This window comes from Cupressus sempervirens, chromosome 9, assembly GCF_028749045.1.
Source record: "Cupressus sempervirens isolate cs-2001-9-10 chromosome 9, ASM2874904v1, whole genome shotgun sequence".
Taxonomy (NCBI): Eukaryota; Viridiplantae; Streptophyta; class Pinopsida; order Cupressales; family Cupressaceae; genus Cupressus; species Cupressus sempervirens.
In genome coordinates, this window is record NC_143126.1 from 203,409,393 (window position 1) to 203,553,571 (window position 144,179).

At 35.6% G+C, this 144,179-nt stretch overlaps 1 protein-coding gene across 4 annotated transcripts; it reads right to left on the minus strand.

Annotated features, from left to right (window-relative positions):
- Positions 1-10,519: 10,519 nt before the first annotated feature.
- Positions 10,520-106,164, minus strand: LOC149538201 (CBS domain-containing protein CBSCBSPB3-like). 4 transcript variants are annotated; one of them, XM_089799591.1, is made up of 14 exons: positions 105,631-106,164; positions 87,025-87,184; positions 86,759-86,891; positions 86,523-86,684; positions 77,574-77,652; positions 77,291-77,404; positions 77,084-77,150; positions 49,923-50,028; positions 49,791-49,849; positions 29,263-29,360; positions 29,000-29,130; positions 28,803-28,888; positions 28,584-28,673; positions 10,520-11,524 (listed from the first exon to the last, which is right to left on the minus strand). In XM_089799591.1, exons 1-14 carry the CDS (start codon positions 105,762-105,764, stop codon positions 11,342-11,344), a joined length of 1,602 nt encoding a protein of 533 aa, XP_089655717.1. In that variant the 5' UTR covers positions 105,765-106,164; the 3' UTR covers positions 10,520-11,341. The 4 variants fall into 4 exon arrangements, with proteins under 4 accessions (XP_089655717.1, XP_089655715.1, XP_089655716.1 ...); XM_089799589.1 differs by having other exon boundaries at positions 77,234-77,404; positions 105,631-106,041; XM_089799590.1 differs by lacking the exon at positions 105,631-106,164 and adding an exon at positions 100,098-100,972.
- Between the last annotated feature and the right edge of the window lie 38,015 nt (positions 106,165-144,179).

Consider the following 144,179-nt stretch of genomic DNA (forward strand, 5'->3'; position numbering starts at 1 on the left):
AAGAATTCTGAAACTATTGAAAAAACTTTCCCTACAAATAAGAAGGAAAAAAGATAAAATTGTAAAAGATTCAGGGGGTTTGATCGTGTGTACTCTCTAAAAAATATTTGGATAAAGGTTTTAGTTGGTATCGTGAAATATATAACCATGCATGATCAATTCTATAGGACCCATTACTATCATTTTGTTTTGATTAACCACTTTAGGCAGAAGAGGCGGGTTTGTCATTCCCTTTATTTGATGTGTTCTCTCACTCATATTAATAAATCCTTCCAAAAAAATGTTGGGAAATAGTGTTTCATGAAGGTTTGATTCTTCTTTTTTTGGACTATATTAAAAATAAAGTGGGAGATATTGTTCATCCTGGGCTCTCTAAGAAAAATTCCCATCTACTAGGCCTAGTAGTGCTAAGATAAAGAGGAAAATAATGATGACTAAACTAGAAATTGACTCTCCTAAGTTTATTAAGAATTTTAAGCTCAGCATGGGTGACAATGAAATAGAGACCAAGTCAGAAGGGGAGAGTATTGGGGATTTTATGTAGGTGGCCTCTTCTACTAAAGAAGAGTAAGGAAATTGAGGATGAGGGTGTGAGTGCAGAGTCGTATGGGTTGGCAGGGAAAAATAATTCTCTAACCCTTCTTCTCTTAATTCCCCCTATACCCAACAACTAAAAGAGGAGAATTCTCTCCCACTAACATATATTGGAAATAAAAATGTTAATATTAATAATGTGGTAGTTGATGAGGAAGAGAAAGAAGCTTTAGTACTAGTCAACTATGTGGATTATATTGAGCATGATGTCCCCATTTTTTCAAAGCATGTGATTGAGGGGGTGATGCAGGAGCATCTTAGGTTACCTTTTAATCTTGTTCATCTTTTTCATTCTTCCAATTACTTCCAAGTTCCAATTATCATTGAGTTCCAATAATTGTCGAGTTGTAGTTGCTGCCTAATTCAATTGTTGTCAAGTTGTAGTCTTGTGTTGAGTTGTCCAGTGTTGTCCATGTGTTCCTTCATGTGCCAAGTGAACCTATTATTTTTTGATGCTTGGTTCCTTCTTTGACTGAGTTTGTCTCTGATTAGTTATTAGTTTGAGATGACTTATGTATTTAATTTGGATCATGAGTTTAATTTTAGGATCTTGTCTTTGGATTTATTAAGAGTATTGTTTGGTCAACCTTCTATTATGTAATGATCTAGAAAGTTTTGCAAGCTATTTTGGCAAGTATAAATAGGGGTGTTTAGGTTTAGGTTAAAAAAGGAGGAGGTCACAAAGAGATCATTTTGGAGATTCAAGATGGGAATGTAAAGTAAAAGAGATAGAAGTCTGAATTAAGGACCTGTGAAAGTTCTAAGTATAGAATTATGTAAATCTTGTTGGTTGAAACCTTCAAGCTCCTATAGCTAGGCATGTATATTGATAATTGGATGAATCAATAAAAAAATTATTGTTCTCTCCCTCCTTGTTATTATTCTCGATGGTATTTTTTTGCAGTGTATTTATTAAGCAAGGATATTAGATAGATAGGTGTGCCTCTAGCGCTATCTTTTCAATACATACTTTCCTTAGGTGGTATCAAAGCCTAAGGTTAGTCCTCATTAGATTAGATCATATAGAACATTAAGTTGAATTTGTTTGTAGGGTGAAAGATCTATGGATTTGACCTATAACTTGTAGAGGGTTATGATCTTGTAGGAACCTATTTGTAAAGGTGGCTTGAGATAGAGGAAATGTTGACACTATAATTATAGACATATTGAGAAAATTTTCATCCAGATTAGATATCATGGAGATATCCTTGAGGAGAGGATCACATTTGATGATATGAATGATGATGAAGTAATGTTACCAAACCCTAATCCAGAACCTAAGGAAGATCAGGATGAGGAAAGATGGTTGTGAGTGTTATCTAGGGCACATTCAAAGCCTGTTTTGGAAGTTGTTCCTTATGATGGAAAATTAGACACCAATTTTTTGTTGGATTGGATCTCTAATATGGAGAATTTCTTTGAGTTTCAAGGCACTCCTGATAATAGGAAGGGAAATATTGTAGCCACTAGGTTGAAAGGTCATGCCTCACTGTAGTAGGAGAATGTACAAACTGATAGACAAAGAAGAGGAAAGGAGAAGATCAGAACCTAGTTGAAAATGGTGAAAAAAATGACCAAGAAGTTCTTCTTGCTAATTACCAAGTTATCATGTTGTAAAAGATGTAAAATTTGAGACAAAAGGACATGAAGTGTGAAAGATTATATTGAGGAATTCTATAGATTGGACATCAAATTTGGACATGTGGAAGATGAGGTTGAGATATTTTCAAGGTATCTAAATGGATTGTAACCTAGAATTCAAGATGAAATATTTTTTGTGAAATTGGAAAGTGTGGAAGAAGCATATTAGTATCCCTTTAAAGCTGAGGAGATCTTGACAATGGAGCATGAACAAATACAAAGAGGTAGAGGTGGTAGATTCCAAAGAGAAAGAGGAAAATCTTATGGAGAAGGTGGTAGATCTGATAGTTCTATGCAAGGAAAAAGAAAAAATTGAATGGAAGAATGAACATAAAGGCAAGACCAAATGGAAAGGTGGTAGTTCTTACCGAGAAGGTACTAGCTCTTACAGAGGAAGAGGAAATTATTATTCTAGAGGAGAATTTTGTGGTAGTTGTTTCATATATGGAAAAGAAGGGCATAGATCCATTGAGTGTAGATACTCTGGTGAAAATGAAAATGGTAGTAGGAATGTTGTGATACAAGGTGAATCATTACACCCTCAGAGGGATCCTAAGCTAGGAGAAAATTTGATGGTAAGAAGAAATTTGTGTAGTGAGAAAGTCAACGATAAAGAACCTATTCATATGAGAAGTCTTTTTAAGACCAAATGTAAGATAGCTAGGAAATGTTGCAAAATGATCATTGACTGTGAAAATTCAGCAAATTTTGCATCAGAGAAATTGGTTACAAAGTTGCAGTTGCAAAGGCTGAAGCATCCTAAATCCTATCATGTTTCATGGATCAATGATGAGCATAAGATATTGGCAAGTGAACAATGTATTGTGAAATTAAAGATCGAATATTACTCTGATGAAGTTTTGTGTGATATTACGCCTATGGATTATTGTTATATTTTGTTGGGTAGACCTTGGAAATTTGGCAAACATGTTTTGTATGATGGAAGATTGAATCAATATACTATTTGGATAAATGGAGTTATGGATGCAATGATGCCTTTGATTGAGTTTCCTGATGAGATCAATTGTACTGTTGTAAGACTTTCCATGCCCAGTGGAAAATAATTTGAGAAGGAAATCAAAAAAAACCAAGTTTGTTTTATTATAATTCCTAGAGGGAAAAGTTATGGTATTAATGGTCGAATGATAAAGTATATAGTAATGACCAAGTAGCAGATTGTGGTTGAGGAGCTAAAAATGGTAGAGGTCGAGTGACAATAGAAACTAGTAGTGTTAGCTGAGTACTAGCAAAAATTTAAACATTTCTTAATGAGTATAAAGAGATTGTTGATGAAGATATACGTGATGGTTTACCACTAGTACGAAGTATAAGTCATTGTATGGATCTGATTCTAAGAGCTAGTTTTTTGAATAAAGCACAATATAGGATGACACCTACAGAAAATGTAGAACTTAACAGACAAGTGCAAGAGTTGTTGTAGAAAGGTTTGATCAAAGAAAATTTGAGTACAAGTTTTGTACCTACTATATTTGAACCTAAGAAGAATAGATAATGGAGAATGTGTATTGATTCTAGAGTTATTAACAAGATCATAATCAAATATAAGTTTCCTATGCCAAGGATGGATGACATAATGTATTGTTTGAATCGAGCAAAGTATTTAACCAAGATTAATTTGAAGAGTGCTCCTAGGATCCCTAGGGACAAAATTCATTTGTTCATATGAGTCGAAAGGGGTCATAGGATAACCTGTGACCTCTTTTGACACATTTCATGACAACATATGTGTCTTAGGACCCCTAGGGACATAATTCATTTGTTCATATGAGTTGAAAGGGGTCATAAGATAATTTATGCCCCCTTTTGACACATTTCATGACAATATATATGTGGCTAGGGGTCCTAGGACCCCTGGAACATATTTCATTTGTTCAAATGGGTTGAAATGGGTCATAGACTAACCTATGACCCCTTTTGACACATTTCATGACTACATATGGTCCTAGGGTCCTAAGACACCTAGGAACATATCATAGATGCTCAAAAGTGTTGATAGGGGTCATAGGGAAACATATGACCCCTTTCAACCCATCAATGACAATATTTTTCCATAGGGTTCTGAGGACCCCTAGGGACATATCTAAGATGTTCAAATGGGTCCAAAGGAGTCATAGGGAAACCTATGATCCCTTTAAACCTATTTAATGACAACATATATCCGTAGGTGTCCTAGGATCCCTACGGACATATCTCATATGTTCAAATAGGTTGAAAGGGGTCATAAAAAAATATGTGACCCCTTTCAACCCATTCAATGAAAATATATGTCCCTAGGGGTCCTCCGACCCCTACAAACATATCTCATGTCTTTGAATGGGTCGAAATAACCCATTCAACAATAATGTGTCCCTAGGGGTCCTAGTACCCATGGTCACATATCTCATATGTTCAAATGCGTTGAAAGAGGCCATATATAATATCTCATACTTATATATATCACATATATGTATATCTGTACTAGAGTCTCATAGGTTTAACAGACTAATGCTTCCAAACATCAACATATATTACTATTTTAAATAAATAAATTATAAGAAACAAAAATATTTTTCTGTATAAACATAAAATAGTCCATAAAATAATATTGAAAAAATATTTATTAAAGTTAATAAAAATCTACCATTTCATGTTTAATTATTTTTTATTATGATGATTAAAAAATTACCCTTTTTCATTTATAAGAGCTCTTTTATATTTTTAAATGTTGGGCAAACCATGTAATCATAGACAAATATCACTCAAATGAACTATGAAGAGATAATCATTTCAAAAGCTCACAAAATACAAAGAGAGAGCATGAAGATGATTTATACATCAAGAACCAATAAATATTATTAGCATGTTATTTTACAAGTACTTTTTCTAGATTGACAAATAAGCATCAAAAAATAAAGAGAACATTTGAAATAGTAGTAATATGTTAACAAGACTATTTGAAGTTAGGAATGTTTATCATTTGTCAATTTATATTCATTATGACATAGTATGATTATTGTTATTATAATTATAATTTTAAACATAAAATATTTAGCATATATCTAACTATCCACATAACTATCGCACCTACTTTTGGTGCAAATGCTAGTTGATATAATAGTCGTTATAATTTCAATAACTATTTTTATTACAACAATTTTTTCATAAAGTATGTGCCATTATGTGGCACTTGTTATTCTTGGCTTTGGCACGTTGTCTTGGCAATAGCTACCTAAACTCATGATGGTATGTCTACTCTTGATGCTTACCCACGATTATTGTAATTGTGTTCTCTTATATTAATTTGTTAATCTTATATAATGATAAAAATAAGTGGATATAAAAATAATTATGTTGCCATAACAAAAATATTTAAAAGAAATAGATTTTAAAAATTATTAAATAGAAAATCTTATTAAGCCAATAGACGTATTCTTGCATTTTCATTGTGGTAAGAAATAGAAAGCTTAGTTATGTCGAATTGATTGGAATGTTGGTCATATGAGGAAGATGAAGAGGCAGTGAATGAAATAGATTTCATTTTCCTTGTTATTTGTCTATGACACTTGGAAAAACTTATTAAGATTGTCTCTAAAGAGGACGAAAAGTGTGTCAAGATCCAACATCAATAATTTCATCAGTTATGATATGCCTTTCTATTTCATTTGCAACTCACATCTGAATTATTTGAAGGGAAATTCAAGTTGCACGGCGATGTCCATTTGATACAAAATGCATTGATGGATATCATGACAACATCAAATACAATGGTTGCTTGTTGTATCACCTAAATTCATACATTTCTAGAAATGGAATAATTTTCAAATTGAAATTTATTATTGAATTTGTCATTATAGGTTCCAATTCAAATCATTTATGAAGGAAATTTTCCCAAGGTAGGATATTCTCTTGTTTCCCCTGCCTCCAAACACATTCTTGTTTACTGAGATCTTTTCTCACATGCCTCACTTCTGTTGTGCCAGCAAAAAACTCATAGTTTATGAACTTTGAACATTGGAAAGACCATCTATAACATATAAAACTTGCTGATTTTTAGATTCCATATTTAGATATACATTTTAGCATTCTACCAATTTGATTGGTGTGCCTGAATAATTGTCCCGACAATCAAGCATAACTTGATTCTCATGATTTCTCTATATGAGAGGACAATCTTATTATAGATTAAAATTTGCATCCGACTACAACTATATAAAGATTTTTTTATGCAATTGATCACTTCCTCCATCATCTATTCTGTGGATTTACAATCTTTGATATATGAGTATCTAGCGACATACCCTGCTTATGACATATTCAAATGATACATGATTCTTTTTTCTTTACTTCAAAGAAAAGAGCACCAAATACATGTCTTTGGTTCACAACTTCACATGTGTTGTTTGCATTCCTTGAGTATATCGGCTTCATTCTCTCTACATTCAGGGCCTAATTGTGGAATAAAAACCTAATGCAAATTTGGGTCTTGAATGTAGAAAAAGCTCAGTTGGAACCACTTACTTCTTACCATGGTATAATGATAGTAAAAATGTAAACAATATCATCATTATCATGAGTTAGAGGGCAAAAATGATATAAAATAATAAGATACAAATAGTTAGAGGATTGATATATCCGCATGTCTACCGAAAATGTATAAGTTGTCAAACAACTGAAATAGATTTATTTATGGTGAATTACAATGTCACTGAAGCAAAGCATATTTCAGTTCATTCAACACCTATTTTCATGACATTCTAGAAGTAATTATTTGCTGGCTAGAAAAAAGAGTTTTTTTTTAAATGCTTGAATTCGTATATTATATTTTTTCTTGCTACATTTGTGTTCTTCACATTTTGAATAACCATTGTATGAGTTATCATATGATAGTTGTCTCTCTTTTCTAAAACCAAGAACTCTAATATCTACCAAAAAAAAGTTAGGGCAACTACATCTTTAATACAAGTCTGCCAATATTGCTAACAAAGAAACTTATATGGCTCATGAACTATATTTCTCATGCTTACCATTTACACATGCTTTACAACTAGAATGTGATTTTGGTGGAGTACCTATGTACCAAGACTAAAAATATGTATCATTTATCAATTTGAGCAGGGATGCATTAAAGATTTGCTCAAGGTCGAAAGTTGGTTAAAATTAAAGGTTTCAATCTAAGACAAGGCTTAGCTTAGGGTTAGGTTTAGGATTAATATTTTTAATGCAATTAGGTTATTATTTTTATTGATGTTAAGAATCAAGTATATGATTGTCATTTTAGGATAAACCTTTGTATTAAGGTTACAATTGAATTCGGGTTAGCATTAGCATTAGATATCAATTAGATTAGAGTTTGTGCTTATAAAATTTGAATTAGGGTTGAAATTTTAAGAATTAAAATTGTATTAATATTAGGGTTAAGGTTCATATTGTTGTAAAAATTAATGTTCCATATATTAGAGTTGAAATGTAATTAAGGTTATTTTATTGTAATTAATCCTAAACCCATCCAAACTAGAGAATCTATAGTGACTTTTCTATTTATTTTTAATAAGTCTGGTTTTAAAGTTTGAATAATATAATTTTATTTGATCAAATTTGCAAATTGTGAAAATGTATATTATACAAATATTGTTCTATCATATAAAGTATTTAACATAATATAATAAAAAAGGCATGATTGATGTGTTTACTTATTATTATTTAATATGTATTATTTATATACTTTAAAACATATTTAGACTCATGAGAGTCATCTTCATACTTTTGTGTTGCCTTCCTATTTAGTAGACATAGATCAGGCATGTGTAAATGCTAACTACTCTAAGGTAGATTATTCTTATTCCTCTGCATAGATAGAGGGAGCAAAATTCATCATCGAAAAGAAAAATTTCATAAACTTAAAAAATTTTGCATGGGAACTTTTTTCACAAATGAGACCATTAAGTACAATGATATTAGATTATCTTGATATTCTTAGCATGAATTCAACACAAATAACAAATGAGACAATACTACAACTCCACCATAATTACATTGAGTTGATAGAAAATTTGTATATGAGAAAAAAGGCTGCAAAGATAATCGATACACTCATATGTACAATAAACAAGTAGAAAAACATGTACCCGTTTGTGAAAGGCAACATATTATGTTTCCAATGAGCATTTGGGTAGAAGAAAGACTTTTTAATGGAGCTCTAGGTGAGATTACTGATATCATTTATGGACTTGGTTGTAGGCCACTAGACATTGCCATGTACATAGTAGTACATTTTACGAATTATTATGGGAAATCAATCATCATGTCATAGGCTATCACTATAAACAAATCTCAAAGGATCATGTTACAAAAGTAAATGGTTGATAGTGGCACAAACGATAAACAAAGACTACTTCGAGAGCTATATCTAGAATGAAATCATTAGACAAGCTCCATATTCGACTTAGTTTCACGTTTGACAAAATATTCAAAATGAAAAACAATCTGTAACTAGTTAAATGAAAAAAGAGGAATCTTACTCAAATAATATTTTACTTCAAACAAGTGTAATTATTTAGACAATTAAAAAAAAAGGAAATAGAAATTATTTAAGAACTTCATCAAAACTATACAAGACTATTAGCTTACCCCTTACACCCCTCAAAAGTGCAAGTGCTAATATTTATTAGTTTTTGTAAATTCAATTTTATTATTCCATCAATATTATTGTTGCTCTTCTTAGTTAATTTGTATTTGATATTGTAATATTCATTTAATTTTATTAATTGAGAAAACATCTAAGTATTTTTATTTTTTTTGGATCAGTAAGAGACCAGAGCTAAGATTAATTATTATGTGATGTCATTAATTATCATTATTATTTATTAAGCACGAATAAATTTGAACCAAAAAGACCTCTTCGAACCAAAGGCTCACAATTTACCGTTGTGTTCTAGGCTCTTGACTAAAAAAAATCTAAGTATTATCTAAAATAAATGTTAAATTTTGTAATCTTCAAGAATCTCATAAAAAATTGGTACATCTCAACAAAATAATTTTCAAATTATTCAACTCCATATTAAATTTTACCACCCATTAATTTCCCTACTTATATCGAGTATTAACCCTTCATCTTAATAGAACTTTGATAAAACTTCGATGTTAAGTTTAAATATTTTTTATGAATGTCTTTCCATCAATAAAAATATTAAATATGCACAAAAAAATAAATTTTATTTATTTATTTACCATTGCATCTATCCTGCAAATAAATTGTACCCTACAGAGATTATTTCCATTTTTTAAGTGTGAAAATCTATGAATTGGTAATGCATAAATTTATTTACTTTCACCTAATCTTAAATCTAAATGCATTGCACTATTAGTACTTGAAATTAAATCCATTGTAAATAAAAAATCTATAAATAAATAAAACATAAAGATATATGAAAGTACAGTAGTTCTAAAATAAAATAATAAATTAAGTCAACCTAAAATAGGCCCTCCACTCTGTAAAAATAGAGAAGATTAGAACAAAGCTCTAGCTTGGATAGTTGATTCTGATTTCCTCTAAGAAGGTAAAGAAAAAGTTAATTTCTAAATATTAGATCCTTTATTAATGATCAAAAAAATTATCAACAAAAGTTGAATCCAAATAAATCGAGGAACATTGGTTGTTTGTTAAGATCAACAAACTACCATCAATTACTATTCCTCTTTACTCATACATTCAAACAACAACAAATAGATCAGTAAGATGTCTAGTGTTTTATCCATATTTGCAAGTGCAAGTTCATAGTACCAGTGCCTTTTGTAATGATGTCTTTGTATTCTTCTCCAAGAGTCGCATACTAGATGTTTGCCAAATCTCAGGATGTCTAAGGGCCATTCCAACTAATAGTATAATCCTATATTTTAACAAACTATACATACATAAAAGTTTATCTTCACGAGTTAAAAGTTCTCTATAACATGTGTTATTCCACTTCAAGTTCACACTTAAATGTGCATCTTGACTCAAATCTTACCCCAAACCCTACAACACTAAAGACAGGAACTTTGGTGCTTGCGCCTCCTGTGATATCACACTTTCTAGAAAAATAAAAAAATATCCATGACTGCAAATAAAAGCCAAGCATGACTGAAAAATTAGAACTTTACGAGCTTTCTCTTTTCACTGCTGATACCCTCTCAGTTAAATATGATACAGCATATCTTGACCATTTCCTAGATAAATAATCACTTACCAATCACCAAAGCAAAAGAGCTTTGCTCTCAAAAGACAGATAACAAAGAGAATTGCCAATTTTCATGTAAAAAAGCAGATCTGAAAGAAGAGTTTCTTTCAACCAATTGAATTTTTAACAAATAAATGTCAACAAATTTTCAAGTGGAACATATACGCTAAAAATAATTTTACATATTGTGGATCAAAAATTCGGTACACAACAACAAAGTTGTGTGAAGTTCCAGATGCAAATTTTTCAAAATGTGGCCACCCTGTTTGTAATCCCAACATTTATCCACCACATCGTCATTTGCTCTCTAGAGGCTCCTGAAATTTTACAACTCGCCTACTACTTACTAAAAAATTGAACGTGTCTTTGTTTCCATATACACAGCTGTAACAAAAACATTCCTTAAGCAGCACTTTGAAATGATCAGTTCCGATTCTCTCTTCTTAGGTGTCACTTCCTTGTTGTTTGCTTTACAACCAGAGTCTACTTTTGACTCCAGTGACTCCCATTATAAAGATATCCAGAGTATATCAACAAATCAGAAATTACGGTATCCTTTTGGTAACAGATGACCATTGATATCCAGAATATTTTATGCAATGATATCATACAGCACTGCAAAGTGAGGCATAGATAATAGATACTTCCCTGTAATTGAGATTACTAAAAAAACTGAGTCATCCTTTTATATCCTAAAACTGAAGAATTTCTGATAGGTAATTCTCCAATAACAGAACTCTGATAACCCGCATCTGCTTGAACAGTGAAACAAGGGAGCTAATTGCTTTAACTTATTAGACAAATATTTACGGTTGATAAACCACTGAAGATCAAGCAACTTTATTCCCTGGGGTGATGCAAGCTAGCCATTTTTCTAACTGTCTTCATGTTTATGAAGACCTTTTCATATAAAAAGTTAGACTGATCGCTGCTACTATAACAGCTCCTGTAACAACTGCAGTGTATGTTGAAGATGAATGGTTTTTCTTTGCAAGATCTAATACAACAGGTTCCCTAGGCTGAAGAGTTTCATTAACCGGTGATTTCATGTTGTCAATGTGCAATCTCAGTACCTGTAAGCATTTAGTAGTTGAAAAAAGATTAACAAATCACAAACCAATGGTAATGATTTCATATTGTCATGTGCAACATCAGTAACTGTAAATACTTAATAATTAAATAAAGGTAACATATACGAATAAGGAATGGTAATGCATATCAAGGGATTCCATTTTCAGTGGTACAAATAAAAAATATCTTGCACTTTACGAATTTGGCTTTTCTTTAGATTTGTGTATACTGACAGATGTTCCACAGTTCAGCACAAAGAATTACTTAAGCATTGACAAGATTAACGTATGTAGAAAATTTTAATTCAATCACTTTGTTTCAATACTTTGAAATCTCGCATGTATATTTTGTTGTGTGATTCAATGGCATACCAGTATAAAATCATCGACCAGCCTACAACAATAAAAGTTGGTCCTCTTCCTCAAGCCCACACTACATTATACCGTCTTTTAAAAATTTATTGTCTAGTTTTATGGAAAAGAATATCAATATACCGTCATACTTGAACAAACAACAGTACATCTATAAAACCCAAATAATAAGTTCCACCTTTCATTGAGGACAGATTGGTAATTTCAAGAAAATTTCAAACTCTGACCATGAGGATATGCTATTGCCTCAATAAACTCATAAATAAGCAATGGCAGACGCATAGGCACCATGGCACACAGTGATTAGGAGACTATACGCAATTTAAGAGACAATCCTACGAAGATTTATATATTGTATATAAAACAAAAAATAACATGCTAGACCTAAAAAAGTTCTGTACAAATATCAGAGAGGTTAAAGGAAGTTACTACCACAATTTTGAACTAATATATGATTGATATCTATGTTGCATAATTATACAAGTGCCAAAGACAGCTTGGCAAATTACCAGAAGTGCAACAGCTTGTATTACACCAGTTCATATTATTTGCTTAGCCAGCTTGCATAGATAGGGGCAAGCATGCATTCTGATTAAAGTGTTAATGATGCAAAAGTTGATGGTGAAAAGAAACCAATGTGAAATGGCCTTATCATACAGGAAGATTATCAAATTGCCAAACCCTCTTGGATCAGTTGCCCCTAAAGCAGATATCATTATCATTGCAGGAAATTCAGAAAAAAAGATGTCGAAGATGCTCTACAACATGTCCTTCTTTAAGGAACTTGACCATCTTAACAATTTGCTACATATTAATTTCCCAAAATGTCTTGTGCATTGGATCCATGCATAGGGGACTTGGACCACTTCTCTAGGCATGCCACAAAAAGCAATGATTCTATTATCTTTTCTATTATGCATCTCTTACTTTCATGCATCCTGATGATGGATCACTGAGGGTGATCCAAAACATTGATGCTAAAATATACACACAATCTAATCCAGAAGCTGCCGATTGTAAAAATGATTCTATTGGTTTAAAAACCCACATTGAGCATGCCAAACAAAAGGTGAAAAAAATAGCAAAAAAACTCCACATTTAAAACCAGATGAAAACCAAAATAAGTTGGAAGATTTAAAAGAAACCTCACAGATATTACCTTCAACTTTTTGAAAAAAAAAGGGCACTACCAAACATGACAAACCTTGCGACAAGATCAAGATCAAGTGTGCCCTTCAAAATCTAGCCATGTACCATTCATAAATCAATTCTGTGCATTGTACATTGAATCACACTGTCAGTCACAACTTAATGTCTCATCAGAGACTAAGTTTGTATATATCTTAATTGCCATTATCTACTTGTGGTTAGATTACCTCTCAACTAAAGTTGACACATAAATGCAGCAACAACCTAGATTTAAATGCTTTGGGAATTAATGGCATGCACTCAAAAGTGTTACTCAAACAAATTGCAATTACTCTGTGCCCAAGGACTCGCCTGCTCATTGCACCCTAGCAACCAATCAAAAATTATAATGTCCTTTTTCTATTTAGTTTAATTGTGAGACTGTCTGCATCATCTTCCAGCTTTGAGCTTTCTCATGTTGTTATGATTTTCCTTCATCTCTGCAACTCTGCTTGCTCAATCCTTTCGCCTTCTACATTTTACGGATTTTTCTTACCTTTCTATTTAGTTTAATTGTGAGACTGTCTGGGTCATCTTCCAGCCTTGACCTTTCTCATGTTGACATCCTTTTACTATCTCTGCAACTCTGCTTGCTCAATCCATTTGCTTCTGCAATTTTCCAGGATTTTTTTTTATGTTACCATCATTTCTCCTTGCCTCTCAATTCTCTAAACCCCTGCCAATACAATTATTTTGTGCCAATAGAGTAAGAAGTCTTTCCCACCACAACAGTCCAGAAATAAATCTGTGCCCTTAATTTCATTTTGCGAGTTTTTGGGTCAGTTTCCAGCCTCGGGCAAGATTTTGCGATTTCTCGAGTTGATGTTCCTTTCCTTCATTCCTGCAACTCTGTTTTCTCAATCCTATGTCTATTATGAGTTTTCAATATTCATCTTACCCTTATAAAATTTCTTCAGTTCCCCATTCCCTACCCCCACTTTGTCTTGCCCATCTAAAGTTTTCGACTAGACATGCTGCATCCATTTTCTTCCATTTCCCTCAAGTCCACACTTTCCAAGTTTCTTGAATTTTCAACTTTCAACTTTCCTCTATTGACATGCCTTGTCTTTCTCCCCCACAACCCTACTCCCTTCTATTCCATGAGCTTTTCAAGTGAATTTGTTGCCCTAATCCCCTGTCCCCATTGTATCAAGTATCCACGAGTCTCAACTTCCAATATATCACCAGTTTGTTTTCTCACTACTGACATTTATAAACAATGTCCCACATCCTTGAACCTCAACACCACAAACACACTTGGGTTTTCCCTCCCTTAAACAGTACGGTACCAAGTCTTTTGCACCCCCATTCTTGTCCAATGTCAATATTGAACATTCCAAAACTCCAATCCTTCTCAATATTGACTATGCGAAAAATCTAATCCCTAATCTCTTGCTCCCTTGTCATTTCCAAACGCACAAACCATTTTGTTTTCTACCCCCAAATGGCACTTGAAATCCATCTTCCTTGTTCTTGCTACATTTAGTATTTTCAAAGATTAATCCTCACTCCTTTCTACATAAGGTATTCCCAAATGTCAATCCCCGCTTTTCCCTAGTTCTCCCTACACGGGGTACTACTAGAGCCTAATCCCTACTGTATAAATCCCACCCTTTTCTTTAACCAATATACCACCAGTTTCTTTCATAAATGTCCTATCGACCATCTCTAAATACCTAAGGTCACCAAACAATGATGACAAGGGAATGACAGAAAAATTCTAGATCTCCACTGATCTCCACCAACGTTCTAAGCTCTCCACCCTCGTTCAGAGCTCTACACCCTCTTTCGCGTGAAACTCTCCACAATCAATCAAAATAAATGGGGAATGATTAATGTTGTGTTCTCTTTTTTTTTTAAATCCATAATCCACAATCCACAAGATTTCTCTGTATATATACATACATAAATATATATATACATAAATACATAAATATATATATATATATGAATATACATTCATACATACATACATACATACATATATACATACATACATACATATATAAATACATGCATGAAAACAACAATACATTTTCTAAGAGTTTACAGTTGTTCAAAAAAATAAATGTTTTACAAGAAAATACACCTATGCCAGAGTTACAACACACTGTGAAGTTGATTTTAGATAAGGTAGAGGCAGATATTCAGAAGTTTGATAATCAAAATTGAAGGCACGGGAGCAAAAGAGGAGTGGCTTTAGAAGAAAGAGAAGGAGCGGTTTTAGAAAGAGACAGCACAGTAGAAACAATAACTAGAGAACATAGAGGATATTATGGGAGCCACTAGATAGAATCTAGGAAAGTGTTGTGGTACGTACTATGACATTGGAAACACCAATTAAATTGTTCTAGTTGCTGATTATCTAGATTGATTAGTTCATTATTATATGATCCAGTGGTAATGTCAGTTATTATTTTTACATACATGAAAACATTATTATTATTCATTATTATATATACATACATACATAGATGAAAACAAAAATACACTTTCTAAGAGTTTACAATTGTTCACCAAAATTAATGTTTTACAAGAAACTGCACCTGAAGAACTATTAGCTCAGAAGAAAGAACATGGTGTTTAAACAATAGAGAAAGTGCTTGACATGAAAGGTCTGCAAGTGAGGGTGTTGACCAATCTTTGACAACTTTAATGCTGAAATGAAAGCTATCGATGATCAAACACCTATGCTAGATTTACAACACGATGTAAAGTTAATTTTAGTTAAGGTAAAGGTAGATATTCAGAAGTTCGATAATCAAAATTTAAGGCACGAGAGTGAAGCAGAAGGAGCGGCTTTGGAAAGAGACTACACCACAAAAACAACAGCTAGACAACATAGAGGATATTATAGGAGCACCTGAATAGAATCCAAAAAAGTGTTGCAGTAGGTACTATGACATTGGAATCACTTGCAAGTGTCTTTGAGAATTTACAGTCCAAATATCAAATGCTTATAAGAGTGTTTCAAGTATTTCCACAGTCTCCCTGCGATGATCCCAAGTATCAAATGCTTATAAGAGTGTTTCAAGATTGGGAAGCACTTCAACATCCTATGCATGGTTTGGAGGTAATGTCATTGTGGCAAACGCTTCTGCAAGAGAATGAGCCTAGCGATTATGGCATTTACACAGAAGCAGAACTTGCTTCTTCAACTCCTTACACTCAACTCTTTACTAAAGTTATTCTTTAATTCCTTGCATATGCAATTTTATAACCTCGGAAAATTGTATTTGATCCTGCTAACTGGGAACAACGGACTGTTTGTTTTATTGTACCTAATTTGATGATAGTTCTATAGGAATTTTTAATCAACCCAGCTAAATAGCAACTAGACCCATTTAACTAGGTTACGGCTAGTTTCTTTCTAAAAATATCTTCTATGATATGATTTTGTAAAATTTCTTGCAAACTCTACCCATTTTTCCTAGTCTACATTATTTTTGTGGAGGATCTTGAGGTAAGTCACTTAGCACGGGTTGAGTGAGCTTTATTATTTTATTATTTAGATTCTGTAAAATGTATGCAGTTGGATCTTTTCCTTTTGTTATGCTAAGATGTAATGAGCACCTTAAAAAATCTCTAAATATACATATTTAGAAGGAAATACAAAAAGATACCTGTTTAAAAGGAAATGAAATGAACATTTACATAGCTCCCTTGAAGAAAATCGTAGACCTACGGCACGACAATGAAATCGCAAAGCAAGGGCACGACACGGCAACGAAATCATAGAGCAAGGGCATAGAGATCACAAGGGCATGTGATGGCAAAACAATCAGAGAGCAAGGGCACGGCAAAGAAATCATTGAGAAAGGGCACGACAACAAAATGCAGAGATCACAAAGGCATGGAAATCAAATCGCAGAGCAAGGGCACGACAACGACATCCAGAGATACACAACAATGAAATCATAAAGCAAGGCACAGAAATAAAATGCAGAGATCACATAAATGAAATGCACCAATCACAAGGGAATGACACTGTTAAGAGCTCTAGACCTTCGTTTGGAGCTCTCCACCCTGTTTCACGCACAATTATCCACAATCAAAATAAATGGTGAATGATTTATATCATGTTTTGTTTTTTTTTGTTTATACTCACGTGAGCATCGAAATTTTGATGCCAACGTCGGTATTGCGATGACTTTGAGGATAATTATTAAAAAAAATGCAAATGACCACAAATTACAACGCCATCGCAATTTAACCCCAAATGTTCTAATGGAAGAGCTTACCTTTGGCACTGAGACCCATTATTTCTACCATTACGATGACATTAAGCTGTAATTTTCTCCCACCCAAATTAACTTCTCCATTAATCCATCCTTTCAGGACCATTTTTGTAGCCTACGACATAACAATTTTTCATCCTCTCCATGTAGGGAACCAATCCCCATTCCTTAATTGTTTCCCAAACTTTCTTCTCCTTCCTCCATTTATCACAATTACCAAGCTCCCTTCTTCTCAATTTTCCTCCCATTTATGTTTTAGTTGTAGAGATGAACTCACAAATCTTCTACCCAACTAAATAACTTTATCAATAAAAAAGAAGATGAAAATAACCCATAAAATGTGTAGATTATTCATTACCACAATATTACAATTCATACACTTGCCCAAATGATCAAATTGCATTTCCCAAAACACTTTCGTTCTATAAGAAATAATTGAATAAACTGTATTTTTTCTTTTTATCTTATCATGATTAATTACAGACTTAACTTCATAGTTCAACTCATCCATGTGATTCCAAGATGTGATGACTCCTTTTTTCACCACCATATTTACTAGTAAATCAGCAATAGTGTTTGGTTCTCTATATAAATGAGATATATACACTTTATAAAAATCAACTATGATATTTTTTGCTTCCTTAATAACATGTTCAATAGACCATGAGCTGACTGATGATTAGATAAACTATTAAATATATTACATGTCTCCCAGCCTATCCAAATGCCCTTCACTTGAAGACTACTAGCCAACTTTAACCCTTGTAGGAGGCCTATTGTTTCCTCTAAATGATTGGTTTGTATGCCAAGGGCAACCATTGTGGCTTTTATCATGTTTCCCTAATCATCCCTTAAAATGGCCCCACATCTAGTCGAACCTTGATTTCCCTTTGCAACTACATCAAAATTTAGTTTTATCTAGCCCAGAGGAGGAGGATCCCATCTAGCATCTTCCCTTCTACATTTATCCATTTCTTTTAAATCATTCAGTCTACTAGAATTACCACCAACTTCTAAGTCCACTTTATCCTTGAACATACCATTGTAGTTTTCAATGATACTATGTTTAATACATTCTACAATCAAAGTATAGGGTTGGCACAAATCACAAAATACCTTGTTGTTCCTTTACTTCCATAGATTCCAAATAATTTGAGGAAAAACCATCATCCAAATATTTTTTTCAATGTTTCATTTAAACTATTTCCACATTTGCTACATATCCCTAATATTTTCTTGCATTGTCTAGCACAAGTTCCACTTCTTAAAATTATTCACCCACATATTCCAAGCATATAAGCAAGAGATAAAAATATGATTCATCAATTCAACCTTATTCATCAATTCAACCTGATCTGCACATTAAAAAACATCCGTTAGGTAAAAATATATCTCTTTTACTAAGATTAAGCAAGGTCAGCATCCTTTCTTGCAACGTCAACCACTAGAATATGTTAATTTTTGGAATGAGATTTGTATTCTAGGCTGACACCCAAATACGGGAAGGGGCTTGGTTGTAGAGAAGAGCTTCAATCGTCGATGAGACTGAGAAAGAACTAGAAGGTTTATCATCCCAAATCAAAGAATGCTTAAATCCAACCCTAATGAACACTACATTGAGACTAAGTTGAATATCTTTCAATTCAGGAATTACTTCCCCCATTTTTACACACAAACCATCTCTCCAATAATCCTTTCCTTTGAACCCATAAGACTATTGACATGTCTCTATAATCGATTTAGATAGAACCACTGAAGATAGGGGTTTATCCAAAAGTCAGCAATCATTCTAGAAATATATAGTAATACCATTTCTAACTTTCCTTCTAGCTTTAAGTTAGCAATTTCCTTAGCTTGCCAGATTCCCTTCTAGAATGACGACCGGAATATACTTTTATTAGTCTCAGGAAAATTTGATAAAAAAGGGAAGTCCTTTAAGTACTTAGTATGCATTTTACAATTCCAGACCTTACTATATCCATAAATCTGCCATATTTACTTTTCCAATAAAACTGAGTTCATAGTTTTTATGGTCTTCAACCCAACCCCTCATTTTTTGGCCTACAAACCAAATCCAACGAAACCAAAGCCAGTCTTTTCTAGTTTTCCACACCAATCCAAAGGAAAGTTTTCTAGACTCTTTCAATTTCTTCTTTATGCTTCCCCAAGATTTTGAACAAGCTAAGAGAATACATTAGTAATCTTTGTAGAGAAGACTTAATCAATTGAATTTTTCCAACAAACTCAAAAGCAAACCTCTCCAACCATCCAATTTTCTCTTAAACCTATCAACCAAGGAAGACCAAAACAAATTAGAGGGTTTTAAGTCAAGTGGAAATCCTAGGCATGAAGTCGTAAAATTCCCTATCTAACATTCCAAGATCCTATAACTTTTACCCTATCTTTCAATAGGAGTATTGATAGAGAATAAAGATCTCTTTTCCCAATTAGTTGGTTGGCCCGATAAAGGTGTAGGTTTCCAATAAATCTTTACGCACTTTAACTTCCTTAATTGAAGCTTGTCCCATTATTAGTATGTCATCAATGAACTTATCATTCAAGCAAACCAAATCCTCAAAGGAAGGTTTAAAATCCTTAATCAAGCCAGAAGATAACGCAAATCTTCATACATGACCTGGATATTCTGCCATTAAAGAAAAGAGGACCGATGAGATAGGTTCTCCCTCTCTGAAACCCCTAGTAGGCTTAAAGAAGCTGGAAGAAGAGCCATTGACTATAACTGCAGCTGAAGAAGTAGTACTCAGCTGATTAACAAGTTGAATAAACTGATTGTTGAACCTAAAAGATTTATGAATTTTGAAAAAGAAGTCCCAATCCACATGATCATGGACCTTAGAGAGATCCAATTTCAACAAGAATTCTTTTATTTTAGATAAAGAAGTTGAATGAATAACCTCATGAACTTTTATAATGGAACCCAATATTTGACGTCCAAGGACAAAACCATTTTGCTCGGGGGAAATGAGTGTAAATGGGAAAGAAAACAATCTCAAAATAAGAACTTTTGAGAACACTTTATAGACTGAATTACATAGACTAATAGGTATGAACTCATTCATCGTTTGCTCCGCAACTTGTCCTCGCGCTTTCTTTTCTTGAGCGGCCCCTAGAGTAACCGCTGGATGATTAGGGTCAATCAGACCTACTACATTTATGTATCCCCTTAGCAATTCATTATGCTTTCTTAAAACCAAACTTTCTGACTCACCCTGATCCAAGTGTGAAAACACTTGCTTGAGGCATGTGGTGATCAGAACCTATGTTGTATCAACTGTGCGCTTTCCAAGCACTATTTCCTTCATCTGATAGTCTTTTTGGGACACTTCTTCTATATCAGCATAGTGAGGTGAAATGGTAATGTGTGCCAAGAGATCCTCATTTTGGTTCTTCATGATAAAAGACAACATCTTAGCATCATCACCCTTAGCAGGTTCTGGCATCTTGACCACTTTTATCAATTCCGTCATACACTCGTCTTCGATGAACTCCATATGTCTTCTTTATCAAGTTAAGATCTCCCTTTTTAACCACGTTAAAGTAATTCCCATGGGGGACATGTACTGAGCGGATGACGTAGGTTCTAAGGCTAGTCCTTTCCCTTTATCATTTTGATATGGAGTCTTCTCTTGTCATTAGAGGACTACTGATTGAGCTTCTATTTCTGCCTGTGTTAGGGACCTAGTCTCTACTCTGACAGGAACATGTTCTTCTTCCTCGACAATTTGTCCTTCTTTTGATCGTTAATCTATGTGTAACTGGACATGTTCACTTTCCTTTATGGTCTGGCTTTCTGCCTCTATTACTGGAGGAGGTATAGCAACTACTTCTTGTTCTTATTGAGGAGGTACAAATGGAAGGTCTTGTTGTGGGCTTTTCACACCATCGCCCCATTGCAAATGCGGGGCCCCCTTTTGTCTCTTGGTCTTGTCCTTTTGGCTTTAGTTCTTGGTAGTATTGGGCTCAATCTTCTAAAGTTCCCTCTTTCAAATGAGAATTGGTAAAATTGGCCAGATGTGGAAATTGTTGTCCATGTGGCTCTGAGAATGGAAATTATTTGCTTGTTTGAGAATTGAATGTCTTGACTTACTATTTTTACAAAATCTATTTTTAGTAAATTTCACTGCCTCTCAGATTGGCCTTATTTTGACTTTGGGACAACTTACTATTTTTAGAGAGTCTAATTTAGTAAGTCTATTTTTAGTAAATTTCACTGCCTCTCAGATTGGCCTTATTTTGACTTTGAGACAACTTAGTATTTTTAGAATGTCTATTTTTGGCAAGTCTATTTCTGCAACAAGTGAGCTATGGTTGATAAAGAGCCAAAAGGGTACATGTGTCTATATCCAAAAGAATGAGCAAGCACGACAGTCAATAAAGAAAAAATGGTTTAGTCTAGAATCACCCATGAAATATCCAAAAGTAGAAAGGCATGAAAATAATAGGAAAAATGGTTGTCGCGGAATTCTTCCATCGTGGACAAAATCCAAGATCACTCAAAAATCCTACATGGAAGCAAAAATGGCTACGTGTTGGAGATTTGTCCTTCATAGAAGCACAAATGGCGAAGTGTTGGAAATTCCTCCTTCATGGAAGTGGTCAAAGTTGGATCTTAGTTAAAATGATGCAGTTGGGAAAGACTCGAGCTTACATGGCCCCCATCATCATTTCATGGCATCCAATTATCTTTGATGAAGAACTGAGGTCTCCAAGTCAAACTTCTATGCATTCAAAGAATGAAATCAAGAATAATTTATTTAAGGAAGACTAAGCATTTATTGAGTAATGGACATGCATGGTGGATATTTATTGCACCCCACTCCTTCCTAAAAGAGCATGCATAGTGGGCATTTATTACCCACTACAGTAGTGGATTCCTTGTTGCATTAATGTAGATTCCTTTCCTTTGCCCTAACCCTAATTAGGGCTGATGTGGCACAATCTTGGCCATCGGTTATTGTGATCATCTGGGCCACCTATTGTAATCAAGGACCTGTATAAAGGCCTCATTTCTCATTTGTAAAGGGAGACTTTTATGAGATTGTTGCTATGAGCTACTAAGATAATAAAGTTTTCATTGGAGTTTGGTGAATACTTGATGTGTCTTAGTGCTTGCTTGTTCTCTTAAATTTCTTCAATTAGATTAAGTTTAGCCTAGTTAATGTGTGGTGATTATAATGAAGAATATGATGGTGTATTGATGAATTCCTTTGGTTCATACTTTTGACATTTTAGTGATTCTAACTCATCGTGCAAAGTTAGCCTATGCATATGCTTAACTTCTATCATTCGTATACATTGTTCTTTATGATGGTGTATGCGGTGATATGAAAATCTTTGGCATAACCCTTGAAGATTGCACCAATTCACGCGTAGTTGTAGTATAACTTGGCGAAGCAGAATTCGGTACATTGAGGAATTTGTCCACTAGAGTACTATTTGTTGTTATCACTACCCTTAGGATTAGAATAGAATTCCTAAACCCTATCTTATTGAATTTATGCATATTTTGTAAAAACTACAAAAAGTACTTCATTGCAAAACCTTAAGATAGCTCCCACATCTAGTATGGCTTGAAATGAATCTAAAAAAACACGTAAGGCCCCTTGTGATCATCAACAAATCACATCAACCACCGATCTTATCCATAGTCAAGACTTGGCATTAAAGGAACCTTGAAGTCATTGTATGATCTTCTAGCAATCTTAGCATACACAAGACTTTACTCAAGAGAGGATAAGATATTTTGGTATTTTGCTCTACTGTTTGGTGAGTCATAAAACACACATCAACAGGTCTTCTGATGATGGGGGAGGTTTAACAAGTGGCTCTTTAGGTAAGGGAGGAAACTGTTGCCAATCTTCTCCTAGTGACTCATTCAAAGGGGTATCCCATATCTTTTCCCCCGCCATTTATGCGCCAACGAGCATGAAGTCGAAGTTTGAAATGTCAAAGACATCAATCCCTTCTCCTCCCATCTCTGGTATCCATCTTTCTTATTCCTGATCCGAGGCTTCTATCTGAATTGGTTGTTCTAGGATGGAAGGAGGTGTCTGAGTTAAACTATTCCCCCTTCTTCCATAGCTCTTCCTAAGCAGGTTCTCCTGTTGAGTGGGATATACTCAATTTCCTTTTCCTCTTCCTCATCTTGAGCCTAAGGTACAGTCTCTAGAACCTGAAGGGACAAAGTACTCTCCTTCTTTAACTTCCTCCTCTTCTCGCCTACCACCGACATCTCGGTTCAAGCTCTCTTTGGTAATGACGGGGTGGCCTCTACTTGGGCTATTGGGGCTTCTTCTGCCAGAGCTTCTTCTTGCTCAGGTTGAGCCTCTTCTTGCTCGGCTAGTTCTGGTTGAATATATTCTTGTTGGGCTCTCTCAAGTAACCCTCTTTCTCTTTTGCTCTTTACCCTCTCAGTTTGCAAGTACTCCACCTCCCACTTGTGTTGATGTATTGTCTTTGGTCTTATGGGCAACTTTGCGGAATACGTAGGAACTGTAACTTTCGTTCCTTTACCCTTCCTTGGTTGGGTTGTGGATTGCAAAGTCAAAGCTTGGGGAACTGGATCCAAGCATAAAGGCTTCCTAACCCACTCCCTAGTTAATGTTCTAATATGTCGGACCCTATGATGACTATCATCATTCTCCTCTCGATCAATTTCAACGTTCATAATGGACCGTTCATAGATCTTATCCCTATTATATAATGGGCCCATCACATCGAGAGTATCCTTGTTCCACACCTTGAGGGATCTCTCCAAATTAAGTACCTTTTCTGTGAGCTACAGACTCATCTTGCAATAGTCCCTAATCCGAACAACATAGTCATCTACACAATTCATCCAATGATCTTCAATTGTCATGTCAAGTACATTCTTTTTCCCTACAAGATGTTGTACCATCCCAATATTGTTGAAGTAGGGGTGAGGTGATGAATAATCCTCTAAGGGGTATTGATCCCATTCAGAGTCGACAGTGGCTATGTCTTATTTTTGTTTGACCTCGAAGGCTCCAATGGTGATCGTCCAGACCCATGTCTTCTTATGTTGTTTTCGCACCTTGTCATAAGTGAAGGCCAGTTGCCTTACTATCTCCAATAGTAACAATTTGTTTGATGGATAACAAGGGAGCTTCTTTGGGCACAAAAGGGTACCAGCTACCCGGATATCGGAGAATGTGTTTAACTAAATGAAATAAGCTCCTATTTGTGATATCCAAGTTGCCGCTTCCACTAACATTCTCTTAGCATAGTCCCCTTCGACAAATGAATGACAACAAAGATAAATCCATCATTAAGCAATCTATATTTGGGGCTTTTCAAAGGAAGCTTCTTCTTCACAAGTTGGTGGTAGACTATGTATGGCCATGCATTTGCATCCTACATACTCCCTCTCTCAAGTAAATCAGGATAATCCGTTGGGCTTGCGGCTAGGAGGTACACAACATAGGAGGTCATGTAGAATTATGGTTCATTCTTTACTAAGATGAGTTGCTCATCCAAGTTGTCACTAAGGATCGTAGCCCAATCAATTGGCATCTCTTGTATCCTGATAGTTTCTATGAAATTTACCATCCAAGTTTCTAGGTGACTCACTGCCACGAGGACCATGGCTCTACTCAAAAGGACTATAGAGTAGCCAATGTCGTAAATCATGTATCCTTGGGTCATGTCGACTTTCCCACCTCTCTGGTTCAATGGTGACCTATTGATGAGGTACTTCCCTTGTACCAGCTCTCTCGCTTTCATCTCATTCTCCCTATACCATCGATCTGCCATGTCATAAGTGATCTGCAAATATTTATCCACCTTGGTAGATGGAAGACCTTCTTAATGTTTCACGGCCTTGTGTCTAGCACAATTTCTCCTGTTATACTTTTGACCACTTTCTCTGCTAGTATGCAATGCTGTGCTAGACTCATTATCAGTTCAAATGACTAAACAGATAGCAGATGAAAAGCCACATTCACTAGCCCGCTCCTGATCAATGCTAACACCATCGATAATTGTTCCTTGGGTTTGTTGCACAATAGTAGATATGCACTCCAATCGATGTGCCCTAACTCGGTATCTCAGATCTCTGAGTATTTATCCCCGAATCTGGACTTCTTTGGTGCTCCCTGATATTTGAAAGCTACTAGTTTGGGTGCAATCTTTGTGGCCATAGAAGATGCAGATGATGTCATTTATTTGCACCAAAAGACAAATGTCAGTATATGACTAATGATGAAACCCAAGACGCTCTTACAGACACAACCTGACTGGCAAAAACTAACCAAAATGAAGGAAACTTAACAAAAAGTCCTACAATGCCTAAAATAAGGTGCGGATTGCGCACATCTGGCATCCTTGTCAAATTTTTGGAAAGTGCACTTATTTAGTGAATTGTGCATGTTGCGCTCAGCGCACATGTGAATGTGTGCAACATGCAAACTCTGATGCATGAGCAAACATGCGCATGCACTTGTTCCTTTTGCATAATCACACATCATGTAAGGGTGTGCACATGCACAAGTCCGCTTGTGTGCACTGGGCATTTACCTTTGAAGGTTTGTGGACCACCGATGTGGATATGTGGACGCTACAGGGGTGTGAAGCTGCAAATGTGCAGGCTTTGGAGTCAACAATGCAAACAAGTGAGTGTTAAGAGGGGGTTATCCCTCTTTTATAGACGTGGAAGCTAGAGGGTGCGAACCTCCGAAGGTGTGCATGCGCGCACTTTCGGGTTTAAGCATTGGAGGCAGACATTGTGCACCTTTGAAGGGTGCGCATGTGCACAAGGTACGCATGTGCGTACTTTTGGACTGACATAGGAAAATTTTGCCCTTCTGACCAACTAGCATTGCTCGGATTCAACCAACTGGACATCCTAGACTGAACTAGATTCAAAGGTAGAGCATTATTTATAGAGGCGTTCGACTGGGTGTCTTGTTCTAGAGAATGGGATCTCTCGCCCTAAAGAGGGGTCTCCAATTTGGACTCAAAATGGGGCGTGTGTTATGAAACCACACAAGCGTTCAAGTTCCTACACTCTTACCCTAAATTGGCATGTTGAGCACTTACATACAATTATTGGAGACAAAAACTCTTGGGCTTTAGAGATCAAAGACAAAACACAATTAGTTTTCTGAACTTTACAAACCATGTAAATCTCCAAACCCTCAATAAATCCTATAAATGCACCCCTTGGCATGCAAATTCCCAAACTCTAACTCTGAATTGGCATTGTTGAGCACTTTCATTCAACAATAGGAGACAAAAACTCCTAGGTTCTAAAGATCAATGGACAAAGCCCAATTAGTTTTCTCAAGTTTGGAGGTCAAAACCCCTTTGAATTTTTTTAAGCAGCTTTATAAAGAGGTTGCATGTGCACTTCCAAGTTTGGATAATTTCAGTACTTCAGGCATTTGAGCATTTCGGATGTTTTCACAATACAGTTCAACATGTGTGTGAATGTTTCTTTCCAATTTATTCAATCTTTTGCTTAAGGCAAAAGCATTGTGAATGTCACTTTTTTTTAATGCAACCTATCACCAGAATATTTAGCTACACCACAGTATTGTGGAAAAGATGCCATTTTTTCTAGATCATGCAAGATCATTCAAATGTTTGCAATATTTAAAAGAAGCAGAGACACATCCATGCATCCAACCATGCATGCATGCATGCATATGTACATTATTTCAGGATTTTAGTGTTAGATTTGATCTAGAGCATATAGGTTTATTAGACTAAGATACTACCAAGAAGTACCTCTATTTCCCATTCAATCAATTGCTGTAACTTCTGTTCATTTATACATCTTAAGCCTTGTTAATATTGATTATTTTCACATCTTGGTAGTGCTACACTTTGGAGTTCATAAGAAAAGTTCAAAAAAGCACATGGAATTTCATACAAAATTAGACAATTACATTTAAGTGTTATGCTTTAAATCTTTACTCTTTACCAATGATTACTACAAGAGTAGAAAACATGTAATTTATAACATGTCAAGGGAACTGCAATAGGAAGTTTCTAGGTTTCAGAGTATGCTTCTGGGAAACAGCGAGGAAACTCTTCTCAATCCTCCTAAGTTTGAGACGTTTTCTCTGTTAAGAAAAGCACATTACCAGTAAAGGGAACAAGCAAATAGGGGTCAAACTACAGCTCTAAAGTTAAATAGCAATGCTTCTGTGCTGCTATGTGACTTGAGGCAGAAATATAATAGTGTGTAGTTGGATGCTTTGTCATTTATATCTGCTAGCTTCCATCTCTTACCTCGTGAGCTGCAGTTGCATCAGTCCTTTTGCATATATACAATCTCATATTTAGCAGTCGGACCCTATACCAATATCATGACACAGTTGTCATTTCTATGCAAAAGTTGAAAAGGATTAAATGTTCACACATATGCCATCAACTTCAGTTCTTTACTAGCCTACCCTCAAAACATTACAATGATTGTATAATTGAAAAAACACAAACTGTGTAGCACAATGGTTTCTCAATACTCCGACCACAACTTAAATACTGTCTGCAAGCCATCGCCTTTACCACAAGTTGTATAATATGCAAATTCATCAATATGATCAAAATTACTGTTACACCTTTGTGATATTTATAAACCAGTCACTTTCTCCACAAGAGAGAATTTTGCCCTTAAATATTTTCAAGACAGCTACATTTATACTGACATCCATCGTCATGTGTAAGGGGATATTTGTTTCTTTGTTGTTCAAGATATTGTCTCAAATTTTTCAACCATAAAATTCCCATTATAGAACACTGATAAATTGTAGCCAAATCCTAATTGGGGGATGACCACAGCTTAGTAGACTAGCATCACATCCCTTAAAACTACAAGATATAGCTCATAAGCACCTTGTAGTCGGAATAAAGTAACTATTATGTTGGTACTTGTTAAAGCTAGCCGGGTTGGGTGGTTAGGTGGTAAGGAAATGCATTGGTTGGTTTCCAACTAACCGACCCTTCTATAAATGTCTAGAACATTGGTATTGTAATGCACATTAGTTTTTGGTATCAATAAAGAAATCATTTCCTTGCCTATTGTTACTATGGTGTGAATGATATCTGTGAGGTTTTACTTCTTGTATATCGATTGAACTATTCTATGTGATTAACACAGTTCTGTATCTGTGGAACTTGGTTGATATTTCCACTTTACACACCTAGTGTGACTACAAATGATATAATACCTCCTAGAAAAACAAAATGATAATATATAGAATGAAAAGCTTGCAAAATACCTTCCACCCTGCAAGCCTGGCATGGTTTACAGCATCAGAAAGGTCACTATCTGTTGAGAGGAGGACTTTATCGCCTTCTTCATCTTCATACTGCCATCAGATAAAAGGAAGAAGGCATTAATGCAATTTAACTGGAAACATGTGGTATTCATTTTTAAGTAACTATTATTCATCAATACCAAGCATATTACTTAAACTATATATATATAGCATGCATACCAGAATCTGAGTGGGCTGACTTTGATCAAGGTCATCTCCTATTCGTTGAACAATGGCAGATGCCAGTTCTGACAAGCTCTCAGTACCTATACCCAAAATAGCATGAATCTTTGATTTGTAGCATTTACAAAATGATTTACATTCTAAATTTCCAGCGCATCTCTTAAAAAAAGAAAGCAATGTAGCCTGATACATACCACAATTAAAGCGATGAACCCGTCCCTTCAAATCATGTAACTTAAAAGAAAAGGAATTTCCAAGACCTAAAAAGGGGTATCCTACTTTTCCAGTTTCAAAGACATCATTTGGCATCCTTGAGGAGATATCACTGTGCACCAACATAAAAGATTATCTCGTGAATCTTAAAATGCATGACAAGTAATGAGATCCAGGTATAAAGGTGATGAACTCAACCTCTTTATGCAAACATCATAAGTATAATATTTTAATATAAGCATACCTGCGACTATCCTCCTCATCCTCTCGTGGCTCTAGTGAAAGGGTTGAATCCAAAAACTTCTGCAGCATTGTGCTTCCCGCATCATTTGCACCTCCAACCTGCAGATAATACACATTAGACCCTTATGAATCTTATAACCATGAAAAACCTTATTGAGGTCAAACCTCAAGCATAACAAATCCTTTTAAAACATCTGCGCATCAAGCAGAACCATAATGAATACACCATGGTTCAGAAACAACCTCCAATGAAACTATTTGTAACATAAGTGGTTAAGAATTCAATGCAAAATAGCAAGACAGCATCTCACAAAAACATCATCGAATAACATGGAATTGCCTAAGAAAATAATATCATTGTAGCCAATGTTATTATGCATTATACACATAAATATAACTATAACATAAGTACATAGGGACAACTCTGAAGGAGTTGACTAAAGCAGTTCTTCATCCACAACCACCCCCTGAAAAGGCATTCCAGACCTCAATGTGCAATATAATAACAGACAAAGCCGTATGAGCATCTACGTTCATAGTCCTATGTTGTATCTCCAAGATGGTACATGTTGCTGTTATTTTGCAATGGTGTTTGTGACTCTATAGTTGCCAAACCTGGCCAGTTTAGATTCAAATTTGCCCTGATCCATTTTATTGAACTTGCTAAATTTGTCCAGTTAATCCAGAGGGCTTTCCAATTCCTATAGAAAATTTACCAACTATTTTGAATGTTGCAACCTATGAACTTTTCAGCTCCCTGATGAATCAAATTATTTAAACACCTATAACTATGCAAGATGGTGAAAATCGTCTGTAGTGAAATCTCAGTCAAAATAAAGTTTAAACAGACAACTGAAGTCAATCTTCCCATGTCAAGGGCTTTCCAATTCCTAAAGAAAATTTACCAGCTTTTTTCTATGTTTCAAATTTACGAACTCTCCAGCTTCCCTGTTGCTTTCTGATTGGACAGATTTTAAAATACCTTATACTTTGCAAAATATTCCTAGGAAATAGCTAATTCCCATGGTCAGCACATTTGAACAGGAATAAGGACCAACTCACAAAGCCACTCAGCTTCCTACACTTTGAACTCTGCAGGATTCGGGCGGGTACACCAAGGATTAGGTCAAATTTCTCCATAACAACACCCCTCTCTAACCCTTAACGAAGCTGATAACAACCCTTTAAGACTTCTGCACTTATGTGAGATAACAAACAATATAAGAGCTAATTATACTGTAGTCATCTATCCATAAGCATAGTGTGGGTTGACATTTCAGATCTACATATATAACATGAGACAAATATGATTTAATTGATTTTAGACTGTGAGAATAATCAATAACAGTTCAACAATTTACATCATAACCAGTGCCCTATCCACTGGGATATTCTAAACTTGATCATATACCACTTCTTTCAGATCTATTCATTTACTTTGCAAATGAAAATCAATAAATTACTATGAATCTAATTCTTAGGAAAATCCTCTCCTAATATTCTTAAAAACTCTATCAGATTATACTGTGCATTTACTTGATCCATTAGATCAAAAGCAAAGTAAAATAGGACATACAACTTGAAATAAATTGCAACTGTGATTCATGCTCTTTGCTCATAAACACACAAAATGTCACAAAATATCAAGAGGGAGACAAAATTCACAATAATGGAAATCCTTGCAATGCTTTTTGTATTACCATCTTTGAAAGTAGTACATCAATATATATGATCAAAATTCAAAACAGTACTAATTAAAACTTAGGGCAATATTCTTGCTTTCATTAACCTATCACTTCAGTACAAACATGATATCAATTCTTAATACAGTATATTGACCAACCAAAATGGAATAACATTCATCAAGATGAAAATTTGGACCCTTCATCCCAGTCTTGGTAATCCTTTGATAGAGAAGGATTGCAACAAGCTTCAGACATGGGAGAATGACAATCACTTTTCAATTGGGTACAAAATATTTGTTACAAAGAAGACAAAGTGTCAACATCAAAACTTTGCAAATAGAAAAAGGAGAATGGTGGCAGCCCAGATTCTTCAGGATCAGTCTTTTGTTTGTAGAGTAGGTGTAGCCATTGCAGGTGAAACACAAAAGTATGATACTCTATTCAAATGAACTGTCCTCCCTCTATTGGCTCCACATGACTCATACCAGAACTGTTTTCTATCTATCCCCAGATGGCAAAGCCTCTATTCCCCCTACAGCTTCCAAAACAGTAATGTCTGTCTCAATCAGCCAGGTGACATCTCTGATTGCATCCAAATCACTCAAACCCTTGTTCCACCTAGCATGAGTAATGGCCCTTGAATCAGCAACAAACTTATTCATATCAACCTCGGTTTTATTATTATACAATGCATCTAGAACTTCATAGAAGGTAGATATATCAGCTCCTTCAAAAAATGAAATAACCTTTTCATTGCTCAAAATCTGGTCAAAAGAGGTAGCCCATTCCTGCCAATTCTTTTAATTCCCTTCAGCATCCACAATGGGAGGAATGAACCCTTTACTACCATCAACAAAAAGCTTCAAGTTGCTTTGTACAATCTATAGCTTACCAGTGAAACAAGCAGATAACTCTTTTGCTTTGACCAGCATTTTCTTGGTGACAACAATTTGGTTAGGCAATTTGGTATTATTGTTCATCATCATAATCAACTTCTCAAAGAATTGGGTATAGGGTCCCCATTGATTGAACAAAGGGGTCAACAAAAATAAAGCATTTGAGCTTTGATGTTCTGCTCCTTGCATGGAAATGAAAGTATTATGAATATGTTGAGAAATACCTTTTAAAACATTCAACCTATGCAAAAATATACCCCTCAGGGCATCCAAGCTGACATCTTTATTCATGTCTGATGCATCAAAGTCTAATCATCTTGCTCAGTTTGCACTTCTTTATTCTCCACCTATGTCAAAACTTTTGACTGATTCTTCAAAGTTTTTATTTCGTTTTCCAGCTCCTCAACCTTTCTCTCCAAAACATCTCTTCTTTGATTCTTCTTCATATAGTTTCCTGGCTGCAATATAATCCTTGAACGTTTGAGCCAATTGGTCTTCTATTTGGTCAACCTTGGATTCATTCATAAATGAAACAACCTTCATCAGATTGGATACTTCCTTTCTTGCTGTAGATTGCAATGTCCAAAGGATCACACTTCCTTAAGCAGTTAACTGTACATCAATCAACTTTGCTTTATTTGATTTTGGGGCAACTGCCAAAGATTGGGTATCTAGGTGTTGGCCAGACCCCTATGCAAGCCTCCAGGGCCAAATGCTTCATGAGACAGTGATTTTTCATGTTTCCTTATTTGATCAAGAATAAAAGAAGATCCAAGGTCCCAACCAGGAAGTAGCAACATACTGCTCCTTTTGAAAAAATCTTTGGCCTCCTCTACAATCAATGTTTCAATGCTAGGATCATAGACCTACAACTTCTCAACTAACTCCACCACTTTCTTCTCAGACTCTTTTGGTTTTAATGCTAAAGTCAATTCATACTGTTTTAATTTTAAAAGAATTTTTTTTAACTCTTCAGTTTTGATGAAATCGTCATCCTTAAAAAAATTAGTTAGATTGGATGACTCTTTTGTTGATGTGTGTTTTATGACTCGCCAAACAGTAGAACAAAATACCGAAATATCTTATCCTCTCTTGAATAAAGTCTTGTGTATGCTAAGATTGCTAGAAGATCATACAATGACTTCAAGGTTCCTTTAATGTCAGGTCTTGATTGTGGATAAGATCGGTGGTTGATGTGATTTGTTGATGATCAAAAGGGGCCTTACATGTTTATTTAGATTCATTTCAAGCCATACTGGATGTGGGAGCTATCCTAAGGTTGTGCAATGAAGTGCTTTTTTTGGAGTTTTCACAAAATATGCAGAAATTCAATAGGATAGGGTTTAGGTACTCTATTCTAATCCTAAGGGTAGTGATAACAACAAATAGTATTCTAGTGGACAAATTCCTCAATTTACCGAATTCCGCTTCGCCAAGTTATACTACAACTATGCGTGAATCGGTGCAATCTTCAAGGGTTATGCCAGAGATTTTCATATCACTGCATACACCATCATAAAGAACAATGTATACGAATGATAGAAGTTGAGCATATGCATGAAAGGGGTTCAGGCTAACTTTACACAACGAGTTAGAATCACTAAAACGTCAAAAGTATGAACCAAAGGAACTCATCAATACAACATCATATTCTTCATTGTAATCACCACACATTGACTATGTTAAACTTAATCTAATTGAAGAAATTTAGGAGAACAAGCAAGCACTAAGACATGTCAAGTATTCACCAAACTCCAATGAAAACTTTATTATCTCAGCAACTCATAGCAACAATCTCATAAAAATCTCCCTTTACGAATGAGAAATGAGGCCTTTATATAGGTCCTCAATTACAACAGGTGGCCCGGATGATCACAATAATTGATGGCCAACATTGTGCCACATCAGCCCTAATTAGGGTTAGGGCAAAGGAAAGGAATCTACATTAATGCAACAAGGAATCCACTACTGTAGTGGGTAATAAATGCCCACTATGCATGCTCATTTAGGAAGGAGTATGGTGCAATAAATATCCACCATGCATGTCCATTACTTGATAAATGCTCAGTCTTTCTTGAATAAATTATTCTTGATTCCATTCTCTGAATGCATAGAAGTTTGACTTGGAGACCTCAGTTCTTCATCAAAGATAATTAGATGCCATGAAATGATGATGGAGGCCATGTAAGCTCGAGTCTTTTCCAACTGCGTCAATTTAACTAAGATCCAACTTTGACTAACTTTTATGAAAATCTCTCTTTGAACATTCTCGCCTTCTATGTACTTGCTTGGAAATTTATCTCCCTAAAATGGATTGGAATCACTTGCTGATGATTATGTTACTCTAGAATTTCTTCATATTGAACTTCCTTCACCATGTTCTTGGATTTTTGGATTTGAACTTTGATCTTTGAATGTTGAATATCTGAGACTAGATCACTTAGTACTTTGATCTTGGTACTAGAATTTTGGATTTGAGCGTCTTTCTTGAATTTCTAGAACTAGAGCTTTCTCCTCCTTTTTCTTCAAATGCTTTCAATTCATTGTTATGCCTTTTCTTATATTTTGAAGAATTCCCCCTTTTTTAATCATCATCAATCATTTTTCCAGTCTTGGGTACACACTTGAAGAGGATGAAATTCAAGATCTGGAGGAGAAATTTCCAGCACTTAATCCTTTTTCATATTTTGATGAAGGAGAAATTTTTCAACACTCAGCCATTTATTCTTCCATGAAGGAGAAATTTCCAGCACTAGCATTTTTTCTTCCATGAAGGAGGAATTTCTAACACTTCGCCATTTTTGCTTCTATGAAGGACAAATCTCCAACACTTGGCCATTTTCACTTCCATGAAGGAGAAATTTCCAACACTAGCATTTTTTCTTCCATGAAGGAGGAATTTCTAACACTTCACCATTTTTGCTTCTATGAAGGACAAATCTCTAACACTTAGCCATTTTTGCTTCTATGAAGGAGAAATTTCCAACACTTAGCCATTTTTGCTTCCATGATTTCTAATTCTCTTGCTCGTGGAAATTTTGAGTGGTCATGGATTTTGTCCATGATGGAAGAATTCCACAACAACCATTTTTCTCCAAGGCGGGATTTTTTGAGAGATAGTGGATTTTGTCCACGATGGAAGAATTCTGCAACAACCATTTTTCTCCATGGTAGGATATTTTGAGAGATCGTGGATTTCGTCCATGATGGAAAAATTCCGCAACAACCATTTTTCTCCATGGCAGGATATTTTGAGAGATCGTGGATTTTGTCCATGATGGAAGAATTCCGCAACAACCATTTTTCTCCAAGGTAGGATTATTTGAGAGATCTTGGATTTTTTCCATGATGGAATAATTCCGCAACAACTATTTTTCTCCATGGCAAGATATTTTGAGAGATCGTGGATTTTGTCCATGATGGAAGAATTCCGCAGCAACCATTTTTCTCCAAGGTAGGATTTTTTGAGAGATCTTGGATTTTTTCCACGAAGGAAGAATTCCACAACAACCATTTTTCTCCAAGGTAGGATTTTTGAGTGATCTTGGATTTTGTCCACGATGGAAGAATTCCGCAACAACCATTTTTCCTGTTATTTTCATGCCTTTCTACTTTTGGATATTTCATGGGTGATTCCAAACTTAACCATTTTTTTCTTGATTGACTATCGTGCTTGCTCATTCTTTTGGATATAGACACATGTACCCTTTTGGCTCTTTATCAACCATAGCTCACTTGTTGCAAAAATAGACCTGCCAAAAATAGACATTCTAAAAATAGTAACATGTGTTAGGAGCACTTGTTGATGCCCTCTTGTTTTCATATTGAACGGGCATTCCTTTGTGTAATGTCCCTCAATTAGGCAGATATCACAGAACTGATTCTTCGGACAGGATCCCTTAGTGTGACTTTATGTCTTGGATTCTGTGCACCATAGCTCGTTTTCTTTGGTCTGGCTATTCCCTTTCTGCGTATTCTTAAACTTTCATCATCCTAATCATATCCTTCTGGAGGGCTCAAACCTTCTTATTGCCCTTTTCATCACCACTGCTATCTTCAGAAGAGGATTCATCCGAGTCGGATGATCTTCTTTTCTTCTTCTTTTTTGTTTTCTGTTCACTCTGTAAGTTCATAACTCGATTGTATGCTTCAATGTACGACAATGGCGATACAATCTTCATTTTCCTTTTTAATTTCGAGCATAGTCCTTCTATGAACCATCTCTTTTTCAGCCCGTCTGCTAGCTTACTTCCCATTTTATTTACTAATTCTTTTAGCTTTCTAGCATATACACGAACTGTTTCATTTTTTCCTTGTTTCATGGTGTATATTTCTGTTATTATTTCATTGTCATCTCGTAGCAATTAAAACTCTGTAATAAATTCCTTCTTTATGTTTTCCCATGTGGTTAGCTTTGTTGGATAGGTGTCAAAAAACCAATCAATTGTTACACCTCGTAAGGTGGCTAGAAATAGCCTTGCCCATTCGTCCTGGTCATTTTCTCCATTTGCTGTCGAAATCGTCTCGCAAGTGTTGCAGTGTCTGATCAGATCAGCTGTGCCATCCCCGTCGAACTTTGGTAACTTTTCTTTTGGACCAGCCATCAGTGCCCTTTATTTCTTTTGTTGTGCGCTGCTATCTGTACCCAAGTTGTTTTGTACTTCCATACCACTTTGAACACCCGCATTATGAACACCTACATTCTCAAGTGGCATGAAGGCTTCCTCAAGGACTTGGTTGTTTCAACCAAACTGTATTTGCTCGTCAGGTGTATCAAGGACAAAGAGTTCACCCCACGCTCGAGTTCCTTCAACACTCTAAGCCGCGCTAGTTCTTTCCCTTCCATCCGGATTCCCCTTGAGCGTATATCAATTTGTCAAGTCTTCCTTTGTTCCTTCGATCACCCTTCACCTTTCTCGAGCTTCTTCTATCAACCTTTCCCTTGATCAACTTGGCGACTGCACTCCGTTCAACAATGCTCCCGTGGTATCGTGGTCACCTCCCATGCCACCGCTGTCGTACCCTTCGGCGAGTTGTTGGAGTTTGTGCCTCCGATTGCTTTGCTGTGTGCAGTTTAATACTTCCCGTGCCACCCTTATGCCGTTATCCTCTAGATTCTTATTTCTATCTTTATTCAATGTGTTCGGCATTCATACCACCCAGTCCTTATAGGCAACGGCACCAAATGTTTACCGTACAGGATAAACGGTTTATTAATGCATTCAGACAGTAGACAAGAACATGTAACACAGAAGTATTCCTTTTATTATTCGCATGCATGCAAAAGATACTACAATATTCGATATGATTGATTACAATGATGATTCCAAAATCCATTCTGGATGACGTACATATACCTTTCCGAAGGGGTGCCTCAAGCGTACACGCGCCTGTTCGGATACTATTCTGCCCGTCGGCTACAATTTAGATTTTACCGACAACACTTTAAAGCACCTTTGGACTCTAACTCTTTAATGTTAGTTACCCTAGTTTGCTGGTATGCCCTCCAAACCAGGTCAAGGTTTGAACTAGTACCTTGTCCGAGTGTAGTTCTCTATAGATTCAACCAAGGTTTGATTCTATATGAAAATATTATTGAAAGCTTCCTAATGGTGAATAAGGTAATTGACATCCTAATGCATCAAGAAGTTATGATGTAGTGCAAGGTAGGAGTATCCCCAAAGGAGATAACCTAGCCCCCAATAATTATCCACACAGTGGAAGTATAACAATAACATAGAGATTTAGATTCAAAACAATACCAATTCTCATAATAGAAACATTAGATTTACACCCAGCATCCCTGAGTATAAGGCCTTTAGGGTTATGGCCAAATACAAAACAATTACAATAATAATTCTACAAGATCTCGCAAGATCCAATACCAGCTAGCCCAAATCCACAATCTGATAGGGAAACCCAAGAAGAATCTAAACTTGTGCTCACAAGCCACCAAGCAACCTTCTTGTTTTCCAAGCCCTTACTTCACTACTAGCTCTATTAAACTTTGCTCCTCTCAGCTACTCCATGCTCAACTTCATGCTGACTAAATGACTCTAAACATCACAATAAGCCCAAATCCACAATCCGATAGGGAACCCCAAGAAGAATCTAAACTTGTGCTCACAAGCCACCAAGCAACCTTCTTGTTTCCCAAGCCCATACTTCGCTACTAGCTCTATTAAACTTTGCTCCTCTCAACTACTCCATGCTCAACTTCATGCTGACTAAATGACTCTAAACATCACAAGACCCCATATTTATACTAAACCAAGCCACAAGTCGGCCTAGCAAGTTACATTAAATAAACACTCAAATTAAATATGCACTCAAGCCATAAGTCAGCCTAACAAACTAAATTAAATAACACTTAGGACAAGCCCCAAGTTTACAATGCATAAATAACTCATGAGACAACATAAAAGAAGGCACCCTTAGACATAGGTTCACGTGTCATCCAACGATTCAAATCCTAGAGCGCATGAGCTAACTCCCACGGATTGAAGCGCACGAAAACAATCTCTAAAATTTGTCCAAGAAATCATGAACACTAGCAGCCACCAAGGCGGCTCTAACTCCAACATGATTACTCCAAACTTTATGCGCACTTAGGACAAGGTTCCCCAATGTAAGAGTATACTCCGCTGCTCATCAGAAAGGTAGAGTGGGAGCTGTCATCCTTATGGGTCTCAAATGGGCTAAACACATCTCAAAATGGGGATGCTCCCTCTGTTTTAGACTATTTGGATAACCTTTAAAGTTGGCAATCAAGAAATAATTGTATGCAATATTTATTCCCTTAATGATCATAGAAATAGAACTGAACATTGGAAGCAATGTTGTCAGTAAAGTTATAAAATAGCCGACGGGTAGATTAGCATGTAGTCGGTAATTGTTATGTAGCCGATGGGCCCCTTCGAGAAGGTTTTTCGGAATGGTATATGTACACCATCCAAAATTGTTGTAATCATGATTGGAAGCACTACGTAATCTCTTCAACATACATGCGAATAATAAAAGGAGTACTGCTGTTACATGTTCTTGTCTATTGTCTGTATGCATTAATCTATTTACCCCATACAATAAACATTTGGCGTCATTGCGCATGGACCTGGAAAGAAGGCAAAGGAATGAAGACTAATGCCGAATCAGGTTAACAAGGATAGAAATAAGATAAAGGAAAAAGATGGAATACGCACCGCACAAGAAATTTTAATTTTGGCACAACAGGCCGACTACAGACGAAGGTTTCAACAGATTGTCGATGGACACAAAAGCATCGAGGAATTGTTGGAAGAGACTCGACAACGGTTGAATTTGGTGGAAGAAACAAGGGAGGAATTTTTGAACCTATATACGCCGAGGGAAGGGAATCAACTCGCACAGCTCGGAGTGCTAAGGGAGCACGAGCATGGAGTGAACTCTTCGTCTGCGATACACTTCCGAAAGGACCAACTTCGCTTGAAGAAAACTCTTTTTCACCAAGTATATCGGCTATTGGAAATACGACGACTGTCCGAAACAGCGCGGGTAACAGCATGGGTGTGCAGAACAGCGCGGGTGTACAGAACTGTGTGTGTGCAAAACAACACGAGTGTACAAAACAACGTGGGTGTGCAGAATAACGCAGATGTTCAAAGCAGCGCGGATACACAAGTACCTCCAACTCGAATAGTAATGGTTGGACCGAAAGAAAAATTGCCAAAGTTTGATGGTGATGGAATGGCCGATCCAATCAGACACTGTAAGACATGCAAAACAATTTGGATGGTGAATGGTGTAACCGACACAGATGAATGGATCCGACAATTTCCAGCAACCCTAAGGGGTGTAGCAATTGATTGGTTTATCGACACCGATCCCCAAAAATTAACTACATGAGCAAGAGTTAAAAAGGAGTTCATCACCGAGTTTCAATTGATGTGGGACAACAATGAGACAGTAGCAGAGATCTACATCACAAAGCAAGGGAAAAATAAAACCGTTCGTGTATATGCCAAAAAGCTAAAAGAATTAATAAACAAAATGGAAAGTAAGTCGACAGATGGGCTAAAGAAGAGATGGTTCATTAAAGGACTACGCCTGGAGTTGAGGAAGAAAATGAAAATTGTTCCACCATCACCATACACCGAAGCATACAATCAGGCGATGCACTTAGAGAGTGAACAAAAAACGAAAAAGAAGAAAAGTAGCTCATCTGAGTCAGATGACGCATCTTTGGAAGAAGATAACAATCGTGACAAAAAGGGCAGCAAGAAGGTTCGAGCTCTTCAGAAGAAGATGATCAGAATGATGAAGGAATTTAAGAATATGCACAAAAAGAAAGAAGGGGAAACGAGCTATAGTGCACAGAATGCAAAACAGAAGGTCACACGAAAGGATCCTGTCCGAAGAACCAGTTCTGTGAGATCTGTCAAATTATGGGACATTCCACAAAAGAATGCCGCTTCAATATAAAAACAAGAGGACATCAACAAGTGCTCCTAACACAGGAGGCTTCCGCGTCAAGGGGGAGCGAAAACACCAACAATGATGGTGCCACTTCGGGTGGGTACAGAAATAATAGAAGAGGGCAAAACAACAATACAAACAATAATAATGGGGGCTGCAGCCGAATTCAGTACAATGTGAACGACCGCCCAATTGTTCAATGCCAAGCATGCAATTTGTAAGGACACTTTGCAAGAAACTGTACATCAACGAATACACCAAAGTTGTTATGTCGATGGTGCGGTCCTGGAGATCATGAGGATGCCAAGTGCCCAAAATCAGGAATGAATCTAATTAGCATTGGTGCAGACGAAGAATCTTAGCAATCACCCGTAAACAAGCAAAAGTGTACCCCGACCTAACGGAAGAAAAGAAGAGATTGGAAGCAGTGCAAGCAGGAATTGAGAAAGCAATGCAGGTAGAGAAATCACAATTGAAGGACACTACTAGTACCTCAACGAGGAACTACACAGAACAAAACATCATACGGCAGATATTACAAACTGAAATACCAATCAAGTTAAATAATCTGATCCTCACAATACCTCAACTTCAATCGGCACTCACAAACATCGCTACAACTACTAAATTATCAGGAGAACACGGAAGGGACAAGGAAAATGGAGCAAGTACAGCGGACCCAATGCTGCTAGCGCTCACATTCGGACGACATCCAACGATCTAGAGTTGGGTATATTAGGAACAGTCCTTTCAGACACAATTGTGGACGAAGGTTCAGGGGTAAACATCCTACTAGAAGATACCTAAAAGAAGTTGGGACAGCCGACATTGTGGCCACCTATGTTCCAATTACTAATGGCAGAGCAACACAGCATTAAACCTCTTGGGATCTTGATGGCACAACCAGTGACTATTGGAACACAGTCGTTCCTACTCGAATTCATTGCCATCCCGTTGAAGAGGAAAGGATATGACGCCATTTTGGGTCAGGGATGGCTTGTGCAAGCAAGGGTTTTGCATGATTGGAAGAAGAATACACTATCAATGGAAAGCAGGGGACGATGATTCATTATTGATTTACACACACAAATGGTGGGCGAAGAAGTCGTATCATCTAATTCCAAAGAAGAGGATGAAGGAAAGCAGCAATTGGAACCCAATGAAGGAGTCCTACGGTTGGAAGGTGGATCGACGGATGATGATCTAGATTCGGTGAACGGCCTTTTCCACTGGCAGATGGAGGATTACGAGCTCTTTTCGAGCTGTAATATGTTAAGGGTCGATGAAGGTGAGAAATAAGAGGGAAATGAATGTCCGAAGGAATATAGAGAAGCGGAAGTAGGAAAGGCAGTTATGACAAAAGCTTAAGGGAAGAACATGTAGTACGAACCAAAAAAAAAAAAAAAATTCCACCATATGGTACACAATAAACAGACCACGCAGAAAGAAAATGTTACGTCGAACCACGGATGTAGTACAAAGGTGCTAGCAACAAGGAAAACACATCATACGATCTACACAGGAAACAAAGAGGAAGGGTTTAATAAAAACTTCAATAGTGCGGAGTGAAGGCTCTAAAATCAAGAATACAGTTATTGACGTCAAGGAATGGCAGCCGACAGAATTCATGACACCGAGTTTCAAGAAAAAACTGGGCAATATGGAAAACCTGAGGGAGAGATCGTATAACTTAAATAAACTTGATGAGCGACAATTGCAAGCACAATGGGCCACAAAGGTGATACAAAACAGACGCAAAGCGTGGCATGATAAACACCTAAGATTGAACAAGTTCCAACCAGAACAATTGGTGTTGAAGTATGACGGACGGAATGAAATCAAACCAGGAAAGTTTAAAGTCAAATGGGTTGGGCCATACCAAATTCGGGAAGTAGGTTATAACAGAGCAATAAAGCTATGGACATTGGACGAGCAGGAAATTCCAAAAACAATGAACAGTTCCAAGTTAAGAATATATCATGCGCGAATTGTTCCGTCATCAACAAATATGAGGAGCAGTATTTAAAATAAAACAAAAAAAATTGAAAAAAAAAAAGATAAAATATATATATTAAAGTCACCGTACGGCAACCAACAAAGTCACCATACGGCAGCAAGACATAGTCACCATACGGCCACAAGACCATATTCACCGTACACCAAGGGAAAAGTAATGATGTTTTAGTAATATGGACCGTACGACGTACAGAGGTAAGAAAGAGAACGCACGTGCAAGATAGCCATGGTAGATCACCGTACGACAAAGGGAAAAAAATATATATTCGAAAATCCAAGGACCATACGGCCTTTTATGTACCTCACCATGACCGTACGATAAACACATCACAAGAGTTAACAAAAGATCTTGTATGATGTGTGGACAATGGATTTCACCATACAGCCTTTTTCTTGCCCAAGCCAGTAATTTATAAAAATCGTACAAAACAGCCAAAGATCATACGAACATTAAGAGGAAGACACAATACGGTGAGTAAAGCAAAAACAGAGGATATAATCGCTGTATGGTAATTATAGAGCATTTGATGGACACTGTACGACAAAATTAGAAGCTGTGAAACCACCGTACTAATTAACACCTTTATTGTACCTCGTACAGTAGCAAGACAGGAGTTCATACAGCATTCTCTACACCTATTCTATATGCCATTTCCTTGCTTGTGTATGCAGTATGCACTATAAAAAAAAATTTATGTTTCAAATGGCCCGTACGACATGTACATTTCAGTACTGGACGAATACAAGAGGATAGCAGAACCCAGAAACCAAATGGAGTCCGCAAGAAGAGGAAGAATCTACAGCTAAAAAAAAAAACGACGACAAATCAAAAATGTTCAGAATGAATAACGTATGATGCCAAAGGGAAGGGAAAGACAAACAGATAGTAAAACATAAGCAGTTGCCAGAAAGAGTGTGGAATTGGAAGAAAATCACAAAAATGGTGTGTTCTATGGAGTTTTGTGTGGCTTTGAGAATGCTAATTTGGTCTTGGCGGCAGGGGCACTGCCCCTCGACCTCGCCCTGTATCGCGACAAGGAGCGTGCCTGGGGCGCTACCCCTCGACCCCGCTGGAGGCGTTGCCCCCTAGACTCCCAATCGGTGCAGATATCAATACTGTTGTTAATGTCATAAGATAATTTAACAAGGTTGTAAGAAATCACCAAAGTGCCTTGGGGAGATGGTCACAGAATGTTACAAGCTGGAAGACATTTTTCCAGGTTGTAGGGAACAAAAAGGCTAAGGACAGAAGGGAATTGGAATCAGATCTCCACGATAATCTGTACAAGGCTGATAAAGTCTTTCAAAGCAACCCGGCTAATGTTGTTGCCTTCGAGTCTGTGACTCCGTCTAGATACACCATTGTGACTTGGTCTAGATACACCATCAGACGACTGCAGAACTTCAAGGTCCAAGTGGCTCAAATGAGGGCTAGATTAAACTGGATCAGCATTGGTGACAAGGGATCTAGGTTCTTTTTTCAGATACTCAAAACAAGAGAGGCCAAAAAGAGGATTGATTCCATATGGGAGAAAGTAGTTGAGCTCAATTCACAAAGTGACATTATTGCCAAGAAGCACTTTGAATAGTTACCTAGCAGCACCTAATAACCCATAAGCAGGAGAAGCACCAAGGCATTTGCTGGATATTATGGTAAGATCTTCACTTCAGAAGTTATTGGCCCACATATGGAAGCTCCCAGAAATAAAATCAGCGGCATCATCCCTAAAAAACTGTCCATAGAAGAAGCTACTGTGATAGATATACCTATCACCGTAGATGAAATCAATAATGCCATTAAGAAGAAGAGCAATAAAATGGCCCCTAGGCTGGATGGGATTCGAGTTGAATTTTAAAAAAAAGAACCTTGAATGGATAGGAGAGGAACTCTTACAATTATATACAGATGCCATTGACATAAAATCGCTTGGGATTAATAACAATGTGGAGATACTTAAGTTGATTCCAAAAGGAGACAAAACACTGATTAAGAACTGGGGGGCTATTGATTACATTACTTACTGTCTCCTAAAAAAATGTTGGTGAAATTGCTTGCTTTAAGGCTGGAAAATATTCTCCCCCATGTGATCAGCCCAACCCAAACAGGATTTCTTAAAGGAAGGTATATTCTTGACAATTTAACCTATTGGGAGGCTATGCCCTGGGCCAGGAGTTCCAGCCAACAGTTATGTATGTTGCTATTAGATTAAAAGTCATACAAAAGGATAGAATGGGAGTTTATCTCTATGATGTTAAAAGGCTTGGGATTCTCGAGTCTTTTCTGCCAAATGGTAGATACTCTCAGATATGGTGTCAGTGTCTAAGTAGAGGCAAATGAGTTAGATCCATCTCATTTGCACTATCTAGATCAATAAGGCAAGGCTGCCCACTTGCCCCAGCCCTATTTGTCACAGCGGCAGATGCACTCTACAACATACTCAGGAATAATACAATATCCCCAAGGGTCAAAGGTATTGTTATCCGAAATGGGGAAGAGCTTACTAATATTCAGTTTGCTGATGATACAGAAATCACTACTGGGTTAGCAGAGAATACTGTATCCAATCTAATGAACAAAGTAGACCTAATTAGTGCAGCATCTGGTAGCAAGGTCACACTTCCCACATCCATAATGCTGGGATGAGGTGATCATCCTCCCATTTTGTGCAACAAGTTTGATTTCTCTTGGGGTAATCCTAATCACATTCAGAAGTATTGGGGATCCCCTCTCAATTAGCCCTAATCTAAGTGATATGTGGATATGGCTAAGGGATAAAATAGACAAGAAACTTAATTAATGGAAGACCAGATATCTCTCCTTGGCTGGGAGATTTCAGGTCTGTCAAGGTGAGTTGTCTTCCTACACCATATATTATGCCTTGGCATGGCTTTTCCCCAAGCTCAGTTCAATTACATTCAGAAGAAAATCAGGGATTACCTATGATCAGGTGACAAAGGGAATGGAAAGAGGCATGTTGTTAATTGGCATTGGTGTACTATGAGCGAAGAAAGTGGAGGTATGGGCCTTTAGGATCTCGGGATTCGAGGAATCACATTAGATGTTGAATGGATAGCTAAATCTACTTTGAGGGATGAGCCCTGGAAGGTCTTGATAAGAAACAGTATTGCGTGGGCAAGGCCAACTAACACCTTAGCAAAGAAAGGGCTCCACGTCAACAATGACCTAATGTCTGGAAACTTTGCTATCAAGGTGCTAGGGTCTAATGATTTCAAGACTATTCAGCAGAGCTGGGAATATGTCAGGAAGTTGGTCATAAACAACAGCGGTATTGATGAAAAGAACATGGTCTGCATAGAGAAATCAATCTGGTGGAGCCTCAAAAGGGCAGATAAAACATTGGCCCTCATACAAGGCTGCTCTGCCAAATACTGGGCCAATGAGGGCATAAGGAAATCCAATGACATCACAAAAGATATCAGCTGGCATGAGGTGGCACATAAATTTTATATATCCCAAACTCAATGGAGGACCTACACCATGGTGAGAGAAGCTTCCTGCAGTCTAAACTTCCCTAAAGAGCGTAGTGTTAATGTGGAGATGTGCTCATAGTTGAAATGGCCATGGCACCCCATTCCCTTGTATGAAAGCCTGAATTATTTACAAGCTTCTTTCTGACAACCATGATATATTTGAAAACCTCAATACATGCTGGAATATGAACCTGGAACCCACCCAATCGAGCAAATACCTTGCAGACATTTGGCACAGAACTGTAGAGACTAAGAAGTTTTGTTTCTTGTGGCACTTTTTCCTGCACAATTTAGTTGTTAAAAAGCCAAATGGGGACATTAACATCTGTAGATTTTGTAGAAGTCATGAATCCATCTTCCACAACGCTTGAGGGCTGTAAGCAATTTTCAGTTTTTCTTTGCATAACAACTTTAGCATTGCTAACATACTATCTGCTAAGTGCTTGGGCCTGAATAATTGCAATATCTTATATTGGTTTGTTACTTCCGTTGACATATAATGGAGTATTTGGAAAATGAGAAATGAAGAAATTTTAAAAAGTAGATTTCGAAACCTTACTGAGTCTTACTCGCATGCTTGATACTCATAAGCTTTTCAGGAACATGTAACCAAATTATTTGATTCTAAGTTCATTTTACTGAAAAGAAGGAAAAAGGGTAGTTCTAATTCAATTTCCTATTTTAGTTGCTTCCCTGGAGTATAGAATGTTATTTGTGGACCCAACCCAAAACAAAATTTCTGTTACCATCCCTTCATTTGCACCTTTAACCTTTCAAACTTCTCTCAACCAAAAAACCAGCCATAAAACTTCTTTTACCATATTCTCTTATAATTCAGAAATGCTCTTTGTTTTGAACTTGTAGAACTGAGGGCCCTTTAAAAGAGGTACCTCTCTTCACATTCAGATACCAGGATGTACACATAATAATTGAATATGCAAAAATGATAACAACAGTTTAAAAGATAAGATGACATGATACCACATAAGATGCTTTTGAGCCAAGCTGCCCTTACATCCAACATAGTTAGATGCAGAACCCCACTCCCATACTACATAGTATATTTCCTACTCTACTATTCTCTTATACAAGTTATTTCATTACGAGTGATATGAAAGGGTGGCATTGGCACATAGAAGCAAAGTTACATAGAAACGCGGCCCCCAAACCCTAGCCTTCCCGAAACAAGGACAACCCCGAGACTTGGGGATGTTGTTCCCAGGTCCCCAATTACACAGCCCGTCACAGGCAATCACCATTAGGGCACACTTGATTATTTTTATTTTTAGTCAGTAACTCGATATTCAAAATTTCAACGTACATTGTTCAATGTTCATCTATTTACTATTTCATATTTGGCATTTGTAATTTTGTTGTTTGACTTCTTCATAATCTTATATATCTGTTCATAACTAGCATTTAGAATTCCATATGTAAAATATATAGTATATTCAGCACCGCCACCACCAACCCCCACGTGTTGCCCCTAAACTGAGGCCTTTTGTCCCAACATCTCAAAAACCCATCCTCTCGTCCCCAACAAGTGTGTAACTTTGTCTAGAAGGCAAGAAATGAAGCATTATTAATTTAGAGGTCAAATTTTGATGTGCATCTCTTTTAATTTAGCAAAAAAATAACAAATTGTAAGGTTGATCAAAGGTGTCATGAAACTGCTACGTTCTAATTTTAAGGTCATTTGAAACATTTCTTAAGTAGTTATTACAAAATAGATTTTCAACAGATTTGCTCAAGCTAGAAAATGGAAAATTCTTCAATTTCCTTCAAGCAATACCTGTATTGTCAAAAAATTTGGAGACATCATAGTGGGGCCATGAACTAGAAGCCAAGGCAAGAATTCATACACAGAAAAACACCTAACAAAGAGAATGTAGAGCCAAAAATTTATGCTCAGAAGGGTCTCAATGTCAATTGATAATGACTACAATAGGACAATTGTGATAGTGTGGTAGCGAGCTTCTCTAGTTATATTAGTAGACTAAAACGAATAGGTATTAGCCAAAAAGAAGCAAAAGGAGGAGAACAAGAACAAGAGGTGGAAGAGTTAAAGAAGATGTGCCCAAGTTAGTAATATCTTTCCATACATTATTACTATCTGTAAAGATGTCATGGGGTGCATGCATCATCTCTTCTTGAATGACGCGTGAAGTCCCCAAACTCACAACAAGTCAAGTGAGTTTGGTGAGGTAGGTCAACCGAGCCAAGTTATGCCAACTCGCCAACTCGGCACACCGTGTTTAGGGGCATGACTCGTCCAACTTGGCAAGTTGACATAACTTTCCTTAGCTCCTTGAGTCCTAGCATGCATAACTTAGTCAGGTCCAAACAATACACTTGCATGTTTACTCTACAATTCAATACTTAGCTCAAGGGGAGGTAGGATTTATACAAATATAATATTAAAGTATAAGCTATACTTTAAGTTATATTCGTATAAATACTGTCAGGATAATATATAAATACTGTCAGGATGTTTGAGATAGGTTTTAACTTCACACGAGTCAAGATGCAAAATCGAGATTTTGGGGTTCTCGGCCAAATTCCAAACTCAGCCAAATTCCAAGATTTTGCACACCTTTAGCACTATAACCCCCCATAACCTATCCTAGCTTTCAAAGGTCAGACTGAAGATAGAACAAAAATTGTCTAAAGGTTTGAAGTTTATAACTCATTTCATCCAAAACCCTTTGGATCAATTCCATATTCCTGACAGACTTAGCTACAACTTACATTTAACGTATACAATGGATTTATCATTTATGTTCCTTGTTTATGTATGAGATGACAGATTAGATTCTATTTGACAATGTTATATTGTCTAAGTTCTATTCAATAAAAGATGCATGAAACAAGTTTTAAATCGTTACAGATCTCTAAATTTCAAGGGTTCTTCATTTTGTCAAGTTGTTGCCAAGTCATGGGTCGAGTCAGCCTTGCAAAGTCTGAACTGAGTCTGAGTTTGGGAACTATGGGTTAGAGTAGCAAAAAAAACACATGCAGCACCACCAAGAGGTAATCTTTAGTCTCAAGGAGAACAACACAAAGGTATGATATAGAATGAAGCAATGCAATAATCAGCACAAAATTTCAACACTACCAAAATTGGATGAGCTGGATGAAAAAGGACAGCACTTGAAGGAATCCTTCATAAACAGACACTAGAGGTTGCAGATAAGATTGATTAAAAAGTATCAAATTGAACAGATAAATTTGGCCAAAGATGATTATAAACCATATGATAACTAGAAGCATCCAAAATTTGCCCAACATTTCAAACAATGTTGGTTTTAACGGTGGGGAGCATGCTACTCCCTTAACATGTAGCTTGCAATTGGATATGTGCAGCTGACTTGTGGTAGCATAACCTTTAATTAAGTTATGAATATCATCAGTTACACAGGCTTATTTGGGTTGTTAGATCAACCGAGATGTCATCTGTGGCATAAGTATGACATATATATGAGGTATGGTTAGTTGATTATCATCATACTGTGCATCATGTTCTTATCCAAAACTATAGGAGGTAACCTTTTAAAAGAAGCCTAGTTTTAAATATTACTGGAATATCATCGTACAGTGCATTATGTTATCGAAAAGTATAGGAGGTAACCCCTAAAAGTAGCTTAAGTTTTGGAGATCACCCACTTCATGTGGCTTATTATTATCAGTTTTTCGCAGCATATTTCCTATAATATTGTGCAAGTTATTTCATCACAAAGTCTTCATAAATTTGTTCCACCAAGATCTCTACAACACTTTTACCATTCACATGATACATTCCAATGATTAGAAATTAGTAGTGGTTGTACACTTTTTCAGACCAGAAAAGAAAGAAACTGAAATGGATACATGTACAAAATACTGTAGAAAAAAGAATTATCTCAACAAGCAGGCTTTTTGTGTTTAGCTAATATAGAGGAATTGCAAAATTTCAAAAGAGAAAAATTTTACAAATACAAATAAAATCTTACTGAGGATATTGCTGCATGTGTTATTTGCAATACATCTACGCACGCTACAACAAATCCATCTGCACAGACTTGCACAATTAAAAATGTGTCTTTGCCCAAATGAACCTTGCTAATATTTAGCACAACACTTACCTTTATCAATAACAGGAAGATGTAAAAACTTCCCATCATGCATGATATGCAATGCATCAACAATTGTTGTGTCTATAGTTGCACACTCTGGATTTCGAGTCATTACCTACTTGGAAGAAACAGATTTAAAGAACATTAGAAAGGAATCGGAATCAGATTGTTGCAGCATGTTTTACAAGAATTGCATATATTGTGATGCGAATGGCATAAAATAAATTATAAAACTCTAGTATGATACTAAAAAAGTGAACGGACTGCTATTAAAACATATGCAAGTGCAAAGTCACCCTTTGTCATGTTGAAGTCAAGACAAAGAAGGTGTACAGAACCAAACTCACTTCTCAATATGAAACTCCCAAAGTACACTACCTTATACATATTGGTATTTGCATTGCAGGTTACAAATATTTTTCTTCATAACAAAATAAAGACATAAAATGCTAGTCAAATTTTATATATAACTTCTCACTCCCACATATGATTCCTTCCTTTTACTCAAGACTTAGCAATAATATAGAAATTCAACAATCAATTGCTTGTTAACAATCCTTCTGGCTTCAGATGAAGATTATGGCAACAAAATATGAAAATTCCCCAAATTTTGTTACAAGGAGCTAGCCTAACAGTGCCATAACAATAATTGCCCAAAGAGAGACAAAAAAGCAAAAATTTGCCCAGAAGATGTATTAGGGTTAAAAAGTCCATATTTGTTGTTTACATGCAGATGCAACTTCTGCAACAGACCTAATCAAATTGTTAATGCCATTATAAAAACTCAAAATTATCAAAACATTTCAGGCATAAGCAATCTAAACCACAAATAGTTCAGTATATCTTACAATTAACATGAGCATCAATTCCATACATGCAAAAGAACTAAAAAAAAAAGAGGTAGGGCTGTTGCGCCCCATAGCATTCCATCCACACTGAAAACTCTTATTTCTTAACACATAATTTCATCCACAATAAACCTTTTTGATAAAATTGAGCATGAAAACCACCAAAAAACATAGCATGCCATCCAAAAAAAGGTCTATTGTGATATGCATAAAGAGGGACATGCAAGTATTATGTACTAAAAAAAAATGCACAATAGAGGTGTTTTAATGGGAATACCTCCAATAGGCTTCAAGAATAACAAAATACTCGAATTGATGATTATAACTACCCTCTACCTCCTATGAATACTAGCATCTTGAATACCACCTAGACTATCTTAGCTACCTATATAAGACTATGTTAGTGATTATATAACTTAAATGAGAGTTATAGCAGCCACATGATTACTCATAACCCAATGCACCTATGGGATTAAGGGCATTGCATGCACCCCCGGCTCTTCACCTAGTGTTGTCTTTGACGCTAATCAATCGTTGATGCTTTTGAACAAAATCATTTATTGCCCCATACATCATCTTTATAAAGAATTTACTTCCATTCAATTGTGTACATTGTGATTGTCCCAAACCTCAACTTCTTTATGCATGTCTAGAAAATTTACTCAAGCTCCAAGATGGTCTTCTCTTTAGTGAACATTGTGCATGATAGAATTTCATATTGACCTGCTTGGCTATTCATAGTCTTGTGCCTTTGCTTTATTCTCCTTGAGACTAAAAGTTACCTTTTTCTAATGTTGAATGTATTATTCTACTACTCTAAGCTAGGGATTCACCCTCAAGGAAAAGATAATAAATAGTGTATATTGCCCTATTGTTATTGAATTGCATAATCATGATCTCCTTTAGGAGGCAGTCCTTGTGGCACATTCCCAATAACTACTAAGTGCACATCAATAGCTGCATACAGATTTGTACGTGTAGAAAAACTTGACTCTCCTTCCACTTGTTCCTATTATTCTTTTGCATACTTTTCCTTCTCCTTCTTCTTCTTGTCCTTTTTATCCTTTCACTATTTTTCATCTTCTTCCCAAGTCTTGTGATAATGCTCCCTTAGATTCCATATAACCAAAGTTACCAATTCAGGTTCGAGCACAAATTCAGGTTCATGGATTCGGGCAATTTCTTTTTCCCATTTGGGTTTGTAGGTGGGTTCGTGAGTGTGTTTGTGTGTGTATACATGCATTATATTTACAAAAAAAATAAGAGAAACATGCATCATTACAAAACTTAGTCATTTCATAGTATGAAAATGTTGCTTGATCATTGATCAATGCAATGTGAAAGATAAATATTAAATACCCACTCGTTATTCAATGTTAATGATTGTAAAGACAATCATACAATTGAATTACTAAATTGCAAAATGAAATTTCAAAACATAGCGTAGTTCATCAAATAATAAAGTTTGAAACATAATGATAAACGGCAGTTGTTTAATAGTATATCAATTATCATAGTATCAATGCACTTCAAGGGTCAAATGGGTCATCAAACAATGAGGGATCAATGGCTTCATTCCCGGCTACAACTATACCTAGATCCTCATCATTAGAACAAACAATCTCTAGAGCCTTCTCTTAAAACTTGCAAATTGGGTACACCAAAATGGCAAATGAGTGAAATGTTTTTTATTAGGCTCCTTTTAGGGTTGCATTACAAAAAAAATATTTTACAAAACATTATTTTAAGTTGTTTAATTTCATTTTTTGGGCTCTACTACTGCAGGTCATACTGGGTTTGCTCGGATTCATGCCAGCAACGACTTGGACGAACCCACAGTCCAAAATCCAAACCCTGCCCAAACCCACAGCAAACCCGGACGCAAATCCAGACCCACGTGAACCCAGACCTGAATCTGGGCTGCAAGGTGTGAACCCAGTAACAGAGCATATAACTCGCAAGGAAATCTATTTTCCTTGATAATGCAGTGATCACTTCTCTCATGCTTGTCATCATTGTCTTCATTCATTTGTATCATCTTCCTTGGATTTTGTGATTTCATCCTTATCATTAGGATTAATCTAGTCTATATCATCCTTGCCTAGATATTTTTCACCTGTGACAAAATTCCTTTTGCCACATGTAACAAACCCTACCAAGGTGGGGAAGAATAATATTGTGCAAATTACACATAACAAATCCAACTGGGTCGCTTTACTATTCTACTTGTGCACAGATGTTGCCCTTCTGAACAATCTCCAAGAATTTGCTAATTTGCTGCCTTAGTAGTGGAATTGGTGGAAACCCTAATTTTGCAACGACTCAAGTTATGCTCTAAATGCCTTGGAATTTATATTTAAGATACCATTGTGGCCTTGAAAAAATATTTTAAAATAAAGAAATATATGACAAAATGAGGGAGATATATACAAATGTATGACAATACATAGAAAAGAATGAAGTCACTTCGGCATGTTAAATGCTTACATGGTCGAACTTAATATTATGTTTCATTTCTCCATTGTCTAACAAAGCCACCACTATAGCTTATCTGCTCTAGTTTTTATCAGCTTTATAATTTGAGGCCATTAGTAGGTACCTAAATCTCTAATGAAGACTAGATAAACAAAAAATGAAACAAGTGTCCAAGGCCAAAGTTTGACCACTCTATGCACCACCATTGTGAGACATGAAGTTTAGATTTGAAACAATGTAATTTGAATCTAGCGTGAAGAATGTGTTCTTCTCTTATGTCTTTATGTCTTGCAGAATGAGATGAATTATCTGAAAGGTTGCTCATTTCATGTTTCATTAAAAAATAAATCTGTTATTGTTAATGGCCTATTGAGATACAAGACATTAACAGATGTGACACTACCTGATGTGAAAAATGACTGGTGTACTATCTAGTTTAAAAAATCAGAAGTTATTGCAAGTTCTTGCAGTCAATCAAATCGAACATAATATCACCTGTTGCTTGAGGTGCATAACGTCCAGATACACATAAAGCAGGCATATTTTAACGTCTTGAGCCAAAACAATAATGTGAATCCCATCCTTAACCTTCCACAACCACTTATTATTTGAATTGGACCACAATAAGCCCTAAAACTACTATTCACACATTGACAATATCATTTCCTATCAATGAAAAATGACGAAAAAAAACTAACAAACTCCTTGTGACATTGAAAAGAAAATCCAAGGCGTAAAACTGAATATTGCATTCAAATAGTGCTCCACATTCAATCAAGCACAAATATAAACTCCATTTGATATCATCCTCCAAAATCACTAGGGCCTTTGTTCTAGGAAGTCCACTCTAAAAAACAAGAGGTCAATTTTGAAAGGCATATAGTTAACTTTGAAATATGAATTTGGATGAAAACATTTGCTTTTGTATATCCTCAACAAATAGCAAAAATCATCAACCAATTATGCTCAAAACCTCAAATTCAACAGCAATACTGAGCAAGACAAATTACATTTTAAAAGCAATGGCACCAAAACAGATTACTAGGAAAAATACAACATGTGTTGGGGTGTTAGAAGGAGAACATAAGCATATGTAGAACTGTGAAGGATTGAGGGTCAATCATATTACAAATATCTTGGATGAAAACATTTGTTTTGGATATCCTCAACAAATAGCAAAAGTCATCAACCAATTGTGCTCTAACCTCAAATTTCAACAACAATCATGAGCAAGAAAATTATATTTACAAGAAATGGTACCAAAAACAAATAACTAGGAGAAGCAAAACATGTTTGGGGAGTTAGAAGGAGAACATAAGCATATGTAGAACTATGAAGGATTGAGAATCAATCATATTACAAAACAAACTATATGATAAGGTCCCGATGGTCAAGAAATGGGTATAATAGGATGGATAGGTTTGACAAATGCAATGTCAAAGATTTCAAAAAACAAAAGGCATTTGCAGCGTCATAAATTGTAACCTGCACAGTTTACACCACTTTTGTGTGCGTGCCTTAGTATGTCCTATTATAGCTCTTATGAAAGCCTATTCTTGTCTGATATATTGCAAATTTGATGTCATATGTGCATGATGATGCAAACTGTTGGCCCAAACTAATGACACTTTCATTCCCACAATTTTTCTATGTTTCAGTAGGTTAATGACACCTAGGGCAGCCTTCGCCCATCAGCTCAGACCAACATCTGAATATGTCAACTTAAGGTTCCCACCAATTTTTCCTCAATTCTGATGTATAAATCACTATAGAGGTTGGCTTAATTCACGAAATACAATGAGAACCCTATAAAAAGCATTCTTTTAATTCATCTACACATCCATCAATTGTCATTCAACATCAAGCATTTACCCATATCAAGGAGTTCATATCACCATATCTGCCAAGCCTTCCTCAAATCTAAGCATTGTGAAGTAGCAAGTTACAACAATATTCATGCAAGTGAAAGCATGTTTTTGTAATTGATCTTCTTTAAGTCTTGTCATGTCATATTATTGCGTCAACAATTAAGATAACATTCCATGAGCATTGCATGAACAAGCTTGTGGCATAAGATTCGCCATTTCAATTCAATTACATGGTTAATTCCAAAAGTGGGGTTCCACCTAGGCAAACACTTTATCAACCCAACGTTTTTTCTCCTTTGCATGTAAAGGTGACAAGATTTGAAGACATGGATCTAGAATCAATACAAGCAAACAGAGGCCATAGATTGAGCTTTTGCAAATATAAAAAGGTAAGAGTCAATGTTGCCCCACCTGACAGCATCTAACAGTAAACTGACAAAACTTTGGTAAGGTTCTGAATAGTATTGTAATCTAAAAAATCCAGCATTCATCTGCAATCCAACATGCCTATGTCAAGGTTGCTCCGTCTGACATTGACCTCCTAATTCCAATCCTGATTTCAAACACAAGTTCCTCTATATCTCCTCTTTCTAAATTTGTAACCTGTCTGCACATGTATTCTGAGGTTCTTTATGCATATTAAATCACTCAGATTTTCATCTTGGGCCTTAAATGCAGCATTGTGATCCCAAAAGTGCAACATTTCCGCATCCAACATGCCTATGTCAAGGTTGCTCCGTCTTACATTGACCTCCTAATTCCAATCCCAATTTCGAATACAAGTTCCTCTCTATCTCCTCTTTCCAAATCTGTAACCCATGTCTGCACATGTGTTCTCAGGATCTATGTGCATGTTAAATCTCTCAATTTCCCATCTTTGGCCCTAAATCTAGCATTAGATTCACATCTTTTAATGGTTATTTTAACTCAAACAAGGACTTCTGGTTCCACCTTGTGTCCAATCCTTTCAATCAGATTTGGGGTTGAGCCAAGTGTATCTGCTCTCCTTAATGTAATTAAGAGAGAAAGAAAGCCTAGTTCCTAGTTTGCATGTATAAGTTAGTGAACACCTTATTTCCCCCTACATTACATTTTGGTGAACCTAACGTAGTGAACACCTTATTTCCCCCTACATTACATTTTGGTGAACCTAACGTATCTTATGCTTACTTCTTTCATTTTCAGATCTGATTTGTATGCATTTCATTGGTATATTTTTGAAATATATGAGTAACTCATTTGGTCATATTTGCTCATAGGGCATGTTATGAATAAAGTTTTGCAATCTTTTGCTTGTTCAATTTCGTGTTTTATCCAAGATCTTTAAGATATTCCATTTTATGCATATGATGATAACTTAGCTCTTCCTTTCATCCATAGCTATGATCTACCCTCTCCCAACATTGGTACCACACATGCATGTCGTCGATAAATATTGTGTAGCCAACAAGTTGATGTCGTCGGTAATTGTTATGTAGTCAACGAACCCCTTCAGGAAGGTTCTTCAGGATGGTATATGTACAACTCTGGATCATGGTTGTAATCATGAAAAACATTATGTAATCTCTTCGGCATACATACGAATAATAAAAGGAGTACAGCTGTTCTTGTCTATTCTCTATATGCATTATTCATTTACCCCATACGGTAAACATTTGGTGTTTTTGCCCATGGACTTGGAACGAAGGCAGAGGAATGAAGACTAATGCCAAATCAGCTTAACAAGGATAGAAATAAGATAAAGGGAAAAGATGGAATACGCACCGCACAATAAAATTTAATTTTGGCACAACAAGCTAAGCACAAACAGAGGTTTCAACAGATTGCCGACAGACACCGAAACACCGAGGAATTGTTGGAAGAGACTCGACAGCGATTGGATTTGGTGGAAGAAGCAAGGGAGGAGTTTTTAAACCTGTATATGCCAAGGGAAGAGAATTCAGACGGAAGGGAATTGCCGAGGGAGCACGAGCATGGAGTGAACTCTTCATCCGCAATACACTTCCAGAACGGACAACTTCGCTTAACGATGATCCTTCTTCACCAAAGAACGCAGTTGTTGATAAGATGACTATCCGAAAAAGTGTTGTGTCAGAGTACAGAACGTAGGTGTCGGAGTGCAAACTGCCGAATACAGAGCGCCAATGTCAGAGTGCAAACCGCCAAGATACAGAGCGTCGATGTCGTAGTGCAGAACAGCACCGATGTTGCAGTGCCGAATGGCACCAGTAGAGCAATATTGAACAACACCTGTACACAAAATCAAGGAATAATGGCAAGACCAAAGGAGAAGTTGCCAAAGTTTGATGGTGATGGAACGGCCAATCCAATCAGACACTATAAGACATGCGAAACAATTTGGACAACGAATGGTGTAACTGACAGAGATGAATGGGTGCAACAATTTCCAGCAACCCTAAGGGGTGTAGCAGTTGATTGGTTTGGCAACATGAATCCCCAGAAATTAACTAAAAGGGGAAACATTAAAAAGGAGTTTACCACCAAGTTTCAATTGCTGCGGGATGACAATGAAATCATAGCAGAAATCTACACCAAAAGCAAGGGAAAAATGAAACCGTTCGTGTATATGCCAGAAAGCTCAAAGAATTAATAAACAAAATGGAAGGTAAGTCGGCAGATGGGCTGAAAAAGAGATGGTTCATTGAGGGACTACACCCAGAGTTAAGGAAGAAAATGAAGATTGTGCCGCCATCATCATCCACTGAAGCATACAATCGGGCGATGGACTTAGAGAGTGAACAGAAAACGAAAAAAAAGAAGAAAAGTAGTTCATCCGACTCAAATGACTCATCTTCGGAAGAAGATAGCAGTAGTGACGAAAAGGACAGTAAGAAAATCCGAGCTCTCCAGAAGGATATGATCAAAATGATGAAGGAATTCAAGAATATGCAGAAAGAAACGAAAGGAAACAAGCTATGGTGCACCGAATGCAAGACAGAAGGTCACACGAAGGGATTCTGTCCGAAGATCCAATTCTGTGAGATCTGCCAAATTATGGGACATTCCACAAAAGAATGCCCCTTCAATATGAAAACAAGAGGACATCAACAAGTGCTCCTTACGCAGGCAACTTCCATGTCAGGAGGGAACGGAAACACAAAAAAATGAAAGTGCCACTTTGAGTGGGTACAGAAACAACAGAAGAGGGCAACACAACAATACCAACAATAATAATGGGGGCCGCAGCCGAATTCAATACAATGCGAACGGCCGCCCAATGGTTCAATGCCAAGCATGCAATTTGTGGGGCCACTTTGCACGAAACTATGCATCAGCGAATACACCAAAGTTGTTATGCAGATGGTGGGGTCCTAGAGATCATGAAGATGCCGAGTGCCCAAAATCAAGAGTGAATCTGATCAGCATTGGCGCAGACAAAGAAGTCTTAGCAATCATCCGTAAACAAGCAAAACTGTACCCCGACCCAACGGAAGAAAAGAAGAGATTGGAAGAAGCACGGGCAAAAATTGAGAAAACAACGCATGTAAACAAATCACAATTGAAGGACACCCCCGATACCTCAACAAGGAATTGCGCAGAACAGAACATCATACGACAGATACTACAAACTGAAGTACCAGTCAAAATAAATGATCTACTACTCACAATGCCTCAACTTTGACCGGCACTCACAAAAATCGCTCCAACTGCCAAACCACTGAGAGAACATGGAAGGGACAAGGAAAGTGGAGCAAGTGCAGAGGACCCAATGCTACTAGCCCTCACATCCGGACGGCATACGGCAGTCGTCCAGATGGGAATTCTAGGAACTATTCTGATAGACACAATTGTGGGCAGAGAGTCAAGCGTGAATGTGTTACCAGAAGATACCTGGAAGAAGTTGGGACCACCGACGTTGTGGCCACCTACCCTCCAATTGCTCACGGCAGACCAGCATGAGATCAAACCGTTGAGAATCCTAAGGGCACAACCAGTGACTATTGGAACACAATCGTTCCTACTTGACTTCGTCGTCATCCCGCTGAAGAGGAGAGGATATGACGCCATTTTGGGTCAGGGATGGCTTGTACAAGCAAGGGTTAAGAATGACTGGAAGAAGAATACACTATCAATGGAAAGCAGCGGACGACGATTCATTATTGATTTACACACACAAATGGTGGGTGAAGAAGCCGTATCATCTGATTCCGAAGAAGAGGATGAAGGAAAGCAGCGATTGGAACCAAATGAGGAAGGAGTCCTACGGTTGGAAGGTGGATCGAAGGACGATGATCTAGATTCGGTGAACGGACTATTTCACTAGCAGATGGAGGATTATGAACTCTTCCCAAGCTGCAACATGTTGGGTGTCGAAGAAGAAAAAGGAAGAAACAAGTTCTTGAAGGAGTATAGTGAACTAAAGGAAGGAGAAGCACAGGTGGATGAAACACCGGCCCATACATTTAGTGAAGATAAGCCAATAAAATATGAAGAGGCCACGATACAAACCATGAACCTCGGAGATGATGTTGAACCAAAAAACATACTGATGGGAGATAACTGGAATCCAGTATTAAAAACAGTTGCATTTAAAATAGTATGGCCTTTTAGGAGAGAAAAGCAAGTACACCGTACCGACAAGCGTCAAAAGGAATTCTGGCTTTACGGGCACGTATGGAGCAGAGTAGAAGGGAGTACGTTCGCCATAAAACAAGGTCATACGGCCTGTCAGGAGTGTAAACAAGAAATGAAGGCAATAAAGAAAAACAAAACGATGTACGACCTAGGAAGGACACCATACAGCCAGGCAAAAGACAGCAGGAAATCACAAGTGATCCACCGTACGACCAAACAGGAGAAGATATTGTACATGTCACACCATATGGCCAAAAATTTGCAAGAAGAGACCTGGAGGTACACCGTACGACAAGCACAAGGCAAGGGAAAAAAATCGTACGGACTGAAGACATTGTACAGACAAGGAGCCACCACCGTACGACCAAGTAAATGCCTACCATACAGACATGAGAAGCATTGTATGGCCAAAGAGGTGTACCGTATGGCAATACGACAAACAAATGAAGGGGAAGCCATGTCTAAGCATTACACCGTACGGCAGTTGTATGAGTACAACTTAAGGAAAGCAGAAAGGAGGGTACACTGTACGAGCATCTAGTGCAGGGTATGTCGTACGGAATTAGAGCATAGGGGACTAAATCAAGACACACCATACGACCATGGCTGGGAAAGTTGCAGAAAAGGTAAGAGCAACGTACAGTCGTATGAACAGATTGCTTGGAGGTTGGGTGACTGCACAGTGAAGGAGAAAGACCGTACGATTTACTCGTATGGGCATCAGTAGCAAGAGAACCATACCGTGCGGTAGCAAGAGATAGAGTGGGAGGTCGTACAGTAGCAAGAAGACAGTACAACTATGGCAGAAGCAATCAATTGTGTAGTTGTACATTGGCAGCGCGGTTGTAACATAACAAAGAGAGACCTCCATTCAAACACAGAAGAAGTGTGACAAGAGGTTTTCTAAAAAAAATTAAAAGAAACGACAAATTGAAACAGTTCAAAATGAGTAACGTATGATATCGAAGGGAAGCGAAAGACATAAAAGGTAGTAAAATGTAAGCGGTTGGCTGAAAGAGTATGGAATCAAAAGAAAATCACAAAAATGGTGTGTTCTATGGAGTTTTGTGTGGGTTTGAGAGTGCTGCTCCAATACCCCACAAGGGCACTACACCTCAACCCTGCTGGGGGAGATGCCCCCTAGACCCCCAATCGATGTAGTTATCAGTCGTGGAAAGTGTGACAAGTTGATAAGACCTGGAGCTGCTGCAGGCATAGAGTGTCAATGTACCAGACGTGGAGAGAACAGCAAAGCAAGCCTCTCGTGAGGGGTGATATGCTTTGAGGCACTTGGAGTAGGTGTTGGACGTGAAGTTGTCTTGGTGGATGCATAGAGAGCTCGGGAGGATCTAATCATCCAGTTGAAGGTAGTACAGCGACACTTGGCTCAGTGTACCCAAGAGTTGGAAGCAGAGAAAGCCGCATAGGTGGCTACCAAGGTCAACTAAGGAAACAGTATTGTGTTAGCGAAGGCCGCAGATGCAACGTATTTTGGAGATCAATTTGATGCAAGCATGGAACGAATGTGAAAGTGGTGTGACGGAAACAAATCTATCTTGTTATAGTTGGTCAGTTAATGTAATCCGTTTTGTTAATCTGTCTTGGATATTTTGTAATTGTCGTTCGGAGATGACTTTTTCTATTGGGGGAGATGATGTTGTCGGTAAATATTGTGTAGCCGATAGGTTGATGTCGTCGGTAATTGTTATGTGGCCGACGGACCCCTTCAAGATGGTATATGTACAACTTTGGATCCTGGTTTTAATCATGAAAAGCATTATGTAATCTCTTCAGCATATATGCGAATAATAAAAGGAGTACTACTGTTCTTGGCTATTGTTTGTATGCATTAATTCATTTACTCTATACGGTAAACAATGCAGACATTTTGCTGCAAGAAAAAGCTATCAACACTTATTTTAAAGATCTCCCTCTGAAGGAAGAGATCTTAAAGAATGATGTTGATCCATCTCCTAAAATTTATCTCCCATATGAGGATCATTTAGTGTAAGAGAATAATATCACGATTATTGTCCTAGTGATTCCCTTCCTTCTTTCATTTCAACAACATTCCCTCTAAAGCTGAAGAGTTCATGAGTGATGTAACTTATGTTTGTCCCTCCTAAAGTCTATCTTACTCATAAGAATTTTTTGGAATACCTAAACTGACATATCTCCTAGAGATGAAGCATTGACAAATCATAATTGTACCTCTTCCAAGGTAGAAATCAATGCTCCTACCTATGATCTCTCAAATGGAGATGCAACATCGAACTGTAACAATGCATCCTCTACCCACAAACATACTTTTGTAAAGAGGGACAAGGTAAGTATGTTAGCCTTAGTACATCCATCACCCTTGACCCTTCTTATTCTCGAATGACTAAATGACTAAAATCGAATTGTGAGGCTTGCAAGCAAATTTTCCAAACTAGGTTGGATTATGCTCCTCTTTGGGAAATAATTCACAACTTCACCTATATTCCAATTACCCAAGTAGGAGTGGAATCCATCCCATCTTGGGTATTAATACCCATCATCATGAAAATTTTGCTACCCTCTATATTAGGCTCAATGCATAATTTGCTTTTAAACTTGCAAGTATTCAGTGAAACAATGTGAAAAATGGGCAGATCTGAGAGTTTGACACTTGGAAGTATTTGTGAAATAGCTGAGAATGCCCAAGGAGTGGAATCCACACGAACTTGGGTAATTTTACCCAAAACTCGGAGATTTCTGCTCCCTTCAATTTGATAAAACTTTTGGCGCCTTAGAATCTGTCTATGATTTAGCCAGATTCAATGAAGGAATAGCTAGTGAGCTGGGAAATTTGATAAGGATGGCAAATGTTATGAATAATTTTACCCAGAGGAAAGTGGGATCCACCCCATCTTGAGTAATTTTACCCAAAGTCATCTGAATTCCACCCCACAACATATGCATTTTGAATTGCGTATCAAATGGGATAAGGAGTGAAAGATTTTGGAGACACAAGTCTAATCGGTTGTGTTAAGAGAGTGCAGATCTGAAGGTTTACACTTAGAATTTTGGTGAGTTGACTGAGAATACCCAACTAGGGATGGTATCCACCCCATCTTTGGTAATTTTACCCAAAGGAGAGTGGAATCTACCCCTCTTGGGTAATAATACCCAAAAGCATAAGATTTCCACCCTAGGTCTGGGCTTGGAGTTTATGGCTCAGATTGAATTACAACAGGGAAATGAATAAAGTTTTGGAGCCAAAATCTCATTGAATAGCGGATTGGGTAAGTTCATATTGAAGGAATTACCCAAGTAGGAGTGGAATCCACCTCATCTTGGATATTAATAAACAAACTTGTCCAATTTCCTCCACTCTTAAACATATTTAGTTTTAGTCTTTAGATCACTCTTCGTGAAGGTGGGAGGCATGATGAGTTGATAATCGCCAAGTTGAGCATCTTGGGAGCATGTTTTCTCTTGGACCCCAAGGCATTACCAAATAGAGGGTGGTATCCACCCTCTCTTGGGTATTCTTACCCAAACTTTGCACGTTTCCGCCCAATGATTGAGTGGGCCAAATTGGCCATCTAGGAAGACATGCCTTTTGGCCCCAACAATTACCTATATAACAAAGGCCTTGCAAATCATTTCAATACCAATTTGACCCTCTTACTGTCTGCTCTGCGAGGCAGCAAGTCCCTCTGTTAGGCAGCAATTTTGATCTCTAATAAGACAATGACTTTGTCAACATCAAAAGGCCCAACGATTTGCCTTTAACAAGAAGTGAATTCCTCTGTTCTGAAAAATGAATTCTTCCTTTATACAAGGCGGCGATTGCATGGAGTAATTTTACAAGGAAGAAGACAATATTCTAAGTTTTTCCTAAGGCAAATTTCTCTCAAGAAATCAAAGATAAGAAAGGAGGAGGATTAAAATCTGGGGTGTGATGTATTGAGCTCCATTATTTTTTTCCAGATTTCAGCATGATACAATTTCAACCCAAATTTATAATGCAAAATCAAAATATCAAGCGTTTAAATTCATAAGTTTCTTATGTCGCAATGATTAACTTTTTACAAGGAAATAAATCAGGATTGTATTTAGATCTCAATATAAAACGCTGAGACTGTTTTCATGTCATCTTTGTGAACTTTGTGCCTCTTTCCTCTTGTTTTGCAAGGTAGGAATCCAAGTGCATGCTATAGAGGGTAGGCTTATGCTCAAACTTTACAAGTGAGAGAAAAGATCCAACATCAAGAACACCAAAGTGCAGATTTAGATCAAGATCAAAAGGACAATTCCAATCACACGGGGACTTCAGGAAATTCAATCAAGTCTACTTACACATATCAAGTTTGAAAATAAGGATTAGAAGGTTCAAGTTTGCAAATCCAAATCAGGCCATGAAGAAAATATTCAAGGAATGAAGAAGGTTCAAAACATGGCATCACGATCATCCATCCAAGAGAAAGAAGTCCAGGAACAATGATGAATTACTATGGATAAGGTAGCAGATTAAGTTAAGGCTTGCATGGAGAAGTTAGAGATCGTGGAGTTACAACATGTAGGCATTCCTAGTATTGACATGAAGGAACTTAGCAAACTTTTACTTAAGTTCACTGATTTTACTAAAAGGGAGACATCTTGGATGCTTGGATGATGAATTGTATGATGACGAGGTGGCTTCTTTGCTTCTTATTGGTCCTCAAGCCTTTGAATTTTTTCATGCTTTTTTTTGTGGTGCTTCATTTTTATTGGCTACTTTTGGCTCCCCTAATTAGGGCTTGCAATAGATTGATTTAGGCCCTTGATTTGAAATCAATCTTGGTCATTCAAAATAATTGGGGCTCTTATAAAAACCCAACTCCTCTCATTTGTAAAGCAGGACTTGTTGGAAAACTGTTGCCAAGATAATGTCAGATTTGCTTTACTTTTCATTTTGTGGCTTGCATGGTGAATTGTTGTTGTTGATGTGTGTGGTAGCTTCAGTTAAATTAAACCTATATATAATTATCTATGAGATATAGTTATGTGTGTGTGTGTCTGTTTATTATATGAGATAAACTAATATAATAATAATATATATAACTATGGTTAGAAATTAATATAATAATAATATTATAGCTATGGTTATAATATTAATAATTAATTAACAAATAGACATGTCCCTTAAAGGGACATGTCTATTCATGGCTTTGCTTATTTATATGAGAGCTGCTTTTGGAAAACACATACCATAAAATCAAGCAATGCTTAGTATGTCTGCAGCAATCCTCCCAGAAAATTAATAGTTGTGATCAAGTTTGCATTATTGCATGGTGATCCATATCTCCTCACTTAGTTTAAGATTTCATTTCATTTCGTTTAGAAGTGGTTTAGTTGGATGAAAGAATTGTGGATGTTTAGGGGTTTGACTCAAATATAGACTAGCCCACTAGCCTCTTGCTGATGGTAGGAGTGCCTTGTGTGGTGAGCTAGTGAAAGTACTTAACTTCAATTGATATCCAATATCTAGTTTGCATCCATTGAAGGGACTGAAGAGGGTAGATACTGATTTAAAAGCTATTTGAGTATATCCTTAGAAGCTTGCACTAGCAGGGTGGAGTCGTTGATTAAATTGCATCTAGTAGAGTCCAAATCCATCCATGATTCCTTGCATTCATAATAAAATTAGCTGTAGAAATAGAAGTTAGAAGTTTATGTTGGAGCTGACGTGGAAAAGTCAAATCATATTTTCATTGTACATTGTGAAGCTAAACATTTAGAAGTGTAAGTAGTTGATAACCATTGAATGAATAGTGCAAGTCTCCTAAGTGATTATCAACAAATCCCATTAATTCACTAAGCGAGTATCCACCGTTGAAGGGAACCTTGAAGTCATTTCATGATCTTACTTTGCAAGCTTGGCATGAGAGATGACCTTATATCAAAGGAGGATTGAATATTCGGTGTTTCACTCTGAAATATTAAGTATTTAATTATGCATATTCTAGTGGAATAAAACTCACATCAACATGTACTGATTTTCAATTACAAATTCAACAACTTATTCACGATGGTACTATAAAAGTAGTGCCTCAGCACTCTCTTTAGCCTATCATGTTGCAAGACACTATGTAATATTAGCAGCTTACCTTGTTGGTGACACCTTGTCATGCATGGTGGTACAATTTCATGTGCAACCATGTTTGTCTTTGAAATGACTTTCCCTTTTTTCCTTCATTACATCCTCTTCCTTTCTTGAAAGCATATATCTATCATAAAGGATCTCTCACAAGTTGCAGAAAGTGAATTGACTTTCACCAAGAAACACCTTACCTAGCAATAGGGAAGGTGTGTGTTGTTGTTCTCCTTCCTCTTTCTTAGTCAATGATGTTATGTTTGTTGAAGATCTCCACTGGCAATAGTTGTCTTTAGGCAAAGATCTCTTCCTTCTTTCATTATCCATCCCTCAAAAGGATTCTTTTACACTTGTTGAAAGACATCTCTTTACAACTATCCTTTCCTTCCCTCAAAAGAGCTATGCCCTCTTCGGCTTGGATTGCATGTAAATTGTTGCTTAAAGAATATCTCCATGGTAGTGAAGGCATTTATCCTTGTTCATTGCCTTACGATGATAACATTTGACATCCTAAGAGTGGGTGTTACGAAGGGAAGTGAATTTATGTAGCCTCCTTGTTGCACCTGTTGCAAGATTTCCTTGTCAGTAGCACTTTCTACTTTAGAACAAGTATACATGTATAGTTATACTCATGCTAAAGTGGGAATAAAATGTGGCATCACAAATTGTAACCTTATACAGTTTACACCCCTTTTTGTGCCTTGCCTTACTAAGTCCTATTCTAGCTTTCATCCAAGCCAATTTTGGCTAATATACTATAAATCTAATGTCATTTGTTCGCATGGTGATCCAAATCAATCTCAAACAAGATACATTGGAGTCTGACCAATTTGCCCTATTTTAGCAAGTCAGAACCACCTTCGACCCCATTGATATTAAATTGTCAAAAGCGCATAGGACCCCATACCTTGTTGGGGACTCCTTGTCATGAGTTGATGTCGAGTTCCCAACAATTGTTGCTCAATCCTAGTGCATAAATATGACAGTTAGGAGTCGCCTCATCTCATGAAATCCCTTAAGAACCCTATATAAGAGCACTCTTTCAATTGATATTCACAGCTATCAATTATCATAAAGCATCTACTCATATCAAGGCAACATTTCATCCCACAGCATTCTTCAAGTCTTCTTCAAACCTAAGTATTGTGGAGTACTAAGTTAAAACAATCTTCGTGCAAGCATTTTTTTCTCAATGGATCTCCTTTATGTCTTGCCATGTCATGCTATTGCATCAACACTTATGATCACATTCAAAGAGTGTCCAACACTTTTATGAAGAAACCTTTGGGAAAGATTCTGAGCAATATCCTAATCCCAAACATACAACTTTCTTTCACATCCAACACTTTAGAGTTAAGGTCACCCCCACCAGCATTTACCTCTTGATTTTGATCCCAATTCTAATCACAAGTTCTTCCTTATCTCCTCTTTCTAGACAAATAACCCTTTTTTGCATATTTGTTTTGAGGTTTTTTATCCAGTTTAATAATCTCAATTTCTCATTTTTGGCCCTAGATCTAGCATTAAATCTACATCTTTGAATGGTCATTTTCAACTCAAACAAGGGTAGTTGGATCCACTTTGAGCTCAATCCTTTTCAATTAGATTTGAAGTTAAATGAAGTGGATCTAGTCTAAATGTAATCAAGAGGAAAATAAGCGTAGTTCATAGTTTGCATGCATATGCTAGTCAGTGGTCATTTTCAACTCAAACAAGGGCAGTTGGATCCACTTTGAGCCCAATCCTTTTCAATTAGATTTGAAGTTAAATGAAGTGGATCTAGTCTAAATGTAATCAAGAAGAAAATAAGCCTAGTTCATAGTTTGCATGCATATGCTAGTGAACAACTTCACTCCTCTTACATTACAACATGGTACAATGGAGAGTTTGAAACTCTAACAAGTGTAAGGAAAGAGCAAACTTGAAAGTAGAGGCATACTCATGAAGATAAAACACAACAAACGAAGACAAGGAACACAAAAGTGCAAACTTAGATTGACTAGAAATGGAACCTAACAAGTCAATCCCACACAAAATTGCTTGTCCTAAAGCAATTAAGGTTTGGACGTTCTAAAATCTATAGACTCCAAAATTGCATTATCCACGAAAAGACCTTTCCACCTAATCAAGTACTCTTATATTACAACATGATACAATGGAGAGCTCAAAACTCTAACAAACAAGTGTAAGTGGAGAGAAAAGTTGAAATAAGAGACATAATCGTGAAGGTAAAATGCACAATAGACAAAACCATGTAACATAAAAGTACAAACTTGGACTAACTAGAAATGAGACATAACAAGTCCATCCCACTCAAAAATTGCTCATCCTAAAGCAATTAAGGTTTGAATGTTATAAAATCTATGTTATCCCACATTGCATTCTCCACCAGAAGACCTTTCCACCTAATCAAGTACTCTTGATGCTTATGTTCCTCAACTTACTCTCACTTAGATCCATTATTGATTTGTGAATAAAAATTGTAATCAATCAAAGTCCAATCAACTAAAGCCTCTAGATGTTTCACCAATGTTTTTTTAAGGCAAGAGATGTGAAAAACATTATGTGCCCTGCCTCCCTTACGATAGCTCAAACTCATAGGCCACTCCATCAATCCTTACAACTCTATAATGCCCAAAAGAAAGCAGTTTGAGATTTCCCACTCCACTTGCCTTCAGGGAAGATTACTTACATGGCTGCAATCTTACAAAAACGATGTCTCTAATGTCAACTTAGGATTATAGATGCCTTCCTATTGTCTTTTTGAGGCAAAAGATGTGAAAAACATTGTGTACCTCACTTCCCTTACAATAGGGTGAACTCATAGGCCACTCCAACAATCCTTGAGAGTTTTGTAAAGGCCCACAGAAAAGCAATTTGAGATTTCCTGCTCGACTTGCCTTCAAGAAGATTGGTTGCATGGATGCAATCTCACAAAAGCAATGTCTTTGATCTCAAATGTCCTCTCAATCCTATAACAATCAACATACATCTACTAGTTTTGAGCTTGGTAGAGATTATTCTTGAGTAGCTTTAGAATATTTTGGCTCTATTAGATCACATCATTTTCTCTGATTACTCTATTGTCCACTACACTGGGAAATCATTGTAATTGTGAGCTTCATACCCATACAAAGCCATGAATGGTATCTTGATTAGCACATGGTAGGTGGTGTCATAACAACACTCTCCCAAGTAGAGTCACTTGAGCATGTCTTATGTTGATAAACGAAATAATTTATCAAGTAATCTTCTACTCATTTGTTTACAAACTTAATATAGCCATTTGTTTAAAAGTGGTGGCTAGTGCTAGGTGTAAGCTCAATTCTTGTCGTAAAGTTGAGAGAAAGAAGAGCTCTTTTCACAAGCTCATAAAGCAACTCCCTCATATCTAGTAAACTATCTCCTATCTAGTTACACTTAAAATTTGTAGAGAATCTGCAGAAATGTGCATGCTTCATTAGATTATCCACATGAAGTATCATCATGAAATCCATCCAAACACTTTCCCATTATTCTGCTCTGAAATTTGTAAGAGTTGCAAAAAAACTTGCTAGATATGTTTATCCCATTTTACTCCTTTGAAAATTATGCATTCTTTGATATGGATGAGATTTGTCATCCTTGAGTATCTTCCATGCAAAACTTTACCCAACCTATTTGTAGCTCTTAAAATTCCCAAGTTGTCTCATGAAGGGGTTGTTCATGAAATACCCGCAAAATAATACCCTTCATCCTTGATTCAAACACTAAGTAGATTCTTACCTTGTAAAGAATGAGTCCATTGCATATGATGTACCTACTGTCTGATGGCTTCTATTCCAATGTATTAGCTATGAGCATGCTCTTGGTGCACTTATAATTGCATTCTTCCAATCTGCAATCTAAGACATAGAGCTCGGATTCAGTAGAATTTACTAACCCACTTTTGTTGTTTCTCATATAGACCATTCCAATCAAGGAAAATATCTCAAACTATTGTGATTAGTTTTGACCACAAACCAGCCACTCACAAATAATTGCTTGCATTTCACCAAAGCATACATTGTAGCCATCATTATTATCATAAATGGGTAAATTTAATCAAAGAATATTATAACAAACCTGCTCAATTACTTGCAAAAACACTAATTCGTGCACAATAATAGCCTAATCTGAGATCTATGATTGACAAATAGACTGCTTCATGAAGCTCATCTATGAATTCATCGATACTAGGAATGTGGTATCAATTCTTGATAGTCTTTTTATTCAAGGTTGTCTAATCAATGCACATCTGCATTGTGCCATCCTTCTTCACCAAAACCATAAAGGAAGCAAGATGGAATTAAGCTAGGTCATATGCCTCATTTCCAACAGTTTTTAATGGTCATTTCACATATGCTACCTAAGGTAACAATAAGGAGTAATAGGGTAGCGACAAGAAGTAATAATGACATACTTAATGCACTCCAACTCAATGTCATGCTCAAGGCCTCAATCAGTGTCCTTGGGGGAATGTTGTTGAATGCATTACTTTTCTTATCCACAACGCTTTATGAATCCACGTGATTGAATGTAATGTCCCCATTTCTAAGATGGATTTTAATAATAATATAGTTAAAATAAGATTAGAAAAGATAAATATAATAAATAAAGTTATTATTATAAAATCAAATTAAAGATTAAATAAATAATAAACTAATAATTATAATTAAATAAGTTTAAATTAAAGATTTAAACTTAATTTTATATCTATTAAATCTTATGGACATGACCATTAAAGAATAGATCTTAGAAAAGATATAAAAAGGAGAAACAAGTAATAGAAGAGGGGAGGACTCGAACTACTACGCAAGAGAAGGAGAATATCCTAAATGGTAGATATCAGGGAATAAGGGAAGCTATAGTACAAAGACAAGGAGCGGTGATAATTAGTATGATGCACACATGAAGGTCAAGCCAACAATTATCCCAGATCAGCCTTGCAATCAGAATTAAAAGGATGGATACCTATTTTACATGCAAATAAGAGCATGTCTGGTAACAGTAATGAATCATGACACTGGAGCTCATTAGCATGTTAGGAGGAGAAAAGACAATCAAATGATGAAGAAATATGCACTGCAAGTCTGCAAATATAAAACTATATTATATGTAATGAAACCCTTGATGGTATAGCGGATGCCCCGACTAGCATGGAAAATCATTGACACTCGGTAATAGGAAGTCAATCTGAGAAAGGCTTTATTCCTTTACCGATAACAAGGGCATAAGAGATATCGTTTCAATAACCTACAAACATGGGAATTATAAAGACATGGATAGAGCCAATAAAAAGACAGCAGAGAACACAGTCAGAGTTTGATACGATCCCTAATAGTTTGGAAAGACGGCGCTTGGTATCATATTGCACTATCTACATCTGGTATTACTTTAGAATCAAGGCTGTGAACAGAATACGTCAAATATGAAAGAGTAAGAGCAGAGTATCAAAAAAGAGCATAGTAAAGAGAATCAAATACAGGAAGCACATGTGTAGATTGGAGTACGTTAAGGAGAGAATAATATAGGCGATCAACATAAGGTGGAATTTATAAGGAGTCAAATAGAGAAATACACACACACATATATATATGTATGTATGTATGTATGTATGTATATTGGTTAATGTGCTTAAACACTATACAAGTAGTGTGATACAGTAGTAGCATATTATGTAGATCAATTGATACAAGGAATACACAAAAGTGGGAAGAACATTGAATAAAAGCAAAGCACATTGGATATAGTATCATTAAGTCACCAACTCAAGTAAATATCATAAGGGAAGAAACAATAAGATCCCTATGGTATTTGCATATCAGTCATTACTTCATCAAAAACCATTATTACTTCAAATAATAGCTTAGACCAAACTACAAGACTTTGAACTACTCTATCAGTAATAAATATTATTCTTTCTTCTCAATAATTGACAGGAAGAGGACAAGTTACATCAAATAGTAAAATCCATTCAAGAACATAAAATTGATGAGATTTATATACCATGAATCAGAGCCATTTCATTGGAATAATACTTGGATATGATTCATATAAGAACAACCTCAAGATAGCGGATGAACTGTTGAGTCCAAGAAATAAATATATTGATGTGAATGGGCAGTCATGACACTTGGAATAATATTGAATGAGTTTAAGGAAAAAAGAGGCATCTTTCCAGTGAGGTTTCGGGAATATTGGATAATATCCCCAACTACCTAGGTAGGGGACATTACATTGTAAAATTATTCCTTCAATAATGAGTCTCGTTACAATCACTAAACTCTAACTACCCAAACAACTTGCTTATGACAGAAAATTCTCTCTCATAGTCAACACAATCCTTGGCATTTCACTTGTTATTTCTCTAGTACCACTTATTTTATCCCTCTAATTGAAACTTCTAGTCCATATAACTTCTATATAACTTACTTGGGCTGGCATAGAATCACATAGGAATCAGAAAATTGAAGAGAAGCATACACAAAAATAGGGAGAACAAAACCTTTGATTCAACATGGCATCAAAAGGTGGCCTTTTGAGCTTTAAGGAAACCTTGCAACTTTGAATGGGCATTGAATGAATGAATGAATGTGATTTTAATGACGTCCACGAGACCTCAGCAGTCTTATCAGACCAGCAGAATGTGCTAAACAAATTCTATATTTCTTTCCATTTCCAATCTTCTAATATGGATCTTAATCAGAAGTCTTTCGTTTGCTTGATCCTGTCAACCTCAAACAAACTATGCACGTTGACCGCCTTTTGTATGAAATTGTAGTATATTAGGGTATTGTCATAAGCTATACACTCAGAGAGAAAATGTCATTCTGTTCCAGTAGCTCCCATCTTACAAAACACGCATATCTTCTCCTCCCAAACCTCCTTGGGCCTCTTCCATTTGATTGTCTCACATCTAAGGTGATGGGCTCCAGTCCTCAATTGAGCCAATAACAACCTTGCCTTACCTTTAAAAGCAGCCCCAAGGTACACTTTCTCACTATGGTACCCTATTGGGTTAAATTCTTTAATGTAATAAGCCTTTTTTCTGCCGATGTTATTATTCCACATGGCGCTTTGAAACTTTTCCCTAACAAATGTTTTTATGCCTACATAATCACTTGGACACTCATGCACCCTGATGTTCCATTTATCCATCCATTTAATGTTTTGCTTCATCCATGTTTTCTTCCTACAGTTAAGAGCTTCTTCTTTCACAATTTTTGGCCACTGATGATCATGCATGTTTTCTGTCCTTTTTAAGTAGCTAATTAACCGAATTAACGATGAAGCCTCTAACGGAAAAGTGTCGACTTCTACCAAAAGAATTTCATAAGGAACGGAGGATTTGACTTTGAGATTGCTTGTGATTAAGTGTTTTTGAATTCTGTCTATTTGCCTCCATCCACACTTTGATATACTGCCCCCCCGCACCTCACAGCCATAAAGAACCACCGGCGTGACCAGCAAACCAAGAAGTGAACAAGGAAGTGAGAATTTTCGGTAAGAAACAATATAAAAGAACATAAACACAATCTCGAGTTGAAAGCACTTGAAAGGGAAGAGTAAAAAGCTACGCACATGGTGAAAAACATTACATGCAAGAAATTTCTAAATTTTCAAAAGGTCCTCCAAGTGCTCCTAGATAATGAAGCCTCAAAGGAGGTAAAAAGAAGATTACATCCTATGCAAAGGATAGAATATAAAGAGGAAATTCCTAAAATCTTATATCCATGCACTAGTGTGAAATCTTTACACATGCACCTTGAGGACATGAACGAATAGGAAACCCATAAGTGAAATGAGATGAGGGACCAAGAAGGAATTCCTAAAATTTCTCTTCTATCTAGGATGTAAACCATGTTGGAACAAACAAGGTACAGAGGTGAAAGGGAACATGGGATCTTAGGGCAGAGAAGGATCAAACATGGAGTTTGAATGAGAAATAAGAAAAAAATGCTCAAGAAGAAGCACGCGCATAAAGCTCCTTGGTAGGCATAAGATATAAAATGGAAATTCTCAAAATTTCTAACTCGTGCAACATACCCTCCTCTGAGATATTTCAAGGCATAAAATTTGATATTTCCAAATTGGGATGTGAAAGGAAAATTTTTACAATTAAGGCACAAAAGCAAGTCCACGTTACAAAGTGGATTCCACATTTCACGTTTTTACGTGTGCCATCCATGTGCTATGTCATGACCCATGAAGAAAAGTATAAAGGGCCAAGTCCATGGCAACCATAATATACAAAATGGAAATTTCTAAATTTTGAATACTTGCGCAATTTCCTACTTACTCTCCAAGTGTGCCATTATGTAGGAAAAGAAGTATGCTTCGGAAATTGGCAAGCTTGAGATGCAAGTGAGAAATTTCCTAAACACTCATTTTAGGCACCATTTCTTCTTTGTCCTTCACGTGCATTGCTTTCTATAACAATGCAAAGAGCAAAAGGCTCAAAGCACATCACCTTCCATCGCAATACTCAAAGTAGAAACTTCCAAGATGACCTTCATGATCACCATTTCTCAACGACCTATCACACTCCCTATTCCTGAAGCTTCCATTATGTGCAATATGATAAAAGTAATGACAACACTAAATCCAAATCCAAGATCACTCCATGTGAACCTTTCCTTTTCTAAGGCACCTAAATCATAATTTCTTAATTTCAAGCACCAATTCCAAGAATGCAAAAATCAAAAATCTCATTCCACACATGATGCTATAACAATTGATCCTAGCGCAAGGAAAAAAAATAAACATGTTTGATTGCTCATATCTCAGTGAATGACAAATACAGGGGTGTGCATCAATATGAGCAAGAATATTATGAACTAAATAAATGTTATTCTACTTAAATATGTTGTAGTCCTTATGTTCATACCATTTGTGTCTTACTAATGTAAGTTACAATGCATGGTTAGTCTAATCTTACTTCTGAAATTTAGTTTGATTACTAAGTTATTTGTTATTTGCACATGTTTTTCAGTATGACGAATCCCTAGTGGTTTGGAAATTCTTTTGCATAACCCAAAAATGGTACTAGTTGTGCGTAGATATGTTCGTCTATCAAAGCACACCTTAGTTTGGAATTACAACAGCCAAACATCCTAGTCTTTATTACGGTCAAATATAGGAAGTCTTTTCTAACCCTTCATCCAATTTTGAGTTTATTTTTAGAAAGATTAGAGTTGGAGTAGGAAAATATTAAGGTAAAAGCACAGTATTTATTGCCAATGAACAATAGTGTAAGTGCCCCTTGTGAAATCTATTTAAACACATTCAAAACACCAAGTTTATCCAACCATAGTAAAGGCCCAACAATAGGAACCTTGGAGATTTCTTGCTTGCTCAATCCTAATAGCATTTGAGAATCCTTGTTCAAGGGAGAATTGAACAACCCCTCCTAGATCCTTATTCTTTATTGGTGGTGTGGAAAACCCCCCCATCAACAAAACCTTCATCATCGATGTCCAAGTGACTATGACTCCTTACAACTAAAGCACTTCTTTAGTCTCAATGCATTCCCTTTCTCAATGTCCAGTCATGATGAAACTCTTGATCTTCTATACATTTTTTGGAATTGGCTAAGGTCTTGGTTCTTCAACTAGGAACTCTCTAATGCCAAAGCCAACATTATGTCATAATCAATCTTCTCTCTATAATGTCTAATATTATCATCAACAACTTTTGAAACTCTATTACATAGTTCACTAAACCACGCCATTTGACCTTAGTCAAAATCTCTAAAGTAGACTTCCAAATCCCTCCAACCAAACCTCTCAATCAAAAGTTAGGGAAATTCATCTATGAGTAGTTAAATAATTGATATTGTACAATCAAACAATGAGAAAATTCATTCATGAGGTGGTGAATAATTGTAGGTGGGTGTCTTCCACATTTCCCCAAGGCTCAGAAACATATCCCCACTAGAAATGTGTTTGTATCCCTCCACGGCATTGTATAATTGGTTAGCGACATTTCATTTTGGATCTTCTCAAGAAGAAATTTGGATTCTACATGACAAGCCTTATTATCATTAAATAATGAGTGTCAATTTCAAATTCTCAAGACTATTGCCTCCTTACTCAAAAAGGAAGATCAAGTTGGTCTTGCCAATGAAACAAGTATTTTGTGTGTAGATCTAATGGCATCCAAATTATCACCCTAAGAAGCACTTGCTTAAACTATTAACTATCTTGGTGCATTCATATCAAGGTTCATCTTGTGAAGCAATTTTGCCATCATAACATTCATTAGATCAAAGTATCTTTCAGCCTAGCCATCAACATTGCCATCTCCAAATGTTCTCTCTTTTTGCCTTATTGGTATGCTCTACAGCACATTCTATAGGACATATTTGAGTTTGTACACTCGAGATCGCCTTTGTCTCCTAATCTCCCTCAAGTGACATAAAATTGCCATATCACAAGGATCGACGGTCACCTATATCACAACACTTGAACTACAAGACATGGCATTGAGGGTAGAGCAACAAGAATGACATGATGGAAATGTTCAACAAATACAACAAGAAGGTAGGTGACAAACAAAGAGCATGAAAGTCAGAAACTTTGACTAGTAGAAGGGAAAAGCAGAATTATAAAAAAGGCATATTCAAGAAAGAAAAACACACAACAAACAAAAACAAGTAACACAAAAGTACAAATCTAACACGTAAAGATTCTTATTGACTGGAATTGAACACGACATACATTCAAAGACAGTGCAAAAATCAAGACAGCTAGTCCATGGTTTAATCATCTTTTTGTATGCCTACTATATACTATGAATCTCTAGAACATCAAATAACCAGATTAGAATATGTAACAAGAAGACTTTCATCCCAATCTCTTTTACCTATATTGATTCTTAAGCACTAATGAATTCATAATATTTTATTGCATATTTAGATCTACCAGCAATTTAATTAACTATATTTGTTGTTGACCACTTCACAAATTGACTTGGTTATAATTAGTACCCAAAATATATAAATCCAATGATAGTACCAAGTGACAAATCTCAAGTACTAATATATGTTATGTTCCAAACTTTTTCTATTTTCAATAGAATCCTAGCTGTCATCATGTTAACATAATTAACAAAGTGAATGAAGTTCGATGATATACAAAACGATATCATCTTACAACTTTCTTAAAAGGCAGTGCTTGCTCCTTCAAATATTTCTTTTGCATCAATCGCAAACAGCATTAGCAACACAGCATAAATAAAAATCTACGACTTAAAACAAACCTTATCTACAAGAGTCGACTCTGCAGAGAGGTTTTGTGCAACAACCCGTACAAGCACATCCTTTGAACTGCAGTCCAACATATGTAAAGCTTTTTAATATTTTTCAGTATACTAAAGAAAATTGAAAGAAAAAATATCAAATTGTATTACCAAACTGAAATGTCTAACACAGCAGGAATTGGCACACCATGCAAGAAAGGCACATACGTGAGAATTCCTTTCGGTTTATTTCCAGCTGTAATAACAACTGAATTAACTTTATATTCCCGCATCTTCTTTGTAGCCATATACACAGATTCAAATGGTGAGACAGTTGCTAACCTGACCAAAAAGAGTCAATTTTACATTGGTGGATGAATGAGATATATTCGCACTTGAAACAATAAGAAACAGCAATTACACAGTTTTTTATTGTTTTCCTAAAACATTACCCTCACAAAAATAATAAATGCAACACTAGCTAAACATTATGATTAATAGTAACACCCACTTTCTATTATCTGTGACAAGTGTTGATAGAGTGGGCCTAAACATCTGCTCCCGCAATGATTCAATGAAAGTACTTGGAGCTGCAAGTACAGATAGATAATGTGAAATGTATACATTAATAAATGACTGCATTTAAACATAAATAAAATGAAAAATGTTAATAAAGAAACAAAATAAAACTTGACACAAATATTCTGGAAGTCAGTTATTACAGTTGTAAAAAAATATTTGATATGTTATTTAAGAAGAAAGTAATTACCGTGCCTGTTTCGCTGCACCCAACATGGCTTGTCATTCTTCAAATAAAACTCTTGATATTAACATATGTAAAAAAACACCCAATTTCCATGTTTCAGATGCCCCTAGTATGGTTTTCCACTCAGTGAATATTTTTTCTCTTGTTTGATCTATCATCTGGTCTTTGTTTCACCAATTCACTAGGAGCAGACTACTCGTCTTAGCCAGTTGAAACTCAAAATCTCATGTCCATCCCAATAATGCTACTATCAAATTAATTAATACGAACATAATTATATTTTAAGTATGCAGACACAAATTGGAAGCGTAATTCTTCATGCATTTCCTTAAAAGTTTTGTGTAAAGTTTACTTACAGATTCCTTTTCACTGCTGAATTATGTCTATTTCCTGCAGGTACAGTTAATGCCAATGAAGTATACAAGTGTTGTACAGTATATATAAAAATTCAATGCAAAATGATGATAAATATTATTCAAGATCGGCATCTGAGATGCCTTCGATCTGCACACATTAATTATTTACCATGTTGCAATATCAGGCGGCATATACATTATATATGATGTGGACGGGTACATGGGTGAATGGGCATGTCTCCATTTGGAGACATGTCCATTCACTGATGTGCCTGATCAGTGGAATGGTCACACCCGATCATTAGTCATAACAAGAACTAATTCCATTTAAGACTTTAACTAAGTCTATTTGCAATTGATAAACAATCAGTATAAATACAATTGTTTCCAGAATTCAAATCTGAGTTATTACTTCAATAATAACATGCATCGGCAGTTCTGAATGTTGTGATCTTCATTAAAATATTCAAACGATATTCATGTACATATACATATCGATATTTTGCATATCGACATGTATATATACATGAGTATGGTCTCATGAGATCATTGCAATTTTCTGAACCAAAGCTATTTGCCTCAACACTCCCTCTTAGCTAGGGAAGGCAAAGTGCATATGAATATTCTCCTTATAAGAAGTAATATCCTCAAGATATATATAAGAAAATCAAGTCTCATGATATTCTTATCAGTTATGGCGAGCATAAATATATCAAGTCACATGATATACACCACACCAGTTCATGGTATATCCGTAGATATTAAGTCACATAATATCCACCATGAATTTGAACATATTGATCTTCAACAGATATCAAGTCACATGATATCCATCAACATGCTCTTTTAACTAACATGATCTTTCCTTGAATATCAAGTCGCATGATATTCATCATGATAGTAATCTAATAATAATAAAGTCATCACCTTATATTATTAAAATCAACATTCCATTATAAAAGATTATCTCCTTATATAATGAACATAGGGTAGGCCCATGAGTCATAGAGTCACACATATGACGAAAGAGTTTACACTTTAAACATCTTTAATTAATTAAACAAATTTTACAAGTTTGAAACTCAATCTCATAAACGTACATTTCAATCAAGCCAAGTTTTTTTTTCTAAAGTGATCAACTTTCACTTTAGGGAGAGCATTGGTGAGAATGTCACGATTTGATCACCTGTATTAATATATTCTAATTGAATAGCTCTTCTTTCCACCATGTCTCTCACGTAGTGGTAAGGAATCTCTATATGCTTGGATCTATCATGAAATACCAGAGTCACCCATAACTTAATACAACTTTGATCATCACAATGAATCGTAGTAGGTTTCAAAGGTTCACCAAACAAGTTTGAAAGCAACTTCCGAAGCCACACTGCTTCTCGAGCTTCCATCGATGCTGCAATATACTCTGTCTCAATAGAACTTTTGAGCAACAGAAGCTTGCTTTCTGCATATCCAGGAGACCATGGCTGATCCTAAACTGAAGCAACATCTTGATGTGCTTTTTCGGTATCAAAATCAATATATCCATGTAATTCCTAGTTGGTATTCTCATATTTAAGTTCATATCCAATAGTACCTTGAAGATACCTCAATATGTGCTTCAAAGCTACAAGATGAATCTCACGAGGTTCACACATGAACTAACTTAATGCATTCACCGCATAGCAAATATTAGGTCGAGTATTTACAAGATACATCAAGGACCCAATTATATGTTTGTATAAGGTGGGATCAACTAGTCTGGATTCAGCACTTTCTTTCTTTAGCTTGTGAAGATTGGTTTCCATAGGTGTGAACATGGGTCAACAATCCCACATTCCAAATCTTTTCATAATGTCAATAGTGTACTTCTTTTGATGTAGAAAAATATTACCAAACTTCTAACGTACTTCCAAACCAAGAACGTAATGGAGAATTCCTAAATCCTTCATTTCAAATTCACAAGCCAAATCTTTCTTACATTGATCAATAAGGTGTTCTTCCCCTGTAATCAGAAGATCATCAACATAAAGAATTAGAATTAACATATCACCTTTGGTAACTTTGAAGTAGAGATTTGGATCAGCCACGTTCTTGGTGAATCCAAGACTTAAGAGGTATTTGTCAATCCTTTCATACCAAGCTCGAGGAGCCTATTTAAGTCCATATAGAGCCTTCTTCAATTTACACACATAAGAAGCAGCATCATGAGTTACAAATCCTTCTCGCTGTTCCAGGTATACTTCTTCCTCTATCTTTTCATTAAGAAAAGCAGTTTTTACATCCATTTGATGGATTTTCCAACCTTTGGCTGCTACGATGGCTATTACAACTCTAACAGAAGTGTACCTGGCAACTAGTGCAAAAGTCTCTTCAAAATCAATTCCTTCCTTTTGAGAAAAATCTCTAGCCACAAAACGAGCTTTATGTTTTTCAATGCTGCCATCTGCAACATACTTGACTTTGAAGAGCCATTTTGAAGACACAACAGATTTTTCCTTAGGTCTCAAAACTATGTCCCAAACATCATATTTCAGTATAAACTGGCAATCTTCCACCATGGCATCTTTCCAAGCTTGATGTTTAAGTGCTTCAGAAATGCTAGAAAGTTCAAGATTCAAGCTCTCATATACGAAAGCATTATATGTCAATTTTCTAGGTCTCTTGCTTTCTTGGAAGGTTCCTGAAGGGGCTGCAAATCCATCTTCTTCCTGTATTATTTTCCTTGCCCAAAGTGGCCTTTTAGAGTTATCAAGACTCTCTTCTTGAGTCTCTAAAAGGATTTCAATTTCAGTTGTAGTCTCTTCAGGAAACTCCCTCTGAATCTCAAGAGCAAGAGTCTCTTCTGGAGATACATTAAATGTATCTAGTTCATCAGGGGTTCTGGTTCTTCTGAAAGCAATGTCTTCCTCAAAGATGACATCTCTGCTTAGTTCTATTTGTTTCTGTCTAGGAATGTAGACTCTGTATCTTTTTACAGTTTCACTAAAACAAATGAGAATACCCTTTCTTCCAAAAGTTTCTAACTTAGTCCTTTTCTCCTTAGGTACATGCACATATACAGGACATCCAAATATCCTTAAGTGACTGATCTCAAGTTTCTTTCCAGAAAATGCTTCTTCAGGAGTCTTATTATCCAAATGTAAGTAAGCACATATATTCTGAATATAGACTGTTGTGTTGGATGCTTCAGCCCAGAAAGACATACTCAAGTTTTGATCAAAAATCATGGCCTGAGCAGCTTCTACAATAGTTCTGTTCTTTCTTTCAGCAACCCCATTTTGTTGAGGATTGTAAGGGACTATGAACTCCTCTTAGTCCCAGTTAGTTTGCAGAACTCTTTAAATATTTTAGAGTATACTCCTTCCCATTATCTGTTCTTAGAATTTTAATGTTCTTACCGGAGGAGTTCCCAGTGATAGTTTTGAACTCTTTAAATTTAGAGAGAATTTCTTCAGAGATAGTTTTGAACTCTTTAAATTTAGAGAGAATTTCTTCAGCTTCTTTGCATTTAAGGAAGTATATGCATGTCTTCCTTGAGAAATCATCAACAAATATCAAATAGTACAAGGATCCTCCTATAGATGGTATAGACATGGGCATGGAAGTTAATATGACCTAGTCTTCGTTGCCATATTTCATTTGAATCAGAGGTCTCATGTACAAGTGCAAGGTTTGTCTTAGCACATAGCTCATATAGGAGCCCTTGTCGTACTCCTATTGTTAGAGCCCTTTTAATGGTTGAATTTTTAGGCCATACTAGTACTTTCCCTTCCATGAAAGCAATTTTATAACCATCATCTTCAAGAGCGGATATAGATATTAAATTCCTTTTAATACCTGGCACATAGAGAACACCAGAAAGTTGAATAGAATTTCCAAATTTCAATTTTATGGTGCAGGTCCCAATTCCTTTTATGGAGTGTGTTGAGTCATCATCAATTGTAACTTCTTCCTCTGTTTCTATTTCCATGCTTTCTAGGTTATCCTGATATCCAGTGATGTGTCTGGAAGACCCACTATCAACTATCCATGTATTCCTTTTAGTTGATATTTGTCTGGATAATGCAGAAAAGAAAGCATATTTCTCATGTTCATTTCCTTCATTTGACTTCTCAGATTTTGCAAAAGATGCTTGAGGTTTAGATCTATAGGGACAATTTTTTGCATAATGTCTATATAGATCACATATGAAGCATTGGATTTTGGACAAATCTTTCTTCTGTTTGGATTGTCCTTTTCATTTTGTTGTTTTTCTTCTTTCCTTTCTTATGAGCATTTGTATTAAGAACTTGAACATCTTCATCTAGGGTTTTGTGTTTTCCCTTAATCATTAATCTCGATTCTTCTTGAAGACAATCTGATCTTAAACGATCCATTTTAGGGATTTTAGACCTAGCACTTATGCCTTGTACAAAAGATTCCCATGAGTTTGGAACTCCTCCTAATGCTATTAACGATAACTCTTGATTTTCAATCTCATAACCAACTGCAGATAACTAATCTCTTAAGTCCATGATTCTCATAAAGAAAGCATTTATAGTTTCTTCTTTATTCATGCTCATAAAGAAAGCATTTATAGTTTTTTCTTTATTCATGCTTATACTATTCATCTACCTTTTAAGAGCAAGTTTTCGGCCAGTATTATTGATTATAAATGTATTTTCAAGAGCTCGAAACATGTAATAAGCTGTGGTATGTTTTGCCACAATAGGTACTATGTAGCCTCGAACAGTATCAACAATTATCTTCATTGCCTTTTCACTTTTCTCAATCCATTCTGATTTTTCAAGATCATCTTTAGGTTCCTCTTTGTCCTCTTTTATAAATGATTCTATTTTGTTTTCTTTTAATAACATCATTAATCAAAGCATAGTTTAAAAAATCGCCAAAATATCGCCAATCTCGCGATATTTCGCGAAGCAAATACCTTGCCGAATATAACGCAGTAGAAACCGGCAACGAAAAATTGCAAAAAATCGCGTCATTTATTTCGAGATATATCGCGTTAAAATCCAAAAAATCGCAGAAGATATCGTTGAAAAGTCAGAGCGGGATATTTTAGGTTCGGTGTCATGTTATAAATTTCCAACTCTCATTTGTTTCGTTCCAACCCTAATCGATCATTTGTCTGAGTATGTCTGGTCTCCATGAGTTTGGACCCTCATTTCTCTGCGCATGATAGTGGTAGAGGGTTGACAGTTGACTTTGATTTGTCTGGACTCTGCATCCGACGACAGCTCGGAGACTGTAGAGGTGATTATCGGCATTTGACAAGCATTACACCGATTTTACTATTTCTTCATTCTTGCATCGATTTGGACTGTTTTAAACTTTTTTGGTAGCACTTCCCAGGTATGTATTGTTTTACCATTTTGTAAATTGTTTTTAAATTTTAATTTATTTTGTTCATAAGTTTTGTTTAACATTTAATTTATTTTATAAAAGTAAAATCAAAATATAATATATTTTGGTAAATAATTAAAAACTAAAAATACATAATAGATTGTTTTAACTTTTAAATTTCCTATGAATTTCACTATATTTTATTAATTTTTAACATATTTATAATGCATTTTAATAGATTTTAGATTTATAATATATATTAATAGATTTATATTAGATTTTAAGGAATTTTATTTTTCAATAGGTTTTAATAAATTTATAACAGTATTTTAATAAATTTAATGAATATTAAATTTGATTTATTATAAATTTAGAAGCTTTCTAATTATAATTGGTTATTTTTTGTGCTACAAAGTCTACCTATTTCCTCACAAGATGGCTGGTGGCAGAGAGGACCCTTTATGGAAATATGGGCTCTAAGGAGCAAACGAAGGACAAATCCAATGCATCTTTTGCCAGAAGCATATAAATTCAAGTGTAAGCCGACTAAAATACCATCTTGCAAAGATTCCAAACAATGACATTTCACCGTGTGATAGATGTCCGGAGGAGGCTTCAAGAGAGGCTTTGACAAGCCTTCAAGAATTTGCACAAAATAAGGAAGCAAAAAAGAGGACATTCGAGGCCATGGCAGCCTCAATGGAGACTTTTAGTTCTACATGATCACAAACAAGTGGAGAGGCTTGATATTGAAACTTGAACCTAATATGGATCCCTAATTGATATTAAAACTTGAACTTAAGATGTGTTGAAAAGTTTTAGTTTCACAAAGTTTGACTTCTATATGCATTGAACGTATTTATAATCAAATGTTGCACTTGTTTCTTGGTATATGATTCTATCACTATGATAATTTACTAAGTTTTAGTTGCTATAGAATCATAGATTATTTTTTTTACTCAAAACTTTGATTAATATATGGTGGCTATCTCAAATCATTATATGTTCTACAAATTTGGTGTGTGTATATGAGTTTTAAGAAATTGTATATTTTCAAATGTTCGATAAAAGTGCCGATTTATTGCCGAATTTTTCGCCGAGTTTTTGCCGATTCCGATATTTTCAAAAAAATTGGGCTAGACGAGATATTGCCGAAACCGAATTTTTAAACTATGACTCAAAGTTTCCAAGATTCGAAGTTATCAGCACTTCCAAGGTGATGTTCGAATCTCATTGTGTTTGTCATTTTGGAGGGAGAGAGAATTGTTTGTCTCAAAGTAAAAATCTGATTCAATAAACTTAGTGTGATCTTTCCTTAGCCAAGCTCTGATACCATGTGAAGTTTACTTACAGATTTCCTTTTCGCTGCTGAATTATGTCTATTTCCTATAGGTACAGTCAATACCAATGAAGTATACAAGTGCTATACAGTATATATAAAAATTCAATGCAAAATGATGATAAATATTATTCAAGATCGGCGTCTGAGATGCCTTCGATCTGCACACATTAATCAATTACTATGTTGCAATATCAAGCGGCATATACATTATATATGATGTGGACGGGTACATGGGTGAATGGGCATGTCTCCATTTGGAGACATGTCCATTCACCGATGTGTCTGATTGGTGGAATGGTCACACCCGATCATTAGTCATAACAAGAACTAATTCCATTTAAGACTTTAACTAAGTCTATTTGCAATTGATAACAATCAGTATAAATATGATTGTTTCCAGAATTCAAATCTGAGATATTATTTCAATAATAACATGCATCGGCAGTTCTGAATGCTGTGATCTTCATTAAAATATTCAGATGATATTCATGTACATATACATATTGATATTATGCATATCGACTTGAAATTACAAAAATACTCTTTGGAATTACAGAAAGTATTGAATACGAATAAATACTATTTAGAATTAGATAAGGCATTCCATAAATACTCTTTGGTATTCCATGAATACTATTTGGAATTACAGAAAGTATTGAATAAATACTATTTAGAATTAGATAAGGCATTCCATAAATACTCTTCGACATGTATATATACATGAGTATGGTCTCATGAGATCGGTGCAATTTTCTGAACCAAAGCTATTTGCCTCAACAGTTTGCCAATGCAACTTTAACACTTGAATGGTTTGTGGGTATTCGTTTATGTTCCTCAAATTGTTAAATGTGAAATTGAATATATTGTACTTTAATTTCTTTGAATTCTCTAGCACAACCACATTACATGATATTTCTTCAAGACAGTCCAAGCAAGTTTGATATATCATCCTTTACAATTGCATATACACCCAGACATTAGACATTTACTACAACACTTCAGACATTAAACAGGTACAGTGATAAAAACCAAACATGTCAATTTTTTATTTATCAGTGCTCAAACTCTCCATATAAAAAATCAAGAACATGCTAATTCTACAACATTATCTTGCTAGGGTTAAAAACGCTTACAATATTCACTTTTACTTTCTTGATTATGTTTCAAACACTTTTTTCTTTGTGCAAAGGCATGAGTTATATAAAAAGTTATATACACAAATGGTAAACATGCCAGAGGTTTGGAGTGAATCTCAGGCAACAATGTACATATAGGGTGCAGATGCCTGATAGATATCACATTATCTGCACAATTGACATAGGAATGCAGATAATCAAATTATTGCTACACTGTTGGAAGTCCTTGATTAAAGCTGTTTCCAGATGCTAACAACTATTCCATTTTCTGTATCTTATACCTCTCTTGTTTCTACAGGTCATTGGTCATGATACATGTTATATTCATATTTGTGTACTGACATTGGTGGAAAGTATTTTTAAGTGGAAGAGGGATTATACGATTTTTGTGTCTCTGCATGACATGAAAACTTTTTTGTCTTTGGATTTGTGGTGGTATTTTAATACCTAACCTCAATAATGAAAATTTGCATTAGTTTTAAATTTAGTGTACCTCAAATTAGTTTGAGAGAAAACTAACCATCTCCATACTGTCGTTCGACACCTTCAACTGCAGCTGCAATGGCACTTCCCTTCTCTGCCGCTTTTTCCATTTTTGCTATGGCATCATAAAGGCACTTGGTAATATCAAGCAATGCTTTGACTTCAGAATTGTCCACAACAGGCAAGTGCCTGAATTTACCTGCACACATTTCACAAGTGTAATGACTACAGTGCAAAGGAAGCACAGTTTGAACACAAAATAAAGATTCCCACCTTGAACCATCTTCTCCAGGGCTTCAACAGCGGAGGTGTCCATCATAACATAGGTGGGGTCTTTTGTCATAACCTTTGAAACCGGCGTCAACTCTGGCTTCAAACCCTCTGCTATAACTCTTGTTGCTATATCCTGGAAAAAAAAAAGCAAATTTGAGCTCACAATTCAAAATATTGAAATATTACATAAAGAAACCGAAAAATCAAAAGCAATGCATATAATAGTAAAATTGAAGGGGGAAATATTAATCTATGTAGGTACAAACCTTGTCAGTCATAATCCCACAAAGAACAGATTTTGAATCTATGAGTAGAACAGCATCCACCTTGCGTAGGACCATGCGACGGCATGCATCAGAGACTTTTGTGTCCTCCGAAATAGTCAATGCCCTTGACAATCTCAGTCTCCTAACAGTCCTCTCACCTCTGTTTGAAAAAACGCAGCAAAACGGTAAACACATTTAATTTCATCACCTAAACAGAAACAAGAATTTTGCCACAATGACAAAAACACAAATTAGTTTTACAGTGGTTGACCCAATAAAAAGAATTATCTTGCCAGTCGTCCATGTCTGAAGTAAAACGTTCTGGATGTTCATTTATTTATTTTTGCATGTGTTTACACTCCTTATAGACTGCTCACTCATCCACAAAAAGTTCTTCAGACCCAACTTTTATAGTATATACCCATCATATTGTAATAATTCTTAATAGTTTCCTGAAGCAATGTGCCAGCTGATCTAAAACATGGAAGAAGGTTAAGCACAGGCAAGAAATATTTTAGTGCACTGTGAAAGTTGATTTAAACAGTATGTGAGCTGAGTATTATTCCAAAAGGGTAAACTAACCATAGCAATTAATTAAGTTATATTGTGAGTGCGCAATTGTTTTATTTCTACTGCATTTAAATATTCCATTGGCATTGGTTTATGACTTTATAAGTACTACTCTTCAAAATGCCAAAACATCACAAGACTTTGCCCAGACTAAGAAATCAAGAAATTTAAGTTTAAGGAGAAATACTAAATCAAATATTTACTATCATTCCATGAAATAAAAACATAGAAATTTGCCAGAGATTTTGTGGCTTCTGAACCAGAAAAAAAAAGCAGATTTTATATTGCTAGCACTTGCAACATTCTAAAACAATTTCATTTAAGAGAAGAACAAGTGACTTCACCATGAGAGGAGAATTTAAATATACAATAATTTTACAGCAAATGCCACATGCAATACATATAGGTTCATTCCATGTTGAAAGCATAGAAATTTTGACACAGGCTCAAAATAGAAAATTGATTTGAAGGCAGTTCAACCAAAATTATTGATAATATCACAAGAGCTTGATTCTTCAAAGGACTTCAAATATCGATATATTTATAATCTAAGCTATAACTATGATAGGAACACCTGGAAAACAAATTAATTTTACAGGGAGGCCACAATTTAAATAATTCATTTCATTAATTCTGAATACACAATTCTTTTCTTTCTTTTTTTTTATCATTAAGAGGCCAAAGCCAAGGTTAATAATTATTATTTGTTGTGATTAATTATTATGATTATTAGTTCAACTTGCGTAGATTCGAACCCAAGACCTCCCAGATAAGAGGCTCACAATTTACGTCATGTTGTAGGCTCTTGCCTCTGAATACACATAACTCTTGTCCAAATGGTTGTATATCAACTCTTAAGGGGTTTGTTTCTATGGGAATGACACAGAATTAAACACCCACTACAGTAACTTGCAGTAGTCCATAACTACAAGGAAATGCCAAATAGCTTGCAAAAGTTTGAAAAAAGAATAATACAACTTAAATAGCTACAAATCCAGAACTAAACTACTGTTCATCCTGCTGCACCTCATCCTGAAAACAAGTGCTTATTTGGATGCTCTTTGATAAAGAGTAATATGATTATTCATTCTGTTGAGTGATAGCTGTGGAAATTATCTTTCTCTCCTGTATTTGAAATATATAAATATATTATTAAGCTCAACAAATAACGTCATCTTCTTTGTAACGTCAAGGCAATGAAGGGTCCAGGCATCGAAAGGTCTTCACTTTGTAACGGCAAGAAAATGAAGCGTCAAGACAATTTTATATATTCTTCCAGGAGGAATTAGTATGAGTGCAGATTGATATCTTTTGTTTCAAGAAAATTGATTCTAAGGAATTTTATTAGTGTCGGCATATTGATAGGTGATATGATCACTGCTTCATCTTGGTCATGTGGTTGGCCAAATTGTAAACAGTCTTCTGCACATCAATAAATATAAGTTATATTTTGTGTGGCTCAGTTTTTTTTCCCTCAAGTTGGAGGGTTTCACAGAATAAAAATGTGTGTCCAATGTTGTAGCTGTTATTTCTTCTTGTTCATTTATTTGTTGTTTATCTTCATTTCTAGTATGAAATATTAACATGGTATCAGAGCAGGTTTAAGGATCAGATTTACACAGCAGAGAAATGTTTATTGCAGCAATGGGAAGGCACGTTGATGTTGTTAGAGGCTACTAAAGGAATCATTTTAAATGGGATATGGAAGGATTTTAGTAAGCATCAAAGATACAAGTGAGGAAAGGAGGGAGAATATTGGAGGTGTGATCTCCCACGTGAATGCAACAATGAAGGTGTCACTTCATTTGGGGAGAGCCTTTAGAAGGTAGCAAAGTGCAGAGACAGTTATAGCTAATATTGTAAGAACTGATGTACATTCCTTTTTAATAAATACAATACGAGCTGGCCCTTCCAGCAATCTATTTACCCAAAAAAAAAAGTGGTCAGACAGAGGGAGAATCTAGAAATTGCAAAAGAGAGTGATTGGAAGGTTGATGAAAATCCAATTATTGATCGATGTTTGACGTAATTACATTACAGTAGATGATATTTTATGAGCATCATCAAGAGTTTATCAGCTCACGGAGGCATTATGTAAGGGCCCATTTGGCAGCTAGAGTTGATATTCTGGATTTTCTATTCTGGAATTTCTTATTCGAGATTTATTATTCCAGATCCATTTGGTTCTACAAAACTAAAACTGGGACTTCAGTTGAAATTTGAATTTGAATTGAAATTGAATCCGAGTCCAAAAACGCTCATGGCAGATTTTATCACAGAAATGTCTACCACACCTAAGAACCTTCTCACAAACTTGTCCACATGATTCACCTGATTTCTGCTCAGAACATCTCCTCGGAAGTCCTGACACATTCCCTACGCATCTCAATCTCTCACCTCCTGCCACTCAAACGCCACTCAAACTCGAGTATGTCATCAATTTGTAGCTTCCTCTTAGTAACCCAACGTGAGCTTATGAAGTTATGCGAGGCACTTGTATCCAAGAGACATATAATATGTTGTCCTCTAACAATTCCTTTCAAACGAAAGGGGTGTCCCATGGGATCGCTAGAAAGTGATGCTATGATAGGAGGCTGTCCCTGGGTGTCTTCCTTCTTCCTCTCTCTAGGTGGTTGGTCCTCGTTCTCCTCCTCATCACTGCCATCACCATTGCTGCCCTCCTATTGCTCATCCTCCTCCTCTGAAAGCACCTCTACATTATGTATCTTGCCTTTGCCAAGGCATCTATGATCCAATGTCCATGGCCCCCTGCAAGTGAAGCATAGCTTCTTTCTCTTGATTTCATTTCGTGTCTCAAAGTCCATCCTAGGAGGTGTACCCTTATGCTGGTTTTTGCTCTTTTGGAATGAGGTGGATCCCTTATACATTTTCTTAGGGGGCTGTAATATCGAAGAGGGTGACTCTAGATTGTGTGCAATCTTAATTGCATCATCCAGAGTGTTTGGTTTAAGTACCTTAACCAAACCTCTATACCTATCCTGTAAACCCTCAATGAACAACATTACCTTACATTGTTCTCACATATCTGGAACCATTACTGAGATCTGCTAAAACTCGTCAATGAAATCATCCAAAGATCCGCCCTATCGTAACTATGTCAAATCCCTGTAACAGACCTCTATATTCTATCCTTCCTATCAAAGAGAGTAATCAGCTTCAAGCTAAAAGTCTCATAAGATGTGATGAGACCATGATCCTGGGTAACCAACCCATGATGCCACTAATCATATGTCGCTCCCTCTAAATGCATCGTAGCAAATCGGATGGCCTTTGTCTCTAACATAGGTTTAAGTGTTAGGTAAGTATCTATCTTGTGAATCCAAGCTCTCGCAAATGTCTTACTGCTGCCATTAAAAGTAGGGAGAGATAGTTTGTTCATAGCATACTTTAAGTCTCTGTTTGGTGCTCTAGGTCTCCTATCCTGCTGCTGTTTATCTGACTCCCTTTTCTGATTTAGGTATTGGACAAAGGACATATTTTGTTTAATTGGATCGAGAAACAAATCTCATTCATCATACATTGCCATAACATTGTCTGGTAGTAAGTTTGGTGCCGTTGGTGGTGCTACCTCTTCTTCTGCATTAAAAACTGGCATTAAAGGCCTACCAGTGTTTCGTGTGGGAGCCCTAACAGCTCGGGGTGATCTTGCTACACTACTACCTCCATTGTGATGGCTTGGGGCTCTCCTGTTAATAGGGGCTAATTATTGTAAATTAGCTACAAGTTGCGAAGTGCATCAGCTATGTTATTCTACCCTTCTCTAATAGCTCGCAATGTTTCCCTTACTTCTCGATCCAGTTCAACTTCATTTCATGCCATTTGAATGTTGTTTGCTTGTTCGGCCTGTTCAATCTGATCAACCTATTTAATCTATTCAGCTTGTTCACCTGTTTCAAAATTCAACTCCTCATCCACTAAATAATTATCCTCAATGTCAACCTGCTCGGAATACCCTACTTGTTCCGGTTGGAGATGACTAAGTTTATAAAGTTTCTTCTTCATACCTAGCTGTCATTTTTCCTGTTTATTCCAACCTGTTATGCAATAAATTTTCCCACAAGATGGCAGGACCTATAGCTCTAATACCACTGTAATGATCTGGACTTAGTAGGATCAAAAAATGACTAAATCTCCACTTGGGATATTTCGTCAAACAATTGGCATATATCCTGAATGCTTTAAATTTTACCACAACTGAAAGAAAACCGACTATAGGGAGTACAACAATATGACAAAAGCTTTGCAAAACAATGTGAAATCTCAAGAAATAACAGTACTGGTTATACTATCCTTTGCTATAGCAGATTTTACACAATGATATATCTATTCTGAATCATAGCGAAATACAAATTGAATGTATTACAACTTGCTATTTCGTTACACAAGCTTAAATTGCAAATGGAGATAGATAAAGGAACCTTGTCTTAGAGCGCATAGAGCTAGAAATTTGTATTACTGCTCACGACCTACCTCCAGTAGTCTCAATTCCAGAACTACCAACTTCTGAATATCTTTGCGTGCCTACTAGTCACTGTGTCAGTCCTCACATTGTATCCCAAACCTGCGACTCCTTAGTGAATGCTATGCCCCTGCCGTGACCAGACCTCTATGTTGACCCTATCGTCCTTAATACTTCCTACTAACTGTGCTATAGACTTCTCTGCTTGAACACCCTGTTGTAGCCGTCCTCTTTCCAATGAATCTGATGGTAGTTTCAGCCCACGTGAACTCTCTCACTCCGGTTTTGATATATCCAATCACCCTGGCTGTCGTCAAACACCCAACTGATCTGTAGAACCTATATGTGCTACACAAACTACTGGACTTAGATACCCTAGCTTCTTGCTGTCGTGAACTCCAACTTCGTGAAGATCATTGTATTACTTTGAAAGTTAATCTTGAAAGTGCAGTGTGAATGCTAGGTTTATGTCTAGTCTCACCATTTTTCCATAAGGGATTTCATCCTTTAGAAATTATCCAGTCACATTTAAGCAACTCCTAGGATTTTAGAAATAACATAAATTCATGGTAATAATCTCAATGTAAAAGCTTTCTTTTATAACCTCAAAGTGTGGGGAGAAACAACCCTCTTAGCAATGTGGGATAAAAGACTATTTCGTCTTTTAGTCACTTAAGTCATTTTGTCCTGAAGTGACTTTAATAATAAAGTACTTTATACTTCATTTAATTAAATAAAATGACTTTAACCTTAGGATTTCCCATTTAAAATTCTCCTCAACTAAAACCAAAACTCCTGTGATTGGTCGGCATCCAAAATCACATGTCGTTAGCCTATCCGGATGGAAAGATACACCAACTAGGCGTCATTAATGCTGGCGCGGAGAAGGGGACATTAAAATGAAACGTGTACACTTACAGCCAATTGGTATTTTGTCAAACATTTGGCATGCATACTTTTATGTCAATCATGGAAGATATAAATATGCACATTACATCAAATATGTAGACTAACTTATTACTCCTTTTCAATGCTTAACATAATATTACAAGGCTCATGGCTTTGCAACCCCCAAAAAACTGAGTAGAAATGACATTATAAATATGATATAAAACGTGCATCTACAGCTACTTATGACAGCCACCTTTGCAATGCCAAAAGACCAATTTAAATAATGCAAATTGATTGTAGAACCTGATATACAAATCGCCCAATGAAGGAGATGAAATTGCAATCATAATGAACCCAAATACTGTAGCGTTGTACACGGCACTGTAGCAGCCAGCAATAAATGTATTCTCCAATTTAAGCACAAATAGGACTCCAGAATGAAGCTCTCCTGAATGCCAAATTCAGTGGATATTTCACCACCTCAAATGGTTGCAACACTAAAGAATTGATGCTCTCCAATGGCTAACTAAAATCAGAAACCCTTAGTTTCTTCTCCCAAGTTTATATCAAATGCAATTGACAATAATCGGATGCCTAACAATGAAACTGTTGCCTCTATTTATTCTTTTCCTTCACCCTTCTAGGAGGAAATAAAATATTATTTAATTGCACTCTCTAGAAGCTTCCCCCTTTCCAATACAATAATTAGTTGTGCTTTTAGAAAATTAAATTAATTAAATATAAACTCACCTTTAGATTTATTTATTTATTGACTTTAATTTAATTTGTTTCTCCTTATTTTTCCACTCAGCCTGCGGAGAACGAAAAGCTAAGATATCCAATGAGGGTCTAAAAGATGGGGGACATGACATTGAAAGACAAGTATGAAGATGCGAAAGACTACATTGGGAAGCTGAAAGATAAGATATATTATCTTAAGTCTAAGAAAGAGCCTAAATATCAGATCAAGGATAGTAATGAAGTTTCAAGACTAAAGAAAGAAAATGAGATCCTAAAGCATGAACTGGAGATTACAAATCTAAAGTTGAGCTTGAAGGATGATGATAGTAAAATTGAGTCAGATTTGAGATATGAGACCCAGCCTTACAAAAGTGACATCTGAGCTTGAGTCTTCAAAGTTGCAGTATGCAAAACTTGAGAAGTACAATCCAATTGTGAAAGCAAAATTAACTCAGTCAAAGCTACATCTTGAAAAGTTGTATTCCAGCAATGAAAAGCTTGATGAACAGATCTTTATACAAAGACCCTCTTATGATAAGACAGGTTTTGGATATCTTGGAGAAAAGTCAGCTAAGAAGCCTGAAGCTAGAAAAGAACCAAATCTTGTGATTCAACATAAGGAAGATAACCAAAACAAGAGAGAGTCAAATCAATCTAAAGATGTAGCTAAACAAGTTCAGCAAGTTAATCAACCTAAGCAAACTGATGTACCTAAGCACCCTGAGCAAGCTAAATCACCTAAAGAAGTGAGGAACAAATTCAAAGGTAGATGTTATGCATGCATTTAATTTGGTCACATGAAAAAGGACTATACATGTAAGTCATTTAAACCCCTTTCTGGTTATTGTTATAATTGTCGTGGTTTTGGTCATAGAGCAATTATTTGTAGGAAGCCTAAATTTGATAATAGTAATAATAATAGAATGTTTAGAGGTACTAACCCTGCACCAAATAGACCTATTGGAGGAACCAATGTTATAAGGAATGGCATTATGTGTTATAAGTGCAACAATTTTGGACATATTGCTAGAGATTGTAGAGCACAGATTGGTCAATCAGGACCTAGATATGGAAACAATGTTATAGTCTGTCAGATTTGTAACATGGGACACACAACAAGATATTGTAGGATGAACAATATGAGGATGCCTAACAACATGAGAAGCAACATGAGAAACCCAAATCCTAGAAGGAATATGAACAATGACAGAAGGAACGAAAATAACAGCAACAGTCAAAGAGAAAGTATGAAAGATCTTGTAGGAAAACTTGATGAATCATTCATTAAAGCTAACGAACCAGCAAGTTCACCTGTTGTGTTGGAAAGTCAGTCAAGTGAAGTATCTGAGAACATATTGAAGTCAGTGGTAGTTGGTAACCAATCATTATCTGTTTGAGCAACTTATTCTATAAGCAAAACATTAGGAATTTAGGGTTAGAAACTTAGTTAAAATCTTAGGAAAAGTTTGGGAACTTGCGCAATCAGGATAAGGCAGAGAAAGATGTAATAAAGCTATGGTTAAGTGCGCATAAGATTTGGAGTTCACATGTGAGTGTGCAAAGCAAAAGAAGTTCACTGATAAACTAAAATAGCTTTTTGTTGATTACATATTTATGCAATTAATGCAAAAATGAATTGAATGTGACATAAAGGGTGATATCAAGCTTTTGTGTACCGTTTGATAGTGTGAGCATTAAGGAGCAAATTGAGATCCAATTAAAGGCTTTAAAGGAAAAATTGAAGAACGTTCATCAGCAAACCCTAATCTCGCGACAATAAAGATATTTTACAAGTTTGCGAAGGTTAAATTTGTGAAATTATGTTCAGAATTTGCAGTACAGATGGATAAATCTATGATTCATAATGATGGAAGTCTATGATTCATAATGTTGAAAATATTCCTAGACCTAAGTTGAAGTTAAATCCAATTCAACCTTTGGAAGATAACCCCTTGACCGCATTTTCACAAACCCCTAGCAGCATTCTTTACTTAGAGGATACCAGTAGTTACACCAAATGCAAACTTGAAACAGTAGGAGATGGAAACATTTCAAAGGAATTTGACATTATCTACAAGCGAGACATGACTTTCAAGGAAGGTTGTGAACACTCAGAACAGAATGAGGTAGTAAAGTTCATGTTTTATTATAATTTTGAGAACGAAGAATGGACCAAAATTATTTTGAGTAGGATTCATGATGATAAACTCTAGATGGGAGAAAACGTTGTGGAAATATCAGCCAATCTAATAACTGAAGTTATTGGTTTGAGCAATGAGGGCTTTATTCCCTTAAATGAAAAGAATGTAAAGAAGGTTGTGCTTGAAAATAACCAGTCAACCTACAATGGACGAGGAATTGTAATCAGTAAGATTAAGGAAGATGATGTGAGATATGTGAGCAGAATTATAGCGGCCAAGATATGTTCAACCTCCAGGGAAGTTGTCATGGCAGCAGGTTTTGTACATGCAGCATATAAACTGTGTTGAAAGATCCAAGGTGAATCTTTGTGAAATATTGAGAGCGCAATTAATTGAGAATTTGGTGAGGATTAAGAAAGTAAGAAACAAACAATTCAGTTTTCAATCCTTAGTCACCCACATGTTTTTTAACTTGTTGAAAATATTCCCATTCATGCCCATTTCTAAATTGACTAGCAGTGATAAGCGTACAATGGAAAAGATAACCAACCTACACAAGAGACAAGAAAGTGAGAAACAGTCAATTCAGGTTTCAATCCTTAATCACCCACGTGTTTTTTCACCTATTGAAAAGATTCCCATTTATGCCCATTTCGGAATTGACAAGCAGTGATAAGCGCACAATGGAAAAGATAACCAATCTACGCAAGAGACACCCAATTGATAAGATTCACAGCAGTGCAGAGCTAATTGTGAAAACATTTCAGAATGAGATGAAGCAAAGGTTTAGGATCCCACCATGTATTGTGAGCAAGTACAAAGAAAACATTTGTTTTATGATTGACACAGACTTCACATATATTGAAGCAACAAAACCAAAAATGTTATATGTAGACCCTCCAGGATATGAGGTAACAGAGGATGAAATTAAAGGATATGTAAAAGAAATCTTGAAATCAGACAAAGATAACAAATTTGACAGAATTGGAACCTATGATGAAATCATGCAGATGAATTATCAAGCCAAAATTGAAGAAGAAGAAGAAGTAGTAGTAGTAAAGGTAGTAGAGGTGAAAAGATAGTCCACAACATTGGCAGGAGTAAAACAAGAAGATGCAGAGGCTCCAAGACAGAAGAGAACGAAAGCAATGGCAGTCGGACCTGGTAAGAGACCTAAAGTGTTGATGATTTTTGAAGGAAAGAAGAAAATGAGAGAGGACAGGTTGACATCCCTGATGTCACAGAATATGAAAATGAAGAAAAGAGCAAAGAAGTTAGTGCAAGCAAAGGAAGGTAACCATGGAAGCCAAAAATTGAAACGTTGAACTTTGCAATCATAAATTATGGTAACTTTGTGTAATTGAACAAGTTCTATGATTTGTATAGTAACTTTGAAAAGTTTGAGCTAGAGAATGTTGTAATAAGACACTTGATACTAAGTGGCAAGAAATTTTTAGATATACAAAGTCTTATTCCAAAAGACTTGTATGAGAGACTTATCTACAGAAAGAAGAGAGTGGCAGAAGAAGACCAGAAAATAAGAGAAAATGAGGTAAGAAAGCTTTGTGAAGTTACTTGTAGGGAGCACTTACAAAAATTTGTACATAGTCTTGGACCTTATCTTAAGAACAAGACAAGGCCTACTTTAATCATGGGAAGAACCTATGAGGAGGTGAACAAAGAAGCAAAGACAACAATTGTAAAAATAATGACAGAACTTAAGACATCCAATCATCAGAGAACAGTAACAGAAGCATCAACACCTCCAATCCCAATACCATCAGCAACAATACCATCTACAACAGATACAGGAATGAAAGATATGCCACAAGTAACCATTGGCAGAGGTTCTATGCAAGTGGATAGCACCAGCGTAACTGTGGACACAGTTGAAGATCCATTTAAGGACTATGGTACTAACATTCTTGACAATTTGTTCATGGATGAGCGTACATAACACTCACCACCATATCAGTTTCGTCAGGAAAATCAAGGACTCATAAAAATCCATACAAATATAATGGGCGATTCATCATTGGTTCAACCCTCTTCATACACTAACGAAAGTATCCATCAATTGTTCATTATGAGAAGGTAATTGGGGGACATTTCCCATGTGGATACCACCTTAATCCCTTTAGTATACTAACAGGATTTGTAGATAAGGAGATGGGTGAATAAGGATTAGGCCGATATGATTAGGCAATCAAATTTTTATGATTGAAAAGGGCAGAGTACTTGTAAGACTTTATACGTCCATAGAGGGGGGGACCCGAGACAAAGCTAAGGTATGTAGCATATTCCTAAATAATTTAATATGAGACTATTTAGTAAAAAAATAAATATGATAGTATATTCTCTTTTTCATGAGATATTTTAAATGAATAACCAAAAAACTTATATTAAGTAAAGATATATAATATGATCATAACTAATTATGGGTAACACCTTCATTTCATCTAATTGTTGGATATGACCATCACCAATGCTATCTGATATAAAACATACTATGTTATCAAGGAGATATCTATGACCCAGTTACTACAATCAAAATATTTTAATTTGATCATACATAATGCTATTAGTAAGTTATAGATAAGTCAATAAGAACTCATGTATTAAGACATAGTGGATAGGGATCGTGCACAAGGGGAGAACTAAATCGCTCACGTTGGGGCAAGAAAATGGGAACCCCATGTAGATCCTATCCAAACTCGAGCAGCTGTAAATCTACCATCCATTGCAGGACTTGATATACGGGGGATTATGGATGATATTCCAAATCACTAATAGTGGGTTATGATATTTACAATTAAAAGTTTCCCTTTACATTCGAAGATCATTTTAAGACCGGCCTAGTAGAAGGGGTCATTACATTTCTCCCTCAAGTTGGAGGGTTTTCCTAGGATAATTCTTTGTGCCCAATGTTGCATCTATTTTGTCTTATTGTTCCTTTATTTTGTTTGTTGTTTATCTTTAATTCTAGTATGAAACATTAACATGTTCACATGGTTCGATTTGACTGTGAATATTAAATATATTCAATTTCACAAGCAATTATATATCTATCATCATATTACAATGTTCTTGAATTTGACTATAACACACACTTATATTGAATTTTTGAACAGATGTATGTATAATGTGCGTCCATAGGGGTCCATGCTCCCCTACCCTAATGCAAAACCATATGCAATTTAGATTATTACAGTGCATGGCTGTGAAACAGAAGTTTTCCATAAAGCGAAAAAGCAGCATATAATTTTACAGTGGCTAAGCGAACAACCCAAATAATTAAATTTTAATTTCCTTAAACAAAAATCATATTGTATAAAGAAGCTGCAAATACTCTATTATTTATATTTTGGGTACACAAATAAGTGTTGCTCAATTTAAAATCCCTTCCACACAAATAAGATGGATGACCACTCTGTTATATATGTTACAAAGCTACAACATGGTTAACTTTAAAATCTCTTTCCCAGATATAAGATGGATGATTACTCTATTATACATGTTGCAAGCTATACATTAACTATGTTCCATTGGGATGTGACGGTTATTTCTGCCCCCGTGCTATCTAATCCATTCCATTCTAGAATTTTGAGAGAACTTTTTAAGCATCCCATTTGTGCGTCTCTGTGTTCAGCTGACCTGGTCTCATAACAAAAAGGGAACTTGGTACAACATAGACAGATAAAATAACTGTTGTTTCAGCAGAAGATAATATTAAACATATTTTCAGAGTGTAGTTGAAAGAGGATTTAAATTATTAGCCGGAGGAAAGTTTTATATAAAGTAATGGCCTCAAATTCCGTAACAAAAACTTGAAAAATTGTCCACAAAGCGAAAATGGAAATGATTTTACAGCGACTAGCAAAAAGGGGAGAAGCCAACAATCATAAAAAACTTTCATACGGAATCAGAAAGTTAAATATTCAATCTCATCCATGGACATACGAGGGTTCTGAACTAAAAATCATCACGGGGCACTAATATAAATATGCCTCTCGCCTTTAACGTGGCACGTAACTCTAGTAGCCAACTGGGAATTGGTATTTAACCCCAGACACAAAAAGATGGGCAAACAAGGAAAGGACTAAGGGATTTCACACATCCAGATAAATTTACATGGCACCAAACACGTGGATTATCCCAGTTTTGTCATTCAGAGAGTTAAAAAAATTCAAGAAAGAGCTTCCATAGAAAATAAATGATTTTTTCAAAGATAAAGCAATAAATTTACATACGGCGAACTAGGCGAGACAGAATTTCGAGAGCTTCCATTTTCAGCGGGAACCTGCTGCTTCGCTATAGCTGAAGCCGCCGGGGTAGTTTTCCTCTGCATTATCGGCTGTCTTTTACCTGTGGAGGTCAATCCTTTGTCCATATTATACGTTTTGGGCTCTAAAACCCTAGCTGTTAGGCCACTCGAGTTCGACTCTTGGTACTCAAATTATGAAGAATGGTCTTCTGCAGCTGAATTCAATGTATACTTCAATCCTTAAGGAAGCTCGAGTTCAATTAATTTATCGTCCGCCCCGCCCCGCACATCGGCAGTAAACGACAACTAGGAGAGAGTATATTAGGGTTAACTCTTCACCTTCCCTCCAAGTAAGTTGAAAACCGAAGGGTTAAAAATTATAGTCGTTTGAAATTTGAGTTGTTAAGTGGCTTACATTAAATTGGTGGACGGGATTGTCTCCGAGATTATTTGATAAAAATATAGATTCTGGGAGGTAAGTTCCCACTCGCTCACGACTTGTGTACAGAGGACAAAACACGATTTACGCGCCACAGTTTGATTGCAAGATGCTTTTTCTTATTAATCGGTTTATCTCCGCCAGGACAAAACGTGAAAAAAGTGAAGCGTTTTTCAGTGTTTTTTGTTTTTGATTTTTGGGTTCCAAACCGCTGCATGTTGCCCACCTATGAAAAAGAAGATACTAAAATTACTAATGCAACCAATGTTTTTTCTATTGTTTTGACGAGTCGACTTTTACGGAAGCCATGTAAGGACTTGGGTTTCTCAGTTCTCTTCCATCAAAAACAATTGACTTAGTTTTCCAAAATTCAGCTTTCTTCACCCCACAAAAAGGAGTCTTGATTTATCTCGTGAGGGATTAACCTTGTACTCGCTAAAGCTGCTATCAAAGGATTATCATACACAGAATTCATTAAAGTTGAGAGAGCTTGACGTCACATATATCGTACGGGACGGTCTACATGCACTCCAAGCTTTCGGCATTGATTCTGCACCCGAATGAGCAAATGAGTATGGGCCCACTTTCTACAAGTCAAACGCTGCATAGAGCAATGCCAAAATTTAAAGAGAACTTTAATCATAAGAAGCATTATGTGCAAGCGAAGTTATTTATTTGGCATGTGGGCCAAGTTCTAGAGTAGAAAATATAATATCAAAAGCGGAAAGACATATAAAGGTGTCTTTATTATCGTTAACGTAATGTTTATGATGGTACTCTCATTCCTTTTTTTTGACAAGTGTGTTTTCATACATTGACTATGATTTTGTATTTAATAATCTTTGTTTTTTTTTAATAATTGGTTTTTGTATTCGATGAGTTTGTAAGAACTTTGATTTTCCAAATTGTCACGTTGTAAATATAATTAATTTAGAGAAGGAAATGTAAGAATATTAAATTTTAAATTATAGAAAAAAATTATGTTCTATCTTAAAATATATATATAAAGTAACAAAATAATTTATATATTAATTTGTTTTTAGAATTTATGCTCTATCTTAAAATACATAGGAAAAATTAATTTTTAAAATTAATTTATTTTATAAATTAGTAGTGTGTTGTGTGTTTGTCTATAAAACAAAATAATTTTCAAAGTGTTTATCTGAGAGATACTAATAAAAAGTCCATACTATATGTTATAAATAAAAATTTAATTAATTTTAATTTAACTAAAACTAGATAAGAGATATTATTTATCTTATATTTGATTTATTATATACAAATAAAATGATCACCTAAAAAAAATCTTCCTAGAAAATAAAACTATAGCTAAAAGATTTGTATAAAAAAAAGTCAATTAGAAAGGCAAGGAGGAAAGCTCCCAAAATAGCATTTGAACTAATTATATATAAATTTTCATATGATTATTAAAAAGCTAATTTTATTATTTTTAATGTTAAGAGGTATTTTTAAGATAATTTGCATGAGGTGAAATATGTATTAAATGGATAAAAAATAATATATAATCAAATTAAAAAATACTTATGTGAATTGGTATAACGAGGTCATAAAGTTCTCATGATAAAAATTCATGTTCAAATTTCTCAAGTGATATCTTGTGATTCAAGTTGAATTAGTGACAAGTAGTTGATTATGTAGTTCAACTTGATATCTCTTCGCATTTTTCCTATACTAGTAATTATGGTCTTGAAGCTCATTATTCACTTGGTCCTTTTAAATTTAAATTTGGTTGAACTTTGAATAAATGATTTCTTACACAAATCAATTAAATATGCATTCATAAAATTTATTAGTTTGTTTATTTATAAGTTATTTGATTCATTCATTCTAGATGTCCATGACTTTGAAAGAAATATTTGTTTATCTTCTACATTTACACATCAATTGGTACAATAAAAAGATTCTAGATCTACATGAGTATTCCTAAGAGCTTTAAAAAGTGTTGTTTTTCATCTTATGTAAACATTTCTACAACTTGACCTAAGAGAACATGTCCCTTGTAACATAATAATGCCCCTACCAAGGTATTTTCAAATATCATCACCACACATCAGGATATGCAAAAGAGATCAAGACAAATTATGCAAAGTGAAGATTTTTTCGAATCAACATGTCAAGTCGTCAAGTAAAATGCATATTGATCCAAAAATCAAGTAAAGTGTGTTGCTTTCAATCTTACACTTATGTAGGTTAATCTAAAGAAAATGCATCTCCTTCTAACATAATCATGTCCCTACCAAGGTGCTTTAAAGTGTCACCGTCTGTAAATATTAGAATCTACACAAAAGAAGTAAAGACAAATCATGCAAAATGAAAACATTTTCCTTCAACATATTAAGTCCATAGATGAAAACAACGATCATAAATTAAAATTGCAAAACCATACAAAATCTATATAAAATGTTCTAATCATGAAATAAATGTAAGAAAAATTCATTATTATGTATATTGAAATATTGTGTACATCCTAGATCATTGTTTTAAATCATTCACTCTTCAATCATTAATTAAGTACCATTATCTTTTTTCTTTTTTTAGATTTTATCTTATTATAATAAAGCAATGGTCCATAAATATTAGTTTTATATTCGTTTAAGTTTTTACAAACATAATGCTTAATTAGGTGCACAATCTTACTTTTATATTTTAATGCATGGTGTATGTCTACAAGTATATGTGAGGCATACAATGAAGACTTCCATTATCACTCATTAAGGTACACCATTTAAGATATTAGATATCATTATAACAATCATAAATGATCTAATACATGATATAATGAAACACATAAATAAGTAGCTAGTTAATGTGGGAGGTTGCTTATTTCTATGATGTTGTGACGAATTGATCCTCTAAGGGCTTGTTTGGCCATGATAATAGGAATTAAGAATAGGTGTTTATTATTCTTGCATTTATTATCCCAGATTTCTTATTCACTGCCTCGTTCGGTTCTAAAAAATGAAATTTGAATTTGAATTGAGAAATTTCAAAAAAAAAAAAGCCTAGTTCTTACTTTGCTATTTGTGGGCACTACAAAGGTGCAATCACTAGAGGATCAAATTGACTCATTGCCTTCGTGGATTTCACATTGCATCTCTCTGCTACTAATCTTTGTTTGAGCCATTACAACAGAGCAGGGAATTAGTGGGGGCCTCAACGAACTCCAATCCACAAACAAGCCTCTCTCTGCTACTGATTTCAATCTCTTCCTCTACTTCTCTTCCATTCACCACAAACAAGACAATAACCTTCTTTCCACAAAAGGGAAACATCTTATAAAATTATGTGCAAAGATCCATTCTTTAGTGGACTCTTTTCCCCAGTGCAGGTTCTTCCACGACCTCTAATGGGACGAATTCGAGTTTGTGTTGAGGCCCTCATTAATTCCCTACTTTGTTTCTTCACAGCAACGTCATTTGATGCAGAATGAGAATTCCTACAACCATTCTCTCAATCCACAAGACCCCATTTACGAGCATTTTTTTGACTCCCTAATGTATGTGAAATTGTGTAATGACAAATTCAAATATGTTCCTACAAGTTTATAATGTCATTACAACCTTACACATACCCGAACTTGTCCCTCCCATCGTATCTAGCTACTAGATTTTTATGCAATGTGTGGTTTGGGACAATTCTTAATGTTGGCCTTGTCTTATGTTATGCATGTGCGCAGGCTCACCAAATCGCTGGCTCTTACTAGAACTGAAATATTTATCATATAGTTAAAAGTAAAATTGGAATAGGAATGCGTATTCCAATTCCACCTATTTAAGTGGAATAGTAAATGCTCATTTTTGGGCTAAAATTAGAATACGTATTCATATTCTCAATTCCAATCTGACTCACCCAAACAGAAGATTTCAATTCTTCAGAATTTACAAATGCCTAATAGACCCTTATTTCTACAAGAGAACCCAACCCTTATTTCTACAAGGAGGCCCAATGAATTGAAGTTTTTTTAATGGACAAACGATATAAGTCCATCACTATATATGATGGATATGCATATCGAATGAAATTACGAATGCATTCCGTTTGACTCCATAACAATTACATCGTTCTTGTGAAGTTCCTCCGTCCTATTTGTATGATAAAACGTCGAAACTTCGATTTTAGATGGTTGGTATAAGTTCCTCCTCTTCTCGAAAGCCAACTTGTTTTGGGAAAAGAAAATAGCCAGGGCAGCTATAAATTATGTAAGGGGCAGCTGGAATTCTATGAAAAGTGATTTTGCATAGCGGGCCATCATTTTAAGTGATTTGGCATTCAACGCATTTTAAGTGATTATCTTTTTTAGTGTTGAATGATAGAATAAGCATGTTTATTGCCTAATTTCTAGATCTTATTGGGTATGATTTTTTATGACTTCACCGTTTAGATTGCATTTCATTGTCTATCATAGGGATAAAAGAAATGTAAGCAAAAAAATACATTATACGAAAAAAAAATCGATGAATTACAAACCAAGACATGTCAAAAAGAGGGGAGGTACTTTCTACTCATGCTTTTGTAAATCCAGTCAATGTATTTAATGAAATATAGTTACTCTATTCACGAAATGAATTAACTTTAAATCTCTTGTATTGACATTAACCTGCAGGAGCAGGTGAGCAGAGTGTAAGCTACTAGCATGTGGTTTGAAGTGCTGCAAAATTGCCTGCAGCCGTTTACAGTTGGAATAATTGTGTCAATGAAACTAGAAAAACCTAAATTTCGCAAAGGCATACGATCCAGAAAATTCCTGTAACATGATTCATCAAATTGAAACAGAACTGACTGCCGCTAGAATGGAAACAAAATGCATTTCAATTCCCAAGCACGAGAAGTTCTGCATATGGCGAAGAAGAACCACAGACTTTCAAATTGTTATTTCTTTTACTAAAACAAAGCATAGAAATTTTGATTGAATAAGCAAATAGGAAAAACGCAAATCAAACTTTAAAGAAACAGAGTAAATTCGCATAGGGAAAATGCAAACCAAACTTCAAAGAAATAGAGTACATTCGCATAGGGAAAATGCAACCAAACTTTAAAGAAACAAAGAAAATTCACATACGGCAAAAGAGACGTGGAATTCTGCGACATTGAAGTGTTTCCATTTTCGAGCGGCTTCGCAACTGCTGAAGTCATCGCTGTCCTCCTCTGCGGTAGACCATGTGTGGGAGCTGGGCCGCCATTCCCCTTCTCCATCTTTTAGATCCAAAATATTTAATAATTTAGAGATTTAAGTGCTGTCCACCGTGCAACCAGGGTTCGAAATCTTCGCCCTACTAACTAATGAGTCAAAGATTTACAGCAGCCGACGTCTCTCGAGAATTTAGAACCCTAACGGCAGGCGAATTTCTCGTTAGTAATCTTGTTTGTTATAACTTTTCGTACGATTGAGGAGCTAATGCTGATTTCATACGCTGAATCTCGAGTCTTGTCACAAGGTAACCGAGCGAGGTCATTAAATGTGTGGCTGCTTGAATTTTGAGATGGTAGCCTTCCATTTGTAATACGATTCCTGCGATCTTCCACAAGTTTTTGATGAGGCATTTACGCACTAATGCCCAAAACGTGGCCCACGCGCCCTTTCTTGCGTAAATATGTTTTTTTCTGAATGCATTTTAGGTCTCTATATATGTTGAACGTCCAACACTCGAGCTTCGCGAGAGCCTTTGTTCGTTAGTTCCTTATTTGTCGATTTTCCAAGGAAAGGTTTTGTGTGGGAAAACGTACTCGCAATTAATATTGTTGTTTATTTAGGGTAGGGAGCTCCTTTAAGGTCTCTCTCCTAATGTTTTCTTAATTAAAATTTTATAAATATAAATAATAAATTTTGCAGGTACTAGTAGCTATCTAGTTGTATCTTCAATAGTTATAATTGGTAGACTTCAATGAGGGTTTGTTTGTCTTGTGGAATTTTAAAAATCGAGATTTCTACAAATCTTAAGGTCCGTTTGGTTTCTGGAATTTAAAAAACCATGATTTCTACAAACCTTGGTTTAGCCAAATCAAGGTTTTGCAAATCTTCATTCTGATTTTGGGGATTTTGTTTGAACTGTTTGTTTCATTCATTCAGAAGATGCATGTAAAGGCACATTTTTATGCTTAAGCTTGGAGTGGAAGGCAAATTTCAAAAAGTAGTCCATTCTATTGTTTTTACACTCCTTAAAAAACATAACCAAGTTTTGATTTTCAATTCCTACTTGCTGGTAAGAAGTTGGAAAACCTAGTTTTGAGGCAAAATTGGAAGTCTCGTATGCTAATTCTATTTTAGCAATTTTGAAACAAACGTAAAAATTTTTCAAATCCGGATTTTGAAAAAGCCAATTCCTATCATCTTCCAAGAACCAAATGAACCCTTAGTTTAGCCAAATCAAGGTTTTTTAAATCTTCATTCTGATTTTTGGGATTTTACTTAAATTGTTTGTTTCCCTCGAAAGATGCATGTGAAGGCACATTTTTATGCGTAAGCTTGGAATTGAAGACAAATTTCAAAAAGTTGTCCAATCTATTGTTTTTACACTCCTTAAAAAACATAACCAAGTTTTGATTTTCAATTCTTACTTGCTAGTAGGAAGTTAGAAAACCTAGTTTTGAGGCAAAATTGGAAGTCTAGTATGCTGATTCCATTTTGTCAATTTTGAAACAAACGCAAATATTTTCAAATCTGGATTTTGAAAAATCCAATTCTTGTCATCTTTCAGGAACCAAATGGACCCTGAGAGAAATGGTGCAACTTTATTGATATCTATAGTCTATTATCATTGAGGCAATTGATGAGGAAGTATTAGTAAAGGTAGTTATTAAAGAAAAAAATGTACTAATTCTTAGAAATATATGCATTATTTGTGTAAATTTTTTAACTATTTATAGGGCATGGTTATTAGGACACTTGTAAGTAGGTATCAAGTGACACTTATAAATTATCACTTTTTAACCATTATGTACATAACATATCTAATAGTGTTATCTTGACTACCCAAATGTCGAAGTAATAGTTATAAGCAGTTAAATTGTTGTAACATATAAAAAATTAGGTTGGGTTGGTTTGTTAGATTTGGTAGGAAAAGATGAAGGATCCAAATCCACAAAGTAGATCCAACAAGAGCCACTAAAAAGGAAAGGGCAAAAGCACAAGATCTCAACCTTGCAAGCTCTAGGATCTCTCTTGGCTTTGACTCCAAAGTATACAAAGAAAACAAATGTACCAAATATGTTCTAGAAACTGAAATACAAGGGATGAGAGTATGAATGTGTACATCTTTGAGATTGACGAGGGAAAAAGGACTAATGACTGATTCAGTGATTAGATAATCAAAAGCTCAAATTGACTTGATTTCTTCTTTGAACCCAAAAAAATTGTAAATTCTAAACTAGATTGGACTATGATTTTGGTTAGATCGGGGATGACATAGGGGGTTGGAAACAAACTTTCCCTAACCCTAGGTAAGAGACAAATTTGTCCCTTACCTAGGCCTAAAACTAGATTTGAAGGCTTAGATCTGCCCTCTAGACTGTTGAAATCGTAACTGATTAGTGGTTGAGAAATATTGTGTGAGGGACAACCTTCCCCCTTATCTCAAAATGTTGAATCTCAAAAACAAATATAGATCTGGAAGTTTCTCAGAATTTGGTCCTCGTATCTATGCTCCAAAACTTGCAGATCTAAAAGTGTGTGTGCATGGGTGGCTAAATAAGGGTTTGTCTTAGTCAACCCACCATTTTTCGTGATTTCCACCTCCATGGATAGCTATTAAGTGTAATGCAATGTGTGTTGTTCTTGTGAATCTTGAGTAGGAATCTAGAATGCTAAGAGCTATGTGATGTACTATGAATATGTCAAGATCTAAATCCCTAGAGTGAAACCATTGCATATAAATGCAATCAATATGTGTTTGAGTGCATGAAAATGTGTAAATGTGAAGAGACAAAGCATAGATCTAAAAATAACATAGAAATCATAACAAGCCCCCAAGGGCTAAATTACTCTATCCATCTTCACAATCTATTTGCAACTCCATGATGTCTTGAATGCTTGATGGAAAGTTGTTTAAATAGAAGTTGTAGATCTCATCTTGGCTTCAATGGATGAATCATAAAGCCTTTGGAATTTGCCTTGAAATTGCTCTTATGTCAAATTGGGATGTCCACCAAAGTATGCTCTAGCCCATGTACCTTGTCATTAATGCTTAGATTTCCAAATAAAGCCAAAACGATTTTTTTTAAGTGACTCTAGAGACGAAATGCCATGGAAGCCAACAAAACTGAGCAAGATGAGCCACAAATTTAAAATAGTCTTGAGGGGAGCCAAAATAGGGCTTAGAGTAAGGGAAAACCTCATCCCTCACCTAGAGTTAGGGATGACCTCATCCCTCACCCTCCATATTTTTGGGTATGTGGGCCCCTTAGGATCTCAAATGCATAGTTTTCATCAAGTTTAGTCGCATAGATAAGAAGGAAACATTGATTTATGTGCAAAATAAGGTTTAAATGAGAGAGGAGAGGAGGACCCTTAAATATTAGATTCTACCTTGAGTATTTCATAAGAAATCAAGGAAAATCAAGGATAATATGTTAGATCCTGCCCAAAACTTACCTAGGAAAGAGGGAGGGAAATGTAGACAAGTGTGTGCAAAGTGCAAGTGTAAATGCAAATACAATAAAGAGGAGTTAAATGGTCACTAAATTGAAGTCCTTCTAATTTAGGACAATACATTTAGCCTCCACCTTAGCAGTATATGACACTACATGCGTATGAAAGCTAAAGTAAGAAAATCATCATAAAATAAAAAAGGATATATCAAAGCCCACAATGCATAGATCATGTAAGAAACCATCAATACTTGTATCATACAAAATCACATGTTAGTGATAATCATAAATGAGTTAGGACTCACGAAGAGATTATTTGTGAAGTTCACGGGTAGTTGTATGCCACCTATTTTAGCTTGCTATTTCAAGAAGGTGAAACAATGAATCATGTTTACCTTGACGCAAACTATGATACAAAGTGATGAAATATATAACCTTAAAAAATATTTGACATGAACACGAAATATTTTAAAAGCTATGAAAAGACTTAGGTAACTGAAGCATGATTCTGACACTTATGATAATGTGAAAATTAGAGTTACTAAACTCAAGTTATGAGGAAAAAAGTGACCACGAGTGTTTATGCATGTTAAAAGAAAAAGTTACTAATTAAAAAGGTAACCTAATTTAAAATATATAAAGGGACTCTTCATTCAAAAAGCTCATTTGAATTTTTTTTAACCTTTGAATGAATGAAGAAGAGAGAAGAAGAGGAAGAAGAAGTCAAGGATGGAGCCATTTCCACTTACTAGACTTGACATCTTATGGAGAAACATTGAGAAGGAAGCATAAATAAGTCAGGTATACCTTGATCTTCATTCCCTTGTCCATACTTTTCTCAAAATTTTAGCAGCAGATTGTAGATGACATTTTAGAAAATTGCACGCAGTGGGGGTGGAGAAAGTTATTCTAGAGCCATTATATCAACTTGGACTAGGGAAGTTAGCCTGGACATAAGAAGTTGACCTGGAATGGGTAAGTCAACTTGGACTAGGGAAGTTAACCAAGTCTAGGGATCTCAACCTAGACCTAGTTTGTGTGAAATGTTGTTTTTTAATTTGGTTTGTGATTTGATATGAATGGCCAATAGGAAATTCATCTAGTGTGATTGTAAAACCTACCAATCTTATGGGAGCGTTATATGAGTTAGATCATGATATACCTCCAAAAGCAGTACATTGCACTCAATCCACTAGTTATCTAGTTGATGACAGGTATGGGGTTATACTAGGTATGTCACCTTTCACATATGAGCACTGATGGGGAGAGGGGACAAAGATCTATACACCTTTTGACTACCATCAAGGGAGATGACAATTACATTAGATGATGTATATCAGATCTTATGACTATCAAGCTATTGAGTGGTAGTGAGACCACATATAGGCAAAAGTACAGAGGAGGTTGATGAGGATTGGATATACTACACTAATTGTGGAGGAAATGCTTGTAAATGTGGAGGGATCAATTAGATATCATATCTATCATGTATAGTCAGATTTCTCTAGTGAGTAAGATTATGTTATGCATGATTGCTAGTGTGGTGTCCCTGACATAAAGGGCATCATATTTTCAATACTATTAGCATATATAATGCAAAGGAAGGAGGAGTAGGTAGAGGTATTCCCATGGGGGTGGATTATGTTGTCCTACCTATGTATGAAGTTGAGTACATATGTGAGATACCAGAGATAACAATATTGCAATATGATGTACTATGAAAAAATATCTCCTACTGACTAGAGAAAGAGTTGGTAAGTGTATATTCTCTTATAGGTGTCAATATTTGAGAACATAACCTGCACTAGACTAGTGGGTTACCCAAGACAAATGAAGTGGTACTCAGAGAATTATACATATCTATTGGGAGTTCTGTGGTAGTTTGGAGGTGTACTCTATTGGAGATTCACCTTTGACCATCAACCGAGCACAATAGTGGTGTGGAGACCATATCGACATAAAGGAACTTAATACTTATTGATGAGGAAGGGGTTTCCATGTCTTCCCCAAAAGACCTAGAAAGAGAATTAGTCGGTTACCCAAGACAAATGGAGTGCTACTGAGAGCATTATACATATCTATTGGGAGTTTTGTGGTAATTTGAAGATGTACTCTATTGGATATTTACCTTTGACCATCGACCGAGCACAACAGTGGTGTGGAGACAATACTGACATAAGGGAACTTAATACTTATTAATGAGGAAGGGGTTTCCATGTCTTCCCCAAAAGACCTAGAAAGAGAATTAGTAGGGTACTTCTCCCCTCTTATCAATCATAAACCTATGATGGATTCCAATGTGGTTGTGCTTTGTGTGTCTCTACTAGATTTTGTTTTTATGGTTATCTCCCATTTTGAAGCCCAGGTTATGAAATGCCTTATCACTCTAGAGGAAGTGAAATTGGCCAGTTTTTCATTGAGTCCTTAAAAATCTTGGGTTGAGATGGCTTCCCCTCTTTTCTTCTAGATTTTCTAGGATATTTTCGATAAGGAGCTTTTCTAAGATACTAAAGAACTTTTCTCTTTAGGGGCCATTCTGAAATAATTAAGAAACACTTTTTCAGTCCTAATTCCCAAGGTGGCATGAGTTGGTAAAGTCTCTAAAATCATACCAATAGGTCTTTGTAATACAATCTACAAAAATATTTATAAGTTGGTGGTCATCAAGATCAAGCCCTTCTTAAACAAGCTAGTACACCCTCACTAGAAAGGCTTTATCCTAGGAAAGCGATTTATGAATGCCATCCATACTATTCATGAAGTTCTTCACTTGATGGATAAAGGAAACAAGGAGAGCATGGTTCTTAAGATGGATATATCCAAGGCTTATGATATAGTTTCTTGGGACTTCCTCTTGACTATTCTAAAAAAAAGTCAATATTAATGGGAGGATCTTTTCTCTTTTGGAAAGCTTCTTCAGATCACCAAATTTATCAATTATTATTAATTGTTCCCCTAAAGGATATTTCTCTATGAAAAGGGGGTTTGTGTCAAGGTTACCCCCTCTTTGTTTACATCTTTTTTATTTTGGTCAATATTCTTGGGAGAAAGTTTTGCATGAGGATAGATGTTGGCTCTATGGTGGGTTTTTGACCAACTATTATCTCTCATCAACATTTTGTTGATGAAACTTTGTTCACAAGGGAAGCTGTTATCAGTAAAGCCAAAAGCTAGAAAAATCTTCTTTATGATTTTTCTCTGGTATCTAGGTAGAAAAATAACTTTCATAAAAGGGTCATGTTTTCTTTAACACTTCTAGACCTCTTCAACTAAGAATTGCAACTATTCTAGAATGTGAGATTTGTGTGCTACCCTCTAAGTATCTAGGGATGCCTCTATCACTGGGTAATGTTAATAATGTTATCTCTACTAGTCTACTAGAAAGCATACAAATTAAGTGGTGGATTGGAAATGAGCTCTTCTCAGTAATCCTGGAAAACTATAGATACTTAGTGTTATTGTTCAAAGTACTTCTATTGATTTTATGTTCATTGTTTTATATGTTTATTACCTCAACTAAAAAACTAGATGTCTTGAAAAGATGGATTTTTTGTTTTGGGATCAAGGACACAAAACACCTTTGCTTAATGGACTAACATAAGTTATGTTTTCTAAAAGATAAAGGTAGTCTAAATTTTAGGGATTCTTACCTTTTAAACTTGGATTTTCTTTCCAATGTTAGTTGGAATCTCATGAATTTTACTACAAATTGGGTAATAATCATGAGATCCAAATAAATGTAGATTAGAGTTCATCATAATTTTATGGTCATTTTCCTTCTTGCAAGCTCTAATGTTTGGAATAGCCTTATTAAGACCATCTTAGCTTTACTTCAAGGATTCCTCTAGAAGATAAGGAACGAGTAGACAATTTACTTATGGAAGGACACTTGGTTCAACTAGTCCCTGGTAGATGTCCAACCTCTTTTTCCTTCACTTCAAAGAATTCTTACAAAGCATCTGGGAGCGAAGGTGAATAATTATTGGGACCTTTCAATTTCTCCCCCACGTGAGAGATTGTTCTTAACTAATTTGATGTTCAATTGTGCAGTGTTTCTACCTAGTTGCTTTATACTCTCAACTCTATGGGGCTATATAGGTTGTATGAACACAAAGCCTTAATTTAGAACAAAAGTTATTCTGGAAACTATTTAGTTAATTTAGGGTTTTCCATTCTTTTTCCCAACTAGCTATAAGCTTTTGAATTGTCCAAGATGGGGTCCCTTAAAGTTATGCATAAGGGTAGGCTTTTCTAGTGGATGATATGTCATGATAAAATCCTCACATTGGATAATCTACAAAATAAAGGCAAAAATTTGGTTTATCACTGTCTAATTAATGAAAATCAGGAGGAATTAGTTCACCATTTGTTGTTCTCTTGTCAACTTTTCCTAGAGGTTTTTATCATGTATGATGATTCTTTTATGCAATTGCTCGATTAGAGAGACCTCAAAGAGATTGGTTGAGTCATGCAACAAGAGTAAACACAACTAGAAGAATGAGTGTACAAAGAGAATCAATCAAGGTCAAAATTTATATATAGAAAATCAAATGTACAAAGGTTTGACAATATGCCTTCTTACATGTCAGGCTCATACATACCTTCTTGATCATAAGCTTCAACCAAACAAATCAGAACCAATATTAATTATTTCTAATCCTTTCTTAGGAATTAATGCCTCATTAGATGCATCACATCACAATATATAGGCATCACGACATGTAGGTTGACCTCAAGATAAAACATTTCCTAAGAACATGAAACATATTGCAACAAATAGACTTGGTCCCAAATCATAAGGAAAAAATTACATAAACAACTTGAAAGTTTATAGTTCCATATTTAGATCCTCGCATGATCCAAAAACATAGCTAGATGTGCCACCAAGGATCCACAATCATAGATTTCTATTGCAAGATCAAAATCGATCATGAGTCATAAAACTGGCAAGAACATAATACCCAATAGAGAACAAATCATAGATCGAGTAACATAGATCCAATCATTTACAAATTATTAACTCAAAAGAATCAAGGATCTCTAAAATGATTAAGAGATTAAAAAAACTGGCAAACTAGAAAATAAACTTGAAATAGAATAATTTTGCTTGATGCAAGATTTCTTCGAACTCAAGATGCCCATGCATCAAACAATTGTGGTTAGTAATATAGTGAGTCTCTCACTTTCATTCTTAAGAAGAATCAAATGATCCAACTCATGCTGAGAAATCCATGAAAAACCTTCAACTGGTTTGTCCTTCTACTTAATTAGATACTCTATATAATCTTGACTTCCTATACTCTGTCCAACTTTGTTGTTCTATACCTTCTCTACCCTATCCAATTGCTTCTTAGGATACTACTACTTCACATGTAAATTATCATTTGAACTTTCTTCAACTTTACAATACTCATACAAGTATTTAATGTTGAATATAGTTGAAATATCTACATCCTCACATAACTCTACTTCATAAGCAATCCAATATTTAAATTTCTTCATAATATTGCAAGTTCCAAACTTTCTCATTGTTAACTTGTTATATGTTCAAACCAGAAATCTTCCTTTCTTCAAATGAACCATAACCTCATCTCTTATTGATAAATCTTTGTCTCCTAGTTCTGTCCATGTTCTCCTTATACTTCTTGTACCATCTTAAAATGAAAAAACTTCATATTAAGACCTTTTAGCCCTCCTTAATGAGGTTTTGGTCTCTTTCTATTCTTCCAATCTTGCTCAAATTTCTATGCCATCTCTCATATTTAGGCATGGCCTTTGAAGTGCTATTTTATCACCTTTTTGGTCATATCTTTTAGTATTTTTAGTATTGTGATGTGAATATCAGGATTTAACTGTGTGATTTTGAGTCAAACTCATTGACCCATGTTTCATGAGTAGTGATTCAACATGAATCCATCTCTCATGAGAATAAATGGAACACTTAGCACTCATTGGATCTAGGTGATGCTCACAGGGGTGAAGCACCGGGACTTCCCGGGAGGTCACCCATCCCAGTACTACTCTAGCCCGAGCGCGCTTAACTACAGAGTTTCCTCCATAGTTAAACCCAAAGCTTGCAAATGGGGTTGCAAGCTTTGGGTTTAACTATGGAGGAAACTCTGTAGTTAAGCGCGCTCGGGCTGGAGTAGTACTGGGATGGGTGACCTCCCGGGAAGTCCCGGTGCTTCACCCCTGTGAGCATCACCTAGATCCAATGAGTGCTAAGTGTTCCATTTATTCTCATGAGAGATGGATTCATGTTGAATCACTACTCATGAAACATGGGTCAATGAGTTTGACTCAAAATCACACAGTTAAATCCTGATATTCACATCACAATTTGACTTGCTGTGGAAATTATCTCCTACTTATTTTTAGTATTTCCAAAATGTCTTGGCACTTTCCCCAAGATCTCAGGGTCACTTTCGTTGGGACACCTTTATGTATAGGTCATCTTGGCTGACCTAGACTAGTACAGGTTGACTAGGTCAACCTATACCCAAAGGGATTTAGGTCCTAGGGACTGATGTGTCTCAGGTGTTCAAATATTTTTATTTTTCTCCCCACCCATCTTGCTTTGTTTTCAATCCCAAAAACTAGTATATAAAGAGGCTTGGGCAATTCATTTGCATCCATCGATAATCAAAAGAAACCATAAATGTGTCCATGAAACTTTAAGAAAGATTTTTCAAACATCTAAAATAAGTTTTCAAGATCTAGCACTTCCTTATTCCATCAAGCTTCTTCCTTCAAGGCGGTAGTGGAGTTTGGTTTCTAAGGAGGAGATCTTTTATTGATTCAAGTTCTTCTATTCTTCATCAAGGAAGATCACAAACATTCACATTCATGAGCCTTTTAACTTTTATGGTTTCCTTTTGGTTTCGTTGATTCAAGGTTATTACATTTGCATACCTAATCACATACTAAATTCAATTACATCTACAAACATAATTATTCTCTCATTGTCAATTCAATTTTGCTATATAATAGCATTTCCATCATCATTATCTATATTTCAATTTAAGGTTAATTCCTCATTCTAGGGTTTGAAAAAGGCAAGCTCTCATCCAACAAAACAAAAACCATTTTTCTTGTGTGCAGGAATAGATTATTAGAATTTTAAATATGTATAAGGAAACTATCATCTGAGGGCTTCAGAGGAAATCTAGGTCAAATTTATTTTGCATTCTAGAACATGTTTGTCAACTTGAAAACCTACGAATACCCAAAGATATGAGTTTTTAAGGGTTTTCTTTTTTATCATATATTCATAGTTAGATTCTTAGTCACAGTTTTAGATTCACAATTTTTGGGGTAGAAAAGAACTTTCCATTGAATATTTCAAGGTTAGATCTATATCCTTCCTTTTATCTCTTGTAATATATCCAATTTCATCAATTGGTTCAATTTACACTCACATTGTACATCTAAAGTTATTAGTACTATAAACTAATCTACCCATTCAAACTTATATCCTTCAAACCCTTAAATTAATTAACTTGTTGTAAGGAAATGACTGTTAACCTATTTATTGAAATATAAAATTGTAAAATAATTAGCATCCACATGTAACTCATAAAAAAAGATTTTGCTCTTGTTGAAAACCCTTGATTAGAGGGAAAATTTATGGTGGAGATGATACACACAATTTAGAACACTATATTTTTCTCTTGTAGAAAACCCGTTGTTAGAGGAACAAACTATGGTGGGGATGATACACACAACTCACCATTACAATAATAAGATTTCCCTATTATGAGTTGTTGGGTAAAATTGAGGTTCAACTTAATAGTATATTATCAAATCAACAATACCCTAAGAATGTCAATCTGGGGTTTGTAAACTCGTGAGCGATATAATGATTGTTTTCTCAAGGGGTGAAAATAATAAATCAAGAGGTTTATGAATGCAAATTACTGCTTGCTAATATTATCAAATTACCACACATCTAAGATTACTTCTGCAAATGAATTATAATCTAAAGTTTGAAATATTAACACACCTCTAAATAACATAATGTCTTTATGAATGCTATTACAAAGTTCTGTCTAATTAAAAGTTGGTTTGATTAAGAGTTCAAATCTACTTAGATTGTGACAAGATATTTAGTGGCAGCAGGAGGTTGTTTACAACAAACTAGTTCTAAATATAGAGTGCGAAAAAGGAAGTATGATACATGGTGATAGAGAATATTATGGATGGTGACAGGAAGTGGTTCGATAAATGGATGGATGCACGTAGAAGGAATGCAACAAATAGTATTCTATAATAGATTTATGCAGTAACAAAATAATGGTATATATCATACAATTTACTTGACAAGAATGTCACAACCATTTACTTTATCAAGCAATTGAATTCTCAATCAACAAGCATTGTACATATTTAACAAACATATATATGATAAACTTCTTATAAATGCACACGGTCGATTCAACCTATAAAGGACAAACAAAATCAATTAAAATACTCACAAAACAAACTAAGATAATCTCACCAAGTTTCTCGAGAGGGGGCCCTCCTCTGGCTTGCAAGGTGAGAGATGTTCTAAAACCAGCTGCTACAAAAACTCCACGCTTTTAATAGACTTCAGAGATAATATAAATAAAGTTTTTTTCATATATAATATCATATCATATCATGTCTTTCGTTAAATATTTGCTTATATAGGCTTAAAATGTTTAACCAGTTTAATAACTAGGCTAGAATGGCTGATGGCCTACTCCCTAAATATAGATAATAGTTTGTTTTGGCCGCTGGCCACACATAACAAATTATAAAACAACTTGGCCAATGATCTGTTAAATAGTCAAAACTATTTGCCCAAAATAATATAACAAAATTACAACTTTCAAACTGTTCCTCCAACTAAACAGTTGACTCCATACTATCACATCCTTGGTTCCTGTAGTAGAATGAATCAAAATGTATCAATATTTATGCATTAAACATCCAATCTTCAAGAAATATTTCAAACCTTAAGACTTTATTAAATGCTTTATATTCTTTAGTGATTAGTGGCATAACAGGGGTTAGGATAGGCTTAAGACAAGGCAAAAATGTATAAAGAATGTACAAAAACAAAGCACATTTGCACACCCATCATGAACTAAAATATTGTTACCTTTCAAGTAACTCACCCTGTTAGGAGTGATTGATATCCTATTAAAAGTATGTATAGTCCTATTATAGACTACTATGTTAAGAGATTTTATCCAGCTAATATGTTGTTCACCTTGTTAGAGGATTTACAAATACTCTTGTAAAAGAGATCTTTATGTTAGGATTAAACCATGGATGGAAATAACAATTACATGCAAATATAACCAATAATAGATCAAACAGAAAAGAACACGAGGCACCAAGATTTAACGTGGTTCACCCAATCCCTGGGCTACATCCACCAAATAGCCAGTCTGATATTATTATGATCTAGTGAATACAACCTGATTACAATCCGTAATCCCTTACAACTCAATATAGTTGCAAGAACTAATTTTGCATCACAACATAATGAAAAAATACCTAACCCTAATCCTTTTATACAAGTATTTTATGTCGTTTTAGGGTTATAACATGTTGGCCATATGTCGGCTACAATGTCGGCCAAGGCCCAATTTTTTTTAGAATTTATGAAGTATGTACAGTACTTTCCTGATCAGTCACCACAAACTAACAATCTTCCACTTGGAGATTGATCCTGTAGCAATATCGCTAGCACATAGGGCTCCCACTGGATCAAACCACCCTAGACTCTACTGTTCTTTTATTAATATTCAGTCTAGAAGACCAACCGAAGCTGAAAAGGAGTTCATCTTCTCCCTTGTTATGACCTTTGTCAACATATCTGTTGGATTGTCATTGGTATGTATCTTCTCTAGCTTTAAGTGTCCATCCTCCAAAACTAACCAAATGAAATGGTACTGCAACTGTATGTGTTTGGTCTTTGAATGCAGAGTTGAATTCTTTGCAAGATGAATGGCACTTTGACTATCTGTGAACAAATAATTATCCTTTTGAGGATGTCCCAATTCTTGCAAGAAGAACTGAAGCCATATCATCTCCTTGGCTGCCTCTGTAGGAACTACATACTCTGCCTCTGTAGTGGATAAAGCATTAACCTTTTGTAACCTAGAAATCTAGCTCATGGTTGCCCCACCAATAGTAAAGATGTAACCTGTAGTACTCTGCCTGGTATCAATATCACCTGCCAAATCTGAGTCAACATAGCTCTATAAATCAGTAGTAGAGCCCCCAAAGTGTAAACACTTATTAGATGTTCCTCTCAAATATCTGAGAATCCATTTGAGAGCATTCCAATGCTCAATTCCTGGATGACTCATATACCTGCTAACAACTCCCACTACATGTGCAATATCTAGCCTAGTACATACCATAGCATACATCAAGTTTCCTTTTAGCTAAAGAATAGGGTACCTTGGACATCGCATCCTCCTCTTCCTGTGTCTTAGGACACATCTTGTAATGAGCACCCCTGGATGTCCCAAAAAACTAAACCAAATTGCTGAAAGGAATTATGTCAAACAGTTTGCATTCAACTTCTTATTTCTCCGTTTAATGTTTTAAACCCCTTATAATTCTGGAAATCAAACATTTATTGTTTGTTGTGTTTCGTGCATGGAATTGGTATCATACAACATAAACAAGAAAGCAACTACAATGATATGCAAAGTGGAAATGAACTGCTGCTAATAAAATGTTATTTTCAGAATTCATAAAATCAAATGCATAGCAGATTTATCAACTCACTAATTACTTCAGCAATATTGTCATAATACTCCAGCCCATGCTTACGAACTTGCTGCTACAATACTTTGTCCTCCAATCAGTCCACTACCTTCATAATACCATTCCCTCCAAGCGGCATAAGCGTCGGACAAGTAGTGAAGAAGATATGAGCAAATATCAAATCTGCCTGTAGCCGGAAATGCAACTAAACTGCCTGATAATGAAGCCAATAAGAAAGAATTCCAAAGGCCAAACCCCAAGGGAATGACGTCTAGAATGTTACAAGAGAGGATAGACGTCCTCAAATGCCGAAAACAAAGCTGCAACTCACACACCAATTTCTTCTCATATTCAACCTGTCTAATGAAGCCACAAATGCTTCCTTTTATTCTATTCCCACGGGTCCCCTCAACTCATATGGGCAATGTGGGATAAAAGATGTGTAATATAAAATATATATTAAAATACCTCTTATGTCTCCCTTGGGTACACATCACCATAAAATATATATTAAAGTAACACTTTAATATTTTACAATTAAATTAGACGTTACTTTAATAAAACTTCAGGCATTAAAATGTATTAGCAATCGGACTCCGAATAATGCAAGTGATAGCTCATCGGAAAGCTCTCACTGAGGAGTATCGAGTCCAATCACCAAAATTGACCTGCACTATGTCCTGCCGACTTACTAAAAATAGTAAGTATGCCTGAAACTAAGTAAATCAACTTCGTTTTGGCCCAAACTGGAAATGACTAGGCCAAAACACTCCAAGATCCCATTAAACCCTTCGTTAGCCCTCGAGACCATGTAGAACAAGGCTAACGCGCACACACTTGGTCAACTGCTAAAATGGGGACATTACACATCTCCTTATTCAATTTCAAATGACAAGGTAAAAGTGTGCTGATAGCTTTAGCATTCTCCACAGAGAAACATTGCAACACCTTCTCAACATAATCAGTCTGAGATAACGTCAATGTTCTATTTTTCCTATCTCTACAAATCTTGATACCAAGGATTTATTTTGTTGCCCCAAAATCCTTCATAGCAAATGCATGTGCTAATTGGTTTTTTAGCCCCTTAATGTGATCCATGTTAGACCCAGCTACAAGCATGTCATCAACATAAGATAATGTAGCTATCATCATCCAACCTCTTAAAGTAGACACAATGATCTGAATGACACCTACTATAACCATGCTCATGCATAAAACTATCAAAATTTAGATACCCTTGCCGAGGTGCTTGCTTCAAGCCATATAAACTTTTCTTCAATTTGCACACTAAGTTCTCCTTACCTTTGACCGCAAATCCTTGTGGCTAAGCCATATATATCTCTTCATCCAAATCACCATGAAGGAAGGTTGTTTTAACATCTAGCTGCTCTAAATGCAAATCTTCAGTAGCCACTAGACTTAAAATAGTACAGATAGAAGTCATTTTAACAACAGGAGAAAATATATGATCAAAATCAATTCCCTTTTTTTGTGCAAGTCCTTTTACAACTAACCTGGCTTTAAATCTTTTCTCACCTCCATTCTCTTCTTTTAACCTGTATACCCACTTATTCTGTAAAGCCTTTTTACTTGCAGGAAACTTGAATAAATCCCATGTCTTATTCTTTAGTAAAGAGTCCATTTCATCTTTCATTGCAGACTCCCACTGAATCTTAGTATCGACCTGCACAACTTCATCATAACTTTTAGGTTCACCAGCATCAGTAAGTAAAATAGAATACAAAGAGGGAGAAAATATTTGTGGAGGTCTAATTTTCCTTGTTGACCGTCTAACATTCATCGGTGTGTGTGGTATTTGTTGTTGCGGTTGTTGCACATCATGAGGAATGGCTGAAACATCAGCTTTTGGAGTATCATCCAACACTACATAATCATCTTCTTTCTTCTCATGTTGCTGTAACAGATCTTTGTACAACACTTTCTCATTGAATATGACATCCCTACTTCTTACAATTTTATGATTTTCAAAATCCCAAAGACTATAACCAAACTCATTAATGCCATATCCAACAAATACACATTTCTTTGACTTAGCTTCTAGCTTGGTTCTATTTTCAGAATCTATGTGAGCAAATGCTTCGCAATCGAAGGTTTTGAGAAAAGAATAACTCGCCTTCTTACCAGTCCATGCCTCCTCTGGAATACCACAATCCAAAGGAGTAGAGGGACCTCTATTAATCAAATATACAACAGTATTGATAGCCTCTACCCACATGTATAAGGGCAACCCAACATGCAACCTCATGCTCCTTGCACGCTCCATTATAGTCCTGTTCATGTGTTCAACCACTCCATTTTCCTATGGAATCCTTGGAACTATTTTCTATCTATGAATACCATTAGTGGAGCAATAATCTTTAAATTCATGATTGCAATACTCACCACCATTATCAGATCTGAGACATTTTAATTTCTTACTAGTCTCATTTCCAACCAAGCATTTCCATTTCTTAAAAGCTTGAAATACATCAGATTTCTATCTAAGGAAATAAACCCATACTTTTCTAGTTGCATCATCAATAAATGTAACATACTAATGAGAGCCTCCAAGGGAAGATACCTAAGACGGTCCCCATACATCGGTATGCACAAGCTCTAATTTCTCCCTTTTGTTTTCCTTCCCAATCTTTAAAAAACTTACTCTCTTTTGTTTTCCATACACACAACTTTCACAGAAATCCATATTAACACATTTTAGACCTGGTAAAACTTTCTTTGAATGAAGTAATTTCATATCTTTCTCACTCATGTGCCCAAGTATATTGTGCCACAGTGCTATATCAGAATCTACATCAGCTATTTGTTCTCCTTGCTCAACTGTAGTAATTATTCCTGAACATTCATTTTTCTCTAAAACAATTAAAGTAGAAGGAACAATATGACCTGTACAAAGATATAAGGTGCCTACTTTCACACCTTTTGCTACTACAAGGGAACCTTTTGAAACCTTCCAATTTTTATCATTAAAATTAACTACACAACCCTCATCACCAAGTTGCCCTGATGAAATTAAATTCCTACTCAGCCTTGGAACATGTCTTACCTTATGTAGTATCCAATTATTCCCATTCTATAACTTAATCTTAATTTTTCCCTTTCCAACAATCTAATAGGGTTCATTATCCCCCAAATAAACAAGCCCAAAATCCCCTTGGACATAATCAATGAAATAACCTCTATGAGGTGTAGCATGAAATGAAGCACCAGAATCTAAAACCCATGAATCATCAACACTTTCTAAAGATAGAAGGAAAACATCCTGTTTAGATTTGTTACTTACCACATTTGCCTCCTTATCTCCATCTAATTTATCTCCTTCATTTTTCTTTGGATTCCAGTAATCTTTCTTTTTATGACCTGGTTTCCCATAGTACCAGCAGTCGTTCGGTCCTCTCAATTGAGACCTCTTCCCCTTTGACTTTCCTCTTTATTTCCCACAATTTCTAGAATTACTTCCTCTCTCAGTCATTCTGCCCTTGCTTTGTGTATTCAAAGCACTTCCTGATGTAGATCCACTTGAGGTTTTCCTACGAGTTTCCTCACTCAAAATAACACCAATCACATCATGATATTTTAGGGTACTAGATCGAGGAACAAAATTACTCATATCCATTACCAAGCCATTCCAGTTTTAAGGCAAAGAACACAAAATCAAGAGAGCCCTAATTTCTTCATCAAAATTGATACCCACAGAAGATAACTAACTAGTAATAGTATTAAACTCATTTATATGATATGCAACAGATCCACCTTCTGCCATTTTCATATTAAATAAATGCTTCATGAGAAATACCTTGTTTGGAGCAGAGGGCTTTTCATACAGTGTCGTTAGGGTTTTCATCAACTCTTCAGTTGTCTTTGCTTTTGTAATATTAAATGCCACTGATGGTGCCAGGCATAATTGAATGCTTCCAAGTGCCTTTCTATCCAAAAGATCCCATTTATCATTTGACATAGATCCTTGATTCTTGGCTTTGCCTTCCAATGGCTTCCATAAATCCTTCTGATATAGATAGTCTTCCATTTGCATCTTCCATAATTGGAAGTTCTACCCATTAAACCTATCAATCCTCAGCTTACCCTCATTTGCCATTGCTCCTGCTCAACTGTGAGACTTTCCTGTAGAGGATAACTTAAAAAACAACTAGGCTCTGATACCACTTGTTAGGATTAAACCATGGATGGAAATAACAATTATATGCAAATATAACCAATAACAAAAAATAATAGATCACACAGAAAAGAACACAAGGCACCAAGATTTAATGTGGTTCACCCAATCCCTAGGCTACGTCCACCAAACAGCCAACCCAATATTATTACGATCTAGTGAATACAACTGGATTACAATCCGTAATCCCTTACAGCTCAATACTGTCGCAAGAACCAATTTTGCATCACAACATAATGAAAAAATACCTAACCCTAAGCCCTTTTATACAAGTATTTTATGTCGTTTTAGGGTTACAACATGTCGGCCATATGTTAGCCATATGTCAGCTACAATTTCAGCCAAGGCCTCAAAAAAATTTTGAAAACCCAAAGAATTTATGAAGTATGTACAATACTTTCCTGATCAGTCACCACAAACTAACACTTTAATCCTGTTAAAAAGTACTTGGTTAAGAGATTTCACAAACTTGATGCTAAACTATTAGGAATAAGAAAATAAGGTTGTGACTTGTGATTTCTTCCTCCAAAATCTTGTGAGATCCTCTAAGCTCCCCTTCTCTATAACTTCTCTACTCTATTATTACTCCTCGATCTAGCCTTTTTTTCATTTAGTTATCACTTTTCCAACCAGCCTAGAATAAATTTTCTTGATCTCCTTTTAGCTAATCTTCTATCTTCATGTGAAACCTAATTAGAGTTTCCTTATCTTCCTCTCAAATCTTCCTTAATCTTGAAAGTTCCATAATAGGCTTGACTCTATGTTGACTTCATATAATATGCTCTATCATTCCTGAGATAACTTATTTCCATTCACTATTTACCTTTCTTGAATTCATCATTTAAATCTATTCGCCAATCTCTATAAATTATTTCCATAGATTCCTTGATCTTTGTAATACATTCTCTGTTTTGTCTAGATTCAATGAATCTTGATCCATCATAATCACACATCCAATTTATCAGGAGTGCTATTACTTTACCTATTCATTTCATTCATTATTTACTAATATAACCAATTCACATATAGTACTCCTTGTTACTTTGCACTGATGGTTCTTGTCTCTTAATTAACTGATTATACTTTACATGTTTCCTCTACCTATCTAAGCTTCTTACCAATAGTGCCTCGTTTACCTGTCTACTCCTATTCACTGATAGTGTAAATCTGCTTACCTATTGTCTTAACTTATTTACCTGTTGACATATATTCTCAATAAGATGTTACATGTTTAGTGATTCGCTAACAATGAAAAACACATCCCAAAACCTTTTTCAATAACCAATAAATTATTTTGTCAATCAACAATCTCTCCTTTTGGAATTTATGGAAAAATACTCCAAAAATTTCAAACTTTTATCTCCTTAATCAATTACTCTCTATTTTATTATAATTCTTGCTTTTGATCTAGTACTCTCCTATTTCTTTTCTTCTCCCTCTTTCTCTTTGCTTCTCCCCCTTGGGTAATATAACTACAAAAAAATTGATACTAACTTCTCCCCTTTTTTGTAAACTTCTTTCACCCATTTTTGTATTTTGAATTTACTCTTCCCTTTTTTTCGTAGAAAATTTGAAGCTCAAAGAAAAAATATGTGTATTGGGGTATTCACCTATTCATACCTTATCATAAATAGTTTTGAACTCAACTTTTGCATTCATGAAAAGTTGGCTCCATGACTCCTTGAGTTTATTAAATGTAGTTATGTGGACATTGAGATTTATTGCTTGTTCTCCATGCTTTCTATAGTATTTTTCTCTTGTGTGCTAATTAGGTCTTTATTTAGCCTCAACCATGTTTGCATGATATTCATGATTAGTTTAATCATACTCTGCAATTTAGGTAATTTCATCTTTATCGAATCTTTTTCATCTCTCAACCCGTTTACTCTATAGGATAATTATCATGCTTTCATTATGTGTTCTATTATAGGTGTAGTCACAGGGTACAACTAATTTATTAGTGTAATCATTTTAACATTAACCTCTTCTATCTTGTTATTGTTTTCTACAGTGAAATGTGTAGCAGTACATCTCTTATTGTATATCCTACTTGCTTCAAGTAGATTCTCCTTTTATTTCCTCGACTAATTTAGATAATAAAGTTGCAAGTTGTGCAATCATTTACGTCAATTTTTCGTCCATGTTGCTCCACCACTTCTTCTTAGTTTTCTTTCCTAACTCATCGCCTATATCATGTTCAGATCTCTTAATTGGATCAATACACATATTTAACTGATCTATCAATGACTCATATGTATGAATAGATACTTTTGACAAAAAATTTGAAAATATTTCAATAGTTCTCCTCAAGATCCTTTTCTTTTTCTTCTTTCTCCCTAGTCTATCCTTTTTTTCTTTCTCTTCAAACTTTTGTGCATATAGGATTGTTTCTTTATATATCAAAGTTTTAGGATTTTTCTTCAAAATATCAAATTCTAAGTTGTTTTCATTATCCTCTTCTTCATCATCTTTCTTTCTTTTCTCCTTATCATAAAAAACTACAATTGTTGCTTATGAGGTGATTGCTAAATGAATTTCCTTTATTATTGTTACTTGTTGATCATCTACACTCTCCTTGCTTCCATCTTTCTCCTCTTCTTTCTCTCCAATAGTAATAGCTTCATGTGTTGTTCTCAGGACTTGTTTATTATCAGTAGAAGTATCAATGTATGGTTCCATTGTTCTAGCTATTGTTAAACTTGTTTCCTTTTCTTTCACTTCCCTTTCCTTTTTTTCCTACTAGTCATCTTCTTGACCAACTATATATTTATCAACCTTTTCTCCTATGTTGGCATATGTATCAAACTATTACCTTGTAACTTAGTAGAATTTAACTTCCAATGATGCTTGTTGTGGCTCATCTTCAAGTACAATGGTATTTTATATAGTAGGTGTATCATAATCTATAGAAACACTATATATGTCATCATCATGTTCCTTAGTAAGGTTAATGTATCTCTTACACTATGAACAAACATGTCACCAATAAAAATTTCTCATAGCATACATGTTTCCAACTTGTAGCATTTCATTAGTGTCTAGTAGTGGAAGTAAACCAATGTTGAAAATTCTTTTCCACTTTAAATCCATCCTCTTCAACTTCTTGTTCCAAACTAGCCAATAATCTTACAATCACATTCCCTGTATAAAATATATTTTGGTATTTCTCAATTGTCTCATCAATTTGTTTAATAGTCATCTCAAGTATTATGATTACAAATGTTTTTTCTCTACTCTTCTTCTTTCTTTAATAGTCATCTCAAGTATTATTATTACAAGTGTTTTTTTCTCTACTCTTCTTTCCTTGTACAACAACAACTTCCCATCTTACCATGATTTTGTCATAAAATTACTTAGGGATATAACTTTGCAAATGACTAGGGGATCTACCAAGCTTGTGAAAGTGAGATATGATTTCATCTTCAATAACATTTTTTTCTTCTTTAGACGTTATATCAAACTTATATTCACTCATGATTACAATAGTTCCATATTTCTTTATTACCTCTACAGTCTCAGTTGCAGTCTTAGGTACTTTGATTCCTTGATGTCCAATTTTCCTATCTTTATCAGTTATGTCGATTTCAATTTTATTTATTTCCTCATCTTGCTTGTTGTTCTTCCGTTGCTTGTGTGTGCTAGATGATGCCTCGATTTGGCTTCTTGTTGTCCTCCTAGGCAGTGGTGTAGTAACCTTGGTGTTTTAGCTTTTATTTTCTTTATAAGCATATACTTAACACTTTCTTTAATATCAACTTCTTTATCAATAACTTGTTGTGTAATCTTCTTTCCTTTTATAGATTTGCATAAGTTTCAAGGATTTTTTAGATCTCCTTCTAATTGTTGAACTAATCTCTTCACCTATTATTTTCTCGGCTTTTAGATCTTCCATTAATTTTCTTTTCTTCTTCTCAATTTTAGGTTTTTAAAGTTCCAATATAATCATTTCGTATACTTCTTCATAATTTCCAAATTGTTGTGCTTCTTTGTCCTTAAGAAAGCTTAACAAATGGTAAATAATCACAACTAGTTTTTTTTCATGTTTCTCATATCCCATAGATGATATCCATGATGTTCTTGGCTCTACTTCATTAATCTTTCAGGTGTTTGTGTGTACTAAGAAACATATATCATCTCTATACTTCTCTACAATATGGGGCGGATTTTTTTTGATCTCTTATGAATTTTCTCTTGAATTTCCTTAAATTACCCCCAAATTAGTGAGTTGAAGTTATTTCCTAACTGAATTATTGTTGGTTAATATTTTATCTTCCTTAATTCTTTGGTTTATACCTTGATCTATTAAAGAGCCCTAAATTAAAAAGTACTACCTTTTACATGCAAGATTTTCAATGAATTTATTTTTAAGTTTCATGGGTATGCTCTTAACTAGAGAGTAGAAGAGGCCAACAACCAGATTGTTCAATGCTTCAAACAAACTAGGCAATTTTTAAAGGTGGAGACTAACATCTATTATGCAATCTACTCTAACTTGAATGCAAAGGTGGAAACATGCAAAACTAGCTACAATAATATGAGAGGAGAAGGGATGACTAGATAGACAATTCCTGGATTGCTAAATTAACTAAGACTTGACAATACCCAGATTGTCACCTCTTTAGCTACTTCATCAACCAAAATTTGGACTTCTCATACAATGAACTAAAATTCACATGAACTATAGTGCACAATGCAAGTAAAAGAATGACACTTATGCTGAGGAAAGTAAAGCTTACAATCCACTGAGATGAAGGAAATAAAACCTAGTTTACTTGTGATCATTCAATTTTTAGATGCAACACATTCATTCAAAACATCATACAACAACTAAATGAACAACAAAATTAACATGTAGACCCAGAGTCACACATAGTAGTCCTAGCTACAAGGGTTCACCCACAAATAATTTTGCTAATATTATTAACTTCTCAAAAAGTTACATAAATAGGCCTCTTTAAAATGGCCAGTTACATTGATGATTGTAGTGTAGAGCATCACTCAAAAAAATAAACTAAAAAATAGGACTTGACTAAGTCATCATCCATTACAGAGTCTAAGCTTACTATGGAAATGCCAAAAATAGCTACAAAAAGATAGAGAAGAGAGGGAATGGCAGATGTCCAGGAGAATGTCAGAGCACCATGCCTTCTTAGGAGTCATTGCCTTAGCTCTATAAGCCTTCATTGCATTTGTTACTTTATCTAGCTCCTCGATACCTGGCATTATGATATTGTCAGCTCAAATCATCCATTAGTCATGCATCTCCATCAACTCATCCACTCTGGCAACCTTTGATTGGAACTTCTCTGATGCCCATCTTAAGATGGAGTCAACTGATGAAAGCTCCTAGATTTTTGACATTTGGAAGTTGAGTGGACCAACAACCTCATCAAAAAATTCTAGGAACTTGGTCTTCATCCTCTTAATGTCTACTAATCATCCATTTCTAGATACATATGACTCTATGTGTAGCACTTTCAAGTATTCAAAGAACTTCTCTGTGACATTCTGCACTAGATCATGTACATCCTTAACCTCATTTGTAGATCTCATAGAGCTTTCCACTATGAACTCCAAAGATTTTTTCCAATGAAACAATGGCTCTTGGCCTATTTTGAGAATCTCATGGGAGATGGCAATGTTGGTCTTCATGTCAATCACCTCTTGCAATAGGGCCATTTGTTGTGTCAGTCTATCCATTGCATTTTACATGGTAGTTTGATGACTAGAAGTTTTCTCCCTCGACTTGTCGACATCTAATAGTAGCTTTACCAAATTCTCAATTAATGGGGGACCTTGTACCTTCATCTGATCAATCCATGCTTGACTAATTTTCTTGAATTGCCTTTCTTGTTGTAGCTTCAAAAGAAAGTTCTTATTCTCTTCTATATTTGGGTCAAATGTTCTAGTTGAAGTACTTCCAAATGTAGACCTGATGTAGTCCATTAGTTCTTTGTTTGAGGCCTTGAGCACCTCTTTCTCCACCCTCGACTCTTCTATCTTGTCCTCAAGCTTCTCATTGGTAAACTTCCATATATTTACCATGGAATTATGAACAAGGATACCAATGTCCATCATTCTGATCTGAAAGTCATTTGTAGTGAGGTCATGAACCTTACCCTCCTTTTAAGGCTCTGCTATCTCCATCAACATGTGGCTAGTAGAGGGATCACTAGCCAATGCTACTATGGACTTTTGCTTCTTTGTCTTCTTTGATTGTGGCTATGAAGAAGTTGCCTATGTGATAAGGTCCTTTGATGGGGTGGCTTCTTTTGATCAATGGTCTCCTCCAACCATGACTCGGTTGAAAGGAAATTGAATGCTAATTGCAAGGTAGTAGGATTAAAGAGCTTCCTTGCCACTGGGGGAGCTTTCTTGCTTTGAGAAACAATGGGGAAGGCAATGAATTTGGTTACTAAGAGAGCCAAAGTATCCCCTTGTTGTGATGTATCTTATCCTTGACCATCCATGGGGTTAAGTCACCATCCAGATTGATAACTTGCACAGGGGAGGTAGGCTTAGCCATTGATTTTTCTTTCTCCTACTCTTTTTCCTTCTCCTTCTCCCTAAATGTTTTTGTATCAAGAAGGGATCCTCCTCCACAAGTAGGGGTAACTAGAACATTCTTGTTCTAGAGGTTGATCTCCATCTTCGTTGATGGACTAGGCTGGGCCCACAAATGTTGAAGTAGTAGCAGTAGTGGTGGTTGCTACTTTTGACTAGGCAGCTTTGGAAGATACTCCACCAATGGAGCCAATGCTTCCCATTCTCCTCTTTCTCTCATGGGTCCACTCTACCCATTTGTCCATCCTTTTTATGATTTTGTGCATTGGGACCTCCATCGTATCAACGACATGACTTGCAGGTAGGGTAGACATGATGGGAGTGCCTTTAATCTGCTCATAAGATGAGGGATACATATAGTATCCATCATCTGCTATATCAAAAATATCAATAGAGTCATTATATAATTTAATCTCATTAATTGTCAACCAAAACCAAAAATTCTATTGGGTTTAATACTCATTGAGACATCCAGCCCAAAAATCTTCAATATCTAGAATGTGTCCATGGGCATATCCCAACTTGAACTAATCTCTCACAAAGTTGATAGGGTCATACTAAGGCTCGAGTACCTCATAATCAATCAACTTGATTTTACTTTCAAAAATCTTAACTAGATTATGAGCATTAGATCTAGAGGCACATGAATAGGGTCTAACCACTACGGAGAAGAAAATTTTGGCTATCTTCTTCACATTTGAACACAAGTTGCTCACTTCAAGTATTTTTTGACACAATTTGACAAGAACAATCTTGTCCTTTGGGTACCTAGGAAGTCTTTTCAGAAAACCATCAAAAGCACTAATTCATAGGTAGGATAAACTCAAAAATTGGATGAAAGAGCACCTAAATTGGCTAATAGCCAAGATTGCTTCTTGTGAAAATCTTCTCTTAGGAAACCTTGTGATTCCTAACATAATCTCATAGTGAAGGTGTTATTCACTTTCCCATACTCCTCAAAACTCCTCTGTAGTTGAAGGTGTGGGTAGACTGTATTTTCATCATAGTCTTCAATGCTAGGAAGACCTAGCCATAGGTGATGCATAGCCAAGACATAGATTAAATAAGAAGACATGTAAAAATGCTTGAATCCCTTAGCTGAATTCAACCATGAGGTGAGCTCATCACATATAATTTGAGCCTAGTCAATCTGTAGACCTTCGGCACAAATGGCTTACACCGTGAAGAAGCGATGCTCAATGAATTCCAAAATTTCCTCCTTTCCTTTTAATTTGATCAACAATTCCAGTATGTCAACAGGCTCCCTTTTTAAATTGGTCCCAAAAAGGGTTTTTGGCATCTTGCTCTTCTTTGAGAGAGGTGTTTGGAACCAAGTCCTCTACATATCCTCCCTTCTCAAGGTTTTATTCTCATTAAACATAGATTTATAGTAGCTGAAATCAATATCACAGTATTCCTCCTTCACCGGCACATTGAATGTAGACTGCATCAAGGCCTTGTTAATCGAGAGAAGGATAGACTGATCAGGAAGCAAGAAATGCTTTGTTTCTAGATTATATCTTTGTATGTATTCCCTTACCAGCTCTAAAGCTTGTACAACCATGGGAAATTTGATAGCTTCCACCAATCTGCTCTCTTTCAACTTTTGGGTGATCGAGTGGGTGGGTTGAGAGTTAAGCCTTCTGTAAAGATCACCTAAGTCCTAGAACTTGAATGATGCATTAGTTAAATCCTTTAACTCACTTTCTAGGCCTATAAGTTCATCATATCTCAAAATTGAACTTGAATGATGTATCAATTAAATCCTTTAACTTGCTATGATTTCAAAGGATGCAATTCTCAGTAAATAGCCATTTAAAATAGTGAGGAAACAAATTCGAGGCAATTCTGATGAAATAGATGTAGGAATTTGAATGTTGGCACCACATTAACAAAATTAAGTTCAACCAATGATCATAACAGAAGGATTTGCAATAAATTTCATAATCAACAACTATTTAAAACTTTCCATTTCCATGCACATAAAGAATCATAATCCTGAAAGCCATATTACTTCACTTAAAGTAAGTTTATATCATTAAAAGCCACTTACTGAAACAAGGGTTTTATTTTAATGGAAAATGCCTTGTTTCCTTCATGATTCAGAATGAAGATTTATTCGACAACTTAATATGTGTGGAGGAGAGAGAACATATTCACCTTTTCGTAGGCTTATCTTTCCTTTGATTCAAGAATGTAGTACATGGAATGATCCTCTAATAGCTTGGGCACTTCATTTCTTATCCTCCATATTGAGCATCCATGCTTGATTTTCCTTATATTAGGGTTGCACATCTACAATTGAATTTTCCAGAAGCATCTTTTAGGCATCTTCGTAGAATATTCACATATCAAAGTCACTTAAATTTTTATTTTTTAAAGCCTTCAAAAAAGTGGCCTTTTATATTTCCTACAGATGAAAAACTCCTATGAAAGCAACACTTTCTAGAGAGAGGAGGAAAACTTTACAGCATTTTCCCTTTGATCTTGATCAGATAGATTTGAGGTGAGATTTTGAGCATGGATCCTTCATTATGGGCTTAGAATAATTCTTTTAGCATCATGTCTAGGTCCTTCATTTCCATTAGTGAGTAGTTGGAAGACTGCAGACCCGTCTTTATTCATAGAAATAGATTTTACCTCTGAAACTCGATTTGAGACCCTCCTGTACTTGCACATTATTGGATCTTTCCATTATGAGACAATCAAGTGTACAACTTGTTCATACCATCATGACTTTGTTCCTCAAGTATATGCTTGATGAACTTCGCCAAGTGGAAAACTAGCCTGATTGTTCATAATCTGAAGGAAACAAGAATGTTGGTGCAAGATGGCAGCTACAAAAATAAGAACTTACTTCTCATTAGAATACACTTAAAACACATCCCAACCAAACCTAAATCACCTAAACCTTGAATGCATTAAAATGACAAGAAACCTGCATGGAGGGGTAGGGAAAGGTAAAGCAAATGATACCCAAAAGAGATACAAAGTGAGAGCCTTAGGAATTGATTAGAAGTAAGTCACCTAAAGGCTACTTTAACGTGCAATCTTGAACAAAATCTCAATAAATACCAACAACTACAACTCATAGGGGAAAAATTGAAAGTTGGCAACACTTATGTATTCATTAATCTGGTAGATGATTGGCCTATCTGACTTCCAAACTACATTATTGGAAAGTAACTCTGTACATAGAAAAAGACACATGCCAATAGTGATCCGAACTTCATTTCCCACTTCTTGTTATGTTGGATTCTCTTTAGATTCACCAACAATTGGCTTCTCTCCATTTTAGCTAAATCATATCTTTTATCGAATACAACTATTTCATAGGCATCTTGCACATATTCTCTTTAGATTCATCAACAATCGACTTCTCACCATTTCAGCTAGATTATATCTTTTACCCAATATAATTGTTTCATAGGGATCTTGCATAGCTCCTTTAACTATATTGTTCAACTAACTTGAGTAGCATACTTTATCGTTGATAATCATTGAGGCATATGTCACCTCTCAATCTTGAATGTCACTAAAATTTGTTGCTCTATGATCTTGCTTGGATTTAATCAATTCTTTACTTTCAGTTCTAGAATTTAGTCTTGTAGCATACTCCTTCCCATCATCTAATAATCATATTATTGCATGAATGTGTTTGTTTGTAAATTTAATCAGTTTGTCACCTTCTAGCCAAATTCATTCACATCATGAAATCTACTTTAGACATATATGTTAGAGTAATAAGATATTTTATTATTAATTAAATCATTTTGATTTAATTATTAAGTCACTTATTATCTCTAGTTTACTTAAGCTAAAATTTAGGCATATAATAATTAATTCTTTTATTAATTATTATCATATAACCTAGGATATTTCCCTTTAGGGTTTCTACCTTTCTTCTTTTATAAGGATTGTAATTGTAAGTCTATTCATTCATTCAATACAATTTGCAATTATTTTTTGCACATCAAGAATATCTCATCTTCTGTGAACCTTTGAATTCTAGCCTCCATAGCTTTGCTTCTCTCTTTTTCTAATAGGTGTTTGCATACAGTAATTCTTTAGAGTTGTGAGGTTGAGATTTCATCAAATTCAACATGGTATTAAAGATTCAAACTTTCATGCCCCTATTCTCTTCATGAGAGGTTTGGATTTAGTTTTCAGATCTATTATTTTTTAGAGGTTTTTTGTATTAGATCTTGGGGTCACTTTTTTCAGTGCACTTTGAGCCCAAAAAGATTTCACCATTGGAATTTTAGCACCCAAAAACCCCCCTTTCCATATAAAATTTGTCCAATTTGGACATAGTTACAATTTGAGGCAAAAAAAAAATTGCCCCCAAGTTGGGAAAATGAGGTGGCGATTCATTTTTTTAGATTTTTTTTTTTTGCAGGCTTCTATTTTTTAAAATAACGCAAGGTTGTTTATAAAAGTAAAATAAAAACAAAAAAAAGAAGTTTTATAAACAAACACATGCCTTTGTTTATTTTTTTAGAAAAGCTCAAAAAGGACTTACGTGAAGGCCTTTTTGGGAAGATAATTTGGTTAAGGTACATGCATACCTTATGCCACGTTATGCCTTATGCCATTTCGTCTAGCGATAAATATTCCATGACAACTACTAAGGCCCACCTTGCCGCATCATCAAAGCCATGTCACTTTTTATAGTCAGTGCCACACTAGCACGCCACGCCAGTGACACATAAACATGTTATTTTTTGCCTGTGATATCCATATAGACATCAATTTTAGACATAAATTTTTTTATGACATCATCACTACATCATACCTTTTTACACCACCTTATTCCTTTTTTGACCTACCTATGATTTTGTGGTCATAACTTGCTCATACGGGCTCTGTTGTTTGCAAACAAGATATCATCGAAAAGATGGTTCTAAGCCCGTCGTATTGGTGTAGGTATTTTTAGTTTTTATGGTTTTTTTTTATATCTTTTTTTGGTCAAAGTTAGGAGTTCATTTTTGCACTCTGGGAGTTATATCTTAAGCATTCAATCTCTAATCTGGGAGTTGTTTATATAATTGTAAAGGTATTTCAAAGATATTCTGGTGCTTCTCCTCTCGTTTCTCATTCTTGGTAGAGGGACCCCTTATTCTTCAAGTGCTTCCACCTCTTGTTTTTCTACTAGCTTCTCTTATGGCTGTTGTGGTTGAGTTTTCTAAGCTAGCTTTGACTCTGGTTGAGCTTGTTATGCTTGGGCCCTAGCTTCTTGCTTCCTCGCCCTAGGGGGTTCCCTTTTCCTTCCAATATTTGTCCTTGTAAGCCTCAAAATACTCAACCTCCCACTCATGTTGATGCACCATTTCTGGCCTCACCAGTGATTTAGCATGGTAGGTTGGTATGGTGACCTTAGCACCTTTTCCTTTCTAAGGCTTGACCGTGGCTTATGAAGGTATGGCCTAGGGAATTGGATCAATCCAAAATGGCTTCTGAATCCATTCCCTCATTAGTTCCACTATATTCCTGGCTCGATGATGTATGTCGTCATTCTCCTTGTTCCCCATTTCAACCTTCATGACGGGCCTAGCATAGATTTTATCCCTATTATAAAAAGGATCCATTACCTCTATGACATTCTTCTCTATGGCCTTTAGGGAAATCTTTATCTTTAGCACATTTTCTACTAGATGTAGACTCATCCTACAATAGTCCCTAATATGGACATCATATTCATCTATTGCATTCATCCAATAATCTTCGAGGGCTTCTTCATTGACAAATTGCTTCCCCACTAGATGTTTAACCATCCTGATATTATCAAAATATGGGTGAGGAGCATGATATTATTCAAAGGGATACTGATCCCATTTTGAATCAAAGGTAGCAATTTCCTACTTTCGATTTACCTCAAATGCTCCAATGGTAATTGGGTAGACCCAAGTCTTTTTGTGTTGTCTACTCACTTTGTCATATGTAGAAGTGAGTTGGTGAGCTATCTCCAAAAGTATAAGCTAGTCTAAAGGGTACCTTGGGATTTTCTTAGGGAATAAAAGAGTACCAACTATCTAGAGATAGGTAAATATTTTAAACTAAATGTAAAAGGCTCCTACTTCAGTTATTCTTGTCAGTGCCTCTACTAACATTTGTTTAGCATAGTCTCCCTTAATAAACTTGATGATGGAAAAAATGAATCAATCATTGACTACCCTATATTTCACACTTTGTAGTGGGAGCTTCTTCTTTACCAATTGTGGGTATACCACATAGGGCCAAGCATATGCATCTTGCATGCTTCCCTTCTTGTATAGCCTTGGGTAGTTGGTGGTTCAAGCTACTAACAACTACACCATATAAGATGTCATATAGAAGTGTGGGTCTATCTTGACCGTGACTAACTGCTCATCCAAGTTGTCACTTAGGATGGTGGCCCAATCAATAGGAATCTTTGCAGTCTTGATTGTCCTAATGAAGTGAACCATCCAAATTTGTAGGGGACCCACTATGGGAAGGCCCATTGCTCTGCTGAGAAGAACAATCAAATACCAAATGTCTTTCTTCATGTATCCTCGAGTCATGTCCTCCTTGCTTACTCTCTATCCCAAAGGTATCCTATCATTCAAGAATGATGTTTGCACTAATTCCTTGGCCTCTTTCTCATTTTCCCTATACCACTTATCTACTCCATCATAAGATATTTGGAGGTACTAATTTGCCTTGGAAGGTGGAGAATTTTCTCAATGTTTCTTGGCTGGAGGTCGAGGACTATCTCTCATGTTACATTCTTCACAACCTTCTCCTCTGGCATATAGTGTTCAACTAGTATCATGATCAATTTTAAGGATTGAACTCATGTGGGGTGTGATGAAATGTTCACCAACCCACTCTAGACCAATGCTAACTTCTTCAATTTGTTGTAGATTTTCAAGAAAGAATTCCAGTCGATGTGGCCGAGTTCTATATCTAAATCCTTGCATGAATGTCTTGGAATCTAGACTTTTTTGGAGCTCCTTGGTACTTGAATTCTATAGGTTTAGGTGCCATTTTCTCTACCATGGAAGATGATGATAACACCATTATATCTACATGAAAGAGGAAAACATTAGTAGTTTGACGTCGAAAGACCAAAAAAAGACTCAACTAAGACCTAGACTGACAAAATATTGAGCTAAAAATAGTTAGAACTAACAAAACTTAGAATTCCCCCCCAAAGCCTATTTTGTGCACTAATACACCTAGTGGACCTGCACAAAGTATGCTAGTGCACCTCTTTTTTTCCTTTTGGATGTAAAAAGTGCATAGTTGTGCACCCATGCAAGGTGCATATATGCACACATGCAAACATGCACATCAACACTTAATGCTATTGAAAGGGGGGACCATTTGTTAGTTTTTAGATTTTTATCCTTTAAGTACACACATGTGCACCTATTAGAGGTGTACCTTGGTTTGAAGTATGGTTTGGGGAAGTAGATAGCAAAGCAACATAGTCATTCAAGGTGTGAAAGTGTAGTTGTAGGGAGGAAGAAAGAGAGAAGTGAGGAGAGGAAGGAGGGCATGTTCTATAAATAAACCCCAGTGCAAGTACGTACCCCTTGAGGGTGCGCAGGTCTCCACCCCTTGAGGGTGCGCAAGTGGGAACCCCTTGAGGGTGCATAAGTGTGCACCTCCAAAGAATGCACAACTATGCACCTCTAAAGGGTGCACAAGTGCGTACCTAAAGAAGGTGTGCAAGTGTGCTTCTCACTTGAAAATGAAGATCCCCTTGCCCTCCCCCACCCCCTCAAAAAAAAAAGAACTAATTTTTAGCCATCAAATTTAATCGATAGTGCCTGATTGAGGATTGGATTTTTAGATAGACAGAGAAGAGGGTAAAAAATGATCGAGCCTTCAAACTAGATATCTCATAGAGAATTTTGAAACTAGGGGGTCCCCATTTTGTGACTCCTAATGGGGCATACATTGTGGTACCACAACAAATAGCCCCAAAAAAAGGGAGGAAATGATAAAGGCATTTCTTTATTAGTAGACATTCTTCCAACATGTGTCAAGTGACAAGTGGTTGTCAGATATTTTGAGTAGCTTTCAAGTCCTTTGGAAGTCAAAACTTCAAATTCTTGAATCTTTAGGCTTAATGTGTGTTTAGTGTTCCAATTTCCTTTGATGTCTCAAGGTGTAATCTATCATGACTATCTAGAAACTTGGACAAAATCTTTGGCTCCACTGGTCCATTCATTAGGAATCCTTATAAACCTATTTGTTGATCACTATTTGACTAGATGAGAGAATTCATTCTGAGGGCTCTTTGCGAGTTATCAATTCTTTCTCTTTGAGTCTTTGGTAATCTTCTTTAACTTTCTTCATGAAGCTCACATGTTTCCACTTGATTCTTCCTTGAAGCATTTTAGTTTATTGTATAGAATAGGATAGCCATTTTGGAGTGCATATCCCTCTATATGATTAGCTTTGCAATCACATGCAATCTTTATATGTAACACCTCTGTGATTCTTGATTTCTTTCTTTTCTACTTGGACCATGCTTAGACTATGTGGCCAAGGCAATGATGTTATTTTCTTGATCTGTACTTCGGTTGATAACTCTTGCATTCCTCTTTTAATGAAATTTTTAGAAAACTCTCATGCCAAATAGTGATTTTAGCATTTGTTTGAAGAGACCCTTTGTCTGAACCGAAAAGTTTTGAATTATCCCTTGCTATCATCAACCTAGATTCAAAAATCACCTAGATAATCAATTCTTAAATTTGTAAAGTGTTGAGAGCCATCAATTTGCAGTTATGATTTTAAGATTAGAAGTCCTCTAGCACTGTAAGAAACACCTATTTTTCAGTTGGTAAAAGAAACAAAATCATCAAAATACTTTGACAAAGAAATTCCTCTTCCCTAACATTGAAACCAAATTGGGTGATCTATTTGTATGCATCAAGAAAGAATATTGATTATACCTAATCCCTAGGCTGAGAAGAAAAGATAAACACAACTTTGAAAGCAAAAACATGACTAAAAGTAAACACACTTGCACAAAATAAACACACATGCAGAAAATAAACACTCATGCATAAAACTATATGTATATATATTAAATTTGTTTTAGGCTTTGAAATAATGTTTGAGAAATTGGTCATTAACCGGTAATGGAACCAGGTACCCTTGTAAAGAACTTAGCTTAAAAGTATTTTCTCCTAAAATCTCTACAATCTGATAAGGACCAATCCACAAGCATTGAAACTTGGTATAACTGCCTAGTTTTTCTTTAGCCTTGTCCCACAAAAGAACAAGGTCTGAGATTATGAAAGATTTGATCGTGGCTCGCTTGTTAAACCAACATTTTTATGAAAAGATGTTTTGACATGTGTTCTAGAGCCACTATCCTTTTCTCATCTAATTCCAAGAGATTCATCAATATAATCTAGACTCTATCAGCATCTTCAACATACGCTCTCATAAATTTCAACTCTAAAATCTTGAGATTGAGTGGGAATACTGGTTCATGTTCATAGACAAGGAGATATGGACATATTCCCAAAGTGTTATTAATCCTAACTTTTTCTATCCATAATGTGTACTTCAATTGGGTGTGCCAATCTTTAAGATTCTCTATGAGCAAGTGTTTTATCACTGTAATCAAGTTCTTATTGGTAGATTCAATAACACCATTTCTTGGGGATAGTAATTAGATAAAAAATTCATTATAACTTAATTTTCCAATGCCCATTGAGTAAGAAAAATTGATGCAAAAGATGACCCATTATCACATACCAAGAAAAATAACATTCCAAACCTAGTAACAATGTGCTCTTCTAAGAAATCAGTAATGACTTTTGTTGTAGAGTTTCAAAAAGTTTCAACTTCAATCTAGCATTTGCAATAATCTATAGTTGTGAGGATGAACATGTGTCCTGTTGATGATGGTCGGTTTACTAGTCCAATCAAGTCTAGCCCCCACTTAGAAAAAGGGTGTATCTCAAATACTAGTTGTAGTGGCATAGCTAGGTTTCTCTTCCTATTGGCACTTGTTTGACAAATGTGGCAAGAGTGTAAATGTTCAAATTTGTCCTTGAAAATTGTAGGCCAAAAGTAACTTGATCTCAAAATATGATGGGCCATAGCCTCTATTGATACATGTCCAATTTCATACTTGTCATGATACTACTCCAATACCTCTCTTGCTTCTTCATGTCCCAAATATTTCAAATAAATTCCTTCATAGTTCTTCTTTTAAAGTTTCATATCTTGAAGCATATATAATTCACATTTCATCTTGAGTCCTCTAAGTTGGAAACTATTTATCCAATGAGGGTATTGATTCTGCAAGATGTAATACATAATATCTTGATACCAAACATCAGTTATTATCCCTTCATTAACATTTATTTGAGACACTATGATTTATTCTTCACTATTAGTCTTGATCTCCTTGTCAACGCTGATCTCATTATCAACTATCATCTTGGTCATCCCTTGTCCTCTCACTAGCTTCATTGATTGAATTTCCAAATTGAACTCTTGTAATATAGCCATCCATTTTCCTCTTCTTTCACCTCATTCATTGAGCATTAGTGATGAATCGACTATAGGATCTGACATAATAGCATATACCTTACTCCTAAGAATGTAATGGTGAAATTTATTGACTGCCTTTATCAAGGTGAATGATTGTTTGTTAAGATTAGAATAGTTCAATTCAACATTATTTAGTTGACAACTCATGAATGTGATAGGTCTCTCTACTTCTTTATCTTTCTTTTAAGTGAGAATCCCTACATATGAATGCTTTGAAGCAAAAGAATAGATTTTGAAAGGTAAATCATAATAAAGACTGATAAGTAGTGGAGCCATGTAGATAGCCACTTTGATATCTTTTAAAGATTTCTTGATTTGAGGAATCCATTCAGTTTTCACTCCCTTTCGTAGCAAGTCATTGAGGGAGTGAACTATTTCAATGAACTTGCTAATGAACTTTCCTACAAAATGAATCTTTCAAAAGAAAGATTTAAGCTCTTTGCAACTATGGGGAGGTGACAACTTCATAATTTATTTTACCCTCTTAGGATCAATGGATATCCCAACTTCAGAAACAATGTGACCCAAAAGTTTTCCTTTGGTAACCCCTAACAAACATTTCTTAGGGTTAAGAGATATAGCATATTTCTGACATTAGTTGAAAACTTGTTTTAGATCAACAATATGGGTACTTCAGTCATTTGAAAGGATAGTTAGGTCACCCATATAGATAACTATACATTTATTTATTAGCCCCTTGAATGCTTCATCCATCACTCTTTGGAATGTAGCTCCTACGTTGATTAATCCAAAGGGCATTCTCCTATATGAAAAAGTTTTCCATTTCATTGTGAATGAAGTCTTTAACTTGTCTTCCTAGTCTACCATCACATGGTTGTATCTTGAATACCCATCTAGGAAAAACATCATTTTAGACCCATTTACAATATTTACTACTACATCTAGTGAAGGAAAAGGGTAGTTATCTATCTGGGATGCTTGGTTCAAATTGAAAAAGTTGGCACAAAGGAAAATATCTTCTATCTTTTTCCTTACTAGCACCAAGTTAGCAACCCATGTTGAATTTTGGATCAGAAAGATAATTTTAGCATCAAGCAACTTTTGGACCTCTTTCATTATTAATGACTCAATAATGGAGTTTATTAGTCTTTGTCTTTAATGAAAAGTCTTAACATTAGGTTTCAATGGAATATCATGAGTAATGATGTCAGGATTACATGTCTTGAGTTCTTTGTAACTCCATGCAATGACATCTTTGAATTTTGTAAATAACAGAAGCATAATTTCTCGTTCTTGAGGATTACATGCCTTTCCAATTTTTACCAACTTAGGGTCATCTTCCATGCCTAGATTATATGAATCACATTCTTCAATCCCTTTTTCTTCAATAGTTCTTTTACTACGTACTAATTCATCTCAGTCAAAGATACATTCCAACTCCACCATCCCCTTAGGAATAGTATTATTTTTCAAATTTTTGATCCCATCTTCATCCTCTAGTTTATTATCTCCAGGCTTATCATCAGGTGCATCATCAATTGATTGTCCTTTGAATAGACCATTGCACATAATGTACTCAAGAATATGTTGATCATCTTGGAAAACCTAGAAGTTGGTAATGCTATTTGGAATGGATGGGACAACCACTAGTTCAATAGAAAATCTTTTGAGTTCCATTCTTTCAAATGCATGAGCTGAAATTGCAAGGGCATCAGCTACCATATTTCTCCTTCTTGGAATGGACCTTATTTGTAAGGTTTCAAAGTCTTCCGTCAAGTCCCAAACTCTTTTCCAGTAAGAAAGTAGTCTTCTATTATTGCAATAATATAACGATTTAACCTATCTAATCACCAACTACAAGTCTCCTTCAACTATGAGAGCTTTGACATCCTTTTCTAAATTAAAAAGGAGTCCATAAATCAAGGCTTCATATTCTGTAACATTGTTATTACACCTAAATTGTAAATGATATGTAGCATAAAATGACCTATCTTTGGGATTGATTAGTTCAATACCTATGCCAACTCTTAATTTACATTTAGAGCCATCAAACTTGAGTATCAATATTGGTTGCTCTTTTAGTGTCCTTGATTTGTGTTTATTTGTTCAAATTTTTTCTTTCACCTGGGCTTTGTAGGGCTATTTCTTCAAGATCCATTGCATTCTTTCATGGGTTGGACTTAGTGAGTTACTGTTGTTTACCTTTGATATGGGGATTGTCTGTTTCTTTTGTTCATCTTTAATTTCTCCAATCAATTCTATGATTTTATCAATTTATAGTTTAGGTCAAAAAACTACTGAGGTCCAATCTTGACTTTCCACGAAGCATCTTCTCCTTAGGACTTTAATCATCCCTAGTGGATAGGAAGACGAATCTCCACCATCTAAAGCGGTGTCACTGTATGACACATTTAGATCTTCATTTTCCTCTTCATCATTAATTATAACTTTAGATACACTAGTAGAACTTTAAATTTATTTTACTAGCTTACTTGGAGTTTGACCATTTTTCAAGTGCATTATAAGAATTGATTCTTATGTAATCGCTTCTTGGTAGTGTGCATGCTCAAATTCTAAATGACTTAATTTGTGTAACCTGTAAAATCCTGGAAGAAGCAAAATGTTCAGGCCTGCTTCTTTTCCTAAAGATTTTAGATTTGTGATCATGCTGTCTATGAATTAATTCATGATCTTTTCCCTCAAGGTAGGGTTCAAGGATTCTCTATTTGAATAATCTGACTTTCCAACTGAAGTTATTTTTAGAGCCATTACCTTGTAAGAGCCCAAGTCTAATTAAAGAAACTCTAGTTCATTTGGTGCACTGTAATATGTAATCATTGTCTTCAATTTTGGCTCAGTGTCTATCTCGATCTATTTATTCAATCCTTTCTAAGGTAACCATAGTTGAGTAAAAGCAATTAAGAACCATCCTCTTAGGCACTGGGTCCATTCCCCACTTAGTAATAAGCTATATGTTTCTAGAATTTCTAACACATGTATGTCTACAATATCTT

Coding starts and splice junctions, on each gene's coding strand:
- LOC149538201 (XM_089799588.1), bottom strand. CDS start 100,237: ATGGACAAAGGATTGACCTCCACAGGTAAAAGACAGCCGATAATGCAG. Junction 86,685..86,758: donor CCTGGAGAAGATGGTTCAAG/GTGGGAATCTTT, acceptor AAATGTGTGCAG/GTAAATTCAGGCACTTGCCT. Junction 28,889..28,999: donor GGTTCATCGCTTTAATTGTG/GTATGTATCAGG, acceptor TTTTGGGTATAG/GTACTGAGAGCTTGTCAGAA.